The sequence below is a fragment of the Mirounga leonina genome, unplaced genomic scaffold (genome assembly GCF_011800145.1).
Source record: "Mirounga leonina isolate KUSES-001 unplaced genomic scaffold, KU_Mleo_1.0 Mir_165, whole genome shotgun sequence".
Classification (NCBI taxonomy): domain Eukaryota; kingdom Metazoa; phylum Chordata; class Mammalia; order Carnivora; family Phocidae; genus Mirounga; species Mirounga leonina.
Window position 1 is genome coordinate 59,569,496 of NW_023270415.1, and position 144,179 is coordinate 59,713,674.

At 36.7% G+C, this 144,179-nt stretch overlaps 1 long non-coding RNA gene across 1 annotated transcript; it reads left to right on the forward strand.

Annotated features, from left to right (window-relative positions):
- The first annotated feature begins 6,637 nt into the window (after positions 1–6,637).
- On the forward strand, positions 6,638–95,009 carry LOC118015143. The gene is made up of 3 exons (XR_004680542.1): positions 6,638–6,947; positions 70,177–70,244; positions 94,873–95,009. It is a non-coding gene; the product is annotated as an uncharacterized LOC118015143 (long non-coding RNA).
- The last annotated feature ends 49,170 nt before the right edge of the window (positions 95,010–144,179 follow it).

The following is a 144,179-nucleotide window of genomic DNA, read 5'->3' on the forward strand; positions in this document are numbered from 1 at the left end:
AGTCGGTTAAATTCATTTCTCTGACAATCTAGAACCAGAAGAAAACCTCCTGTGTTTAATGTACTGGGCAAAGAAACAAGGGATGGACACCTTGCGTGTCTTTCATGGCCATTTAACACGGGAAACCTCGCGGGCACATCGGGAGCTCTACTGCCCAAAGAGGAAGGGCTTACCTTGCCGGTCTGCTCATATCCTACGCAGAAATGCCTGGCGGTGAACATGATCTAGCTCTAACCTGAGGCTTAATTATGCGAGTGCTGTCTCTCTTATTCTATGCAAGATAACCCGGCAGGATATTGGAATGATGTTTGATTCTGTACTTAGAACTGAGATTTCAGTTGATAGCATTATCAGAAAATCTGCAAACCATGCTCCCTGACCTACCTGGAAATTTGAGTTCTTGCCAGGGTCGGTCTACAGCCAGGAGCAACTTTTCACTTCAAGGGCACCAGAGTTCCACTGTGTCCCGAGAGAATGGGGGACAGGAAAATAATAACATCTACATCAAGTCTCACGGGCTCACAGTCATACTGTTAGTTGTTTTGTAAGATTTTAATGTTCTTCAACTTTTCTCATATCCACTCTGTGAGATCTGGGTAGTGGGAATAAATGTGGAGACTCCTCTTCCCCAGGCAACTTTTCAAACACCACAGCACTCCCTATCCCGACACCACTTGTCACAAAATATCTAATGTCAATAGGAGGCATTGAGACTGTCACTTCTAGAAGACAGGGAGACTGTCTTGTTCAAGCTTTATCCCCTCAAGCTTAGCATGTGGTGTGGCCATGGTGGGCACTCATTCATTGCTTGTTGAACTTGACTCTTACTGCCACATGCTTTCTTTATCTCAGAAGCCATCTTCTTAGTGGATTTCACAGAGAAAACTGCCTGATTCAAAACAGTACTACAGTGAGGGTTCCAAGAGGTTTTTTTTTTTTGTTTTTAGTTTTAACGTAACTTAAGTCATAAGAATTTTAATTCTTGGCCTTCCATGTATCAAATTTAATAGCTAGACATAATTATTTTCATTCTATAGGTGAAGACAATGTGTATTGGCTTATGCAAGGTCTGGAAATGTTATGGCTAGGAGCATGGCCCATGTTTCATGAGGCCTCCTTCTATGATTTATAATACTTTTTAATATTTTAAAAGTTTTATTTTCTCATAGGGGGAGAATTAATTTGATGATATTCTGTGATTCACGACACTGGACAAGGCTCTCTACTCAGCAATGTGGAGAGAAATTTCCAGTAATTCTAGGCTATGAGTCAGATTCCATCAGGTCACTATTGCTTTCTCTCTCTACAGCTAATGGATAGACAGGATGATTAACTCAGTAATTACTGCAGGCTTGGTGCTATGTAAGAAGTGGAAAAAAAGAAAAAAAGAAAAAAAAGGAGGGCCCAGGTTTGTATGTTCAATACAGCTTACAATCTTGCTGGTGAGATAGATCAAAAGAACAGATAGGAGACAAGAAGATACCAAGAGTTAAACTAGGAGGCACCAATGATTTCACCAAAGATAAGGGAAGCCTCATGGAAGAAGTGAGATTTGAATTGGGCCTTGAAAGAATATAATTTGAAAACATGAAAGGGAACTCATGATGGGATATGGAGAATAAGTGTGAGACAATGAGAAAGAATATGGCATGAGTGAAGGATAAGAAAGATATGGATTTGACCAAGCAGATGTGAAGAGGTCAAGGGGTGACAGCAGATGGACTTGGCTATGTCTAGGCTGAACACCTTAGCATTCTTGTCATCCCTAGTGCCCGGAATAGTGCCTGGTACCCAGTCTACTCTCCATTCCAGTTTTTTGAGTTCAACTGGAAGAAATTAGAAAAGGTTTTTAAGAAATCAAACAGAGGAGCTCAGATACAATATGCTGACTTAATGAAGATTTCCTGATCACAAAAATGTGATGGTGTAAATGATCATGCTTTGGGAGGTGAAGGGTTGGAACAGAACTCATCAGCTTTGGATTCAGTTGAGCCTGTCTCTTTTTTATGACCATGGGGAAATTGCTTAACTATTCTTCATTTTCTTCGTAAGAAAAAAAAAAAAATGGAGATGTAATATCCATCTTGCAGGGTTTATGTGAGGATCACATGAAATAACATGTGCCAAGTTCCTAGCATGGAGTCTTATACTTTCTGGTTATTTTTACTAACTGGACAATGACATTAAAAGCTCATTGCAAAGGGGAAGAGACAATCAATAGGGAAGTGAAGGAACAGAACGAAGTAGTACAGAGGCACAGGAGAGAGTCAAGGAAAAAAATAAGATTCAGGAAAAAAATCATACTTGGTGCAGGAGGCAAATATGCCACCAGTATTTTGTATCCTGATGCAAATGAGAATGGTTTGGAAAACTAATCAGAAAGTATGATTACTGAGAATATCTGACTTTTGGGAGCTACCTTTCTACCTTTTTAAACATAAACATATCTTCCCAATTACTTTCTTAAATGGCCTTTCAGAGTGTTCTGATTCCATCAGCAAAGTCTTCACGGGGTTCTCTTCAAAATGAAGAAAAGACATTTTCTGGGACAGAAAAGAAACATAACTAAAGAAGCGATACTTAGTAAAGGGGCACTTTGAAAGGTCACGTCTCTGTTCCAACCTCGTGGATTAATTTACAAATTTAAGAAGATACCGAGTTTTCTAGTGAATTATGAGAACATTGGTTTATTTTGGTAAATGATATAGTGAGGTTTCCATTTTAAGAACCAGCACACCCTGCTGCACAGCTTTAGAAAAAGAAGTGTACATGAAACAAATGTTTATATATTAATTTCTGTTCGAAACCAAGACTTGCTTAGGCTGCCAGTGATAAGGAGAGAAATGCTAGTGTGTCCGATTGAAGGATTGCCAAAAAAGATGGAAACATCTTTGCCTGAAGCCATTTTAAGTAAGCTATGTCCCACCTTCACTTCCCCAAACAGGAAAAGAAGTAGATAAAGGTGAGTCATTATATTCATTATGTTCGTTCTGCTAACAAAATGATACATTTAATCAAAGAAGAAACTTACATTAAAAATTGATTTCTCCTGAAAAGTCATTTTGAATTTTGGATTTACTCAGGTATCATGAAAGATGAGATATTTGGTCCTGAGTCATATTAAGATGCAAAGGAAGCAGAACTGGCCTTTGTTGGAGAAAAAAAGTCAAAGATAAATGATCAATGAGGCCGAACAGCAATCTGAGCTGGGGATGTAGAGTACCTGTGATTCTTCCACAGCCATCCATGAATAATTCCTGAGCAGAATTGGTTTGTTTTGTTTTTCTCATAATAAATGCTCCTGACACGAAACCGCGTGTGGGCCTCCACCTCTGTGGTGACTCTGCTCTGAACAATGGATATGAGGATGAATCTGTCCCCCTCATAAAGAATTAGTGCCACCTTCCATGCGTCTCCACCCTGCCTTTAATCATATGAGGAAGAAAAGAGATCTGACCATGCCACTGCCTTATTTAAATTCCTTCAACAGACCTTCAGAACTTTGAAGACTGGGGTAGGCAAGGGACCGATCGGACCCCTGTCTATGACTTAGGACCAACTCTCACCTTTTCCCTAGCAAGGAGCCCCACACCCCTGGGCCCATAAACCACTTGAGGTTTTCTGATCTTTCTTCCTGGTTGGGCTTGGAACACCCTGCCCTTCTTTATTCATCCTAGAACACTCAGTAGGGGTGTCATGCTTTCAGAAAGTGTTCTTGGATCATCCCCTCTAACCTGCCCAGACTTAGTGCTTTCCACACATGCTCTTCTCTTACTTATCGTTTCCAGTTAGAACATTTTGTTTAACTCTTTTTCTTGCACTCGAGTGTGATCTTTGTGACAGCAGACACTTGTTCCTGTACCCCGAGCACCCAGCACAGTTCGTGGCGGCCAGCAGATACTGGCAAATACAGCAGGTGAATGAAACTCAATTTAATTGCCATCCAAATAATAGAATCCTGGTTTCAGGAGCACCTGAGGTCAGGTACAATTCCCAGGTATAGCACTACGTGACCTGCTATAGATCATTATGGCAGTTCAGTTGCTCCGTGTAGCTCCCTTGAAATATATACTATTCTTCTTCTTTTTTTTTTTTAATCTTTCACCCTCTACTTCACATTCTTCCCCTACACAGGAATCACCAAAAAGACGCTTGAACTCCAGATAAACCAGGAATTTTACATTCTTGGCAAATACTTCAAGGTTCTTTCTTCCCTGAAAGGAACCATTTTCTATGAATCTGATAGAAAACCGTGGCCTTTTTCTCCTCCTTGCTGGAGGCTATTGAGTGCAGTGTAGCTTTTCTAGAGAATTCTGAGTAACCGGTGGAAATAAAATATAATGGAAAATATCACTGGAATGATATCTACCAGAATTATACCAGGAACATAAATTTCTATTCATACAGTCCTCTCATTTCAACGTGCAAATTGAAAAAAAAAAAAAATGTTTAAAATGGAAATGTTGGTGTGTCCCTGCCCCTTTGGTTTGTGGGCAAATTCCTGAGACACAGCTAGGAACAAAGTATTCTCTACTACTTTTTGGCTGAGTGGTGTATGAATGAGGGAGGCATCTTCTTTGATGGTGATTTGATAAAACAACTTTACTGTACCTATAAGTGATTTTAGGAAAACATAACTCCTACATGACATTTGACACAGAGCCGTGTATCTTCAGAGTACATATATTCACTAAATAAGCTCACTATTGATTCCTAAAGAGGTTTGCCTTAACAATAAGATGTTGTACATATAAAATATGCACAAACATATATGACATTTATGTATGTGTGTGTTTGGTATCTAAAACTCTATGCGTTTCTGTGTGTGTATACATTTAGTTTCCATGTCTGTAACCCAAGGCTGCTTCCAAGATTATCCAAAACACATTACACCATGTTGTCAGGGAGAATTCAACATTCTAGAGTCGTATTTTTTCCTGTTGGTACTGTCTTACTATATGTTAGTGATTGGGGTCTATAGCTATCATTTGCCTTCTGGAATTATTTTGTCAGAAGTCCTAGGCTTTTTGTTTCATCATGCATTTTTTTATCTTAATAAAAAAAATGTTTAGGTGTGAGGTCAGAAGATACTAAAGAGTATTCAAAGAGACCACCTTTAATCAAAGTGAAAGGACAAAGTAATGGGATAAATTGCTCTTGCCTTATCCTTAATGTTATGGCCAAATTAGACTAAATGTCTCTGTTATTGGAGTTTTCTTAAGAAATATTTTTTGTCACAGAGTGTATGGTAGACAAGGGTCAGATCTCCCCATGATCATCTGCCTCTGCCGTTCCGAAGCTAAAATACAGTCTCGTGAATATGTGAACACAGAATGCCTCTGATAAAAGAAAAAACATCCCAAGTACAGGCACGCCATTGAGGAAGATGGATGGATGAAAGAGCCAAAAATCAAGCTAGAATATCCAGCCTCTGCCATGTGAGTCTAAGGGAAAAGGCTTGTTCCTGTTGAGTTAAGGAATAACTCACAAGGAAGCAGGAGAACCAGAGAGTCTCAGACAACTTGTTTCTTTCAAAAAGATAACTGATTATTGGCAGTTCTTCTGGAAAATAACCCCACATTGGAAGGGTAGGAAGAGACCCTGAATTCTTGATCAAAACTCTTCCAAACTTGAAAAATATGAAATTCTGTCAGAATTTCATTGATTTAAAAACATATTTGAATGACTTATTAAAAACCAGGTTCATACTTCTCATGAATTGAACTCAGGAAATTCTGTGTATTTTCAAGACAGCAGATTTTTTTTTTTTAAATACAGAAAAAGATCATTTTATTTTGTAATCTTCTGAAACCTAATACATAATTTTGGCTGGTATTTTCATATAGCCTCTTTCTTTTCCAGTGCTTAAAAATAAACAACTATCTAGTGATGATAATGTCCTTAAATGCAAAATAGCTTAAAGTTTTCAAATATTTCACAATATTGTTTTCAACTTATAAATGAATTGAAAATATTAGACTACCCCCAATTTTTTTTTGCCAACATGCCTTTGTCCTTGGGATATAGAAAATGAAATTAGTGATGATTTTCCTAACCCAGAATACATTTTCCTTTTGCCTTGCATGCATTCTAGCCAGATAAGTGGGCAGTTATTCTGAAGGTTGACAATCTGCTGCAAATCTTAGAGAGCAGGCAAGCCTCTAAAGAAAGAAGGAGGAGGAGGAGGAGAAGGAGAGAAGGAGGGGAGGAGGGGAGAAGGGGGAGAAGGGGGAGGAGGGGGAGTGGGAGGGAGAAGAAAAAGCCTGGTCAACACAAATTTGAGATTCCAGTTCAGAGTTATAGAAAGTGCATGGACTTTAGTAATAAGGAGGAAAAAAAAAAAAATCCTGGCTCTCCTATTTATTAGTGTTGTAATCTTAGGCAAATTGTTATTTTTGGCTAAGCCTCAGTTTCTCCATTTTTAAAATGGAGGGAAAAACATCTCCCAGAGATGGCCTGACAGTTAAATGAATTATTGTCTATTAAAAGCCTAGCTTTGTGCCTGATACATGTTGTGGACTCTCAACCAACTTTATATCCCTTGCCCTGCTTTCCCCTTCACACCATGCTTGTTGTCACACTATACTTACCCTCACCCCCTCTTATTTTTCTGAAACAACTAAAGGAATAAAAGGCTACCCTGACTTCTAAAAGTTATGAAATCTGTGGTGCAACAGACACATCCTGTTTCTGTGTGGCCTGTTATTCAGCATTATTGGTAGATCCACTGCTGTTTCCAAGAGCAGGAGCATTCTTGACTGTTACTCAACAGAAGTACTTTTAGGTAAAACATTTCATGAATCTCAGATACTCCTCTACAGAGTAATATGTTATCACTGAATTCTGTTGACCTAGTGGAGTCATCTCTAATTTTACTCCTGATAGCTTTTAATTAGGATGGTCTGAAAAAGCCTGAAAATACTCAATGCCACCAATTTAACTGAAAGGTAAGTAGCCAAACCTTCAACAAAGATTTGAATTAGTCCGAGATTTGTCCTTTCCTGTCACGAGATGTGACAGTCCTACAGCATGGGGTGAGAGTGGGGGGGGGGGAGGGAAAGAGACAACCAAGGAGGGGAGAGGAAAGAAGGGGAGAACAGCCATAAACAATCTCTCGGCTTTGTGAGCGCTATCAAGTTGCTGACCAAGTCATTTGCCCACATTTGTTGGCAGGTGTCTCAGATCTTCACCCAGTGAGTAAAGGTTGGGAGAGGAGTACTGTTCCAAACAAGCAAGCAAACAAACAGATCTTTATGTCAACATAGCCTCTGCTTTTGTGACTGGGCCTTTTAAGAACAAAATGTCACTTTTTGGAAAATCCTAACATAAATGTAACAGTATTTTCAACCCCCTGTGTCTCCCCTCCCTGCCCCTGCCTCCAGCAAACAGAGCTTCAGAAATGCAACACCTATCAAATATTTCCTCAGAAATGCCAGATTGTTGGGATTTTAAAGAGTTCTACTTTTTTTTTTTTCCTTTTTGACATTTAGACAGATTGAGTTTGAGAGAGGAAGTGACTCTGAGTCCAGACTGCCCCACACCACTGTCAGAGGAAATAACTGAAGTAAAATGAAGTGATAATATACTGTAGAATATTTAACAGAGTGAAAGGCAGAGGAAAATGGCAATCTGGGAATACACAACTGATCCCCAAAATAGACGCAGTCGCCTGTGCCAGAACAGATGCCAAGTACAGTAGGTCATAAAATGGTAAAATTACCTCTGCCCCGTGGGCTATGTGTTGACACGGGGGAACTGTTTCCCCAATAGTCAGAAGAGCTGGGGTCTTTATTCCCAGGTGCAGCTATCGGTTGTCAGGGACCCTGCCAACTTTCCTTTCTACTCCTTTCTGTCTATTCACCAGTGAGAGCTGGTAAGTAACCACCTTAATGACTGCTACATGTTGGGGGGAGGATTAATGGCCGAAAAAGTACAACTCTGGGCTCTTGGGTCACGTTGTGAATGAAATCGGAGGGTTCTGTGGAGAATATTAGCAAAGCTCTTTCCATTTCGTGGAAGACTCAAGGTGACCAGGGACATTTAGATTCCTCTCCTAAGGAAAGATATGATAAATAGAGTGGTGAAGGGAGAATACACCCCCTTCTGTGCGCTTAAGGAGCTATTTGCCACCTTCTGGGGCAGGGCAAAGAGTGCTTACGTGGTGTCTTAGGATGATGCAAAGGTTGAAAAATTGGCAAAACAAGACTTTGTCATTTGCTGAATGCCAGAGAGGCAGGAATGAGCCTCCAAGGTGGGGGTGAAGGGAGGTGAAGAAGGGCTGTTTGTCTTTATGCTGTGTGGGTAAAAAAAGAGCAGTCAGTTTTCCTCACCTCCTGGAAGATTTTCATTGAATCCTTGTACTAAGGCTTTCTAGTCCACATGCGAGTCTGTGCTGGCCAGCCGTTGAAGGCTGAGATAGTCATGAGCAGAAAGAATGAGGAGAAGTTTTTCTCTTGGATTTCTTCCTTCTTTTTTCTTTGTTCCCTCTTTTCCCCTTTCCTGCCTTTCTTTCTTCCATCGTTTCTTTCAATTTTTCAAATTTTCTTTCAAACTCAAAGACACACTGTAACATTGTCCACAAAGGAAAAAAACAAAAAACAAAAAAAACAAACAAAAAAAACAGGTGAAAGAGAAAGGCGTTTGGGTGGAGAAATGAGTAGGGGAAAATGGCCCAAAAAGAGCCAGAAGAAATCTCAGCGGGAAGTTTCCCTGGGACGGCTGTTTTAAGACAATATGCATTTAAGAAATCATATATTCACTATGGAAAGTTTCCCACTAAAAAATGATGATTCCTGAATCCTAAACATAGAAAAATGAAGTGATCTTAAATGCTGGCTGGAGGTTTTCCAGGTGTGTGAATCTATACGGTTTCACTGAAAAGGGAGTTGCTGTTCGTGAAAATTGTAACTCGCTACGATCTGAGGCAGGAACTAGAATAGGAAGAATGGTTTGCCCAGAATTTCTATTCAAACCTTGTGGTTTTCAGGATAGAAGTTTGTTCAGTCTTGGTATAAAAAAAAAAAAAAAAAAAAAGGAACTTCTCATTTCAATGAAGAAAAGTTTATAAACACTTCAGAACATTTCTTCATCAAATAGTTCTTTTAAAATGTTAATTTATAAGTCAGAGCTAGTTTTCCTTCAGATTCAGGGGGATTTAAAAATTGTTAAGGAGGGCATGATACTGGCAAATTAAATTGGACATTTCCCTCATATACAATGTTGAAAAAGTACTTCCACATTTCATGGGAACCAGTAGATAATTGGGATTATCTTTTCCTACTGAAGGATATGGAATAAGCAAAAGAGTCATTTGCAGTAGGAAAGCTGAAACAACTGTTTCCATTAGCAGAGAAATTAAATTCCTTAAAGAAAACTCGGGAAAGTGTAGAAACTAGAAAAAAGGCTTCTCTATCATGTAAATACAATGCTGTTCACACTTTGATGTGGATCCCCTTCTTGTGTTCCCTATGAATTCATTCTTTTGAATATCTGGTACAAATATTTGAATACAAATACAAATATATACAAATATTTGAATATTTGTATAGTTACAACAAAAAGATACTCAAAAGAATGAATTCATAGGGAACACAAGAAGGGTAACTATACTGTTTGCAAAATTTAATAATGATAATGACAATCATGATATCCATAAGTTATTAGCATCCACAGTGTACCAGCTGTATTATCTACTTCACATTTAACCCTGAGGAGGAAGAGGAAGAAATACGAATTCAAACTTGCCCTAGATGACATAGTAAGCGGCAGAGCTGAACTTGAACTCTGTTTTCTTGTTCTGTGCTTATTCCACCCCATTACACCTGGCTATTTCATCTGAAAATATTTAAGCTGCGATAAATGGCATTGTGTCCTCAAGCATTCCCCGTTCTTAGTAAGTGAAGATTTCCCCAAAATAGGTTCCAACATGAACTGGCACTGTGCTAGGACGATGATGGGCAGTGCACGTTTGTGGCAGTTTAAAATGAATCCAAGTTAACTTTTTTGGTTTTGTTTTGTTTGGCTCACAAAAAGGATTCTGCTTCATGCCAGAGTATGCTAAGTGGTGAAAATAGACATTATTTACTCTGGAAACTACACTTACTGCTAATTATTTATCTTACATACTGTTATGATTTTAATTTTGATGGAGTTGTAAGGTCCCCTCATCATATTCCCTTGTGCTGTGTTCTTGAATGCAAATTATATGAAAGTAGAACAATTTTCCTATACAAAGGGAAAGGATGGAAAAAGAGAGGCTGTCTGACAGCCTTAATTATTCAGTTTCTCTGTGATACGTAGGGCACTATTTGAACCTGGAGCAATTTGCTGGCTTGAGGAGTATCAAAAGCATATTCAGGGGATGAGAGGAAGGATAACAGTTCTTCTATTAGACTGGCAATTGACCATCTGCTTCAGAGGGTAGTGCTTAACCTGTAGGTAATCACAGTAAAATAGCTTGATGGTGTGTGTCAGACTTTCTATTTTTTCCTGGGCGGGGGTGGGGCGGGATGCGAGTGATTACAAGTGCAGACCTATAGTTGCCCACATCTATGAGAATCACAGGCACATTCAGTACATTTTGGAGCACTTATCCTAAGACCAACCAGGAAAAAGGTATTGCATTCAATATTCAGGGAAGTAAAATCAAACTTAAGCTCTGTCCCTAATATTTCCTTAGCAAGATCACTTCCAGCGTCAGATGAAATTTGTGGTTTGTCCCTCGTGCTCTTCCATTCCTCCTAGAAACACCATCTGAGGGCTCAGACTGTTACTGCCAAAGGATTTATTTTGAAATTTTAATTTATATATTATTTCCAGCTTTTTGGAAGTCATCCAGAACTTTTATTGGATATAGTCAAATTCTACGCATTTTTGTAAGAGAAGCATGCTTTTGTCAATTTGATTTCTATCTTGTGATATAGCCCAACATAAGGGAGCATAACATTGGATAATAAACTTCTAGGTAGCTGTAGCAGAGGGAGTAAGTTTGATATTTTAAGACAGTAAGTGATCATGGAGTAATTTCTTTGTGTTTGTGTGTTTCTTTGTTTTTAGTAATGGGAATTTTTTTGGCCTAACCTGAAAGTTTGTTTTTGTTTTGCTTTGTTTTTGTTTTTACTGGCAAATAAATAGCTGGAGAAAAAAGAAAGCATGCACTCCCAGCGACAGCAAAATTTCCACCCCAGCGTTACACAGGCCTGTGCAGTAACTTACAATATCGGGAATACTTAGTGCTTGGAATTCTAGTAGTTCCTCCTTGGGCTTGAGTATTTCAAAACTCAGAAGAGTAAGAAATTTTAGAGGTATTGACTTATTCTATCATTTCTCCCACTACTCCACCAAGCGTCATTACCAACACAAATGCTATAATGACCGTTTTACAAAGTGTTGATGAGTAGTCATTTACTACTCATTTAGCAAATATTTTGGGGCAACTTGCTCTGTGCCAGATACCGTTCTAGGTTCTTGGGGAAGTAACAGTGAATGAAAACAAAACAAAACAAAACAAAAACAATACAAAACAAAAAAAATAATTCCCCACTCCTGTGCAGATTTACATGATAGTGAGGCAAACAGGCACTAAATAGGTACTTAATACACATACAGTATAGTAAGTAGTGATAAATGCTAAGAAAAAAATCAGTGAGGAAAGGGGACAGAAAATACTAAGAAGGGTGGATGCTGGAATTTGAGGTACAGTGACATTAAAGACCCCCCAAAGGAAGAGCAGTTATCTAAGGGAAAATGAGTCTTAACCTATGCTGTCCAAATGCCATGGCTACTACCCACTACCAGCCAGTATGGTATTGTGTGAATACCATAATGAATAGCACAGACGTGGGGACTTTCCCATCACTGCAGAAAGCCTGAAGGGGGGAGAAAAAAATGAAGCAAGGAGGCCAGCAAGGGTGTAGCTGATTTATCGGTGTGGGAGGGAACTAAGAGATTTGGTCAGTGAGTTCACGAGGGGCCAGAGTGTGCAGAGCCTCTCGCTGGTCCTGTACTTTAAGATATTACTCTGAGCAAGATGGGCAAGCTTTGGAATGTATCAAGTGGAAGGGTGACAGGATCTGATTTGTGTTATGTCAGGGTCACTCTGGCTTCTGTTTTGATAATTAAGTAAAAGAGGCCAAGAACACAAGTTAGGAGACCATCACAATTATCCAGGAAGAGATGATGATGGTTTGGAGCAGAGGGTAGCTGTGAGAAGTGGTAGATTCTAGATCTATACTGGAGTAAGATAAAGGCATGGAAACCACCCAGGGAGTAGTTATTACATTACAATGTAGATTCTAGACCTCCCACTCCCAGACATCATGATTTGATTGAACTGTGATGGGCATATAAATATCTGTATATTTTTTTCTTCCATGTGAATTCTGATCCTGGTGTACCATCTTGTCCTCAACATATACCTTCCCTGTATCCCATCAACATTTAGAAATAAACTTTGAAAAATCTGAAATGAATGAGTTTGGGCTCATTTAAAATTAACATTACAACTAATGCACATGAGGTTCTGATGAAGCAAGCATTTATGGAACTAAAAACCCACCGAAAGCATCTTTCATACCATTGTGAAGGATGGGATATTTGACAAGATTATTTTTTTGGTACATGTGTGTACATTCCCCAGAATTTAGCTAAAAAGCACACAGCTGATGTTTAAGCCAAAGCAAGATGCCATTTCCACTTTTTTTTTTTCCAGCATGGCAGCTATTATTTGGCAAACCAGATTACGTACATACCTTTCTCCTCTGAAAGTTCTTATAATTTTTCCCTATGAGATAAGACCATCCCATGATCTATTCTCTCTTTTTCATCAAGAGTACTGCCTACAACTCTCCATGATATGAATTTCATATTCAATATCAGCAAGTATTCATAAAATGTTATGAATAGTGAACAAATACTCACTTTTTAAATATTGAGATTAAAGCATGGGGTGCCTGGGTGGCTCAGTCGGTTAAGCATCTGCCTTTGGCTCAGGTTATGATCCCGGGGTCCTGGGATCCAGCCCTGCATCCAGCCCGCATTGGGCTTCTTGCTCCGTGGGGAGCCTGCTTCTCCCTCTCCCTCTGCCTGCCCTCCCCCTGCTTGTGCTCTCTCTCTCTCTCTGTCAAATAAATAAATCTTTTTAAAAAGATAAAGCAAACGTATTTTGCTGTCCTGTTTCAGATACAAATAAGTTCAAGTGAGAATTTTCTTTTTCCTTTTTCTGTTTTTTTGTTTTCCCTTCATTGCCTTAGAAGGTAAAATGGGATTAGAATAAAGGAGGCAATTGGAGAAAACGCATTTAAGAGAAGGAATAAGATCAATCAAGCTGAAGTGAGTAGTTACAATCTGCCTACAATCTGGCATAACTGTATTCATGATACAACTCTGAGAAAAAAATGCTTTAAAGTATAATTTTCACATAAATCAAGTAGCAAATTAAAGGGAAAAATAAACCTAATATTGCCTTTAGGATTATGCACATATAGGTGAAGCCCTATATGTGCATAACAGTACAATCTACATTGTAATGTAATGTAACTGTGGGAACAAACTATAGGAAAGTGAGTAGGTATTATGGATAGATAGAGAGGATGAAAATTAAGGATGGGTGAAATTTCCTTCTCAATAAAATTTCTCTAAAAGTTTATGATTAGTGATTCATTCTTTTGTTTCAAACAACACTTTAAATATACCCCAGGGAGAATAAACTCATTTAGTCACAATGATTTCATGTGAATTAATTCATCAGATCACTTTTACTCCTGGCAGAAAATCCTGGGAAGGCTTTAAAGTATTTGATATCAGAAGTTTGAAAAGAAAGGGATGGGAACAAAGACAATACATTTCACTATTTTTCTAAGGTGCCAGTTCGGAGAATAGTAAGAATCTGCATAGAAGTAATTTCTGGAAACCCATGTTGCTTAGTGGCATTTTCTGAAACACAAATATGTTGAGTGTACTGTTCCACCAACTCCTATATCTTTCCTTGGACTTGATCCGTAGAGCAGTGGCTAAGAGCATGGTGATCATTCAGAGAGCCAATGGCATTGAGCGATGACAATGAGTAAATGCTTTCCATTCTACTCATCCCTCCATATTTGGCCAGTAATTTTATAACAAGAATAAGGATGGCAGAGAAACTTGAGCGAGGCAAAGAAATGTAGAGTGTGAGGGCAGGGAAGCCTGGAGAATCCATTCTTCTAATTTCTGGTCCATAGCTCCCCTACTATTACCCTTTGAATCAGTCATCGTTAATTTCCATCCTGTCTGCCTATCTGTAATATTCATTCCCTTTCCGATATTTGTTCCCATTAAGAAGTCTTTAAGAGCTGGCTCATGGAAAAATATTTGAGGGCTTTACTGTATTTCTGAGTGATGGAAAGCATTCCTTTCATATATATAAGTAATATGAGAACAAGTCTTGGGTGGGACTTTGTATAGGAAGCCATGCAAATAGCAAAAAAAAATGAGTATTTCCCCAGAGGTGAAATGATAGTCATATTGCAGTGGTAGCAAAAAAAAGATTTGACGTACCAAATAGGTGTTCTCACCAAATAGGTATGGATGTATATATGAGCTATCAAATACCCTATCTTGTGTCTTAGACTAAATTATTTGTCATGAAGATGGTTTGTCCTATCGATTTTGGTCTTTCAAAAGTAAAGATAATTTTAAGTGCCTGGAATAAAACAAAATATTATTGGAATGTTTAAAGCATCCTGTATATGACCCAAGAATAATATATGTCCTAAGTATTTCTCTATAAAGATATTCCACTAACATTTTGCTACACAATAGTGAAAATAGAATGAAACATTCCATTCCAAGTGGCTCAGATTCAATGTCACATTAGCTAAAATTTGGGGGCACTTAATCTTTGGGACACTTTATATGCATTATCTCATTTAATAATTGTCCCAACTTTATGAAGTATGATGAAGCCCATTTTTCTACTGAGGAAACTGAGGCACAAGCTCACACAACAGGTAAGAAACCAAAGTCAATATTGCAGTCCTGCTAATAGAATTAGTTTGCCTTGTAGCTTGGATTCCGGGACAGGGTTGATAAAAGGCAATCAAAAACTACTCTTACAAATCTACTCTGTTATCAGCCTGAGCTTCCAATGGCTCCAGCAGTTCTGGCATTAAAACAACTGGGCAAATGTGTGACCGTTTGAGTTCAGTCGCTCTCCTGGGCTCTGGATGACACCACCTGCTCCCCACAGATTCCCATCCTCTCCAGTCCCCTGATGCTGCTCTTGTCATAAATGTCCTCTCCTGGAAGCCTCATGGCGGACCACCCTCCTTGCTTCTTTGCTTCTGGAATTCTTAATTTGTTTTTAACAGAGCCTACTGTATCTTCACAATGTAGGCAGAGGACTCTTTTTCCTTTGGCCTGACCTGGTTTTCTCCTGAAAATATTGTCCCTGTGGCTCATGTAGTTGAGGCTCCTCTTTCTGCCAGTCCCCAGGGGCCAGATGTGTGGTTTTGTACTGTCCTGGGTCCCCCCCACCATGAGGACTCCCTTCCTCTAAGACTTGTGTCACCCATCTCTATCCCCCCTCCAGTCCTCCTCTCTGCTGTCAGGTAACACACTTCTAGTCACTCCCCTTTAAATCCACCATTCTGAAACCAATGTACATGAAGTTTCTTTTTAAAATAGACTTATTGACATTAAACAGAAGGATAAATTTAAAAAACGTATTTATAGAGATACAGAACTGTGACAAAAAACACAAAGTCTGAGGCACCCAGACGTAAAATAAAAAAATCTAAGCTCTTTAATAAGCGTTCCAGAGCCTAGATCCATCCTGCTTGCCTCTAAAACATCACCCTTCACCACTCAATTCCTCACTCTTCCCATCTTAGCTGTGCAGAACCACGTGTGGTTAAGGGAGCATTCTGGGCTCTTTCTTGCCCCACTTCAAACCATACTCATGATGTCTCTTTGCCATTCCAATCCCAGACCAATTTATTTTAGGCTAACTCCTAGCCTTCAGACTCAGGTCAATGGTTATTTTTTACAAGACCCTTGACCCCATCAGGTTAGTGCTAGTGGTGGGAAGAGAAATTTAACTCTGAAGCCAGCTCTGTCATGTCGTGGTTTTACAATCATCTATTACATGTCTGTCTCCCTCACTGCTCTGTGGGTTTCTTAAAGGGATGAACTATGGTGCAATTTTTCTTCCCCCTCCCAGCACATAGTGGGATGCAGAGCATTTGGTGAATGCTTGCGGAATGAATGGATACCACCAAAGTCTCTAGGGGCAAAGACTCACTTAAAATATCTTCCCTGTCATTATTGCCTTTAAGTTCTTCATTGTTAGCACAAGGTCCTAAATGTGATTTCAAAGTTGTAATTTTGCATTTCAGAAACAGAGTGATGTTGTGATTTATTTTTCCGGAGTCAAGGCTGCCTTTTACATTTAGGGCTGGGCTGGGTGAGCACACACTTGAAAGTTTTGTCTGAACACTCATGGTATTTATAAGTGCCCCATTCAAAAAAATCAAATGCTCTTGAAATCGCAAGATCTTTCATCTTAAATAACATTCATAGTAGGTGTCCCCTGAGTAAAATAAATGTAAAATCAGTATGTATCAGAGGGAACATTTAAACATTTTAATTGAACTGCTAACCTAATCAACTCCATCATCTGATATATGCCCTCTCCATTCTCATTTCCTGAAGCAAAGAACGAGAAGTGTACCTTGTTCCAAGATGTGCATTATGTGAGTGCCGCTTAATCAGCACATAAAGGTTTTTGTCTTCCAATATACTTTCCTTCATTCTCTTGACTCCACTTGGCCTTTATTTTCCCCATAATTTCCAGAATCTTTGTTAGGCTCCTACTGAGAACTCCAAACATAAAGGGGATATGTTTGGCCTTAAATAAGAAAAGTTCTGTGATCTCGGAGGCATGTGCCATATGGACTCTTACAGAGGCAGACACTGGAATGCTTTCTTAGAAGACTCCGGAATGTTTCCAGAGATGCAGGCATGCAAATTAAAACTCCGGCAAGGGCAGGGCTGATTTACTGTATGCATTTGCCAGAGGCTTTACCAGAATATTTTGCAGTATGAATTGTAAACTTTTTTTTAATAGCAAGAACAAGGAAGACATTATGAGCCTTGTTATATAGACAAGAAAGGGTTGGGGGAGGTAAATGGATATGCTTTTAACATATGTTAATATATGTCCAGTGTGCCTCCTTTCACTTATTTTATCGCAAAATTTGGTTAGCAAAAATGAGTGAAGGGAAAAAGGTTTTCAATAAAAGAAGAAGGTAATTCCGATGAGGAGGAGAACAATGATATTTTTTGGAGGCAGTAGCTTTGTAGAATGCTATAATTGGCACCAGGAGTGTAAAGAGGTTAGTCCTGCAGTCTGCTCACATTGCATCTTTGGAGATTCGAGTGTTTACTGTGTTTTCAATATGCTGTAAAATGGTAGCATGGCATCACTAGGGTGCCAGAAGGCAGCACTGGCATTTCTATGGGCAGATGGTTTGCAGAAAGAGACCAAGAGACCAGCAAAGAACCTATAGAAGTTCAAGCAGGTGCTGCAGCTTTAATGTAACTTAAATTTCCAGAGCCACAAGTCTCAGGGAAGTTAATGAATTGTGGTTTTATAAGAAAATATACATATAAATCATCACCTGGCAGTTCCGAGAATAAACACGAAAAGCGAGTTGATTACCAAGGACTCCTTCCCTGCTATCCTTCATCCTACCTCCTAATTTCCCCTAAATGTTACTCTAAATGTATACTCTATACCCAAAGCTATCATCTAAATAATTGTTTTCAAAGAGCTATTTGAAATTATAGAACAGATTTTGCTTATTGCACAAACCTGAAATGGCTGTACATAAAATAACTCCCCAGTAATATTTACTGACTAGCAACAATTTAGAGTGCACACATTTGCATATTGAAAGCTCTTATAAACAACTATCTTTTAAAATATCCAGTGAATTGGAGAACCTGTGGGTAGATCACAGTTTTAAAATCAGAAAGAGAGGGGCGCCTGGGTGGCTCAGTCAGTTAAGCGTCTGCCTTCGGCTCAGGTCATGATCCCAGGGTCCTGGGATTGAGCCCTGCATCAGGCTCCCTGTTCAGAGGGAAGCCTGCTTCTCCCTCTCCCACTCCCCCTGCTTGTGTCCCCTCTCCCGCTGTATCTCTCTCTGTCAAATAAATAAATAAAATCTTAAAAAAATAAAATAAAATCAGAGAGTCATTTACAGAGTCCTTGGAAACAATGCTTTTATTACCTGATATTCTGGACCCAATTTCTTTAATTAAACAATTAGTACAGTAGAAAAAAATGCCCAGCAAAATTTTAAATGTGTCATAAAAGTGGTTAGTAATATTCAAAATTTGCTGAAGTAGATCTTTCCAATATCCTGAAGGATAGCATAAAATTATTAATTTGGCTTTTATTTGAGAAAAATCAGAGCTTTTAAAGCTACAGTTCTCACTTTAATTTTCTGAGCAGAAAAATGTATGATTAATTAGTAAACAAAACTTTAGCATAGGTCAGAAACTATTTTTCAAAAAATATTTAGTAATTCCAAAGTAATAAGTGCACATTTTTCCCAAAACGCACATATAACAAAACAAAAATCTATGCTCATGCACTGACCATTGCCAACCAAGTTGGCACAGCATTTGTGAAAAATACCGCATGAGAGTTAGAAGTGTGGATATAACTTTAAGAACCAACGACCAATTCTTAATGCCGAGGTACTGATTACTAGTAGTTTTTTTTTTTAATACTAAGAATGTTCTTCCCATAAACTTTGTACTTGAATATTCTATTCTAGTACTGTGAGCAATAATGCATTTTTTTCCTAACACCTGTCAATTCTTCTATTTCCTAAATCTCCATTTATTCTCCTAATTCTCTGCTTTTGGCTGATGCGTACTTACAGCTGTTGATCATTAAGGTTACAGCTGGCCTGTAATGAAGTAGTCTTTGCAAAAAGAAAAATTATTTATGTTTCTTCTCATGTTCCAGTGGACATTAGCTAAAGCAAGTCCAGAAGCAGATAGCCAGCCCTGTCCATTCAGCGGGTTAGCAGCATTACACACTGGCCTGGAAATCACTCTTTCTGCAGCTCATTTGAGTTTACAAACATTGAATAGGGAATATCATATGTTGTCAACTAGATTCCCCGGGATTTACACATGTGGCAAAACTACTTGTCTATAGAACAAAACAAAACAAGTATTCACGTGTATTTGGAATAAGAACCTTTCAGAATTTAGCTACGTAGGTGGTGGTACATTCTGGTTGCCCTAATCTCCCTAGAGTAATATCAGGGTGATTTTATGCACAACTGTTTGACAATAGACCCTGGCACAGGTTATTACATTGCTGAAGTAACCCAAATTACACAAATTGAAACAGAGAGGCTTTTCTCTTAAATAAAATGATCACTAGGAATCCTCAATCAGGGTGAAAAAAAATTCCACCTCTACCAAAAATTGTTTCCTAAAATGATATCATTGTTTTGCTACATATAAGTCTACGAAAGTCAAAGAACTGACACCATAGTTTTAGTAATTAGTGCCTTTAATTCGAACTTGTCTGTTACAAAGTGGTAGTCTTCATTTCATCCCATCATCAGCCCAGTTACCCAATAAATGTTGAAAGCAGTAGGGAGAGCAAATTAAAATGAATCTACTTCTTAGTATTTGCCACAAATTAAATACTCTTAAAAGAAAAAAGCATTTCAAATCTAAGAAGAAGAAACAGTGCTGGTTGATGAATATTTCCACTGTGAGTTGTATTTATGTCATAAAATATTTTATTTGCCTCTGTGTAAATTGTCAGCAATCTCTCCCTTATATCTGAGTCATCCTTAAAGCTGCAATGGCATGGTTTAACTGTTACATGGCCTTGTGATGCTAACAGTTGAAAAGTAAGCTAAGCAAAATATAAAACAGAAGCAATGATAAACTTTAGAACAGCTAACTCATCTCTGAAAGAATGGGGGAGAAAGTAGAACAATCTATGGACAAAAAATAAAACAACTAAAAGTATTTTGAAAAACAGATTCTTCAGGAGAAAAAAAAAAAGAAGAAGTCTGCAAAATAGAGCTAGGAACCTGTGATAGCAAAATATCTTAGACTGTGACATCAATATTCTTAGCCGAGTTGGCCGCATAGGTCTTTGAACAGAAAACTCAAGACTGCCTGGATGCAACAAGCATTCACAATTGAGGAAGTAACTGGCTTAGGATATGGTGTTATTCAAAATGGGTCTTTTCTGTTTTGAAAGGCAAAATACTTTCTTAATACTTATTTCAGATACTAGGACATGTTTCTCTAGTGTAGGCATGTTAACCCTTGATGTGCTGGATACTGTATTTTAAAAGCAATAGAAAAATCTGGAACTCCATTTCATGTAAGAAAGCATATGGCTTGAAACTAAATATAGTTTAAACATATGAAGCATATTAAATTAATTATTATAATTTAAGTGATTTGAAAAATGTCTTCAGTTTTTATGACATATGCTTCTAATGATTCACATTACCTGTAGGTACTTCAAAAGCATGGGGATTCAGATTCTCTTCAGTAATTAGGGGGTCAAATGATATGCTGGCTATATTAGAGAAAAGAGCCTTGGGAACATGGGCCATGTACCAAAATAATAAGCTTCAACACAGATGGGAACCAAGCCTCAAAATGTTCTGCAATTGTACCATTTTGAATACTGCACTTTAATGCTATGAGGAAGTATAAGAGCTGTATTTAAAGAGTTTAATATAATATTTGTACCTGAAGTTAAACAAAACATCCATTTTGCCCAAGGATTGTCCCTCTTTAGAGCCCCCTCTTTTTTTACCTCCTAGATTGTTCTTTGTCAGATGCGTTTCCATGTACTACTACACCTGAGAGCCCTGATCTAAACCAGGCTGCCTTACTTATTTATTTATTTATTTATTTATTTATTTATTTACTCATCTATAATTCCACAAATATTTACTAAGCACCCAGAATATATGTTCTAAGCACTGCTTTAGGTACTAAGGAGATGTGGTAAAGAAGAGAAATAAGGTTGCTGTCCTCTTGTAATTTTTTATTCCCATTGGCAGACAGACAATTTTTAAAAAAGAAAGAAATTAAGTAACTCCAAATATGGAAAGAAAAATCAGAAAGGAAAACTGATAGAGAAAGATTGGTGGGACAGATATAAATCTCTTTCGTTGGGTCATTTGCAGAAGGCTTGCAGAAGCCAGACGATCTTTTGTTGAGACTTCAATAGTGAAAAGGCAGTGATGGTGTTTTTTCTCTTGGAGAAACAGACAGGTGATGGGCCTTGAGCTGGAAATGACCTGGGTAAGAAAGAGCAAGAAAGCCTGGCGGCTGAAGCATGTGGGCAGAAAGGAGAAGAAATGAAGTTGAGTGTTGAGTAGAAGTGAGACCATGTAGAGCTGTAGCAGTAGGGAGTCTGTGTTTTATTCAACCTAAAATAACAGCAAAGCCATAATTATGCTACTAGCAAGAGGGAACTCATCGAGCGCTTATTATGTGTTAGGCATTTCTTTAAGTACTACACATAACCTCATCTATCCCTTATCACTATCTCCATCTCATAAATGGGAAAATGAAGCACAGAGAAGTAAAGAAACTTCTCCAAAGTCACCCAGCTGGTAAGAAATGGAGTCATTTGCTGATAAACACCACACCTCCTATATCTAAAATAAATGGCAAACATGCATGTGATAATTCTTAATCTTTCAATTTATCCCATGCCCTTAAATATGCATTACATGCCCACTTTCTGCAAGCCATTATATTTAGTACAGCTAGAATGCCATCTTACTCTGTGTTTTATTTGTCTGGACTCATGTCTTACAGGGACATGCTATATAGGAGATCGCATGGTCAAGTAGGAAAAGCACCAGTCTCAGGAATTAGTGTTCCAGTTTAACAGGCTGAAAAGAGTAGTACTGAAGAGCACGGCTGTAGAGTTAGACTAGTTTTGTGCCCTCAGACAATGATTTGATCACTTTAAGCATCATCTTTAAGCTGTTGCTAAAATACAGGTAATAGTACCACCCTCATGCAGGTATTTATTCATTCACTTAACAAATATTTATTGAGTGTTTTGCATGTGCTAGGCACCATCCTTATCTATAAACAAATTTAAAAATCCCTACCTTTATGTAATTTCTATTCTATTAGGACTGGAAGAACTCAGACATGATTAATATATGTTAAAATGTATAGCAAAATATATGGTATGTTAGATAGTGTTATGCGATGTGGAGAAAAAAACCAGAGCATTAAGAATGACAGGGAGTATTAGGGTGGGGAAAATGACTGCATTTGGGGTAGGGAGCCCAATTTAGGCATCACCTTGTCAAAGTGACATCTGAGGAAAGATTCATTTTAAAAAAAGAGAAGATCAGAAGCAGAGACTGTGAGTTGAGAGAAGATGTGGGGTATTAGAGAAGGGCAGCAGAAAGGATCATGATATAGGATTTACCAAGGCAGACTAATCATTGTGGTTTTTACTCTGAGTGAAATGGACAGCCAACGGAGGGCAGGGAGCAAATGAATGACATAATGTGACCTGTGTTTTGACAAGACACTCTGGCTGCTATGAACAGAATGGACTGTTGTGGAGGGAATATAAGCAGTGAGGTCCCTTAGAAAGCTATCACAATACTCCTGGTGAGAGACTGGTGGCTTGGACCAGGCTGATAGCAGTGGAGATGGTAAGAAACAGTTATATCCTCGATATATTTTGAAAGTAGAAAAGACAGGATTTGCTGAGGGATCAGATGGATATGAGATGGGAAAGAAAGACAGGGCTCAAGGAAAACTGCAGTCTTAGGTTATTGTGAAGAATCCACATGATCCTACCTAGAGAGCATCCAGTGCAATGCTTTACAGAGTGCAGGCTACAAAACTGATAATTCTCATATGAATTTCAGCATGTACCTCTTAATTTCTTCATCCAGTAAATGGCCATGGTTCTACCTATACAATTGGTTTGTGGTCAGGAGCATGGATGTAAATATCAAAGCAGTTTATCTACTTAAATACTCATAGATGTTCAATAAGGATTCAAGGGAAGAAGTTTACACATGGCCTTTATGAACAACAGGCGACCACTAACTATATTTGGTACTTATAAATCCTTTATAGGAATGCCCAACATACTAAAGCGAGAGGAACCAGAAGCAGTAGGAAGGGGGGGCATATAAGTAGGTTCACACATGAGAAAGGGGAAGGCTCTGGGGGATGTTATGAAGGTAAGTCAAGGCAAAGTTCTCTAGAAGGCTAACACACAAAACTCTTGAGGCTTATTTTTGGGTTAGGATAAACTAACATGGAATTACAGATTTCTAGAAATAAAGTCATTAGTCTGAAGAAGAAAGATTAAATATAAAAAGAGCTTTTAGGTAGGGAAGAGTAAATTTTAAACTCTCCTATTTAGAAAATATCTATATAAATGCAACTAAATAAATCAGCAGGGAGACCTTCTGATTGATCTTTTTAATGGCTATGTGATGATGATAAGTGGATTGTTACTTTCTACCTTTTTTTGCCTTCAAATGGAGATCCTAAACTGCAGTCATATAAACTAGATAGAGGGAAAAGGCCACTTTTATAAAAACGGAACTATTTTGGGGGTGCCTTGGTGGCTCAGTCATTGGGCGTCTGCCTTCGGCTCAGGTCATGATCCCAGGGTCCTGGGATCCAGCCCCGCATCGGGCTCCCTGCTCTGCGGGAAGCCTGCTTCTCCCTCTCCCACTCCCCCTGCTTGTGTTCCGTCTCTCGCTGTGTCTCTCTTTGTCAAATAAATAAAATCTTAAAAAAAAAAAAAAAAAAAAACAACGGAACTATTTTGTTATATGTCTATGATTAAGAGTGCTAGTTTAGGGCTCTGTAACCCATACGTTCACGCGAGGTGTCTTTTTTATATTGAAAAAGTATATACAACTTCCATCTGCCTGTTAAGTTTCAGCATTTCACAGAACATATTAGACAAGTCACTAATTTTTGAAAATGCTAAAGAACTGCAGGAAGTGAAATCACTAAAGGAAGATATAATTTGCCATAATTAAAATGGTGGCTACCAGAGTGTATGAGAGATTATTCTAATATTTTAATTATTTAATAATTATTTTGAATTTTTCATTAAATTGCCAGCTTTATAATGAAGCTATTGACAGGCAAGTGCTGTTCTAAAACTTGTACCTCCATCTGCTAACACATGGCACTGAACAGTTCTGGAAACTGCCTGCCATTTTTAGAGTCAGGTGCTTCTGTGGTCATCTTTGGAAAGGTATTCCCCCTTGGAACTTGCATTTTAATTACTGATTATTTTTTTCTGCCTTATTTCTATGTAGTGATCGAGGTACTTGATTGAGCTTTATTTAAATAGGACATATGCATTGTTTCAAACTAGTTTTGCCTAAGAGGTGAATAGGAGTACAGCAACCATGCTACTTATTTGAATCTCAAATACGTTAGCAACTATTACCTTCTGTCTTTCATTTAGCTATTATACAATAACATAAAGAATATTACATGTGCCTGAATTAGAAAAGGTATTTTTTCAACTCTGATTTCCACATTATTTGCTTAAAACTAGCAATGTATAATTGCCGTTAATGTTTACTATTCCAACTTTAAAGTTTTTCTTTTTAATCAGAGAAAATCAAGTTGGTGAAACACAATTAGGATTTTCTCCAATTACATTACCATTAGGCAGTGCTGTCTTTTAGCTTTGGAACAGCCTCTGTCATGGAATATGGAATATATAGCATTTAAGGGTATGTTTCTAAAAGCAACAGATTAGAGATTCATAGAAATGCTATGTAACCGATGTATTAAAACATTCCTAGCGCCTCAATGTTTTTGGTATATGTTTAAAGTTTCAAAGAGCAATAATTCTGTGTAGAATGAAGGACTTTACGTAAGTTTGACATTTTGAGGGTGTATTTTTGAATTATTTGGATAATATTTTAAATGTAAGAGGATATGTCAATTCCCTTTAAGAATTATCAAAATAGTGTTAGTAATTTCTCCTTAAATATTTTTTTAAAATACAGAAAGTTACTATTGGCCTGAGATTAACCATGGAAAGTTTTAGACGGAAAGGAAAATTATTCAGAAGGTTGCAAGCAATTAGTTATAAATGAGAATCATTAGGTCAGCTGTGTCACATCCCAGGTCTAACAGAAGAGAAAGCTTGTATTTATTTTATTTTAATCTTAATTTTAATTTTCATGTGGATTGAAATAAATCTATCTTATTTCTTCCAGAACTACCTTAATTTTACTTTTTTAAAAAAATTAATTTGTCTTCTGTTTAAGAAACCATTTTACGATTTGGAAACTATTGTGACTGACATCAGAAATTCCAGACTATTTTCCTATAAAATTTCAGAGCTTTTTTTTTAATGAAAAGCTTAAAATAACTTCAAATCTTCAGTAACATGGAACTTTTTCCTCGTTATGAAAAAGAAAATCACATCTTATGTCACAGGCTTATAAATTCTTACTATTATTACAATATGGCCAACAAGTTGGTTATGAAATATGCATATGGGTAGTATAGCAGTCAGATTTCGGCATAGTGATACTGAAGTCTTGGTGATATGTTTACATAATCAGTCTAGAAATTAGTGTCGAAATCCTGAAGCTATCACTTAAAAATCTTCTGTGCATTCTAAACTATACGTATTACCTTTCAGGGAGAATGGCCGTGCAGGTATTGTTATTCATACATTTAATTAAACAACAAGAAAAAAAAAGCTATATACTCAGCACTTCTTCCACTAATAGAATTTTTGGCAATGGTATATTTGGCCCTTGCAAAAGTCTAATTTAAGCTGTTTTTTGATTAATAAGAAAACCAAAGTGCAAACTGGAAGAGAAGCTTTTAATTATATCAGTGGCTATAGAAGGATTAAAACTGGGTCAGGAAATGATCTAACACTATGAGTTCAGTTCTGCCTTTTACAGATAGAAGTCGCACCAAATAACCTTGTTCTTTCATGTTCGAAAACTGGAAAACAAGTTCACTTGCTGAAAGACAGAGAAGTTCATCTAAGATCAAAATCATAAACTGCGAGTTTTACTCTGGCTTCGTGTCTAACTTACTCCCAGGCATTGGCCAAGTTACTTAAATCTCAAATGGTTCGTCTATAAAATGGGGATTACAATAATCCCTTGCCCTGCGATGATGCACAGAAAATGAAGCCTTGCTCTTAATGCTGTTTGAAGTTCTTCACTAAGCGGTAAGGCATTATTCAGACATGTGTAGAGATTATCATCTGGAAGAAAATAGTATTTGAGAAAAGAAAAATCAAATAGGTCTGTGACCAAATATAACGACTCTGTTAGGGATTATGTGGAAGATTTTTAACACACACAACATGTATCTTCGTTCTGTCTACCTTGAGTGTTACTAAAAATAAAAGCTTAAGAAAGACATTATACAAAATAAAAAAAGTTAAAAGGAAAAGGTGAAACAGAGCTGCTATCTAGGATAGATCTACAGAAAAATCAAGGGGAGTGTTTTTGTGTTCTAGTAAGAACAACTGTAATAGATGAATTACTTGGGCAGAATTGAAGCAAAGAAAGGATCTGGGGTCTGTGGGCAGAATTGAAGCAAAGAAAGGATCTGGGGTCTGTGAGCACTTCTGGTCCAACTTTTAATTATGCAAACCTTTAGACACAATTTCTAAAAACGGGGAGACATTCAAGCCGAGAAATTTTTCCCAAACCCCGCTTGCAGCATAGCTCATCAAATCATTGATTGCTCTGAGAGGTAACAAGGATGCTCAGCAAATGCAGGTCTCCTAAGGGCCCAGGTCCAGGGAGATTCTACTCTTATCAAAACGGCAGCGGCAGCAGCAACAACAACCAGAATAACAATAAAATGAGCACTTTCAGCTTGACTTCCATTCTTAAAAAGACGGTTGTAATAAATTCTTGTCTGGTTCTCCAATCTCTTTTAGAAAGCATTTCAAAGCTTTCTAAAGGCAAAGGATTAAAAAAAAAAAAAATTTATAGCTTCCTATAAGAGGGATACAATTTTCTTCCAGTTTTCGAAGCTTTCAATACCCTGTCTTAATGCAAATCATTCTAAAGTGCTTTAAAAACAAACAGGAATGTTTCAGGCTAAAGAAGCACTCCACCCTGACAATTTAACAAGAGAGAATGTTCAGAGGTAATAAATACATATTTCTTCTTAATATCTTAAAGGTATCTATTTTTTTCCCTCCATTTGGCATGAGGAATGCCAAATGCAGAGTGCATGGGGATAATTTTCAGTTACAAATACAAAATTTTCCTTCAAGGAGAAGGGTGTGTTTTCTTAATCGCTGATAATAAAAGGCATCTGTGCCCTTGTTCATCTGGCAATTTGAAGGGTGCGAAACTGTCACGCACACATGGGTGCACGCGCGCGCTCTCACACATACACACACCCCTCTTCTCTCATATGTTAAAATCCCATTAGAATCATCATCCAGCACCCATGAAATTTAATGACCAGCAGACATTTTATTAAAAAGAAAAATAAACCTTTCCATGGACATTTTATACTATTAAACTTAAAAGATCCCAACCGATGGGGGGTAGGGGGAGGAGGGATTGCCCAGAGCACATGCATTAGTCAATAAGAAACAGACTGCTTTGATGTGTTTTGGCTATCACAAGCCAAGTTCCTATTAATTATAGGTTGCTTTACCTTCCGACACATAATTTACATTTATTAAATGTAAAATATATTTTATATCATGATTATACCAGAGCCAGGCTAGCTGGTGATTCTTCTTTTTTCTGTATTATATGATGACAATAACTGCTATTACAAAACTTAAAATATTTTGGACTGAGGATGACACCCAAAGTATTAACATCTCAGGAACACCTTAGAGAATAATCACCAGGAGGTAAAAATGAAGCATTTTAAGATCATTCAATTCAATCCTATGTAATTCCTTTTGTTCACCTGAATTTGATTGAGGTCAATAGAGTTTTTGTTTTCTGTTTTACATAAAACCATTCATCCCGATTTCACTTATTAACACAAATAGGAACTTTGCATAGTTTGATTTTACTAACCAAAAAGTACTCAAAATCTGGTGAATTAATCCTGTCTATATCCTGAAGCTCTATAATATATAAAATTTGAGAAGACACACCATGTGCAAAAAAATATAATTTTTCCTTCAAGATTCATGGTGGGTACATGCAAGATTTGTATCTGAAAACAATCTTAAATTTCTTCCTGAACTTTCACACACACACACAAAAAGTAGAGTACAGAGCATAGACATAGCAATGAAAATTCTTCCAAGAAAATATAATTTTAATATTAAAAATCGGGGCACCTGGGTGGCTCAGTCAGTTAAGCATCTGCCTTCGGCTCAGACCGTGATCTAGGGGCCCTGGGATCGAGCCCCACATTGGGCTCCCTGCTCAGTGGGGAGTCTGCTTCTCCCTCTCACTCTCCCTCTGTGCTCTTTCTCTCTCAAATAAATCTTTAAAAAAATATTAAAAATCAGATCTGCATACTAAATAAACCTTTGGTTTCAGTTTACTTTAATCAGAGGAGAGAGGATGAAAAATTATTTAATTCCCAACTGGACAGTGACTTTTAAATTGGAGAATGCCAGAAAAGATTTTGGATATGGTACATTTAAAAACACATAATTAAATTAATAATAAAATAAACAGCCCAACATTTTATTTATTTTTATCATTATTACTTTTGTGACCACTCAATTCAAGTAAAAGGAAAAACTAAGCCGTTCATCTGTGAGAATTATGCCTGCCATAAGCCCAGTAAAATTACTGCTGGAAAAGCACAATGCTTCTCCACTTCTCACCCCGATTTTTACAACATAAATGTTCTTGCAGATAACACAATCATGTTAAAGGACACAAATTTTTCTATTAAAAAAAACACAAGTCAATCAGAGAAAGACATGTATCATATGACCTCACTGATATGAGGAATCCTTCACCTCAGGAAACAAACTGAGGGTTGCTGGAGTGGTGGGGGGTGAGAGGGATGGGGCGGCTGGGTGATACACATCGGGGAGGGTATGTGCTACGGTGAGCGCTGTGAATTGTGTAAGACTGATGAATCACAGACCTGAACCCCTGAAACAAATAATACAATATATGTTAAAAAAAAAAAAAGATAGCAGGAGGGGGAAGAATGAAGGGGGGGAATCGGAGGGGGAGACGAACCATGAGAGACTATAGACTCTGAGAAACAAACTGAGGGTTCTGGAGGGGAGGGGGGTAGGAGGATGGGTTAGCCTGGTGATGGGTATTAAAGAGGGCATGTACTGCATGGAGCACTGGGTGTTATACGCAAACAATGAATCATGGAACACTACATCAAAAACTAATGATGTAATGTATGGGGATTAACAAAACATAATAAAAAAATTTAAAAATTTAAAAAAACACATTAATTTGATAGATGCCAGTGCTCATTTATCATGGATATAATTCAAGTATAGTAATTGCAATTAACTAGCATAATTAGGGGGTGTACTTTGATTTCAAGAAAGCCAACCATGTTGAAATGTGTGTGTGACTCAAACATTGGTGATAACTCAACTTCCAGAAGCCACCAGGTTATGCATTTCCCCGAAGCAATCACATCTGTAGAGTCAGCATCATTTGTGGCACTAACAGATAAAATACAGATAACAGGACAAACGTTGCCCACATGGCTTGACAGAGGAGCATGTAACTGCCTTGATCCCTGTGGAGTTGCCCAGACTAAAGATCCAGGACAGTAGACTATGACCTGCCCTGGCAACAAACTTCGCACCGCCTTTTCTTTTTTCTTTCTTCCTTTTTTTTTTTTTTTTTTTTGGTTCAGACTACTTTAAGGCACGTTCCCTGCTGGGGACCTAATCTACAACAAGTTTTTCGACCTCCTCCTTCTACAGCTTAATTATTTAGGATCAAATAGACAACTAGATACATTAACATTGACCCTAGAAGCCAAACCTGTTACTCTCTTCAAATATTCAATTGACCTTCCAAAGTAAATATTTCCCCCTGACCCCTCTACCACTCATTTTCTCTTAAATTGGTTGCTAATGCTTTGAAAACTCTCCTGATATTTTGCAATCAGCTTTAAAGTAAACAATCCCTGACTGTATAATTTTAACCTTATTGACTGGTGCACGGATAGAAACTGAAGCACAGAAGGGGTCCAACAGAGTTAGCATTATGTTAATCATCCCGACCTTTTTTGCTCAAAAGTAAGAGATCTTTGCAGCAGGCTTACAAATCTGCAGCTTCCATGGGAGCAGAGAGCTTGCTTTGTTTTATGCCAAGAGGATCTGCTTTAAAAGAATGAGGTGAGAGTGTGTGGAGGGTATCAGCACCATAAAGCAGAATAAAAACTAACCTAACCTAATAAAAATATAGGTCACAGCTATTTCCATGGCACAAGTACCACTGGCTACATCACTTACATCCAGATAATTTGGGGAAAAACTACCGGCAACAAGAAGTGCTTAAGTGGACAGCAAACACATCTTGTCTTAACAAGGTACTTCGGGTTCCATTTACAATCTGTTGAGCTTAACATCACTCAACTATATTGCGTGCCTTAAAAAAATAATGTAAATGAGCTAAAAGTTGAACAGTGCCTTTGCCTGTGTGTGTGTGTGTGTGTGTTTTAAGTTTAGGTGGTAGGGCATGGAAAAGGAAGAATGAATACTGAAAGCCAGCTGTATTACTTTAGTATATAGAAAAAGAAAACCAAAACATAATGGGGTTTACAACATTAGTGGCCCATTCTGAAAGGATGCCTTTTTGAAGTAAACACACACATACCCCATACGAATCCATTCCATTTCCAATAAACTGAAGTGAGATGGTGGTAATAGGGCAGAGTAATGCATCCACTCCAGTTGTAAACAGACATTTTCCTACACGGGGCACATAATCCCTGCTGACACCAGTCAGAGTGACAGAGTGACACACAGGCAGCAGGAGCGAATAGCCCCTTTTGTTTGTCCCCCCCTTACATTACCCTAGAGTCCATTTTATAACTCCGACTTAACAGTGGTGGAAGACGCACCCCGTGGGTTGATAAGGGAAAAATGAGATTAACCAAGTGAGCAAACAGCCTCACCACTATCTGTGATGTGGGAAGCTGAACAACACAATGAGAGAAGGATCTCGATTTTACCTTTTCATTCGTTCTCTTTCCTCCATTACCCGCTCTATTTAAGAACCTTTTCATGCTTGTAAAATTCCCTTTCCTGGTTCATGTAAAAAGAGTAATAAAATCATTACAGTCTTCCTTCGCCAAAAGGTACTTTAGAGACTAATCTTAATTTAGATCCAGACACTGCTAAGTCAAATACATCAGTGTTGGGAAAACGAATTAGAAGGGAGGTCATTTTTCTTACTAATTTTTTTAAAAGGTGTTGCAGATTGAAAATGCCTTAGGAATCATTCCTTAATGCTATGGCTACATTACAAAGTCATAATTCTCCCACTTTGATGCTTGGGATTTTAGGAATCTACATTAGGAATTAATTTTTTACTTACTGGTCCATACCAAGGCTGAGATTCACTTTACTGAAGTGGAACAAAAATCAAAATTTCAAAATAATTATTTTCTAAAGAGTCTCACCTCACAACAGGTAGATATGGCCCCCAAATAACAACTTACACTCTTAAAAAAATCCTGCAGAAAATATTTGCACATAGTTAACAATGTCTTCCTTACAGAAATAAGCAGACTAAAATGTGTCTGTCAACTTGTCTACTTTTTTTGGTGCTTTTTTGCATCTTTTCCCTTTAAATGAAGCAATATGTTTGTTTATGTTTTGATCCTAAGGGGAAAATTGATAAGATCTCAAACTGGAGAGTATACCTTTCATTGTAGATGAAAAAGGAAATGAAAGATTTTTTCCATCACTAAACACTTGTTATTGTCTGAACACAAAAATAATAGCATTTAATGAAATGACAATGCTTTTTTTTTCCTTTCACTTTGGTATCTATAAGAATCCACAGTGGCTAAAGGGCAGAAATGCTAGTCAAATTTGGGGACCTGAAAGAAAGTATTTCTTAAGGGCCGAGCATGTTACAAAGAAAGGGATGACATATTAAAACCAAGATATTGATTTGATCTGTTGACTCAATCTGTTGAGGTAGTTAGACCCAAGAATGGTTGTGAATATTTTCCTTCCCAAATAACCTAGTTTGAGCAATTCTTTATCTTCTTTCTAAAGAAATATAAGTACCCTCCGAGGAATCTCTGAGATTGCTTTCGTGCATTTGTAATCCAGCAGCTATGAGGACCCCATAGAGCCTTCTGATGAGCATTGTACAGATTCTTTGTACATGAACAACTTATTTTATAGTATAGTAGGACACCCGTTTTGGAGGCACTTGTCATCGCTCTGACTACATAATGTGAAAAGTTGCCAAGAGTTCTTTGCTGCTTTTCAGATTCACTTGTCATGAACAAAATATGTGATTAAGTTCCATTTTCTCCAAAAGGAACTCTATTTGATTCTCTACTTGGGAACAGAAAGGGAGAAGTAAAAGGGTGTCAGGTTTTAGCTATTCCTTGCCTTGTTAATCCCTAACATCTGGAATTATAGGAGCATAATGAATATGTAGATTACACTGGGTAGTGTCACATTTTTAAATGCACTATTTCAATTTTTTTTTGTAGTGTTCAACGATTCATTAGTTGCACATAACACTATTTCAATTTTTTAAAGGAGTGTTAGTGTTTCTCTATGGAATGCAGCAATGCAAACCCCTTTCACGGGCACATTATTACCCCTATGTTTTAGCAGATAATTTTTGGTTTTCATATTTTCAATGTAGTTGTAGTAGATTGCATTATCCAAAGATGGCTACAACAGTATTTCCCATACCGCATTCCCTTCTTCCAGTGTAACCTTAACACTCCTCCCATCAAGAGGTAGAATCAACCCTCTGTTCTTGCAACTGGGTAGGCTTTTGTGACTATTGTGACCAACAGATTATGACAGAAGTCACCCTGTGTGCCTTCTGAGGCTACATCATCACAGAAGCCTGTAATGTAATGTAAGATATCCAACTTTCTAAGGCCTCCATGCTGTAACGATGCCCAAACTAGCACATGCCAAGAGACTGCATGGAAGGCCCTAAAGTTACATGAAGAGAGAGATGTCAAGACAAGTCCCAGGTACTTCAGCACCTTCCCCTCTGCTGTTCTAGTTCCAGTCAATGTCTTAACTATAACCACATGAGAAACTTCAAGTAAAAACTACCCTATTCGAATCCCTGAGCCACAGAAACCATGCGAGATAAGAAAATAGTTGTTCCTGTAAGCTACTAATTTCTTGTATGATGAGGTAGACAGAATTAGATAAATGAAACAGTGGTAGATACTTTCAGAAAAAATAGATCTAACAGTTTCAGGACACTTTTAAGATTACACATAGGCACAAAATTTCCTTTTTTACTTTGTAAACTAGTCTTTATTTTAAAAAACTTTTACCATTGGGTAGACCATGCCATAAGTAAATCCACAGTCAATTAACAAATATTTATTGTACACTTGAAGCAATTTTCTATCTCCTCCTCCACATATGAGAAGAGGGACTCATTCAAGGTAAGTGCTCTATAAATAATTGCTAAGTTGAATTAGTCTTTGCACAAAAAAATTTCATTTTAACTAATATGGTAAAAAGACTTTTCTACAATATATTGCAATATTCATGATCACATGGAAGCAGAGTAAATCAAAATAGATTTGCTTTTATCGTGGTGCTTTCAGGTCATAGTGTGCAGGTTATGGGAGCTGGTTACTTCCATACTAAGTGCGCCAAGACTGCTGATACTAATGCTGTGGTTTCCTAGCATAACTCATCACTTGTCAACCTATGGCCCCGGTCACGTTTTGCTCATAGTCTGTTTTCTTCTATGTCCCAAAAAGAAAAAAATCAGATATCCAATTTCATTCAACAGGAAAAGAATTTAACTAGCTGCAGATATATCCCAAAGATATTCTGTGCATTGTTTAAGTTTTCTATATTGTTTGAAACTGTTGAAAAATTACCTAATAAATAGAGCTTTACCATTCTAAGAATCACAGTCTCACAAGTTTCAAGGTACTATTGAAATTCTTCTATAAAATCCTTCAGCAAATAGTTGTCAAGTTTCTGATTAAATATCTTAAATATGTGAAGATAGTTAAGTATTCTGGTCTTGAGTTTAATAACATTAGTACTACTAAAAGTTCCTCATTTGCACACACTAATTCTCCTTAGTTTGAAGGTCCATGTCCAATCCTACTGGACCTATGGAGACTTTGGCTCCACCAGAAGGCCCAGAAGGGCTTGGTAATAAAACCCTGAAGTGTTAGGAATGAACATCCTGTGAGACCATCTGACCAATAGGCAGGAGATGAGAAACAGCTGCCCCCTGCCTATCTTAGCCTCAAGATATCATGTATGGCTACCAATCAAACATGTTTTTTGTGGTGCTATGTCTCAAATAAACAAAGTATATGGGTCCAGGAGACAAGTGGTGAAAATAAGAAATAATTAGCTCCTGTCACTATCACTCTTAGAGACCTACTTGTGCAATTGGTGCATTCCATTCCTATAGTTAGGAGGCCAGTTCCCAGGGAAGATACTTCTACAAAGGGACACAGTAAAAGTTCTATTGATGAGGAAGTCAAGACTACCAATTACCATCTGGCCATTTTTTATACCTCATACCAATGAACCAGTGGACAAAGACAGGAGGTTCTGTTTCTTCGGATAATCAATTCTGATTATATTAAATCATAGGTTTGTTACTACACAGTGGGAACAGAAAAATTGTGCCTAGAACCCAGAATATTCACTAGAGGAACCCTTATTCCCATACCCAAACAGCTGCGAATGAATAATTGAAGGCCCCTGAAAAATGAAGGTTTGTGCCATTCCACCTGATAAGCAATCAGACCAGCCAAAATATTGGCTGAGGATGAGGAAATCCAGAAAGGGTGATAAAGGAGGATGATATAAATATTAGAGCCCCAGATGCAGCTATAGCAATGAGGGGCAGTGGCTTGGTTGGCTAGTATTCCTTAAGTCTTTTTTAGGAGATTGCCATTAGTCACTATGTTCCTCACTAGTCACTACGTTCCTGGTATGTTCTTGTTTGTCCCATCTTGGGAAGAAATGAAAGCATCTAGTTCTTATGTAAGATATGTTATATGTGTATATATAACAAAGAATGAAAATGCATCTGAATGGCTCAAGTAGTGGATTATATAAAGTAGTGGATTATTCTGGATCCACTTCATGGGCCTTTCCATTTTTACTTGACATCCTGTTTTCTGGGCCTTGGACATTTGATGAATGGAGAACCCCATCATTGTCTCTGTCATCTTATCTCCCAAGATTCCAACTCTGCCCATTCCCCCAAGATCTGGGCTTCACCAAGGGTTTCACTGTATCATCCACTGCAGTAGGGGCTCCAGCATTTCCAGAACTGAAGACCGAAGCAACCAAATCTATGGAGTCTCTGCCTTCCTCAGGGATGCCCAGAGGGCTTGGTAAATTCAAGTTGGAAATACAGACATTTAAAGACTTTGTAGGACAAATTTTAACCCAAGAGAGACAAGAGATGGGAAAAAGCCCACAGATAAATTTATCTTTCTCTCCCCTACCAAATGTTCTATGTATCTTGCTGAAGACATCCCACAAGACTAAGCAACTGACTGGTTTTTTTTAGGAGGCTTTGGATGGCTCTGTAAGCTTTCCCTATTGCCCTGACTCTCCTATCATTTTCTATCACTCTTTTTGCACAGAGATTTCATCACCCAGTAAAACTAGAGACTCATGCTAAGATAATCATGTGTCTCTGAATAAATTCTAGTCTGTCAATGTCCTTGGTATGAGGTACATAGATTTGTTATATCACCTCCCTCATTCTAGAGAATATATATATCTAGTAATAAAATCGTGCATCATAATTTTTTATACCTTGATTATCTAACAATGACCTCTTGTGCAGCTTTGGTAAAATAAAACCCCTTATTAACTTTTATAAATGCTGATCTATTCCTATTCTTTCTCAATATGCAAATTCACAACAGTTAAATGTCATGTTAAGTTTTATCTACCATTCTAATTTGTTGAGCCTCCTTAGAATTTTATCTTCCAAAAGTTCATGTTTCTCTCCCAAAACAATGTCAACTAAACATGCAAACAATATGTAAACACACAAGCTGATGCTCTTAACCAAATCATTAATAAAACTATTGGACTAGACAGAACTGAATACAGCCTCCTGTGGCATGCTATCGATTACTTATAGCTTGATTTTGACTATTGTTAAGCCACACGCATTGAATGCGGTGGTTCAGTCATTTATGAATCCACCTAGGTGAACCACTATCTATTTTGACTTTAAGGATTTAGGATTTTTACTTTATAATATGCTTCTATGTTACAGTCTACATCTTTTTTATTTTATTTTATTTATTTATTTTAGAGAGAGAGTGTGAGTACGATGGGGAGGGGCAGAGGGAGAAGAAAATCTCAAGCGGACTCTGTGCTGAGCATGGAACCCTATGTGGGGCTCCATCTCACAACCCTGAGATCACGACCTGACCCAAACCAAGAGTCGGATGCTTAACCGACTGCACCATCCAGGTGCCCCATGTCAAACTCTATACCTTTAAAAAAAGTTTTTGTTAACTTCTGTTCTCTATAGAGAAGGAGTTGAGAATTCAATTATGACCGATGATGTTCTCTTAAGCCCAATTAATCCCTTTGGAAAACTTGAAGAATGATAAAAATGATCCCAATCAATTTAATAGTACATATTCAATATCCAATGCACAAAGTGCACAAATCAAAAACTATGGCTCAGTGTTTTTTCTCAAATTGGCCATGTATACACAATGAAAACTCAGATCAAGAAATAGGACATTACCAGACTCTAGAAGCGACTCCCTTGCCTGTTTCGAGGCATTATCCCACCCCTACAAAGAGTAACCATTTTTCTGACTTCTAACATCAATGATGACTTTGAACTCTTTTTGAACTTCATACATATGAAACCATATGCATATCTTTTCATATCTAGCTTCTTTCTTCAATATTACGTTTGTGAGACTCACCCATATTGTTGTAATAGTTGCAGTTCATAATTCTCATTGCTGTATTTTTCATTGTGGAATAAATCACAATTTATTTACCCACTATTCTATTGATAACCATTTAAGTAGTTTACATTTAGTGTTATTACAAATAGTGCTGTCAGAACATTTTAGTTCTGTGAGCATATGAAAATATTTCTATTGCTTGTACATCTACTAAAGCAATTGCAGTATCAAAGGGTAGGCATATATTTAGCTTTAGTAAATATTGAACTAGCAAAGTTCAAGATATTATTTTCTTTGGCATATTTACATTTTAATAAGAGTTAAGAAATCTTAAGCCATAGGAGTAAATCTCTAATTGTGGAATTAAACTGCCAAAGAGGTATTTTGAGTGTCAAGGAAATCTACATGGGGATCATCTACAGCCAGCTCAGCTTTGCCTATAGCTGATTTTCATGCTGGAACAGGGGGAGATCATAAAAAACAGTTTTGCAAGTTTGTATTAATGAAATTTTTTTCCATTCTGAAACCAATTATACAATTCTTAAAAGGTCCTAACCAGATTTGTCACAAATCTCATAGAGTTGACATTTCTGGTTGTTTGTTTGAAATCTATGTATTTTTGTTTTGTTTTGTTTTCATTTAAGACTTAGCTTTTGTTTAAAATTATAGAAAATATGTAAGTTAATATAATACTGAAGAAACATTAGTGCTATGGAACCAGAGGTCTCTCTAAGTGACAAAACATTTAGGAAAAAGATTTGAATCATAGAAAAGTTACAAAATATTTTATAAGGGTTTTATATGGAAATCTTTTACTCTGGAAATGAGTAATACAAAGATATTTGCTAAACTTAGGCCCTCATTCAGAGAGCAGCTTTATTTAGTAGGAGGTTAAAAATCAAAACAGAAGTGGAAAGTGGATATATACATATGTATTTTTACAAGAAGAAAAGGGTTTCTCAGGATTAGACAGTTTGGTGTTAATTTGTTTATATCTCTCTTCTATGAAGACTGTGTTACCCTCTGGTTTATTCAAATTACTCTCAATCTGTTTTCTACAAGAAATTATGAACTCCTGAAGTGTAAGGAATGTCTTAGTCTTCGTTTTATCTAAGGACCTAGCCTGCCATAAATCAGGACCCTACTATATATTTGTTAAATTGAGTCTTTTAGAGTAGATTCTACATCTGACACTCTGATAATACAATCCTTCATATGTGGAATACATGCAATTAATCTCTGTTTATTAAGAGGAACAAGTCTGAGCTTTGGTGTTTGATCTGAATTTGAATCCATCAATTCAGGAGCATATAAGTTCTCGAGGCCTTGGGTTTCTTACATGGAACTGGGATAATAATAGTTATCTAAATGGTTGTGCAGAAGAAATGTGATCAAATCGATAAAACATTTGACGATACTAATGTAGAAAGCAGAAACTCACTAAATATTATTTCTCTTCACCTTACAACATTGGAATTTTAGTAGTTGACTTTATCCTAGTCCAAAAAATCCCTTTACAATCAGTGATCTTGGAGTTCAATGGAAACAGAATCTAGAAGAGTCCCATTTCATGCAATTTCAAAGTCTGCTTACTGAAGCTTCTGGCTCTCTAAAGAAAGAGGAAATGGAAGAGGAGGGGGGCAGATGGCATGATGAGTAAAGGACAGTAGGACTTCTCCAGTTGGCTTCCCACACTTAACTGCAGAATTAAATAAGGATCCTAAATTCTGCTCTTTCATTTCCTTATTGTAAATGGCAAATGGTTTGCTGTAAGATAAAGAACATGGGCTTTGAAGTTTGAAAAATTTAGCATCTACTACGTTGATTAAATATGGGTAATTGGGTTAATTCTTTAAGCCTCAGCTTCTGTTTGTAAAATGAAGATAAGACTCAGGGTGGTCAGCATTAAATAAGATGACAATCCATAAACTCTTAAAGTGTCTCTCAAATAAATAAAAAATCATTAGTTCTCCTCTTTATTTTTTCCTCTCTCCCTTTGTATTTACCAGCTAATGACTCAGAGCTCTCCCAGGGAAAAAACAATGGAAAGAAACTGAAAAGTATTGCACTTATTGAATGATTATTACTCACCCTCCCCACCCCGAAAAGACCTTTTAGTATTCATTGCATTTTACTGCTACTTATCAGGTCAAGAAAAAAATGGAAACACTATGTGTCTATGTGTTCTGCCACTTTGCATTTCTTAATTTCCCGGCAAAACTTGTCTATTGCTTAAGCAGCAATATTTAAGGTTATTGAGACCCTTAAGAAGTGACAATTAACTAATTTTTAAATCTGAATCTTAAAGAATATATTTTCATAGTTAATGTTACGTTTTCCTGTCCAACCACCTTCCTCCCTACAACATGCCTTGCCTTAAGGAAATGAATGAGCTTTTCACTGAAAAACCTTCCTAATGGTTTTTTAACCCTTTGATATTAAAAAAAGCATAAGATAAAACTTTTGCTAAATTTCCTATAAGTAAAATCTATTTAATGCTGCTAGCTGACTTGATATTTACCTGTATATTTTGCCCATGAAAGTCATAGATTCAAATATAGAGCCCATATATTTTTTTTTTCCTAGTCATAATGGCACTTCCTTTTTTTTTTTTTTTTGTGGGAGGAGGTAGAAATGTTTTTCTATCATGTGGATGGAATTGGAATGGCTATGTTCTTAAAGACCTCATCTCAGCTCCCTGGTCGTGGTGATGAGCTAGCCATGGCTCTTGATTGAAGATGGACCAGTTAGAGAACTTGGGATTTTGACCAAAGGATGCAGATCTTATTACTCCCTTTGGAGGAAAAAATTGGGGAATGTAAGTTTGGGAAGTTCTCTATTTTTCTTTTCTTTTTTTAAACAAATGTATCGAGGTATAATCAAAGTACACTAAACTGCACATATTTAAAGTATCTACCCTGATCTGTTTTGAAATATGTATTCACCTGGAAAATCATCACTATAATTATGATATTAAACATTTCCTGCCCTACTTTTCCAAAAGAATAGTCTGAAATTGGGAAAAGTTTTTGCCTGTGGACCTATTTGCCCCTAAGACCTAAATAGGCCCTGTCTGTATTTTGATCAGATGAACCAATAAACCGTTATGCCTAAGTTGGATCAAGTTAGGTTACCATCATTTGCTACTAGAATCATCAGTAAATGTCCTAATTACTAGCACATTGAGAAAGCATTTTTACAGTCATTTTATTAGCAAAAATCAAATTCATTTTCAAATTCCTATTTGTGCTAGGTAAAATATACAAAATTAACCACAAATGTTCATTAATGTTTGAGGATTTAGAAGCAATTCAGAAGTTATTTGCTAATTTTTCTTTCAGTATAAAAAAAATCTCAGAAAGTAACTTAGAAGATTTAATTAATATTTCATTTGTCTGTTCCTCATCAGTTCCAGTAAACTATTATATCATTTAAAGACCTACTATTCTGAAAGATGTTGAAAAATATGAATTGTCTAAATATCCTTGTTTTAAGGTGTGATATAACAAATCTTTTGTAGTCATTAGATCCCTGACAAGTACATGTCTTTGGCTAGACCACATGAAGGGAATGGGTATAAGAAATTATAGGAAGAATATTGCCTCATTTCCCAATCTTCATATTTCTAAAAGATAGTCATCTTGCTTTGGGTAAGAACTAAATTGGAAGAAATGAAATGAGACGGGAAACTGCTAGAAAGACCTCTTTCTAAAAATACGTCTCTACATATCTCACCTTAGTCTTTGATAGTCTAAACTTGCTAAAACATCTTAGAAATGGGATTTTGGATTGAAGAATTAGAGTAAATGTAATTTTTAAATAAAGTATATGCTAGGGCAAAAAAGTAGTGAATGAAAATTTGAAGGGTCATAGCAACATTGTTCTCTCTTTAAAAATAATCTTGGTTATTGTAAAATAGATTAATGCAGTTTATGCCTAATAGTTACAACATTTGAACTCTTATTTTCTTGGCATGGTTGTTGATGTAACTTGGGAGAATTTATTTTTACTGGTTGAAGTAATAATACTTTAAATCAAGAGAAAAAGGATTTGGAAACAGAAACAATAATTTAAATTTTCATATAAAATTTAACCTGTAAAAACAGCTTTCAATTTCACAAAACACCTAGAACTTAGTTAATTTTTCTTGTTTATTAGTAAATCCTTGAGCCCTACTCAATCTCCAGGAACAGTTGGTAAAGTTCTGCCTTAGATCACCTTCCCTGGAATACTCAAACTCATATTTGCCAAGAAACTAAACAAAAAATAAATGAGAAAATAAGACAGTATATTACATTTCTCATTACTATAGTTTCCTAGGTTTCCCCAAATGAAGGCTTGGTACCCACAGTTGTTTTGATAGTTCTTTAAATATTTCTCCTCTTTTATATTGATTGGAGCTCACTTCATACAAAGATTAGTAAGTATCATTTGCAAAATGCTTGGCAAACTTACAAAAATTTCTAATGATATGATTTCCCCAGGGTAAATGTAGAAACCTTTAGCAATCTGGTTTGTGTTAGCATTTTGGTCAGAGATCACAACAGGAATCACTCTCTGCATTTCACCCAGCAGACACTCAGAATTGATTAGGAACAACATCTAGCAAAGAAGTAGCTGATACATATAAACCAACTACATTGATGATGTATATCACAAATGTCTGGGGTCTTTCAGATTCCTCTAACTTTATCTCCATCCTGAGTAAGCTATGTGTCTCCTGCACTGGATGGATCATGTTTTGTTCATCTTTGCATGTATGGTACTATGTACAGAGCAAGGTACTCTTGGTTTGTTGGATGGATGAGCGACATGTTTAGTTGGGCTCTCAAGGGCCAGGGTAGAGAATATGCTAATTTGTACTGAGTAGGGGTGGAGGTGTAGAAATAGAGGTGAGTGTTTGTGGCTATGCTTGTCTTTATATGAGTTCACATCAGTTAGAACTGAAGTATTTTGGGGGGGGTGGGTATTAATTCATTATCTGGAGTCTTCTCCAGGCCAAATTCTTTAAGGGAAGATGGAGAGACATGAAGAAACAGTTATGGAGATGCAACATTGAACATGAAATGGGTGTTGGTCAAGACCCTTGGGGAGCAAAGGGATTCTTCAAAAGATCTCTGTTAGTGTGGGACTGAATTATAATTAGACATTATGAATAAAACAAAATAATAAAGAAAGAAATTAAAAAATGAGGCACATACAGAACTGATCAAGAAGGGATTATTAAGAGACTATTACCCAAATACCCATTTGTAAATGAGCATATTCTCACCCAACACTGGTTTTAGTTATGACTGAATGGAAGCTCTAATTGAATAGTCCTTTGTGGTATCCAAAGTCCAAGACAGCAAGTAGTTCTTTTGTATGGGTTCATAAGTTTTCCCAGAATGAATTGTAAAACACTCATGCTTTCCATGAACAGAGGCAAGGTGGCCTACCCAGTTTCTGGCAAATTTATTAAGCAATACAGACTCCCCACTTAATCCTTTGGTTTAAACAATACGCAGTCAACACAAATGAGTGAAGAAACAGAGACACAGGTCAGTCGCCTGAAGAAAGATGTAAAAATAAAGTAAAATAGAATATATTTGGGACACACTGAATGGGTCAGGGCTAAAAACCAGTACAAGCTAGGACAAATAAAAACCCATCAATCTGGAAACCTTCCTGGGTTTACAGGAAGTCCCTTCTGATCTCAGACGGTATTTATCTTCTAGATAGAAAAAAGAGGAGCTATAAATCTCTCCATATCAAAGGCCTGTTTAGTAGGAATAAATTGAAAGTGTTTGGCCAATTAGAATGAACTAAATCTCCCTTAGGCAAACCTACTATCGATATATATTTAGCTCCCTGACATATTTAAAGGTAACTTGGGAAAGGCTGGCTAGTCAAAATAAAAAAATGATAATTCTAAAATTTGAGTTACCTTTTAACTCGATCCACCACAGTAATAAAAAGCTGTATCTGCTCTATTGCATTTTGCTGAAACCAGAAATTAAATCGGAGACATAAGTAAGCTGGACACATTACACAGGGATGATGTGGTAATGTTGGGAGAGAAGGAAGAACAATGAGCCAAGATCTAGGTTCCTATATCAGCACTGCAGTGCTCTGGGTGGGCAAGCCCTTACACTCTAAACTGCATGGGCTACTTGCTTGTAAATAAAAGAGTAACAACAGATTTCTAAGGTTTCTCTGTCATCCCCAAATATCTGTGACTCTAAAGGGAGAAAGGAAGATCTGCGTATAGATTATTTCAAAAGTGTCTACAGTAATTGTTTCACTTACACACAAAAGGGAAGACCCAGAAGTGAGTTGTCAAGATATCCCTAAAAAAGACCGTCCAATATTAAAAGGCACTGAAAAGTCAGGTAGTCAAGTAGACTTTTGTGGAAACACTTACTAAGTAGTATTGGCTAGTATTTAGTGAATCCTTATTATTCAAAGTCTTATTTAGTCCTCGGCACAATCCTTTGATATAAATATCATTTTATACTTACTTCCTAGATAAGCAAACTGAGATACAGTTATGGAGTTAGAAAGTTCTAAGAGGAAAAAACCAGGATTTAACCTAAGGCTGTTCAGACTCCAAAGTCCATATGTTTAATCACCATACAACCATAACCAGTCTCTCCCGATTAATAACTGGGGAGGCAACATAGTAAGTTTTCTATAAATCTTCCATTTGTGCTTCAAGCTACAGAACATACACTATTTGCATGTAGGCACTTTCTCAGTATCTCTGCTATGGAGTTGAACATTATTCCTCTTCCTTCGGTTTGTATGACAATATTTTTCTTAATTTACTGAGACTGTTTGAGAAAAATGAATCGCTGATAAACCATGCTAGGCTGTTGAAAGTGCTTGAGAAACTCATTGAATTTTAATATTCTCAACATCCAAATACTATGGTATAAGCTGAACTAAAAATTAGATGGCTTCCATTCAAGCCATTCCTTCACCCATTGTTTTTAGGACCTTGAGCAGATCATGTCATTACTCTGAACGTTAATTTCCCAACAATAAAACAGAGCTTTTCTCAGTAATATCACGATACAGGGGGGTAAAATGGGAGGAAGGAGGGCTTTGGAGCTAGAGGCAGCTGGGTGGGAATTTCATCAGGGTCATGTTACCTTTCACCTGAGTCTCTGAGTTTTGGGCGTTTTGTCTGAAAAATGAGGATGATAGCAGTAACCCCATAAAACTAAAGTGCAGATTAGATTAGGGAACTTTCTTCACATATAGTACTTTAATACAAAATAATGGAAAAAACAAAAACAAAAAACCACAAGTGTTTCTGAACATTGTGGTAACATTCTGTCCTGGATATGACATATTTCCTACACACGGTCTCTTGGGCATCTGTGTTTTCTTGTTTGTTCATTCGTCCGTTTCTACTAATGGAGATGGATTTGTGCAGAGATGTTCACTTTCTTTCCTTTGGCCTTTCTTTCTCTTCCTCTTTTTCTTGTGGCCCCCCAAAATGCATTATTTTAAAAATACTACTGGCAAAGTGTCTTTCCCATTCCACATGAGGATTAACACATCCTTGACCTTATTAAAATAAGCATGGAGCTCCAACAACTAATTCATCATTAGACAGAGAAATGAAGAGAATTACACATCTATTTAATTGGTAAATTTTTAAAAAATGTTTTACAAGTTTACATTTTGTTAAAATCCCTAAATATATGTGTATCTTATATAACTTGTGGAACCAGAACAAACTACCCTGCTTAGACATGTTAAATGTAATGAACAAATATATACATTACTATTATATGTACCTCATTCTCTTTTCCCTAGACGCTATCTATGAAAAGCCCAGAGATGAATGGTAATTTAAACTATAAAGTTGTGTTTAACATACTGCAAGTGATAGACTAGGGTATATATTGCCCCTCTATCTTCCTCTGAATTACTCTATTCCTTGCTCTATGTAAATATTTACACAGTGTTCTCTTTATCTCATCAGATGAGAGAAGACTGAAAATTTAATACCCTTGCATGGACATGATAATATGAAAAATACAAGTAGATGTCTCAGGACTGTCACTCAACTATCACAAGGCAAACATGTCATTTACTGTCCAAAATGAGGACACCTTTGAAACGGAAAGGGGCACTATTAATAATTATACCAGGAAATAGTGATGAGCCAGGTCTCTCTCAGATGGATTAAGATGTATGGTTAATGTGTCACCGCACCCAAGTTGTGTTGGTTCAACCTCCGAAGTACTTTCTAGCTATCTAAAATATATCCTGCATTTCGTTCTCTTTCCTGGTCTCTACTATTCCATCATCAAGTCACTTTTTTCTTGCCTGGATTGCTATAATAGCCTTTAGTAGTCTTTGTTTATACCTTGCCCTCCCCTCCACCCCATTTCCCCAGCCAATTTTCCACACAGTGACCAAAGATATCATTTTTAGATAGTAGTTCTCTACTGGGAGAAATTTTGCCTGTCTTGGGACATTCAGCAATGTCTGGAGACAATTTTGATTTACACAACTTGGCGGCTGCTACTGGCATTAAGTGGGTAGAGGCCAGGGATGCCGTAAAGATCCTACAGGTCCATATGCTACCCCCCAAAACAAAGAATTATCTAGCCAGAAATGCAAATAGTGTCATAATTGAGAAGCTCTATTGTAAAGTATAAATCAGACCATATCACGCCCTAGGTTAAAGCTCTCCAACATATGTAAAATAAAACCCAATCACCTTACCACAGAGGACCCCTTCTTATCCTCTAAATCCTATATCAAATTAGCAAATTCCCAATGCCTAGAGCAGAACAGATCCTGGTAAAGAAGAAGCAAGCAATAGATATTTATCACTGGAAAAACAACTACAGTAAATCACCTTGATAGAGAGAGAGAGAAAAAAAAGACATTGGAAATCAGAGGTAAGTTCAACTAGGAATTTGGATTTCCAATTATAATTTTAATGTTTAATAATAACAATATTAAAATTAGTGACAGCATCTATCACTTACCAAGTATTTATCATAGCCTGGGCACTATGCTAAACCATTTATATTAAATTTCAGTTAGTCCTTAAAACTTCCCACCTCACCATCTATATTCCAGCCTCATTCAATGTTGCCATTCCTTGCTATGCCATGCTCACTGTAATCTCTAGACCTTTGCACATGCTATACTGTCCACCTAGACCTGCTGTCTTCCTCTTCATCCTCCCATTGCCATGCAAGGCTCATATGTGACTACTTATGACAAATTGGATTTAGGGTCTGTGTTCCCACAGCACTCTCCTTTATTTCCTTCATAGACAAAAACTCTTTGATTGCAATCTATCAGGTGGCTCCGTTGCGCAATGGATAGTGCATTGGACTTCTGATTGCAATCTATCCTGATTGCCTGCCTCATATTTGTGGAATTGATGAATGTGGTAGATATGATTGACTTACTGATGAACAAATTGAACTGCACAGAGCTTAAGTCTCCCAGGATCATAGAGTGTGCATGTAACTGGGATTTAATTTCAAGCCAACTGGAACACAGAATCTGTATTTTAATCACTCTTCTATATTAGATATGTGGTTTTGGACAAGTAACTTGACCTCTTGGGATCTTGTTTTGCTCATCTGTAAAATTCTTGCTATGAATGGGAGAGGAAACTTGTATAGACCAACAAAATCTGTAGCTCATTTCAGCTCTAACACTCATGAGTTTAGGTGCTTGCATAAAAGATGTTTTACAGGTAGAAAGTATTTGACAAGTAGACAAATATGTTTATTGTTGAATTCTACAGAAGACATTCAAAGTAGAGACCATGGGCCTATGAAACACTTTTCTGCATTCACCAATGCCTCCACTCCTTAGCCAATTTTAAAAATGACCCATTCCTTCACTTTTTAGGAATTTTCACTTTTAATAGCAAAAACAGGTAGGTCTGCTCTTTTTCTACAAGAAAATTGCAGTTCCTTGATAGGTTAAGCACCCTGGCTTTCAACCTCCTTGTTTATCCACTCAGGAAACTGGTTTACTGCCTCACAAAACAGCACACCCATGCGATTAGCACTTAATTATGGTGGAGTCAGTAGCTGGGCTATAGGCTCAGGTTGATTTAACTCACTCAAAATAAGTCTGGATTTCGTTTGTTTCATTTGGATTGCAATGTGACAAAATTTTGCACACCATTCACTGCAGATTTCACTTATTCTGAAAGAATATAAACCTTTCATCCATTTCTCTTTTACTGTCAATGTAAAAACAAAAGTTACTTGGAATCTAAAATCAAATCCTTCCACATTAAGCTTTTTTTTTTAATTGGTGACATACACTTAGACGTATATTTAAATGTAAGTATTGCCCTATTTTGTCAACTGGAAAATCACTGTTAAAATTTATGAAAATAGCTAACTGACTATGATTTAAATTATGACAGACTTTTTGGGTTCATCTATTTTAGTTTTCACCAACTGCTTCCAAGATAAAACGATCCTTTAAGATGAAATATGAAAGGAGTTCCCTTTGTCAGGTGCAGTAGCCAGTCTGGTATTCATCTTCTTGTGTAGTTCCCTTCTAAATCATACCAGGTTGATCTGTGTGACCATGGAATACAGCAAGCAATGATGTATGCCACTTCTAAGACTAGGTCAGAAATGGCAGTATGGCTTTCCATTTTGCCCTTTCTATCAGTGGCTCTGGGGGATCCCAGCTGCCATGTGTTGAAGAGAGACTTCCAACCAACAGCCCCAAGGAACTGAGATCTCCCCCCCACAGCCACATGAGTGATCCTGGAAGCAGGTCCTTTAGCTGTAGTCAAGTCTTTGGATAACTGCAGCCCAGGCCAACACCCTGTCTGTACTCTCCTGAGAACCACCCAGCTAAGCCGCTTCTGAATTCCTGATCCACAGAAACTATGAGCTAATAAATGTTTGTTGTTTTTAGCCACTACATTTTTGGGTAATTTGTTAGGTGGCAGCAGATAACTAGCACTGCAGGGAATGAAGACATTTCATTTCTCATTTATGCATTCTTCATACTTTATTAAAGCCAAAAGACAGAGAGAGAGAGAGAGAGAACCTGCAACGGGTGGACTACATGTAATAATAATAAGTAAACATTATTATTTTAAAGGTAATTTTAAAATATAAAACATAGCTTTTGAATTTTGTTTGTTTATGGAATTGTGTGGGGTTTAATGGAACATTTTATTATTAAAATTTAAGAAGCGTATAGAAAAAGACGGAAAGATTCAGGAAAAAAAAAAGAAGAAAAGGAAAAAAACAACTGGAGAATCTAGTCCCAACTGAAAAGGCATACATTATAACAATGGAATCAGAGAAGTAGTTCTGAAGACTTTTGTGTTTTGGATTGAAAAAGGTATTTTTTTTTTCTCAAATGAAAGCTTTTTGGGAACCCTGAGATAGAGAGTCATAGTCAATATGTCCCTTTAGTAGCCTCAGAAAAAACAGAGGAGAAACTGGGAAAAAATGATGGAAAAGGAGTTGAATGGGCCTTCCAACTGAAAGTCCATCATATAATTTTTAATAGAAACCGTGATAGAAAATATCCTTACCCTCTTGCTAATCTCAGGGAGAAGCTTTCAGTGTTTTACTCCTCAGTATGAGATTTGGTGTTCATTTTTTCTTAGATACTTCTTTTTTTCATTAAAGATTTTTATTTATTTATTTGACAGAGAGAGATATAGTGAGAGAGGGAACACCAGCAGGGGGAGAGGGAGAGGGAGAAGCAGGCTTCCCACTGAGCCCCAATGCCGGGCTCTATGCCAGGACCCTGGGGTCATGACCTGAGCCAAAGGCAGATGCTTAACAACTGAGCCACCCAGGTGCCCCGATACTTTTTTTTTATTTTAAAGATTTTATTTTTAAATAATCTCTACACCCAACGTGGGGTTCGAACTTACAATCCCCAGATCAAGAATTGCATGCTCCACCAACCGAGCCAGCCAGGTGCCCCAATAGATACACTTTATCACATTAAAGGCATTCCTTTTTTTTTTTTTTTTGCTAAGAATATTTTTTCATAAATTGGTGTGGAAATCTGGTATAGTTCTTAGATACTGGCAAACAGGACCCCAGCTCTTGTTGCACGTTTTATGCGGCTTCATTCTGGTCTTCTCCAGCTGTGTCCTAACCTATGGGTGAATGAATATATTGGCCATATTTCAACTTACACAATAATATTTCATCCCTCCATAGTCCCTCTTCATTTTCATTTGGCATCAATATCTGAGCCTTGTAAATGTATAAAATGACAATGTGAGTATTATAAAATTATACGTTGGCACAAAGTAATATTTCTTTTTAAAAAGTGTTAGTCTGAAAGAACAGAACTATATATGCCAAGAATAAAATAAAAATTAAAATAAATAGGGGCACCTGGGTGGCTTAGTCAGTTGAGCTTCTGCCTTCGGCTCAGGTCATGATCTCATGTGTTCTGGGATCAAGCTGCAGCCCCTCCCCCCCCACCGTTGGGCTCTCTGCTCAGCAGGGAGTTTGCTTCTCCCTCTCCCTCTGCCCCTCCCCACCATTTGTGCTCTCTCTCATGCTCTCTCTCTCAAATAAATAAATAAATAAAATCTTAAAATAAATAAAACAAAAGATGAATACAAAATAAAAATTAAATTAAAATGTAATGTCTTCATTTTCCTTTGTGAAGACCAACAGACAATTTTGTTTATCCACGTAGTGTTTCTTAAAAACCTGAATTCATTCTTAACACCTCAAAGTGAGGAAATTTCACATAAAATGTGCATCTCAGGATCATACTAAGATATTTGATAACACAGGGCAAATAGTCCCAAAAGAAAATAATTGGCTAGAGCCAGAGCTGGTCTATGGAAAATTACTCCAGATCTTACACCTGCTATATGAAAACAAACAAATAAACAAAACCTTGACATAGGTTTTTCAAAATTTAACATATATCCTAAGAGGTATTTGACATTAAGCAATATCAAGTAGTGGAACTGAAACAAATCTTCTAAACCATTAATAATAGAAAATAGTAATGCTAGAGAAAAGACTCAAATATATTTCTGTTCACTACAGAAAACATAAAATCATTGTCAAATAAAGAGGCAATCAAAATAAAGAAGCAGCCAAAAAGGTAGGAAAAATTATTATAGATGTACATCAAGCGGTTAATTAATGAAAATATTTTGTTGTTTTTCTGGATTTTATCATGCTTTCTGGCTTTATCGTGTTTATCTGGATATTTGTCAGAATTTTGTCATTTGTAATTTATTGTGATTCCTTTGCTCATTCTAAGTAAGTGCTCACTTTTTAACCATTTTATTTTCATAATATTGTATTCTTTTTCTTAACAAGTCCCACAAAACTTGGATTCATCCCTACCAGTTATTGAGAGAGAGAACATCAAAAAGGATGGTCACAAGCTAGATAATTCAAAAGAATACAACTAGTACTTAAGGAATGCATTGGAAAAATTAATGAGGCCACAGAACATGTTAGCAAAATTAATCTTCATTATAATCATTCTACAAAAGTTACATATTTAGTGAAAATTGCTCTCATGCATTTTTGTTGGGTAAAAAAGTGACAATTTTTTTTTGTCAAAATAAGCCACAAAATGCAATATTTACCCTGAAATGTGGTATCCATTTTCAATGGATTCCCCTTAGTGGCCATTTTTCAGATGTCCATTCTTTTTAAAAAACTAGAGATGAAAATTTGAATGTCAGTTATGGGATATGACCATCATAAGTAGCTAAATGGGTAGTAGCAGAATAGAATTACTTCAAGAGAATTTAGAAACCACTTTTCCTACCTTCCCCCATATCAAATCAATGATGAGAAGGGAAAACTCAATGAGAATGAGAATGGAGGGAACAAGAGAGAAAGAGAAAATAAAGAGGAAAGACTGAGGTGGGGGAAGAATAAGGGAGAGAAGTAGAGGTGATGGAAGAAAACAAACACCCCGTGGTGATTATACATACACTCTTTCTAATTTAATTTTCACCAAGCATTTTCCAGACTGAGCAATCTGAATGCTAGTGAAGCACGTTGTTCAGAAAGCAGAACTGAAATTCAAAGACGGGCAAATATGCCTATAAGACTTCTATTGTTGTAGACCACCATAGTGCATTTTGCTCCTCTCAGTGCCCAGCGGAGTCAATTGTATTCGAAAGATGACCTCTGGTAAGGCTGCATTTCTAAAGCTTTTCTTCTGAAGGAATTTTGAGTGAATAAGACATCACTTATGAACCAGGACATGGAAATTTGCAAACCCGTAATCATTGCAAAGCAATGCCATGAACCAAATTTTTGAGAAAAGTAAACACAACTGTTGATTACAGTGCAGATTCTGGGCACAATGGAAGAACAAACTTAACCCCGTGGAATAGCCTTCTGCATTTTGACCTTCATCTAACTAGCCCTCACTGTATTCAGAATCCTTGGCATCTGGAGCAACCAATTTTTTATTTATATAAGAAATGAAGGTCATGAAAATGTTTTCTCTTCTAAAGCACAGTGATTAAGAGCACACTGTGCAGGGGTCAGGCAGGTAGGATCCATTTCTGCCTTCCCACTCCCTAGCTGTTTAACTTGGATAAGTTCTTAACCTCAACAAGTCAGAGTCTTCTTATCTTGAAAATGTGGATAATAATATCTACTTTATAGGGGTGTTTTGATGAATAAGTGAGAGCCAGGGTCAAGTACTACCTCAATACCTGACATACAATAGCCACTAGTGACTATTACAGAACTTCAATTAATATAATGATAATGAGAAACAAAACAGACTCACAGAGTACACAACTAGGTTCAAAGCAAACATGGGTCTGGGGCGCCTGGGTGGCTCAGTTGGTTAAGCGACTGCCTTTGGCTCAGGTCATGATCCTGGAGTCCCGGGATCGAGTCCCACATCGGGCTCCCTGCTCGGCGGGGAGTCTGCTTCTCCCTCTGACCCTCCTCCCTCTCATGCTCTCTGTCTCTCATTCTCTCTCTCTAAAATAAATAAATAAAATCTTTAAAAAGAAAAACAACAAAAACAAAAACAAAACATGGGTCTGATTTTACTCCAAAAATAACTTTGAAATGAAGATCATTGCCAATGAAGACATAAAACATGGCACAAAAATTTCAGATAATTTCTCCAATTGCATTTACTATGGATTCCAAGAACCCTTCAAATCAGGAAAGAATGACGGAAGCAAAGACTTCCTTGAAAAGCTGTAGCTACTAAAATAGAGATGGGGAAGATGCTTTGTAATGTTTGTAATCCAGCATCTCACTGGGAATGTTTGTAATCCAGCATCTCACTGGGAATCCAGACAAAGGCCTCTGTTTTTCAAAAAAAAAAAAAAAAGAAGAAGAAGATACAAACTCCATCCCAGCTGCCCCAAAGCCCAACCATTCAAATTAGCTAGAGCAAATATCAGTTTGTTTTTTGATCACTGCCCAGCTTGGTGTCTTACTCATCACTACATCCATAATATAGGACTATTCTTCTAAGAAAATGGCTCTGTTGTGGGTTTGGCAGTGAGTGCTCCAGTTCAGTTCAGCTAAGCTTATTTCTTTTGTTCAAAGGGGAAAAGCTGTTTACAAATGATCTGCGCATAATTAGTTACCTACTTCTAAAACTGTTTTATTTTTATTTCCTCTCTTCCTTGTGAGAGCTTTCCCATCGGGGAAAGCTGATTACTCCTAAGTCATTATAAGCTAATACGCAGTCTAGGTAGGCTGGGTTTTGAATCTCTCTGTTAATGCTGGTTAAATACTTAAAACTAATTAGACCATTTTAATAGGAGTCATTTATTATATAATGCTTCTTAAGAAAGAACCTTATAGTTCATGCTGATATATGCTACCAATTACATATTTATAAATCTTAGTTTAATGTTCAAGGTCTGTTAGGCAGGTATATAAGAAAAAGGTGATTCCCAAATGAAAGAAGATTACATGAATGCATATAAAATTATCACTAATAAAATCAAAGAAACTCTTTTAAGGCTCAAGAAAAGTCTTAAAACACTGACTACTGAAATGCTTTTCACATATCTCTGTTGTTTCTACGTATAAACACATGAATTCTTGCATTAGTGATTGGTCAAATACAAGGTAATTCAGAAAGCAAATCTCGCTGTGCAAAGTTTTTACACTGCTCTTAAATTTTAAGCCAAAGAATCCACCGCCCCTCCAAATCTCAGATGGGCTAACCATGGCTTACGATTCAAGAGTTTCTAAGTACTCATCTACTTCTAAAAGACAGCTGATTCTAAAATGAACTTTGAGTTTTCTTTTATGTTCCTTTGAGATAAATAAGACATGAACATCTACTTAAAAAGGAATTTGTGTTATGGGTATGTATGCAGTCTTCTTTTTTTCCTGTAGGAGCAAATCCATGCTTGCTTAATTTTTTGTCTTCAGTCTCAGCACCATAGTGTTTAGGTTCATTATATGAAATGCAGATAAAGATCTTGAGTTTCTCCTGGGAGCTTCAGTACATTCTAGAGATCCAAATGAGAACTAAAATGGATTAAGATTTCTTATTGATCCTAGTAAACACTCACATACATACATTAAAAAAAAAAAAAAGACTAAAAAAATGTAACCAGCTTTCAGTAAACACGTTAGAAATAGGACTTTTACCTTACCAGACTCAGGTTCATCCTCCTGAATTTGCATATAGTTCTGTGCAGAGGTGTCTTAAAACCTTATTAATGCATCTAATTAAAGTAATGATAGAGAACTTCCACAGCATCTAATGAAAGAAAACAAAGATTAAATTTAAGTTAATCAGCTTTGAAATATAAACAAGTACATTCAATCATTAAATGATTCCATTTATTTTTAACAGGTTCTTAGAAGTGAGTCTAATAAACATCCCACCATTTTTTTCTTGGTTTGCCTGCATGTTTATTAGCATCATTAATCTATTAGTAAAAATCCAAAGGAACATTTCATGCCTGGTATAAACCCCATTCTAAGTTTTTGATGAATGGAGGCAAGTAGGTAGCCAAGAATTTTCGCACAATAAATTCTAAAATAGTTCACTGATGTTTCAAAGTAGGGACTTCTAAAATATTCTAAAACAGACACTAACAATAAAGGTTGTCATAAGTCTGCTATCCCAAGATGTTAGTTCTCTGCTTTGGGAAGACAGTGTAACTAGTATTCCTGGTAAATAAGTCAGTGATGGGTTTCAGAATCTGTTTCCAGCAACCAGATAGTCCAGAGCAGAGGGAAATGTTTTTACATTTTGCAGTTTGGAGATGAAAGAACCAATTTCAAGGCTGATGAAGGAAGACATCCCTCAGCAGGTGTGGAACAGCCATGATGTAATAACATTCCTCCAAACAGTTTTACTAGAAGCAAAAATCAGAAACCCATAATCACTTTGACACCCGGAAAAGTCTATTTGACTCTCTGTACTTTTCCTCAAATAATCAATGGTCTGTTCGTTGCTTTGTTTTGTTTGATTTTGGTTAGAATAGGTTTGCCCTTCTAACTGAACAGAAGTTAGCATTATCCTATGTGATGTTAGATCTACCATGCGTTACCTCAAAATCCTCACCATTTCTCTTGCCATTATGTGTGATGGATGAAGGATGCATTCCCTGCCCAGACCCAAGGTTTTTCATTATTTTTGGCACATTAGCTCTCACTTCACTCATTTCTCTCCCACTCAAAAAAACATATTGGCAGGCAAATGATGAAAATAAGCTCATTATTGAGGTAATCAAGAATCCCTTCTAATCTATAAGGAAAGTAAGCTATTCCTAAATTCAGGGATGTTGCTTATTAACATTTATTCATTTATTCAACAATTATTTTTTATTGTGGAAGAACATTTAACATGAAATCTACCCTCTTAACAAAATTTTAAGTGTACAATACAGTATTGTTAGCTATAGGCACAGTGCTGTACAACAACAGATTGTTAGCAGTAATTCAGCTGGCATAACCGAAACTTTGTACCCCCTAAAGAGCAGTTTCCTATTTCCCCTCCTCTGGTCTCTGGCAACCACCACTCTACTCTCCATTTCTATAAGTTTCACTCTCATATATATATATATCATCTATCTATCTACCTATCTATCTATCTATCATCTATCTATTATCTATCATCTATCTATCTATCTATCTATCTATCTATCTATCTATCTATCTATCTATCTATCTATGTCCTGAAAGCATCAGTAGTATTTATCCTTCTGTGATTGGTTTATTTCACTTAGAATAATGTCCTCTAGATTCATCCATGTTGTCACACATGGCCAGATTTTCTTTTTTAAGGCTGGATAATATTCCATTGCATGTATATGCCACATTTTCCTTATGTATTGATTCACTGTTAGACATATAGATTGTTTCCAAATCTATGCTACTATAAATAATGCTACAATGAATATTGGAATACAGATATCTTTTCGAGATCCTGATTTCAGTTATTTTGGAAAAATATCCAGAAGAGCTCCTATGATGTAGCAGGCACAGTTCTAGGAAATGGGGATACTTAGTTATCAGGGAACAAATTACATGTGAAACTCATGTAATAGTGAGCTCACTGTCCCAGTTTGTTACAATACTGTGGCTGTTCACATATGTATTCTTCATACAACAGAGTAATGTTTTTTTATGAAAACAAATTTAACCATATCACTCCCTTGCTTCAAATACTGCAATGGTATCCTTTACCCTCAAGATAAAATTCTAAAACTTTATAGTGGCCAAGTCCTACAACCTGACCTCTGCTACTTCCCCGGGCCCCTCCTGCATCGTGCCCATCCCCCATTATCTCAGCACCATACTTCTGCCACCTTGGCATCCCTTCAGTTCCTGGAATGCATTCATCGTTCCCAAGTCTGTTCTTTGAGCAGAAATCTCTTTTCCTTATTTTTAGTAAACCTGTCCAAATATTTTGTCCTTCAGATCTCGGCTTAAATACAAGTCCTGCAGGGAAATCTTTCCTGAGTCTCAGACTAGGCTGGATGCCTCCATTACTCATTCTTATAGCAGCCTGCACTTTTATATAGCAGCATTTATCTCAATTTTAGCCAAAACATACTTGTTTAATTATTTGTTTAAAGCCCATCTCCCCTAAAGGACCGTAATGGGGGGCCATAAGCACAGAAATGATGCCTCCCTTATTCCCTCCTATCTTCTCATTGGGCAGCACAATGCCTGGTATATTATAGGACCTCAATAAGTATTTGATGAATTATTGCGTGAAGGAATTATGCAGCATCCCAAAGGTCAATGATTTTCAAGCCCCTTTTAGTCATAGGTTCTCTTGTGCTAACTTATTGGGGAAATAAGACTTAATTCATCCATCAACATATAGAGCTTTTAAGGCACTATGAAAAACATAGTTTTCAAACCATTGCCATTAAAAATCATTCCACACAGTGGAATACTATTCATCAATAAAAAGAAACAAATAATGACAGATGTTGCATCATGGATGAATCTCAAAAACATTACTAAATGAAAGAAACTGGATGGAAGAGATTACATAGTTTATGATTCCATTTATACGACATGTCCAGAAAAAGCAAGTTTCTGGATACAGAAAGTAGATTAGTGGCTGCCTGGGGGTGGGAATGGGGATTAACTGTAAATGGTCATGAGGGATCTTCTTGAGGGGATGAATATGTTCTAAAACTGATTTATGGTGATGGTTGTACCATTCAGTAAACTTACTAAAAACTATCCTTGAAATGGGTGGTTTGTATAATATGAAAAATATATCTTAATAAAGTTTGTTTTAAAAAAATCATTATTATAAACCATAGCTGACTTTCAACTGACATTTTTGACACACCTGCAAATATCCTTTGTTTCATTCCAATTTGGCTTTTAAGAACACAGGAAGCTTGTATTGTTTCCTAACAGTGTCATGGGGGTTCATCTTGTCTAGGGATGGTTAACCTGCAGCAATCACATTTCTCTAAAAGCAGTATAAATGCATCTCATAGGTGATCAGATACTGATTGGTTGGCTGATCCCCTGTCATAACATATTTGCTTTCTCTGAGGTAGATCCTCTAAAATCTCTTGCTGGTAGGAAAAGGTTGTGGAAAAGATGAGGCTTGGAATAGGAAAACTCTGCCTCTGTGGATAAAGTGGGAAAAAAACTTTGAAGAAACAAATGGAAAACATCACACTTTTAGGCAATTACAGACTCTTGGCTGAAATTCAGCTTCAGGCTTATCTTGTGGGGAGGAATTTTTAAACACTTCAAAGTCCTACCCAGCATTATAGCTGTCACCTTAATCTACCCCAAAAACATCCATTTCAGAAAGTTAGAGCTTCAGAGTATACTGCTGAAGAATTCTGTAATTAGAGTGAAATATAACTGTGAATGCCTACAGGGATTTTTTTTTCTTTTGATATCATAGTAAAGTCAAGTCAAAAAGTGACTAAAGAACAAGGATCTCTTAAAACCACATCGAAAAGCATAATGGTTCATTCCTGAGTAAGGGTGAAGTAACCCCAAGAACAAAAATAAGATCATTTATTATATCAAGTTATACCTACCATTTATGTCAAACATGAACATTAAAACAACTTCCAGAAAGAGGGAGGAATATTAGTAGGATGGACTATAATCCAGGAATTCAAGAATTGGAGGCTTTTGCAAAAATAAAAATATCTAAGATTTCATTCCAGTTTTAGAATTATTTTCTGTAGGGGATGCCTATCTGATATTTTCTATTGAGAAGTGCCATTTGGTGTTTTATTTAAGGAAACTGGTTCATCATCAGACTTGAAAATTTCGCATGGTATTGAACCTCTCTGGACTTAATTTCTTATTTGTAGGATATGAGGATAAACAATATGGCCTTTAAGATCTTTTCCAGTTAAAAAAAAAAAATACAGTGATCCCTATCAAATGAATGCTCACAACCATGTAGAGGATAACCTGCCGATCACACTTGACATTGATAGTTGGAGGCCATGCATGAGGCAGCCAGCAATAATGTAGGTAGTGAATAATCAAAGTATAAAGTGTTTTGGCTAGTATGGATTCTACCAAACCCCACAAGTGTAATGATATTTATGGTATTATACAGGTACCTTTTTGTTGTTATTGTTAAACTTTTATCATGTTTTTTTAATTTGTGATTTGCCAGGTATGTTTGTGTTTATTTATATGAGTGTGTGGTATAATATATGAGGATACGTGTACAGGAATAATATTAAAATATTTAATAAGTTTATTATGGAAGACAGACATATGGAAGAAATGTCGTTAAGGTGCACTGGTGTGTGTATGTGTTTAACGAACACCTGGTTTTTGCCAGTCTGATGTCCATCCCTGCCTTGTTCTAGTATTAGCTCCTCCCCACATTTTGCCATTGACACAACTCTCCATTTTCAGGCCACGTGAACTGATGGGCTTGACCTCACCCTAGATTCCAGAGGTGAACAAATGATTCAAACATCCAGACAGAGCAGCTCATCTCTCTGGCTGTACTGACTTGTTAAGAAATGGGCATATCATGAGCCAGACCAATATGACCAGATTTCAAGGGCTTTGTTGGTGCTAAAAGAAAGCAGAGCTTTGTGATTCTACCAGGATTGGTGAGGTGGTAATTGGGAGGGGGTATCTGCAGCTGCTGGTGGCTGCCATGGCTCATTAAGTAAAAATCGAGAAAGGAAATGTCAACAAAGCAAAAAGCAGAGCCAGGAGGAGAGAGACAGAGACAGAGATAGGTAAATAGATAAAGAGAGAGAGAAAGAGAGATGTCTGAAGACAATACTTGAGCCTCTTGACCTAAGCATTCCTGAAGTCTCCACCAGATGCTTTGGTTCTGTGAGCCAGGCATTCTTCTTCCTTATGCAGACAGCTTATTCTGGACTGGGAGACCCAGGATCAAAATTAACATGTTCACCAGAGGTCATCTCCGTCTAGTTCTTTCCTTCCTTTTGTGGGCACCTTTGAGATTTAACTCAGGCGTTATGCTGCCTGAGAACTCTTTCTGGAACCTGTTAGCTGAATGCCCTCTCCACTGTGTGGCACTAACCACATCACATTGTTATTATTTGTTAACATCTGTATTTTCTCTGCTTTGTTTTGATCACTGTGAGGTCAGGAACCTCACTTCTCTGCCCTGTATCCTCGGAACCTATCAGAAGCAGTCAGCTACTGGGGTGCCTGGGTGGCTCAGTTGGTTAAGCATCTGCCTTTGGCTCAGGTCATGATCCTGGGGCCTGGGATTGAGCCTCACTTCGGGCTCCCTGCTCAGTGGGGAGTCTTCTTCTCCCTCTCCCTCTGCCCTTCCTCCTGCTTATGCTCTCTTGCTCTCTCAATAAAAAAAAAAAAAAAAGAAGAAGAAGCCAGTCAGCTACTATTTGTTAATTGACTAAACATAAGGCAATGAATTTACAGCCTTCCAAATTTTAAAGATGGACATGATATTCCCTTGTAGTCTTCACATCTCTGGGCCAATATATTTTAAATTTACTTTTGCTTTTTATTTTAGCCTATTCTCCTTTACATTTCTCCCTCAGTGGCCTGCCTTTATCAATCTCTCAGTGTACTTATTTAGTCATTCATCAGTATTTTAAATGTCTCCTTTGAACTAACAACGGCACTAGACATGAAAAATACAATGTTGAACAAAAGCCCTGTTCTCAAGAACCTTACAGTCGGGACTGTGAGAATAAGAACAATTACAATAAAGTGTGACTTGCTTTAGGACTGCATCAAGGAAGGATCTACAGCAGGAGGGGCAGCTAACCTAGTTTTAAGAGGTCACCGGAGGCCTGCTGAATGAAAGGACTTTAAGCTAAATGTTGAGGTACGCGTAGATGTTAACCTGCTCGAGGAAGGATCACAGGATGTCCCAGGCAGACTGACCAGTTTTCCCAATCACAGTGATGACAGTATTGAGAGGCACTTACCTGAGCTCCGTGGGGTTTCTCTTCCAATGGCAGAAGAGCAAGTTTTAGAGATATGATTTCAGTTATTACCTAGGTGACCTATTCCTTCTCCCACCCTCTTGCCTTATAAAATTTCTCCACTTGTAATTAGGACTCTTTACTTCACTTTATCACAATACCTACCCAACCCCACAAAATTAACCAAGGTGAGTTTAATTTGGGTTCTGAAAAAGGTCTTCGATAAGGCAAAACCTCCTGAAAATGGTAATAACAGTATTGAGAATCAGTATGTTCAGTCACTGTGGTAAATGCTTTATTAGGCATTATTTTCCCCATTTTATGGATGAATACATTGAGGCTCAAGACTGACCTAAATGTCACCCAGCTAATAAGAAATTTGGACTCTAACTGCAGATTCTGAACCACTGTACCACCCCAACCCTCTCCCATATCAAACAGTTTCTCCCTTAACATCTGGCTCTGAGATAATACAAGTATTTATGGGGAGGACCACCTGGGTAGAGGGAAAAGGGAAGTGAGGATTTTAATCATGGGCCAAAGGACAGTAGCCTTGGGCGATTGCTGTCCTAGGGCAGTGGTTCATCAGAAGTGAGCGGTAAGGGAAGTGATTGCACTGAAAATAAGGAACACATGTTGTCAGAAAGGAAGAAAAGATGGGGGAACAGGCTACTGTCAAATCAAACTGATTCCATCTATTTTGACACCACATCCAAGAGCAAGACCTATTGGTTTAAATTACAAGTGCACAAGATTTCCAATGTCCATCATCTAATCCAGAAATTTCTGTCCCCATAGTAGGCTGTTAGCATGTCATCATTTCACAGGATGTGTAGGACTTCTCTAGTGGAGAATCAGATTATTGTTACAGTCTTTGTGAAGATAGAACAACACAGTGATAGAAAGCACAATTTAGATAACTATCTTCCTAATTATAGACTTCTGTATCATTAATGGCCTGAAACTGTGACCAAGCTGATGCCATTAGAAGTAGACAATAGTAAATCCATTCTTCATTTTCACAATTTCATTATAAGTTTACTAGAGTAAAAGAATCAAATGATATAGTAAAGTTACAGAAAACAAAAACAAAAACAAAACAAACAAAAAGGAATAAAAAATAAGGAAAAGGTGCTAACAAGGCTCCAGGAACATCGGCTTTCTCTACACATTACATGCTATTAGTAAGAATACAAAATATAAACAAATTTTGGACATTTCAAGAGCACAAAACTATCTGTTTTGTTGTGTAGAACAGAGAGTATAGTGCTGGGTGGTGCTAACTTCAAGAAATAAGAATGGGGACCACAGGTGGCAAGATACGTCACTACTGCAGGGATTCTGGTGGCAGAATGTTCTCTGACTGGGGGTGGGGGGGCAATTTATTTTGGATGTTCTCTTTCAATCCTGAATCCAGCCAACTCTAATTTCGAGTAAAAGATGTTTCAGATATTGGTTAGGGTAGAGCTAGGTACTCTTCCAATGAAACCAGTATTACTGAAGCTCATTTATTGCTTCCATAAAGTCCAAACTCCTGTTCCTAATCATCAAGTGGCCCCCCTTTCAGCCCTTCTGCACTTCTGTTTCCACCATCTTCCACAAGACCCTGCCAAGATCATCATGATCCTCTGCACTAGGCCAGGGCAGAGGTGTGAGGGTGGGGAAGGCTCACCCACTGGAAGAGACACACAGGCATCTCTCTACTGTCATGCAAATGGCCCCACTAGTGGAGCTCAGAAATGTAAATTCTGCTCAGCAACTGGGATGGTAGGGAAGTGGCTCACACAATTTGTTGAACAAAGTTGTTGATATTTCCTCCTGGTTTCCCCCCATCATCTCACTCACTGTTCATTTTCTTCCTACAACTCTCCATTAACAGTGAAATGTCTCCTAATTTCCCAAGCTTAGTACAGGTCTACAAAAACAAAATTTACGATTTATATCAATAGGTGATCGATAGATAAGTGTATAGCCATTCAAAAAAATTTACTATATAGAAATCATCTAGCTAATTCAGACACATCAGATTTTTCTACCTCTTTGATATTACTTTAATTCTCCTTTTTCAATTTGATAGTAAGGTAAACTTACCTTTAAGTATTCCTGGTAACAATTTATCTTTTCTAGACACCTGAAAAGAAAACTTCCTTTTTAGTATTCACTTGCTAGCTCTTATTTTTAAAAGATAGGGACATGCCTCTATAGCACCTAACTGGTCCCTTTAATAGTCAACGTAGTGTTAAAATGACTCAAGAAATTGTTTCCTAAAGGAAACTAGAGTGCAGGGTCAAATGCTATACTTGCTTATATTGGCTCTCTGGTTCCTGTTGCAATGGTACTTCTACCCCATTGGAAGGCAGACCAGAGTTAACACTTCACTTTCAGACAGGATAAAAGACAATGACAGGGCTCAAATACTGTCTCTGTGACCAATATGACAGTCTTTCTTCGTTGACCCTCATTGTCCATGCTGTATGAATAAGGTTTTTCTAAAAAGAAAACACCCAGTTTCTTAATATGCCTTCCCTAGTGAACCAGCCCTCCACTCCAAAGTCATAGGAAACCAATTTGCCTGAAGAACCAGACCTGGTTTTCAGTGTCTTTCCCAAAGCCAAACATTTCCAGGTTCATAAAGATTCTTTTACCTTAGTGGGTCTCTGCTAGAAGTTATTTCACATAAACATTTTTTAAAGATTTTATTTGTTTACTTTAGAGAGTGAGAGAGAGAAAGAGTGGGGGCGGGGGTAAAGGGAGAGAATCCCAAGCAGACTCTGTGCTTAGCATGGACCCTGACGCAGGGCTGGATCTCACAACCCTGAGGTCATTACCTGAGTCAAAATCAAGCATCAGAGGCTTAACTGACCGTGCCACCCCGGCACACCCTCATATAAACATTCTAAAGAATTTTAATAAACATTCTGTATGCCTCTTAAGAGAGACACTTAAGACAGGTTTCCTCCATTCCTTTATTAGGATAATTAGCAGGACAGTGGACTGGCCCATCTCCTCTCTGAGTTCTTCTATAGGACATACGTTGACTTTATCAGCTCTTCTAGTTGTGTGTTTTTGTTTTTGTTTTTGTTTTTTAATAGATCAAATAGTCCTGGTCCCCAAAATTTGTGATGGAATGATGTTCAGGACAGAGAAAGACAGGAGGAGTTCTCATATGTAACCTTTTGGAAGAAAAGACTACTTTATATTTAATGTACCAATCTCACTAAGATCAGGTATATTGTAAAATTCATCAAAATGTGGGTTTTTTTGAGACATATATAGATATTTTTAATCTATTTTAAGCTTTGTATTTATTTTTTGTATTTATGTTTATTATTTCATTGAGGTATAATTAACAAATAAAATTGTATATATTTAAAGCATACAATATGATTTGATAAACATATAAATTGTGAAATGATTACCATAATCAAGTGAACACATCCATCCCTTCACAGTTACTTTTTTTCGGGGGGGTGGTGAGAACACTTAAGATCCACTCTCAGCAAATTTTAAGTATACACAACTTACTAACTATAGGCACTACATTGTACATTAGATCGTTAGAATTTATGCATCTTATAACCGAAAGTGTGCACCCTTACACCAACCTCTCTGCATTTCCCCCAGCCTCCCTAGCCCCTGGCAACTACCATTCTCCTCTCTGTTTCTATGAGTTCAGCTTTTTTTTTTTTTTTTTCCAGATTTCACATATAAGTGGTACCATACAGTATTTGTGTTCTCTGTCTGCTTCTCTCACTGTCTGGCTTATTTCACTTAGCATAATGCCCTTCAGTTTTATCTATCTTGTCGCAAGTGGCAGGATTTCTTTCTTTTTTAATGGATGAATACTATTTCACTGTGTCTATACACCACAGGTTTTTTTATCCATGCATCCAATTATGGACACTTAGGTTGCTTCCACATCTTGGTTACTCTGAATAATGCTGCAATGAGCAGAGAAGTACAAGATATCTTTTCAAGATATTGATTTCTTGATCAATAATTAAATAATTAAAAGCTTTCATTTAGTGAAACTTGTTTTGGACTAACAAAGGCAGGACTAACCTGATTCAGTAACATCCAAATTAGAGAATATTTAAATAAAATCCAGTGGTGTTTTTTTTTAAGATTTTATTTATTTATTCATTCATTAGAGACAGAGAGAGAGAGGCAGAGGGAGAAGCAGGCTCCCAATGAGCAGGGAGCCCTATGCGGGACTCGATCCCAGGACCCTGAGATCATGACCTGAGCCGAAGGCAGACGCTTAATCATCTGAGCCACCCAGGCGCCCTAAAATCCAGTTTTCTTACAGTCAAATCATCATAAACAAAGAATAAACAAGATGTCTTTCTCATTTGCTTGAAAGAAGAGGTAGTCAGCTTTGGCATTTACCAGGATACAAAAAAATGTAAATCCTTTTTACATTTGTTCTCCCTGAAAATTAGATATTAATTCTATGACTCTCTTCCCCTTACCCAGATATACTGTCATTTATGTAGAGTTCTCCTGCTTTAAGGATAGTGGGAGATAAGTTCTAGGTCTACCCTAACAGAATTATCTCAATTTCAGATTTAGTCCTACTGAATTATTAAATTGTCTTGAGAATAAAGTTAGACTTGAATTTTATTTGTTAAGCATCTATTTCTAAGATTTTAAGTGTTAGCCTTTCCAGTGCAATTTTTAATCATTTCATATGGTTCCTCGTTCCTCAATAAAGAGAGTGGTGTGAGAGTCGTTTGTAGTAAGATCAGATATTTCCTTCATTCCATCTGTTACAGGAAGTGTGGAAGGAAACGTTAGAAGAAAGATAACTGAGGGAAAGGATAAGGAGGCATGTGACAAGGATGCTACTCCAAATTGCAAATAAACAAGAATGGGCAATTAGCAGAGCAAAAGTAAGCTACCTGATCATAAGTGAAACCCAGGAGCTCCTAAAGCAGATAGAAAAGTGTCCTTCTGCACCAGGAGAAAGTGCCCTTTGCATTGGGGAAGAACCACAAGGCTTACTGGGCCACTTTTGAAATCTAAGCCTGTCCTGTTCCTTCCTGGATTCTGGGATCAATTCCTTTTCTTTGAGATTCTATTTGATGCATAACGTGATAGGACAATTCGGTGGTTTGGCTAGAACCTGGCTGAAACATGTATCAAATGTTTAGTGACTTCTACTTGCCACGGTTCAGCAGTTTTCATTTTTAAATAGGTATTAATCTTGTTGAAATATTTACTTTATTGTGGTGAGTTGCAATATTTCCCTATTCTGCCAATGAGATTCTGTGGTAAGATTAGCTCTGCCTTTTTAATGAAAATGTTTCTAGAAGTTTACTTTATGGGTGCTGTCTTATCAGTCACTCAGTTATTCATTCACGTGGAATACAGATAAATAGAAATACCATCAAATGAGAAAACTTCAAAAAATCATAGCTTATTACAGATACATAGCCCAAAGTTTGGGTGTATTAAAAAATAGCTTTTAAATTTAAAAGTTCCTAGCCTCTAACTATTTTATTTTATTTTATTTTATTTTTTAATTTATTTGACAGAGAGAGACAGCCAGAGAGGGAACACAAGCAGGGGGAGTGGGAGAGGGAGAAGCAGGCCTCCCGCAGAGCAGGGAGCCCGATGCGGGGCTTGATCCCAGGACCCTGGGACCATGACCCGAGCCGAAGGCAGATGCCCAATGACTGAGCCACCCAGGCGCCCCTTTTTTATTTTATTTTTTAAAATTATTCCCAGAGACTAAATCTAGTGGAAGCTGTTTTCCCCTTTTCATTCACATATTTCTTTCTTAATCTCCAAAATTTCCCATAATAATGATCATTTTCTGTATCAGTGATTCCTGAACTTGGGGATTTTACCTACAAGAAAATACTTTTTAAATAAATAAGAACTGGAAACCAACAATAGGATTGGCAAACCTTTTTGCGAAATTCACATAGTACAAAAATAACTATAACAATTGTCATCATTTTCTCATAGAACAAAAGATACTTTTGTACCAAAATAAATCAGTATTATTTTTATGAAAAGCTTGCTACATCATCCTTACTTTTCACATTCTGTCATTCTTTCAAAGATCAGTACAAACACATGTGTTGATCTATGAGAATCTCTCTTTTCTACTATATGATCACAAAATATTATTACTTTGTTAATTTCATACTGTTTCTTATTTAACATACTTTGCAATATACTTGAAATGTGCCTATGTGTTTAAGGACATTCCTTTCAGTGACATCAGTCTCTTATACTCTAATGTATGTATAAATAGAGAGGCAGCTCTAATTGAGTGAATAAATTACACAAATACAGTGGAGTATCTACAAATCCTCTCTATAGAAAAGGAGAATATTTTTCCTCTATTTCTTCAAAAGAGAAATTATTATGATTATATAGTGCTGTACACAGTTACTAATTTGCTCATGAATAAGTGAACTTACACATGAATAAGTGGATAAGTAGACCTTGCTTAAGATCTACTTAATAAGCGGCAGTCCTCTGAATTAGCTTTTCTCAGTTGGGAGAGCCAGACACCCTCACTGAAGTGGCAAGATGGCAAGGGTGGAGGGGGCATTCCTTAGAAATACTTTGGAGGTACATTTGAAGGATATAATCTTACCATCATCCCCATAGGTTAAGCCATAGAAGGATCCTTCCTCATGAGTATAGAATATAGGTTTTAGTTTTAGGAACCATAGGAGCAGTAAAATCTGAACTTTTAAGAAAGCGACCCACCATTAAATTAACAAAGCTTTCTATCCTGTACCTTCATTTTCTTCTCAATACCAACTGGCATATTTTTTCCTTTGTTTTGTGTCTTTTCTTAACTTCTGCTTCTTCATTGTTTCTGCTTCCTAAAATTCCATCTTATAATATAGCATAATAATAAGGATCATGGTTTATAAAGTGATATAAATCTGAATTTGAATGCAAGTTTTGCCAATGGTGAACTGTTCAGATTGGTAATATACTTCATCTCATTGATTTCAGTTTCATGAACTATAAGATAAAATGAAAGTAGTAACTAATTTAAATTTAATGAATGAGATAATACTAGTAAAATAGCTGCTTTACTGGAAATGGTTAGTATTGTTGACTATTATTTTATTACTATGCCTAAGGACTATCATGGCCTTGACTGACTCAGCATTATTTGGAAGCTTTGGCTCCCATGCTAACACCATTATTATTTCTGTATTACCCCATTTAAGTTCCCAAGAAAGTAATCTATTGACTATGATAATAAATCTATCTTCCATAGCAGGACAATTTCTAGGTGTATGGTTAGCCTATAGATTGGCTGTCTTGGGTCAGTTATCCAGTCTTGTCCTAATGGCTGTGGGAGGCAGGTAGAAGTACAGATGCACAAGCTAATGCAAAATACAGTCTCATAAATTTCCCCCTTTAGTACTATCCTCAGACAGGGTTGTCTCACTTAGAAAGAGCTGTGAGTAGAACAGATTTTAAATGACATGTTGAGTTTATTCCCCAAGAAAGACTCCAGAAGATATTCTATTTTGAAGTACATGAATTGTACGTGATCTTATCCTATAATCAACTATTTGTATAATATTGGGGTTTGAAAGATCCTGGTATCTCACTGGTATTTTTATGGTATATAAATATGGCCTGCTAAAGCTAAGAAATGTAAATGAAGCAAAGTGAACCAAATATACATGTAGTTAAAGTTAAACCTGTAGACATGTTTAGCCCAGGTTCATTCTGACATATGGGCAGAAAACTTGGTTAGTTTGTTCTCACTTTATCCAAACCCATGATAATGTCCTGCTTTGGAAGACAGAGATATAGAAACAGTATAATTACTGATGGAAAACTAGTACAGATAAAATAAGAATAACCTAAGCTTTAATTCAAACCTCAAACCATAAGCCCAACCCAAGACTTTTTTTAGTTTCATATAGGTTCAGATAACTTTGGACTTTAGAAAATACCATTTTCTCAAAGGGACACTTCTTACTTTGTACGCTTTAAGAATAAACAGAGTAAATATAGAATATAGGGACAACTCCTGTTCAGAACGTTGGTTCCTGGCTGGGTTTTTGCAATTGCTTGCCAGCTGATGAGGTAGAACAAAGAGAGAATGCAAGGGTTTAGGTAATCCAATTTAACACTCATATTGACTCCCTGGAAGAGCCTAAAACACTATCAAATTACATGAAATTTAATCTTAAAAAAATAAAACTATAGTTATATAATATCTAATCTACAAGGGCAGGTATAGATTAAAATTCTCCATTTGTATACATCTCTACCTGTTTTCTTTATGCTTTCTGACAAATTTCAGTGGATTTATATGACAATAGGATTTTCTTTCTAACCCTCTTCTGTCATTTTTTTTCTATTTTCTTCCTCTATCTCCCTCTCTTCTATTCCTTCCCTCTTCTCCTTTTCCTCTTCTTCCCCTGTATTAAGTAATGGCTGAATACATAGTATTCTGATAGGAGAGTCAGAGGAGCATTATCACACTCCTTTGATCCAGCAAGTACATCACCAGGTACTTGGTTTTCCCCTAAATGGAGGGTCTGCAGAAGACAACAATTGAGACTGTATCTCTCTAATTGACTGAAATTTTCTTATACTTTTCCTTTTCTCTTCATTAGAAGTATCTACAAATTTGTATTACCTAAGCATACTTCCTGATGAGACTGGTTGAAGATCTATTATTTGTCTGCCTAGACCCCTCCTTCCCTTAAGAAACTGTTTCTTTCCCAAAGCTCTATGTGGTTCTGATGAGAATTGTTATCTAGGCCAGGGGTTGATAGGTCCAGACATAGGCCCAAACAGAGATAGGCAGGGTTATTTCAAGTTTTTTTAATGCACTTAAAGGAAAAAAGGCAGCCCCTTTCCCAGTGGTCATGTTCCTGGTAATATGGAGAGAGCCAGTCTGAGAATAAAATCAACTCTCCACAGAAAGGGGGAGATGAAAGTCAATGAAGAGGGCACCTGGGTGGCTCAGTTGGTTAAGTGACTGACTTCGGCTCAGGTCATGATCTTGGAGTCCTGGGATCGAGTCCCGCATAGGGCTCCCTGCTCAGCAGGGAGTCTGCTTCTCCCTCTGACCCTCCCCCCTCTCACGCTCTCTCTCTATATCTCATTCTCTCTCTCAAATTAATAAATTAAAAAAAAAAAGAAAGTCAATGAAGAGTCCTGGTGTTATTTGTGCTCTTGCTTCTAATTGTGCCTGAGGCAGAGAGTAAAAGCCCAACCATACTACACTTGACTGTTGAGAATATGAGACATTCATGGGAGAGTGAGCAATAATCAAGTCGTGACTGAGCAAAGACTATGCCCATCTTTAAATTTCTTTTTTTCAGCTTGATTAGTTCAATAGGGTTGATCTTATTATAATGAAGTTGCCCTGAATAAAATAAAAATTGAAGCGAAGATAGTTCAAGAGGGTGCTAGGTATAAGAGAAAAGCTGTGTCTTGTTGACATGAAGGGGATTTAATTGTCTCGAGGGGGTTGCCTGTCACAGATTCTCAAAGAAAAGACAGATGATTTTAAACACTGAAATGACCTAATCGTCAGACAGACTTTGGTTCAAATTCCAGTTCTGCCTTTTAGGAATTCACTGACTTTGAGCAAGTTACTTGACCTCTGTATTTCTATTTTTTTTTTTTAATTTTAAAATGAGACAAAAATACTACCCCACTTGTGGAGTTATTTGATGGCTAAAAATGCCACTTGTGTACAGCTCTCAGAAGAGCATGGTACATAGTAAATGCTCAGTAAATGGTGGTCACTGTTGTTGATTCCTTTTCTGAGGGAGCTGTAAAAGAGCAAGCTTCTCCATTCGGTTTGATTCCTAGCTGAAGCAGTAAACAGGTAGAGTGTAAGCCCACATGTTCTCCCTCTGGCTAAAGGGAGGAGTAACTGCCAATGAAACCAATTGTCAGGGGTGATGCACAACTGAAGTCAACCAATGCAGATGGTGATGGATTGGTGTTGGGAAGACCATGGACTAAAGAGGAAGGGAGATGTTTGAAATTGATTAATCATCCTTTTATATGTCATCTCCTCTGGTGATAAGAATTGGGAAAAGTATATAGAGCCAAGTCTTATAAACTAATGTCCTTCACTTTATGTGTATCATAATTTATATAGGAACACCAGCTCCTTCATATCAAGGGTCTACTTATTCATTCAACAGATTTTCATTGATCCCCCATTATAGGTCAGGAATCGTGCTGGGCACCATGATGAAAAGAAGAATGATGATCCTCTGTCCTCACATGGCTTCCAGTTAAGTCTGTTTCCTTGGTCCTTCATTATGACTGATACTCATTTCCAGGGAGTTCCCTCCATGATCCCTGTAACTGTTTTATAATTAATCTTTCCCCAAAGAATACAATGCGTTTTCTTAAGAAGTAATTGGGTCTGGCTGTATTTGTATCATCAAAGAGTGAATACAACTGAGAAATCATTATTTCCAATGTAAGCTATTTTGCTCTGTGTTTTTCTTCACCAGCCTTGGTAACAACCTGGAAAATGGTCTGGTGCTTTTCTGATGCTGATTTTGATGTCTACTTTTGCTGTCAACTCTTCCAAACGCCATGTGACACTGCCACTTATTTTCAGTGGTTTCTGGCATGAAGCTCAGGAATAATTAAATGAAAGCATATCAACCCCCAAAATGCTATTTTTGTACTCCCCCACCATAAACTTTTGGCTATCTACCAGCACTATTCTTTTTTTCTTTTTCTTCTTCTTTTTATCAAAAAGAGACATGTTCATCATATTTCTAAAATAACATATTAGAGGAAAGCAGTCCACACAGAGACTGCTAGTTTTCAGAGTACATTTGAAATGCTCAAAATGTTATTTTGAATTGGTATCAGGGGTCTCCAAGTTACTTACAATATAATTAGAATTTATACATGAAAAATTGCTGTGGGAAAGAGAGCAACTATCCTGTGATTTCTATTTTGAAGATAAAAAAATTGACACACCCCAGTTATAGTCATATGACAAATCAGTAAGTAGTGTTGTCAAGGAGAGAATCTCGTCAAAACTTCTAGTCAAATGTGCCATCTACTTCATCATAATGAAATTGAAATATATGAATATAATAATGTTGTCAATTCAATGAATCACTTGCTTCATTATCTTCAAGTTCTACCTCCTGTGACCTATGTAGGCTATTAAGCCAAGATTAAATAATGAGTTACCTACTGAACTTTAGAACAATTTATGCTTTGCCCCTAACTAACCCAAGTCCAACAAGAGCAAGTACAGAAAAAAGGTGACTTTACACATGTGTACACATGTCCACACATGCAAATGCACATGTACTCATGAAACGAAGAGATAAAGAAGCATATGGCTAAAAAAAAAAAAAAAAAAAAAAAAAAGGCCTTTCAAATGAACCTACACTGGTTATCATAGTGAAAGAAATCTCCTTTCTCCTTAGAGCATATTCAAATTTTAGAAGAAAAATGGCTTGAGAGAGAGAGAGAAAAAAGAACTAACATTGAAGAGCCAATTATATTCCAGTCCTTGAGCTAGGCTTGTTATGTGGATCATCATATTTTAACCTCTCACATACTTTGTGGCAGCTCTCATATTCAATATGTGCATAAGAGTTTACAAAGCTCAAGAAGGCTGGGTAGTTGCTAAAATTCATACAGATAGTAAATAATAATCCAGAATGCACATCTCAGTTCTAACTGACTCCAAAGCCTATGTTTCCCTTTTATACCATATTGTGTAATGACCAATTATTAGGATAAAATTGTAGGGTTCTGCTTTTGTTGTTGCTGAATAGTTTGGGGCTATCAGCTTACATTATATCTCTAGTAGTTTATCTATAACATGGCGTCCAATAGAAAATTCTTCGAGAATTTTCTGGGGCTTTTTTCTTTTCATCTTTGGTCTTCCCACTGTGGGTTCTTTTTTCCATTGATTTTATGTTTAAAGTCTACTTTGGAAGCTTTACCTACACTTTTTATAATTTAGTTTATCTTTTTGTGTATTCTCCACTAAGTATTCAAAATATAAATTTATAATTCCTAAAGAATATAGAAATATAAAACAAATTTAATGTTTTAATAAACTTACCAGTATTATTTATTCTGATACTTCTGCTTATTTTGCTTTTTTTTTCCTCCAATCAATCAAACATGAGTTTCTTTTACCCATATCCTAGGATGTTTGAATGTATAAACTAGAGATGTCAGTGTTAAATTAAAAAAAGGCACTCTGGAAGACAGTAGGGAGGTTCCTCAAAAAGTTAAAAATAGGGGCACCTGAGTGGCTCAGTCATTAAGCGTCTGCCTTTGGCTCAGGTCATGATCCCAGGGTCCTGGGATCGAGCCCTGCATCAGGCTCCTTGCTCAGCAGGAAGCCTGCTTCTCTTTCCCCCATCCCCCTGCTTGTGTTCCCTCTCTTGCTGTGTCTTTCTCTGTCAAATAAATAAATAAGATCTTAAAAAAAAAGTTAAAAATAGAGATACCCTATCATCCAGCAATTACACTACTAGGTATTTACCCAAGGATACAAACATAGTGATTTGAAGGGGCATATGCACCCCAATGCTTATAGCAGCAATGTCCACAACTGCCAATATATGGAAAGAGCCCAGTTGTCCACTGACAGATGAATGGATAAAGAAGATGTTCTCTCTCTCTCTCTCTCTCTATATATATGTGAATATTAGCCATCAAAAAGAAAGAAATCTTGCCATTTGCAATGATATAGATGGAACTAGAGGGTATTATGCTAAGCAAAATAAGTCAGAGAGAGCCAATACCATATGATTTCACTCATATGTGGAATTTAAGAAACAAAACAGATGAACACAGGGGAAGGGAAGGAAAAATAAAATAAGATGAAAATTGAGAGGTCGGCAAACCATAGGAGATGCTGAACTCTAAGAAACAAACTGAGGGTTGCTGGAGGGGAGGTGGGAGGAGGATGGGGTACCTGGGTGATGGGCATTAAGGAGGGCACTTGATGTAATGGGCACTAGGTGTTACATGAAACTGATGGATCACTAAATTCTACCTCAGGAACTAATAAACAAAAAATTAAAAAAAGGAAAAAAAGTAACGATTCAGGTAGAATGGGCTAATCAGCTCAAGTTTTACTTAGGGGGAGTTAAAAAAATATTATGGGCGTCATTCAATTCCATTTTGCTCACTTTCTCAAATGCTGTATAAGCATATAGTTATGTCATTTTGAAATCATTTCATGATTTTTATACATTTCATTTAAGCAGTTGGGTTTACAAAGAGCATACTATAGTGCCATCTTGGCATGGCTGGGCCAGGGCCAAATGGGGTGCTGGAAAGGGAATAGGCTATGCACCATGCTGCCTCCTGGCCATTTCAATTAGGGACAAACTGAAATACCCAACAGTTTAGGAAAGACGCTGCATGAGTGAGGCTGTGTGTATATCAAGACTTCCCTTGAAACCCTTGCATTCTTTTCTACCATGTATAGTGTACATTATGCTCTTCCATAATTATAAATGTATGTTTCCCATCACCACAAAGACTTCTCATTGCTTGAAGGAAATGCAGCTTCAAAGAGCTTAAATTGTGAAGGGCAGGCCCCCTTCTGAGAGCTACCATTGCTTGGGGGTGACTCCTCCTCTAACTCATCCACAGTAATATCCTGGCCAGCTTTGCTGGCTGCATCTTACCATGTCTCGACTGGCCTGAGGCTTTGGTGGTCTTGGCTTTTGAAGAGAGCATCTTTGAATTTTTGATAATGTAAATCTCAGTATTGTCTCTTAAAGAATATTGTTGTAGCATGCTCCCTTACTATCTAAAAGGCAGAAAGGGTTCCAGGCTTTTGTGATTCTAAACTTCACACACAAAGGATTTTTGAAGAGCACTGGCACTTTGATTAGAGGGTAAACTTCACATCCCGACGGAGTTTCAGTTTTAAGTTGCTGAGAGTCAAAAGTAAAGTGACATGCAACAGAAGAAAGGATATAGAAATATAAGTTTAAAATGTGACGATCTGAAAAAACACGTAACGTACTTTATGACAGTAGCAGTTTGAGAGAAAAATATGGTCTATTTTTAACCATCTTTTAAAAAACTCTAACAATTACACTTTTTGAAAGCCTCTTCAAGACTGCAGCTCCCAAGAATGAAATCATGTCAGCCAATAATTATAATAGCTTATAGAACCTTGTGCCAGGCACTGTGTTAAGCTCTTTTCAAAGTTAATCTTATGTAATACTTCCGATTAACCTATAGCATTACTAATATTATCCCATTTTATATATAAGGGATCTGAGGTACATAAAGGATCAAGAAACTTGTCCAGAATCACACACCTAGAATACTATGAAAATAAGTTTGGAAACCAGTTCACGAGACTTCATACCTTGTGCCTGGAACGTTTATGTTATGCTTTCATGAATGTTTCGTTTGGGGATAACTTTTAAGTGGCTTTGAGAAGTATAAAACACAAAAACTTGAATTTACCTCTACTGATTCTCGGTGGTGCCCAACCTAAAAAATATCCCCACCAGTGTGCTCTCACAGTGACATATCAGAGTTGACTTATAATCCTGCAGAAAATGAATCTCTCTTAAATGAGGATAACAATAAAGTAGGTATCATTTGATAAGCGCTTACCATACCCTAGGTAGTACACTAAGTGCGTTACAGGAATGTTCTCGTTTTAATCCACTCGCAACTCCATCAGTCAGAGGTTATTATTTCCATTTTGAGCTTGTGGTGATTTGGGCTTAAGGAAATTGTGTAACTTGGTTAGAGGTACATGGTGAGGGGTGGAGCAAGAAGTTGAACTGACACTTGCCTATTTGATTCCAAATTCTATGCTCTTGAATGTGGCATTAAATCGCCTTTACATAAAGAAAACACCATGAAAGATACATTTACTGAGCATACATAGAGTATAGGATATTCTACCGGTAAGTTTAAACTCCTGTATAATTTCTTGACTATGCCTATTCCTTTTATGTTTTCATGATACCTGTTTTTCAGATGAAGGGTATTCCTCAATCACCTTATTTCCCCCCCACATAAACCGTGAAGAAGATAAGAAGTAAGTTCCCAAACCCAGAGAGAGACTTCCATGCTGGTCCAACTGGTGCTGCTTCTCCCTTAGTCATTACCTAACACTAGGCAAACAGACAAGACCTCTGCAGCCCACACCCATGAGCAACTAATCTAACCATGATACTATTGTAAAGAAAAGAAAAGAAAAGAAAATTTCACAACCTCCTCTGATAATTCATGGAAATATTCATACACCAAACTTCACTGTCAGAAAGGTCATACTGAAACTTTAATGTAAATAATATACACGTCTCTTTTTTAAACTTCTAATAACCACAGCAACTTTCCTTCAGTAGTGAGTGCTAGTTGTAATAATAATGGTTTTTTATTATCCCTTTACTGTTCAAAATACCATTTTTCACAGCACTGCTGAAAGGCAGTATTCTCTCTCCTGCTTCAGTAATGTGCTTGGTACTGAACTGGTTTTAGCGCTGTTTTTATGATCTTATACTATGGCATTGGTTAGGGATGAGAAAGTTTTATTTGCCTCACCACTGAATCTGCAATGGCCAGATAAGTAGAATCATATTTTATGGCATCAAATGTTTTTTAGACACTCATTCCGATATGCTATTACTGATGTCTCTGCTCCCCCAAATACAAATGCAAGAAGAAATGCGAAGTTACAAAGTATTTTTCCAACTCCATGTAGCTCAGGGAAGACAGAAGCCATATTGTGATTTACAGCAAAGGTATCCCTCAAAGTTTCAAAGGTGCTTATCATTTACCAAGAACTAAAATGCACCAATGACTATGGTAGCCTAGCTTCTAAAAAGGCAAAGGGTTACATGGTAGAGATGGAGATATAAAGAATCAATCAGGAAGGCCAAAGAAATCTGGGAAATCAATCACAACTCCAATGACAGGTGCCTCCAGATCAAATGAAGGGCTAAAGAATCCAAGCTCCCACACGTGGGTGTGTTGTTTGAACCAGCTGTCAGTGTCAAATAGAGTATCGAGTCATTTTATCTCCGTGATTCACAAGCAGGTCTGGGCCATACCAGTGAGACTTTGATTGCTCGATGTGGAAAAGGAGATAATGAACCTCAAAGCAGCCTGAGATCTAGTTTTGGCTTTACTCTAATCCTGGCTTAGATTCTGGTCTTGCCCATCCTGAAATGATGAGGTCAGCATTGCCCAGCACTGCCAAGCTCACCCTGGATATGAAGTTAACTACCAACTGCAGGATTAAATAGACCCTCTCACCTCACTCACCCCGGACCTGGACCATTTTTTTTTTTTTTTTTACCTGAGGCATGCTGGAATTCAGAAATACCATTCCAACACTGTCAAACAGCCTTCAGTCACTCCTGCTACCAGGTCGCCTTGACCTTGGAACAGAGGCTTCTGCTTTGTTTCTGAGTCTCAGTCTCCTCCTTTTCATCCAATTCAGGTGATCAGATCTGTGTATTTCTTTGTGCCTGAGTCACCTTTAATAACCTCTCCAGTTCCCTTCTTGCCCTGCCAAAGCGTAAGAATCCAGGACACTAGTCCTAGAATGGAGAAAGGAGGATATCCTAGGGTTGAGAACTGAAGACCTATTCCATACTTGTAAGGTTCTGGCATGGAGAAATTGTAATGATGACGAGCTAAGGGTATGCTTTGCCAAGGTTGCTTGAAAATAAGACTCTCTCCTAGTTGTCATTCAATGTGCTTTCTAGTGCTATCAGAAGAAGGGCAGAGAAGAGTCATGTGCTATTTCTCCAGATTAAAAAAAATATATATATATATATCTCCAGACATACCTGCTTCCCTCAGGCTTAACCAAAAGCCGAAAATATACTGGCTAGATCATGATTCTTTTTGTTTTTTTAATTAACATTTTTTATCACAATTGTGTAGGCACATAACTTAAAGAGTCCACAAATTCCATATAGCTTATAAAAACAGCAACTCCTGCCTAAGCCTCCTCACTCCCTAGAGGCAACTATTTTCAGCACCTTTAGCTATTTCTTTTGCCATTAACTTCATATTTCTAAATCACATGTACATACTACTGCTGCTTAAGCTTGTTGTTGTAGGTAGTATCTATTCACTTCCTAGTACTGAAATTGAGGATTTAGATCTCTTATACCACTGTTTCCTCCATCTTACTCCATATTCCAGCATTTGAAAATCTCCTTTTGTGAAATGGGTTCTTCACTTGGCTTCTGGGACACCATTCTCTCTTGGTTCTTTTCCTGCCTCCGGAGCAGTTCCCTCTCAGTCTTCTTGTTGATTCCTCCTTGCCTTCCCAACCTGTTAACAGTCACAATTCAGTCCTAAGACATCTCCTCTATCTACACTCACTTCCCAGATAATCTCATCAAGTCCCATGGCACTAATTACCAACAAAATGCATAGATTATGATTCTTTTTAGTCCACCAGAGAGAAGTTACTGCCTCATTTCTTAGGCATTGAATATATTTTTTTAAAGATTTTATTTATTTATTTGAGAGAGAGAGAATGAGAGACAGAGAGCATGAGAGGGAGGAGGGTCAGAGGGAGAAGCAGACTCCCTGCCGAGCAGGGAGCCCGATGCGGGACTCGATCCCGGGACTCCAGGATCATGACCTGAGCCGAAGGCAGTCGCTTAACCAACTGAGCCACCCAGGCGCCTGGCATTGAATATTTAAAGTAGCAATACAATAATTATATTAGAGTCTATGGAAAAGGCAATGATATTTTCTTAATGCTGCTTTTGATTCAAAAGAAGTTGCCGTTCTTACCTGCTGACATAGGAATAAATCTGTAGAGACAAAGTCAAGAAAACTTATGTGCAATTTCCATTAATAGAATCTCTGTCGCAGGGAAGGGAGAACCAAAGCCAAGAAGAGCCATCAATAAATTTTTCAGTGTTGCTGAATCAGGCTTTGGTAGTCTGAAGGGTGTACTCAGCTCAATTTCTGATTGAGCATTGTGGCATTATGGTTCAATTGAATAAAGCTTAAGGATTTCCTTTTATACTAATTTTACTTTCTACTTTTTTCCCTGATCTTGTGTTCTCTGCTTAGCTATTTCCTTTAATGCCCAAATATTTTTCCTTCTAACACAAAACTCTATCTTTGATGGGAACTTGATTCATCAGTTTATGGTTTTGTGGTGGCTGCTTCTTCTGAACAGAAGAAATGAGGTAAATGTACATAATACTACTACTCTATCAAAATCACAAAACCATTATTGATGCCATTAGAATATATTCCCTCAACTTTAGTAAACTTCAGTAAGTGATAGGCCAACTGTCTAGACTTTTGGGGACAGAAAACATCATTACAATTTGGTTCATGATCACAGGCTTTGTAATAACAGTGACAAAACAAAAAGAAATGGCAGCCAAAAGAACATTTTTAAAAATTAAGGTTGCTTACTTAACCTGAAGAAAGAGAGAAAATGGTAACAAAGCTTAAAATGATCAAACTGAAAACAACCAGTTTTTTTTTTCCCTCTGAAAAGACAAAACTTAAAGGAATGTTTAGATTTTAGTAAGAATGTTGGTTGACATGTGGAAGAATTTCTTGATTTCAGAAAAATTGAATTCTAACTTATGATCATGGGCTATTGATCTTCAAAGATGTTGAAACAACTTTCTACATTATAGAATGAATAGGATTGTATAAAGGCAAAAATTACATCACGTTTTCTCTTCACATTTCTCTAATTCTGTAGTAAAAGTCATAGCCACAATGTATTGAGCCCTTTCCAGGTGCCAAGCACTTCATATTTGTTCTTTCATTCAATTCTCAACACAACCCTGAGGTTTGTATCACTAGACTCACTTTTTGGACATGGAAATAGGTTCAGAGAGATTGAATAACTTGCCCAAGATATCAAATGACAGAGCTGACACTTGACAGGTCAGCTTGGTCCCAACATTAAAGTTTTAATCACTAAGCATATCCTGTAACCATGACGGTGACTACCATATTGAAAAATTTCAGAGCCTAATTTTGGAAGGTAATTGTGAAAAACCGTTTTACAATCAAGTCTTTTTCTACCTGATATTCATGCTCAGCTTCAATTTGTAATTCCAGTTGCTTTTTACAATGTGTAATGATTATGTTTTTACATTTCCACTTCAACTACTACATCTAGGACATGGTCATTGCATTGACCATTCCAAACCCATCAATATTACATATTTGAAATGTAATTCAGCTAAATACTGAAAGGATAGATGTGTAATGGCCAGTTCAACAATTAAAACATAGAAACTATAGAAATAAAGCTCAAAGCCTTTGGTTAAGAATGATCAGTCCATTCCTGATAGCTACGCCCCAGGCTTTTCTATTTCTCTTACTTCCCTATAGAACATGCCTAAGCCACGACAACTCAGATTATAAATATTTTTCAGGCAAATGCCTGTCAGCTTCATAAGCAGGGCTGGTCTGAGAAAAATCATAATGTAGGTCAACTTCAACTCTGATCCCCACCCAGGCGTTTTCTCAGCCTCATTTTCCATGGTTCATTTCAGGATTCTATTTCCTTACTTCCAACCTCAGTGTCTTAATGCTTGAGACACTTGATACAGCCTCACCTTTCAGGCAATACCTCACACATGAGGGTTAAGGAATGCACTCTGGCCCCTACTTCATCCCCACCTCATCCCAACATTACCTTCTTTCCGGGCTATCTTTTTCTTATTGGCTTCACTGTCAGGCAAAGGGGTTTCCTCATGAGAAATCTCATCACCAGCAGGTTCAGACTAACATTGTACCTACAGCCTGCTATCCCAGCCGAAAGGAGATACTCTCTTCCAAAAAGCCCATCATCAAATTAAGCCAATGTCCATAGCATACCCATCTCCAATACAATTCCTGTAGTCCAGGTTATGGGAGAACCCTGGTTGGTCATACCCAGGTCATGTGCCATTTCCCTAGCAGGGAGTGGGTAGAGTATGGCATTAAACTCACCTAAAGTATACAATATAAGGAAAATAGATTTCCATTACTGAAATAAGAGATTAGTGTTACCATAAGGAAAAAAATGTATCAGTTCTATTTTGCATACTCTTAGTATCTTTCTTGCCTTTTTGGGGTTATGTCTTATTTTCCTTTTACTTTGTAGAGTCAAAGATTGAATACAATATTTTAGTCAAGCATAGGTCAATTGTCATAAAAATGAAAGAACAATCTACTGTTTTGATTTACTTATAACCTTCCTTTCTCTTGGATAATGGGCTTTCTTTTAGAAAGGTCATACCAGATTGTGTCTTCTGTTGATAAATCATTCTATTTTATTCATGAAAATTCAGATTTCTTATTTCAAGTATACAACTACATATTTTAAAACATTTGGAAGGCCAAACTGGTAATTTCTGTTTAAAACCCATAAATATTAGGTTGTACCAACAACTAATGTTGCTGATATTTTACTGTTTTCGATCTACACATAGGGCAATTTTATGTGGTTCAACCTGATATACATTCACCATCAGGCTGGATATAAAGGTATATTTTTTTCTGTTCCATGTGTTGTGATATTGTATTCATCATATTCATGAAAGTATTTTTGGTGAAAAGAATAAGTTAATCAGATTAAAATGATTGCTGGTTTGACGATGAGTCACTTGTTAATCATTTCAGTGATTAGTGCAGATTAAGTGATGAGTAATAGAACTTACTGAATAAGTATTATTGTTATTTGATCATTGCAAATAATCAAAATAGGACTTTGCACCAAGGGCTTCTTTCTCTCTCTTTCGCTCCCCAACAGCAAGATGAAAGCAATCATTTAATAATTTAATCTACTGCTCAGCACTTCATCATCATAATAAAAATTAAATAACTATGTCCTATGTTGAGCAAAGTGGTTTTCCAAAATTTTAGACAGAGCTGTTTTCTGTAACTCCAGTAACATATCTATTTTATTCCCAAGCAAGGTAGACTTTCTTAGTGCAATTGCACTAAGAAACAAATATTGCAGAAACAAATATTCTCATTCCCTGATGCTCTCAGCTACGGGCTTGTGCTATCTGTGAATGTTATAATTGACAAGCAGTGGCCATATGCATCTACATTACATGATATTGTGATGAAAAATGAGACAAAACAATGATAGGTTTTAAACAATGCATTGTTTCATTAGATTTCCTTCAGTGACATTAGTGAATTCAAACCCTCTACCATCATTCCCATCAACACCATTTGAAATTATCTGAATGTTCTGTGAATATCTCAGGAGAGAGGTTTTACATATTTTTGACATGGTATGTACATTAAAGGCTAGAGGCATTTTACTACATGAAAGTATGTATAAATCCTCAATTATGGAATGATAGATCACTTAATAAACCATAATATTTTCTGAGCTGATGTAGATTTCTGTTTGATGTAGGGAAGAGAAATACTTATTTTAATGATGTTTTAGGCAATAATGCTAGTAAAGGAACTGTTTAAAGTTCAGAAAAAAATAGCATTTGTATTTTGGCCATATCATGTGTCATATAGCAATCACAATACTTCTACAGACAAAAGTTTACTTTTTCAAACTGTTCCATGGTGAAAATATAGATTTAAAAAAAACCAAGCTGCTCTATTATATTAATAGGTAGTTTCATTTTTATGTAAAACCCGAGGTGCTTATATCTTGATAAAATGCAAATGATTCACACCTTCCTCTTCGGGAACTTTCACCATTCCCTGCTGCAGTCCTTATTAACACGGTGCTTACCCAGAACATGTAGGTCAATGAGTGTTGCCATGAAAGACAAGAAAAAGAAAAGCTTTTCACTTTTCAGTGCTTGTCAAAGGAGTGCACACAAAGGAGATACATTCTGGATTTTTTTAGAGAAAGGGCTGTGTAGGGCAACTCAAGCTTTGGCATATGATCATGTTGTTCCTGCCAAATGAGACAATTAACTTAAGTAGAATACATCAACATTGCAAAAGAAAAGTACTTCTATTAGACATGATGATATTTATTTTTATTTTGTAAGCACTTATGTCACACTTAACTAGGTGCCAGGCATTGCTCTAAACACCTAACAAATAATAATCATCCAATACTCATGACCACTCTATAAAGGTCGCCATTTTATAGATGGAAGAACTAAGACACTGCAAGGGTAAGTAACTTGACCCAAGTGACATGTTAGCAATGACATCTGCTTTGGAAAATATCATGGAAGTATTTCCTTAGCCAGATTTAATGGAACCTGGTTTTAATTCCTACTTTCTGCTGCCTTGGTCCCAATGTTGAATCTCAGTTCTAACAGCTAGATTTTGGTTTTGTGTCCTTATGTATGAATCCTGAGTGCCCTGGTTGCTTTTAGACTGAAATTCTTTCTCACCAGGGCCATTGCCACCATCCATGCAATTTGATTTCTACTCCTGATCTAGACACTGCTAAGGCCCAGGTACCTGGCAGATGACAAGTTTGGTTACTCCAGTCCATCACTTGAAGTTTTAAGTACTACCTATTCCTGTGGACTTCTGATTAGTAACTTCCTATTAGACTCCAACGTCGACTGCTCACCTGAACTCCTATTCATTTATTTATTTAGTTAGTTTTATGTATTAAAAACTGCAGTTACTCAGAATAATGTATGTCATAATATAATCATAACAGATTTCCAACATTTTGCCGTATTTGATTAAGATTATTTTAAAACAAACAAAATGTTATAGATAAAATTAGAACCCTCTGTAGACTTCTCCGTAATTAGATTCTCTTCCCTCCCTACTGAGAATTCACCACTAACTTGAAGTAGATGTGTAATATTCCCATGCATGTATTTTTTTCTTAAATATGGGTGTATCCACAAAAAAAAATCATAAAATTGTTTTAGGTATATTTTAACTTTAAATAATGGCACCACACTGCACATATCATTTGACAACTTTCTTATTTTTTAGATTTAATTCTGTTGATGATGCAATTTCTATTTCATTCTTGTTAATGGATGTGTAGTACTCATTATCCAATTTTACCAATATTTATTGGTAGGTATTTAAGATATTCCCAAAGTGTTTATAGTAAAAGCCATGTTTGAATAAAAAAAAATCCCTCATACCTACTTGCATACCTGTCAGATTTTTGATGTATTTTAAAGATAATTGACTAATTATCTTTAAACTTTCTGTCATTGTGCCCCCCAAAGAATTTTTAATTCCTTTGAAATACTTACACATTTAAAAAAAACTAAACCCCAGACTCTCTCTGGATTTCACATATTTTTCCATTAATGTCCTCCTTTTTGTGCCAGGATATCATCCAGGCTTCCAGACTGCATTAGTTTTCATGTCTCCCCAGTTTCCTTTGGTCTGTGACAGTTTTTCAGTCTTTACTAAATTGTTCATGACCTTGATAATATTGAGGACTACTGGCCACATATTCTGTAAAATTCCAATTAAAAAAATTTTTTTTCTCATGATTTTTTCGGGTTTATGGAGTTTTAGAAAGATAAAATGCACAAGGGTGAGATGCCCTCCTCATCATATCAAATCATAATATCTTTATGACCATACTGCTACTGTTAATGTTCACCAATTGGTTGAGATAGTGTTTGCCAGGTTTCTCCACTGTAAAGTTGTTATTTTTCCCTTTCTATTCTTTGAATCAAGTACTATGTTTAGCCCACTCTCAATGGGGATTTAGGAGATTTAGCTCCATCTACTAAATGGGGGAATATTTACATATATTAAATGGAACTCTTCTTACAGATTTTTAAATTGGCCTCTAAAACTTTTCATCTCCAGTTTAAATACTTGCAAAAGTTACAGTTTCCAAAATGTCATAATACTGACATCCTCAAATAAAATGACTACACCATACTTATATAATCTCAATACCATGGCCGTTTGAAACCCACTGTTATGCATTTTTAGATGTCATATTAAAGAGCTCTTTTTTAACAAATATTTTACATTGTACTTTTTCCCCTGAACTCATATTTCTATCCCAGTTTCATTGGAGAAAATTTTAAGCAATTTAACCCTTAACGTATTTCATTGATATACTTTTCAATTTAAATGTGCTTTTTATTTTTAAAGTGTTTCTTATGGCTTTAAGTTTCTAATATGGAAAAAAAATGCTATAGGGGATTGAGTTTTCACTGCAACTGTTTTTAGTAGACAATGCAGCAACATAAACATATATTACAGATTTAAAGGTAATTACTAAAAAAAATGATAAAATTTGATACAGAATGTAGAGATGTTACTCAGGTACAAAACCACACTGTTTCTTCATCCAAAGCCTTTGTGTTTTTGCAGCTGTGGTGTTTGATAGAGTAAGATAAAAATGATTTTAATATTTCTGTAACTTGTATGTCAAATGCAGTATTGGCCTTGAAAAATTCCAGAAAATAAGATGTTTATGAAGAACACAGCATATTTGTAATGACTATATAAATACTAAAACTTATTTTGCCTCTATAGCAAAAAAATGTATTTGAGAATTTATGAACATGTTCTAGAAAGTAGTAAAAATGTAGGGTTAAAAGTCATTTTCACAAAATTATTACAAAATTTTAAATTTTTATAATTCTATGAATTATGTTACTTGAAACTCCCTTTGCCTGAAATGTAAACTCTAAGAGGTAAAAACAAATTATTTTTTACATGACTATATTTACCAGTTGCAAAAAAAAGTGGCACCTTCACAAGCCATTTGTGGAAGTACTTAGTTTTTGATAGCAAAGTACAGTAATTAAATTCAAAGTCATTACTGTATTTAGCAAAACAAATACTGTGTAAAGAAATGGCTTTGTAATTGATGATAATTTCTAGGAATTAAATATTAATTGCATGCTTTACAAGAAAAGTGCTTTATAATGTGTACACTAAGATATCTTTTTTTGGCAAGGAAAATAATTTAAAGTAATTTGGTAGCTACCACTGAGGAATGTTTTGTGTATAATGTTAGATTCTACTCACTGAAAAGCCAGTAGGTTCAGAATAGTGTGTGGCAGGGAATACTGGGAAAACACAAATGGTCCCTGGGCCAAATGATCTAAAAGAATGCCTTCGTTTTGATGAATAATAAATTTTCAAATAAACAGACAAAAACCTTTTAACTTCATGTATATAGCAATGAAATAAAAACTGAATTTAACTTCATCTTCAGAATTTAATTGCTTTCTTCATGATTTAGTTTCTTTTTACTAAATTAATAAATAGCAAAATATCTAATAAGTCTAATAAATTAGAGATTCTTATTTCTTGGTTTGAAAAACTTAAACATATAAGAATAAATGCTTATTCAAGCAATCATTCATTCATTCATTCAACATATATTTATGGTGGGTTTTTTTTAACATTTTATTTTTAAGTAATCTCTACACCCAATGTGGAGCTCAAACTCACAACCTCAAGATCAAGAGTCACATGCCCTACTGACTGAGCCAGCCAGGTGCCCCCTACTTATGATTTTTTCTCATAGATCTTACAGCTTTGGAGGTTGTCATTAAATAAATTAACTCCTAACTAATTATATAAATAGAATTGTAATTATGATCATTGTTATGAAAAATATTTTGCCTTAAGAGTGTGTTTGATTGATAATGAACACAAAGGATCATGTCAAGCCAAACCTTAGATCATCTCCCAAATCCTGAAAAAATATTGATCCTGGCACTGGCTTGGAAATAACCCAACTGTTTTCAAGTTGAATACCCAAGACACATGTTCATTTTTATGTATGTTATCCCCTAAAGTATGTGTTGTTCTATTTAATAATGCAATTAATATGGCAAAAATGAATCTAAATGTAGAACTATTTTTGTACAATCAGGGCGTTTCTCTATTTCTTTTTTTATTGCTGGATTTGTTGCCTCAGAAAAGATCTTAAGTGAATCAATTAAGATTAATTCATCATTATATCATAATTAAGACAAATATTAAGGAGAGTTGTGCATGTAGCTGTTTCTGACTTTCTGAGTTAAACAAATATCTCTGGGATTTTTAGAAACGTATTGTTACATACAACTCTTGGTTTAGTGGAAATTAAGCCTTAAACCTAAATTAAAAATAACAGAGATATTGTTGTATTTTTAATTTAACCACATTTTCAATAAGATTTTCTAAATGTTGGACCTGCATCTATTGGTAAGTACTTTAAAAGGTTGAAATATGCCAAAAATGTGTCTTTCTTGGGGTTAAGAGATGGAATCAATTTCAGGGATTTTAGCCTCAAAAGAATCTTAGTTTTTGCTGCAGTCATAATTTCTTAAACAAGTTCTATTCTGGAATAGCATAGAATACTCAATTTAGTGCTTCTATTCAGGCTGAAATTCAATTATCATGCACACTATAAGAAAATAACAATTCCACCTGTTTAACCATGATATTCTAAAAGATGTAAAATATGTTGGGTTGTATTAGGTTAAAGACATTCCTTTCCTCACTTGTGGCTATTAGACATGAGCTAATTTGAGGAAGGATGGATTGAAAATAAATGAAGATATCAAAAAATGTCTCTAATACTCTTTAATTCTCTGAATGTGACTTAATTTTCTGACAATTTTATACTGCTGTTGGCTGATTTAAATAAGACCAGATTTTTTTGCTAAGCTTCTCATAAGAAAAGGTCCTTATGGTCTCTGAGGCTGTTACTAATGACAGCATTGTCAGGATAAGGTTTTTCCTAGAACTCCTTTGAAAGTCCTCTCATAGAGGAAACATGAAGGAAGCCAGGTAGTTCTAGGTAGTGTCATCTTGGAAATACCCTTATGAAGTTATGTGGTGGATACACAGGCATATTGTTGCAGGATCTTTTGTCCCCCAGGGAGAAAAAGACATTCCTGAGGGTTTGCTGAAATTGCTCACACATTCTACTTTAAAATTTTATTTTATTTATTTACTTATTTACCAATTTTTTAGGGCATTGAAAATAATTTGAAAATAACATGAAAACATTTAGGAAAGCATGTTCTTGGGGATAAGATGGAATTTATGAAAGATATCCGAAGTTTAGTTTATTATCTCAGTGCCAAACTGTGGTTAATTATCAATTGTATGAAGAGGATTCGAAAAGATCCTCTGATTATTGTATTAGCCTCATTTATTTTGATGAGCTCTTATGCTACTTAAGTACGGATTCCATAATGGCCAAATTGTACGTACCCTATATCCATCATGACTGGGGTCTCTTGAGTGGTCCGTGACAACTAATGGAGAAAAATAGAAGCGCTCTACTTCAAACAACCCAGGTATCAACTGAGGTCACCCCAGTAACTTAGCTTTAGATAACATTCACTTAAAAATCCTATCTGAGGGTGCCTGGGTGGCTCAGTCGTTAAGCGTCTGCCTTCGGCTCAGGTCATGATCCCAGGGTCCTGGGATCGAGTCCCACATCAGGCTCCCTGCTCCGCAGGAAGCCTGCTTCTCGCTCTCCCACTCCCCCTGCTTGTGTTCCTGCTCTCGCTATCTCTCTCTCTGTCAAATAAATAAATAAAATCTTAAAAAAAAAAAATCCTATCTGATATGCAATAGGAAAATAAAATACTTTCAAAGAAATCCGGGGGATTAATGTGACCCAGAGATCCTATTTCCTGTACCTGTTGAAATCTCAAAGTCAGGCTTATCTCCACACTTGTTACTGAGCTGTTCAGTCAATATTGTATTCACGTAGAGATTTGTGGTAGGGACATGATGTGTCCCAATTTTACAGAAAGTTAAGATATTCCCTTATATATCCCTGTTAAATGGGTTTTTCCAGTAATTCTGGGAATTTCTCACTGGTCTCTTTATTTTATTTTATTTTATTTTTTCAAGTTTTTATTAAAATTCCAGTTAGTTAACATACAGTATAATACTAGTTTCAGGTGTACAATTTTATTTTACTTTTTTGCAGGGCCCAGTCACTGCCATATTCTTTGGCCTTTTCTCTCTCCCACGTTTTTTTCTTCTCACAATGCTTTACCTTCACCATCATATTTCTGTTCCCCTTTATGTAGAGCAGTTTACTTATCTCTGCTCTTTTGGAATCTATAACCATGCAGTCTCATGAGTCCCACTCACTTCACCTAAAAAGAAAATTTCCCTAAAAAAGGAGTTCCTTACCTAAGGGGGAAATAATTTTCCTATACCTATTATATATTTCTATGATTAATTAGAAAAGAAGCTTAGCCCTTAATCCTATGTATATTATACTATCTAAATGAAATACAGATCAAACAGGTTTTCCAACAGTACCTATGAATTCAGTACAAAAAGTTTTTAAAGTATGCTGATGAAGATAAGATCAGATAGAGCCTTTTGACCCCTTCTCAACACCAGAATATAGATTTATTGAACCTCTGCTTGCCACATCTAATTATTTCAGTTCTATTCCTAAGTATCAATCATAAAGTGAACTTGAACTCCTCAACTAATCTTAATCTTATCATTTACCTTCGTAGACTCCTCAAACTGATCCATTAAATCCAGGTAGCACATTCAAATGTGGGCCCTCAAAAGAAGGAAAGGCAATTTCTCATGCTTTCTAGGCTCCCATCAACAGCCTACACTTATGTCTAAATAAACAGAGATACTGTTTTTGGAGTTCTTCTTAGACACAAGTTTTTGGCGTAAAATAGTTAGGGAAAGCTTGTCCTTAATTCCTTCCCGCTTATATGCCAGATTCCTTGAGCCAAAACTCGTAAAAGGACCCTGAGGTTTTCGTCAAGACATAGCATGTGAGTTGGGGGTGGTGAGCGATTTTATTTGTTTCTCAGCTCAGAATCTCTGTGAGAAAGTCAGGTTTGACAGGTATTTATATTAGCCAATTATCTCACTTTTGCCCACTTTTTCCATTTTTAATTTATGTACTTGCCCCAAGTGTAAAACATATGTTATTCTTGGCTGCCAAGGTTCTTCTCCTATTCTTGTGCACTAATTTCTGTGCTTGCTCCACCTTTAGAGTCAAATGTTGAACTAACATCAACTACAAGGGAAACAAAGCAACCCCTGAACTTTGGCTGTCAGCATAAGTTGAAGAGAGCAGTAATGGGAGCAAGATGTGGTGTGGGGATGCTGTTTTTGAGCCGAAATCCTCACCAGGGACGACTGCTCCCTTCTCTCTGGAGAATAACCCACATTCCCCCAAAGATTCTTTATATCTTTTGCTTGAGAAGGAAAAACCTTAATAATCCAGTGAAAAAAATCTGTCTTGTGACTTAGGAGTTTTCCAAAGGTGGTCGTGCCTTTTTCCCTCTGGTCCGATCACTACTCATGTTGACCTCACAGAACAAAATACAATATTCAGAGTGTAATGAAGTCAAGATCCCAGAGTCTTTAGAGGTAAAAGTAAAATTATCCTTTGAAATCTTGGCACCCAGAAAAAAAAGCATGCTGCGACCTTGCCACATAATGTGTACTGTTTATTTTAGCAGTCATCCAAGTTATGCCTACCTTTGGAAGAGAGAAAGCTATGTTCCCTTAAATCTCATATGAAACATTAAAAAGCAAACACGTCTTCTCTAATAAGAGAATAAGATTGTCTCAAACAGCACAGAAGAAAGAATAAATGGAGGAAGCATGTTTTAATGATTTGAAAATTTAATTCTATTTTTTTTAAGCACCTGACTTTGACCTGCCCCAAAGATGGCTTAGTTCAAGCACACTTTTGTTGAGTTTGCTTTATTTTCACATAAAATGCATCTCTAGTTAGATCAAAACACTTTATATGGCCTTTATAAATGAACTCATAAAGAACCTTCCACGGGAGGAATATATTGTCAGTGAGGGAGAAACTTAGAGAAGGGTTTGTTTACCATTCACATTGTAAGCCTAGGCTAAAACCCATGTTATGATGTCATAGAACTCCTTATTTCATTTCATGCTATACCATTTTACTTACATTTACTACCATTGTATTGTCAGAAACTTATCTTAGGCTCTGATTTTTCCCTTTTTATGAAGTGATTTCCTATCTTGACTTTGTTATCATTTTAGAGGATTAAATAATTCAATTTTAATTGGTAGACATGACCTTCTCTAAGAAAAAAAGGATCATTGGGAAAAGTGGACAACAAGAACTAGCAAACCAGGGAGAGTATTATTAAATATTCATTTCACATTATAAAAATAATTGTTTCTTGACAGAAATTATAAGAGAGAGGTAATTCATCGTATTTCAGAAAGCCAGTGTTTGAAAAGAGACATGACATGAATTCACCACCAGCTTTTACAATGGAGACTCTGTAGAGCCAACATTTTTCCCCGACAATTCAGAGCTGGAATTTTTGAAAACCACTATACAGATACTCTGGTCACTGGTCCTCTAAATATCTAAAAAGTAGGTAATCAAATTGAGGTTGGAAAAGATAGTCCTTGGGGAATCTCAAAAGCACAATATGATGTCCAAATCACTTTCAGATCCAAGCTAATAGATGTTCGATTCAGTTACTCTTGAGAATTTACTATATAAAAGACTTTTGCTATTGGAAACAAAAAATGAATATATTACATTTTCTATACTAAAGATGGTAAAAAATCAACAGACACATGAAAAAGTGCTCAACATCATTCAGCATCAGGGAAATACAAATCAAAACCTCAATGAGATACCACCTCACACCAATCAGAATGAATAAAATTAACAAGTCAGGAAATGACAGATGTTGGCGAGGATGCGGAGAAAGGGGGACCCTCCTATACTGTTGGTGGGAATGCAAGCTGGTGCAGCCACTCTGGAAAACAGTATAGAGGTTCCTCAAAAAGTTGAACTAGAGCTACCCTACGACCCAGCAATTGCACTACTGGGTATTTGCCCCAAAGATACAAATGTAGTGATCCAAAGGGGCATGTGCACCCCAATGTTTATAGCAGTAATGTTCACAACAGCCAAACTACGGAAAGAGTCTAGATGTCCATCAACAGATGAATGGATAAAGAAGATGTGGTATATATATATACAATGGAATATTATGTAACCATCAAAAAATGAAATTTTGCCATTTGCAATGACATGGATGGAACTAGAGGGTATTATGCTGAGCGAAATAAGTCAATCAATCAGAGAAAGACAATTATCATATGATCTCACTGATATGAGGAGTTTGAGAAACAAGACAGAGGATCATAGGGAAGGGAGGGAAAAATGAAACAAGACGAAACCAGAGAGGGAGACAAACCATAAGAGACTCTTAATCTCAGGAAACAAACTGAGGGTTGCTAGAGTGGAGGAGGGTGGGAGGGATAGGGTGGCTGGGTGATAGACATTGGGGAGGGTATGTGCTATGGTGAGTGCTGTGAATTGTGTAAGACTGATGAATCACAGACCTGTACGCCTGAAACAAATAATACATTATATGTTAATAAAAAAAAAAACTTAAAAAAAAACGCAAAAAATCGTATAGGTCAATTAAGACATATAAATAATTACCTATAAGAAGTATTTTTAAGTCCCTAGCATTTGCCAGGAATATGCTACAAGCTTTTGAGGAAAAAGAGATCACTTCAAGTGAGCGTGGGAAGGGCAAATTTTAAAGAGTGACTGACAGTTGAATTGAGCTTTAAAAGTTGTCAAGACTTCAGCAGATGTATTTTGTGTGGGTAAGGGGTTGGGGATTTCATGGAATCACCAGAATTACAGGATTTCAGAGTTGGGAAACCATTAAAAACAATGTTGTAGAATGGAAAACACTGCAGTTTGAAGTTTGGTGTATTCGTAGGCAAATGACGGCATAAAATGACTTATGTTGAGTTTGCCAAAGGGAGTCTTCTATTCTATGATGGTTGCTCTATTATCCTTAAAAATTCCTTATAGGTGTCATTATTCTCTATGAGTTGAGTTTATTCAAATATCAACTCATGGTAGTACACAACCACCCTACGTTCTTATGATTTGAAGCATATTGGGTAGTGGTCTTTGACCCATTCAGATTGTTAACCCCTTGGCCTTCTGCTGTAGAACAATGGCAGAATGGGTGAGGTGCCATTATTTTTGCCTTGTGGCATATCCATGATATTTTTCTTCTAACTTTTATGATTGAAGCTTCTGTCCATGATGACAAGTTTTTGCTTGGTCTGCTCACCATGCAGGAAGAAACTAATCCTCTGTGGTTCAGTAATTTTCTTCATTTTGCCACTACTCTGCCAACATGTGCATTGAGGTCCCCCATGACCATCAGGTTGTCAGATGGCAGAACAGCTGTGATGAATTTATCCAGATCTCTGTAGAATTTCTCCCTCACTGGAATGTACAATAGGCAGGATGTTTGCATTGACAAAAGGAATAAATGGCCATTTGAAAAGTGCACACACTGACCAGGCAAGCTGGGGACAAGTAACCACTTAAACACCCAATGCCTGAAAACCCTTTCCTTCAAAGTCTCAGTTCTCCTCATGACGTGTCTGTAATCTCTAGGGAGAAATATTCAAAATAGCTTGTTCCTAATATGATTCCTTAACAGGAGTTCCTCCTCATGTTTTTGCAATTAATAAAAAAGACCAACAGAGAGCCATATTTTCGTGATCAGCCTCCCAGCGTCTTAAAGGACTCCACCCTAACTTCACAGCCATCTTGGAGTGCTTTACTATCAGCTCAAAGGGGGAAAATTAACCCACTTACACTTTACAAATACACTTATAATTGCAAATTGCAAGTTACTGGGAGCTTGCAGCCATTTAGCAATAAACCAAAGTGAATACTTCTGCAGAACACACTGGGTTGAGAAGTGAGGCAGGTTTTTGCTCTCTGGGGAGAATCCTCCAAATCCTTGGTCCATGTTATGTCCATAAGATAGGCACAGAATCTCAGGAGGATTGGTATTTTGTTCATTAAGGTGTTTATTTTATTTTCTGTCTCTTGGACAGAGAAACAGGACAAAAAACATATGCTAGGGAAATGGAAGACATTTTATAGCTTACAATATTAGGATTAAAAATTATAATATTTATTGTAAAAGAGACTCCAATTACCATTTGACTGGGCAGAATCTTTACAAGATGTATGCAAACTAGAAAAAGAATTTCATCTTTAACTCATTATACTTCCATAAGAAGCCACATGGCTGGACTTTAAAGCACAGTTCCACCCTTTAGTATAATTGCCTTTTCTTTTTTTTTTTGGTTTTTGTTTTTTGTTTTTGAATTAGAACAGCAACTTCTTTCTATATAAGTAGACTTTATAGTACATATAAGTAGATTTCAAAGTTCATCTTTTAAATGAAAATGTCATCCTGACTGACGCCAGTAGGAAAACTTAGGGACTAAAATTAATTTTCAAAATAAACTAAGTGAGGTTGTGATTTCAAACCTTCCTCTAGAGTGAACTTTCTTAATTTTCTCATTGAGAATATCCCAGATGCTCTTTTATGGTATTGTGTCTAAAAGGCAATGATTTAGGAAATAAAAAATGAAGTCCTGACTCGCCAATAGCTACTAATCTCTCAAGGTTTTACTATATAGTCCCTTCCTGTGAAACAAATTCAGTAGCGGGTGGTAGGAGGTGGGGGTGGGAGTGGGGAAGGGAGGGAACAGAACGTCAACTAAAGTTATAAATACATTACAACTTTTTGTTTAAAGTCAAGGAGTTGGTCCTTCCCCACTTTATGAGCAGAGAAAGAGCTTTTCAGACTCAGTGCTCTTTATAGAGCCAGGGGCTTTAAGGAAGCCACCTGTGCACAAGACATTCTCATACATCTTCTGTGGGTGCCTTCTGCTTACCCGCCGCCCCCCATTCCTTATTTGTAGCACATTCATCATCTGTAGGCTGCTGCGTTCATGGAGTTCTCCTTTTTGCATAAGGTACTGACCAGATTATGAAATCTGTAGTCCGGTGGTAGGCAAATGTTTTCTGTAAAGGACTAGATAGTAAATATTTTGGCCCTGTGGGACATACAGTATCTACCACAACTACTCAACTCTGCCATTGCAACATGAAAGCAGCCATAGACACCATTAAATGAAGGAGTATGGCCGTGTTCTATATAAAACTTTATTTACAAAAACAGACAGTGGGGCCAGATCTGGAGGCATAGTTTGCCAAGCCTGGTTTAAGTCCAAGAAAACATGTTCCTTTGGTACCCTGCTGCCCCTCTGCCCTCAAGTACATACATATACACATACCCAGGGTGCACATATGTGTCGTCAACCTCACATAGCTGTGAGCTGTCCAAGTCAACAGAGGAAATTATTCCACTATCTAAAATGAATGTCTATACCAAGTTTTACAAGCAGCTAAGCTGCAGTATTTAGAGTCAGGCAGTTTCTGAACTATGAGGTTCTTTCTGTGTACCAAGAAAGGAAGAAGTAAAATACACTATTGGTGTTGGTAGTGATGGAAAGAAAAGGGATTTTTTTCCCCTGTGCCCAAGAGAATTGGCGCCATTATTTGTTTCTCTCTTAAAACGTCAATATGATTTAGAAATGCATGTTTAATCAAGAAATTAAGTTATCTTAAAAAGGAATTGCTAATGGATATTCTGTCAGAATCCCCACTCCCATTATTAAATGGGATAGAAGTGCTCCCTTCAGCATTTTTCATACCCTCATTAGTCTTATCACTAAATCTTACCAAAAATTCTTTATTTTTTTATCTGATTGCTAAATCTTAAATGAGGTAATCAAGGTGAATCTTCTACTTCGGCATCTTACTTAATGTTCCCTTATGTTATTTCTTCTGTGTAGAAGAGCTTCCAAGGATAACAGTTTTCAGTTCTTTGTTCCATGGCTTCAAACATAAAAGATATGATGTGTTTAAGGGTCATCAACAAATCAGAGGCATATTCTGACTCTGTGGGGCCAAAAGGCTGGAACAGAAACCACTCTCACGTCATTACAAAGGATCAGGCAGGGGGAGTTGCTTCACTCTTAACTCCTATTTGCAACTCTTGCTGCATTCTTTGGAACTCCACAGGGATTTCTCCACTATAGGTATTTCATTTGACCACCTACCTAATTCACTTATGCTTTTGCTATTTTTCTAGACTCTAATTGGAAAATAATCTTAGAGCTGAAAAAGAACTTCATGGCTCATCTGACCCAGTGGCTGTTAAACCTGGTGGAGAATTGATACCATTCAAGATCTTTGTTAAAAATGAAAGTTTTCGGGCGCCTGGGTGGCTCAGTTGGTTAAGCGACTGCCTTCGGCTCAGGTCATGATCCTGGAGTTCCTGGATCGAGTCCCGCATCGGGCTCCCTGCTTGGCAGGGAGTCTGCTTCTCCCTCTGACCCTCCCCCCTCTCATGTGCTCTCTCTCATTCTCTCTCTCTCAAATAAATAAATAAAATCTTTAAAAAAAAAAAAAATGAAAGTTTTCTGGCCCTGAAGAAACTCTAAGAAATTCTGGGCAAGCCAAAGAAATCTGTATTTCAAACCTGGTCCCTATGTGAATCTGAGGCCTCCTCTAGTCATGGGCCATTATTTGTAAATCACTGATTTAGTTTGCCTCCTCATTTTAGAGATGAGAAGGTGTATTTTGAGAGGTTAAGTGAATCATCAAAGTTCATGCAGCCAGTATACGGCAGACCTGGGCTCTGGATCAGTACATGTTGACAGAACTATAGCTACTTCTTACTGCTGGACCCATGACAGACTTCCCTTATCAGGAATAGTGATCTTTTACCTGCACTTAACCACCTGCTCAGCATAGCACTCTAGGCAGCCAGTACTGATGGAGTGAATTGTCCTGTAAGATGAAACTTATTTGTTATTTCAAGATAGAATACCAGAGTTGTAGGTACCCATTTCTGAAACAGATGTTCCGGTATTTTACACTCTTACCAGGTAAAAAGAAAAAAAATTAAAATTCTATTCTGGTATTTTTAAATTGTCTTCATTATGAATTATGACCCTTTGAGAATGAACCTCAACATTTATGAACCATTTTAACTGGGTGGGAGGACAATAGGGCTACTCTAAAATTAACAGAATAAATTTGTTTACAGTGGCTCTTAGGGGTGAAAGGAGGAAATTCTGGGGCACAGAATATTTTTGGAGTGATCACTTCTGTGAACATTAAAGCTACTACAGATATACATTAAAAATTTCTCATGGTCGGGGCACCTGGGTGGCTCAGTCATTGTCTGCCTTCGGCTCAGGTCATGATCCCAGGGTCCTGGAATTGAGCCTTGCATTGGGTTCCCTGCTCAGTGGGAAGCCTGCTTCTCCCTCTCCCACTCCTCCTTCTTGTTTTCCCTCTCTTGCTATGTCTCTCTCTGTCAAATAAATAAATAAAATCTTTAAAAAATGTTAAAAAAATAAAATAAAATAAAAATTTCTCATGGTCCTTTGGGGCAGCACCAGACTAATTCAAATTTTTTAGGCTGGGTTGTAGAGTATCCTGGTTAGTAATGTAGACTGCTGTCCTAAAGCAAGCATGTTTTTTAGAGACATATAACAACTGGTTAGTCTTAACAGGAGATACTAACAAAGTTTCTGCAACCTGTGTGAAATCATATGCCAGAATAATATAGTCCCAAGAGTCTGGAATAGTCCCAAATAAGTAGAGGTAAATTTTAAGTTTATGAAATGCATCTTGTAAAATAAAACAGCTTTTAAAAAGGACCAAACATTCAAATAGAAACTGCCCCATGGTACACCCAAGCCTCACAGCTGTTATTAGTGGCAGTTGGTCTCAAAGCCACAGTTCTGCCATCAGTGGGCAAGTATCCTTAAAACATCTGCTGTTTCCTTCATTTAAGGCAACTTGACTCTCTACATTAAAAAATAGATGTAAATACGTTTACCCTGAAATCCTCACAAACAAAACACCCAAATGCCTTTTCACCATGAATCTACCCTTTACTGTCTAGTCCTTAAGGACAGGCACTGCCCTGTTCACCATTTTCTTCAGCAACAGTCCTGTGCCCGGTATATACTGGGAGCTCAAACATTTGTTGAACAAGTAGATATTTGTTGATTGAATAAGTGGATTCCCTCCATTGATTTTTTTCCCAAATAATATAACTATTGCTCTTTCTGTCAACAGCTTCTGCTTTTCCTTCCCAATTTTACCCTCTGGATTCCTAACACCTTTTATTCAGATAGTGACTTATCCATATACCCTAGTGACCAATGCATGCAAAGGGGCTAGAGTTCTGGCAGATGTTCCTTTGGGCCCTCATCATAATGCACATTTAGCCTCTAGACAGAAACAATCCCTTCAGGTTGCTCTTTGCCTCTTGCACATTTATTAGTCTAATAGTAGGGAGGCGAGTTCATGAGGGTGACTAACTAGTGTGCTTAGGGGGCTGTGGTCATTTTTAAATATTGAGTTTGATTTGCCATTCACTGTCAATTCCTCTCTGGCCCCAGCAGTATCCTTGAAGAGTCTTTCTGTCCTTCTTAACAACTTCTTCCTCTGTCTTACAGAGACTGATTTGTATCTGAAGGTCACTGATTTTGACCTGCTGCTGGCAGGGCCTGGTATGGCTGAATTCATTTTATCATTTGTTAGGGAACCACAATATTTTTGACTATATATTTAGCAGGTTTATTAGATTAGGGTTTAGGATAATACACTAGAGCAAATAAATGAGTAACTCAGGGGAAATGCACACGTACACTCTAGGTCAAGAACTGTAGGAAAATGCAGATGCCAGGAGTCTGAAAGATGAAGGCACTTGTTCAAAAATACTGAATGAATGCTCCTGATATATAAGATGCAGGACAAACATAAAACTCATTATATAAGTAGAATTTTCTGAAAGGCAAGGCTCATCTTACAAACACAACCATCTAAGCATATCTTTATACTATCATTCTTCTCTTTCTTTTCCTTCCCCCCCTTCTGAAAATAAATTATTTGTATTCATGTCTTTGAACACAGATACTCATTACAGTGTATACTTATCTGTGGTTTCTTCAATGATGAATGTACCATGGAACTCATTGTTTAGTGTGTCTATAATTTGATGTTAAACCTATCATATAGTGTCACATGTGAAAACTGTCTAGCCTCTGTGACATTCACAGCAGGTCCAGAATTTGTACTTTGTCAATAGCTTGTCTAAACGTTTAGATTAATTGAGGATTATGACTTTATAATATGGTTCAACCCATCTGAATAACCTGGAATATGTTAGCTAATCACTACCAAAACATTAACATTGTTGGCAATAATGTGGGGAGATGTATGGGTCTTGGATGCAGGGCTGAAGACAGAATGCTGGGATGGGGTAGGAGATATAGGGTCTTTGGTCCTAGTCACTGACTTTTCCCAGAATGAAGTTCTTTGGTCCTAGTCACTAACTTATCCCAGTGACACTACCTGTTTCTACATTGTTGTCACCTGAGACATCACCATTTAACTCCTATCACTTCATAAATCCTGAAAAAAGAGAATGTTTGAAGTGTTAAAGGTTACTTTTCTTGGTCTAAGGCTTCGTGGACCAAAAAATAAAATAAAAAAATATATATACATTCATCTATTCAGTCATTTATCAAACATTTATGAAGGGCTTGCTGTGTTCCAAGAACCATTCTAGGCATGTGGGACACATCAGGATATAAAACAGACAAAAATACTTACCCTGTTGGATGTGTACACTTAAAAATATTGGTGTGGCCACTGATGTTGAATTTTTATTTCAGTCAACCTTGTTATTTCATGATTCTGTGTTTATGCAATGAGCAGTAGGTGTTAATGAAGCACAAATTCTTAAAAATTATTACTAAAAATATCTCAATTACTCATCATAATGCATAAAACCACATTCATGTTGGGCAACCCCATCTCAAGTTATGGATCTCATTTAATCTTTCAGGGCCCTTAGTACAATGTACATAATTCTGGAAGGAATTGCTTCTTCAGATCCCAATCAGAGAATCCTCGTAAGTGCTGGGGAAGAAAGCAAGCAAAGAACAAGCTACAAACCTGGCAGGAGAGAGGAGGAAGGGCATCCAGGAGAGGAAAGAAGGCAGTAATAGGGAGGAGCAGGAAGGGCTCCAGATGCCAGCTTGCATTCTACTCAATTTTTTCTAGAGCCAGATTGGATTTACAATATTCATGTTCAACCAGCATCTCAATGCAGATTTCTGATAAAAAGTATGTCTTGGAGATATTTTTAGAAAGTCCTCCCTTATTCCTTCTGATGTTTATTTATACAAGTAATTTCTCATCTATGTTGTGCACACATAGAAAGGTCAGTAAAGATCCCTGAGAGTATGTGAGTCTTTGAAAAGGGTGACAATAGTCCTGTTTATAAATTTTGAATTTAGATTATATACAAAACAAGCCAAAGATGCATGCAAATATTGCATGTAATCACACATAAACATCAGTATCCTAAATTTTCTTCATGCCTGACTTGGTCACTGCATATATCCTACTAGGCTAACAATCTCACTTGAAGAACTCCTTGAGTCTGCAGCTTTGCTAGTTTAAAATTTCATTACTGGGAAGTTTATCTAAAAGAATCTTTTTAAAAAGAGAGTCTGATGTGATCAACAGAAATGTGTTTTTCTTTCTTTTTTTCTCTCCATTTCTGGAACTGGCAGCTAGTTTGTGGTGTTTTGATAAGGTTTAAAGGTTAGAAATGAGCTTACAGGTGTAGTCAAATAGGCCCAAAGGCATTTAGAAAAAAAAAAAAAACTAAATTAAAAACAAAGAGCAAATCACCCTAATTTCTTTTGTCTTTTAAATGGAACTTTGGCATTGAAAATTACCGTTTCAGGTGGAGATGGGAGTGAATGGATATCATTAACGATTTATCTTTGGAGACTGAATTTAGAATGTGATTAAGAATCAGGATGTGTCTATCTTCCCTACATCATCTAAGGCTGTATGTTGCCCTTAGCAATGGACATGCTGTTAACCTGTTACTGATTTGTGACTGTTTTGACTTGAATCTAAACTCATTTCTTTTGTTCACCTCTATTCCATTATTTTTGGAAATTGAAAAGAAACAACTAAGTTAGTTTCGGTTTTAAAATTCAGTGATAGCCCAGTAGTACAATGTAGTAATTTCCTTTTTCCTTGGATGGATGTTTAGCTTGTATAAGGATTTTTCTCTATATTCTTTTCTATCCCTCCCACCTCCTCACATAGATCTACAACACATGTCTGTATGTTTTATAAGAAAGAAAAAAATAGTTATTTCAAATCACTATGGATTTGTGAATCATGGTTTATTTCAGTGTCTTGGCTTTTTCCTGTAAATGAGTAGTTATATAAAATGGGTATAAAGGACAATTGCCTCCCAGTGTCAAAGTATCTGAGAAAATCAATTCTGGAAGAAAAATTTGCTTGGTGACCAATAAATTGAAGGGAATTGGGTGGGCATATGGAATTTGTAATTCAGGGAGAGGAAAAAGCCAATTAATTATCTCTGTTGAGAGTCTTTATGAATCACAGTGTTCTCCAGATTCAGAATCTCTCCTACAAAGTAGTGGTTCAGATGCCTTTGGTTGCATGTACAAGAAACACTAACTGAAGGGGGGAAAATCAGAGGAGGAGACAAACTATGAGAGACTGTGGACTCCAGGAAAAAATCTGAGGGTTTCAGATTGGAGGGGGTGGGGATGGGGTAGCCTGGTGATGGGTATTAAGGAGGGCAAGTGTTGCAGTGAGCACTGGGTGTTATACGGAAATAATGAATCATGGAACACGACATCAAAAACTAATGATGTACTGTATGGTGACTAACATAATAAAAAAAATTAAAAAATTAAAAAAAAAGAAACACTAACTCAAAATACTAAACCTTCAACAATAATAACATAATACTACAAATTACTGGAAGGTTTTATTTTTTTTTAATATTTTTAAAAAAATTTTATTTATTTATTCATGAGAGTCAGAGAGAGAGAGAGAGAGAGGCAGAGGGAGAAGCAGGCTCCCAAGGAGCAGGGAGCCCGATGCAGGACTCGATCCCAGGACCCTGAGATCATGACCTGAGCCGAAGGCAGACGCTTAACCATCTGAGCCACCCAGGCGCCCTACTGGAAGGTTTTAAACAGAGAAGCTCAAGGTGAAATACAATCAGTGACTTCTAATAATCAGAAAAGCTCAGGTTCTTTTCATTCCATTATGCCTAGCTTGTCCCCCTCCGAGTTGTTAGTGCCATATGTGAATCATCTTTATGATGCAAGGCAGAACGGGATGGGGCAGACCTGACTCCAGATCTTTCTAGCTGTTTGAATCTAAAGCAAATTCCTTAATCACGTGTAGTCTCAGTTTTTATCATCTGTAAATTGTCGAGACCTTCACTGAGGGGTTATTAAAATAATTAGAAAGAATAGGTATACAGTGCCTGAGTTATAGTAAATATTCATGAAATCGATGTTATTTTTGTTATCTGTTGAAGAAATAAATTGGTTATAGAAACTAGATGGTAAGCTAACTTGGTCCTATGGGGCAACACATTTACAAACCATCTCTCACAGTGGGTCACTTTTGTGGACTGTCAATCTTGTCCAGTTTACGTTTATTTTTCTGCTTTAGTTTTGGACCCTCTATCAGCCAGAATCCAGTCAGGAAAACAAATCCACTGCAAAGACTTGGAAGAGAGTTAGAGAACCAGAGAGATGGTCATTAACTACTCTACCTGAAGCACCATTTGGAGCTTGCAGGAAAATCCAAGAAGCCAAACACATCTGGCTACTGACGTGGGACCAGCCTGCAGTGAATCATAAAGACATGCATGGAAAGTGCAGCCTCTGGGAAGCGGTTCCTGCTCTGTAACTACTACTCCTTCTGGGGTCTGAAACCAATTACCTGATGCTGTTAGCTGAGGCCACTATTTGTCAGCAGAATCATGTCAGGACGATGATGAGCTGGACAGAGAGTGGAATGGGGCAGGGACAGGTGGGGTCCTGCCGGGCTCCCCTGCGTCTGCCCATCACCAGGGCTAAGGGCATAATCTTCCGAGAACAACGCCTCGGCTTTACTTCTCACCTTCCAAATCTCACACAAGCTCCTCTTTTAACCCAAAGGTGGGCTATCCCAAAACCATATAAAGAAGGGGATTCTGGTATAGACCTACAAGCAATTATTAATATGCAATCAATTGCAGGAGCAAGGGTGGGACAGATGTTTCTGTTCTCTTCACTTTATTGTACTCGTTTACACTTTCTCACTTGCCCCCAGCACAGTGTGAAAAAGTGTCTAAATCACTGTGGAAGGAATCTGCTTTTTGAGAATGTAACTCATTTTTACCTTAGTTTTTAAAAAATAATTTAAATATAAACTAAATTTATATGTACATTTTTAAACGTAACTAAGTTCAAACAAAACTTTTTTCACTACTCCCACATTTGGCAGCTCAGCCCCACTGGTGGTGTACAGAGATCCTAACACCGTGCATCAGCAGGTCTGGGCTCTAGTCCTATTTGTGCCACACGCTTGCCGGCTGGGCTGGTGGACCTGGGTTTTCTCCACATCAGTGGTTGGTGACCTTTTCCAGGGAAGGGATACTATCTAAAGAGTTACCAGTTTTCTACATGAGGATGGTAATACTCTTTACAACCACTAAGTGAGAGATTTCGTAACCACTAAAACCTAATATGGGTCCAGGATTTATTACATAAATTTATTTTTCATAAAGCATACCCATGCATTTAGGGGTAAAAAAAAAGAGTACAGAAAAATATGCAACATTTCAAAAGTGTCTCCCTCCATTTGGGGGTTTCAAAGCACATAAGATATGCAAAATTTAAAAATTTCAACTACAGTCTAAATATGGTATGAATTTAAAGCTTTCCATTTTATGATACACAGCCCACCTATGGGGGACCCCTGACTAGAAGTTCTCGTTGTTCCTTCCACCTGCAGGAGGAGTTGGGAATGTTTTGCCTGTTGGGGAGACTACATTTCTCCGACAAATCTCTGTTCCTCTGGTAGCTGCCACATATAGCTACCACCATCCCAGGCATTCTGTGGCTCATCTTTGTCCACATCCTTGGGTGCAGAATATTTCCCCTCTAATTCTGCTTTCTTCTTCCTACCAGGAACACAAGGGGAAAATAATTTCTGATTCTCTATGTGCCCAAATCAAGAAAGGTCAGTTTTTCAGCATACCTGAGAAGTAAAATGCAGTGCTGGAGATATAGTCAGACAAAACAGATAAGGGACCTGGGACTTGGAAACACACAACTTCTGTTTCAGGTCATTTAGAAAGATTTGGGGGTTATAAGAGTTGATGGTGGACAGATGTGTCGCCATAGTTCTGAGCTTTAAAAAGAATCTTAAAACATCTGATGAAAGTTCAGGAAATCCACACCGATCATTGTACAAATGGATTTGAGGGCGAATGTTTTTTCTTTTAGTAAGTGCTTTGGAATAAATGTGCTGCACACAATACACACACTTCATTGGGCATTAAAATGCAACACTAGAACTTTCTTTACAATGTAACTCTGCAACTGCCCATTCAGGACTACACTAGTTTAACTAAGACAATGAGTGATGCATTTTTCCTGATGCATCTTGAGGAGTATATAGTGTTCAACCAAAAGATTGTTTTATTTATTTATTTATTGCTTTTTGTATGGTTTTCCTCTCCATAGTTATTCATATAAAAAGACAGAAAGGTTTCTATATTTTTGCCTTATACCAACATCTAGGAAGGGAGACTTTGCACATGAGCAATTACTTCAGCAATGAATTTATAAAACTTCAGTCACACAGAACCCAGATGAAAAGCATCAGGTTCCCAGCCCAAATTTGCCACTTTTTAGCCACATGAGATTGGATTTTTATCTCTGAGCTTTCATTTCCTCATTGTTAAATACCCTATTCTATCTACTTTCCAAACCCAATGTGAAGCTCTTATAAGGTGATGAATATGCCAGTGCTCTAAGAGCTGAGAAAAGCTACACAAATACAAGGTACTATACATTATGATTTTATTGGCTGTCTCTTACTGAGCAGTCCAGGGAACCACAATGTTCCAAGAGATTAAGATCTCAACTTGCATCTCAATGAAAAACAGCACTTCCAGGACTGCAAGGCCCTCCTTCTCACATCTCTCCTAGGGGGGGAATGCCTTCTCCTTAATCATCAACATCACCACTTCCTCCACTGAGAGCTATATCTGATGATGAATCACCCTAGAAGTGATTGAGCCTCACCCCTTGCTAGGTTGAGGAAGTTGAAACTGGCCATAGCATTTGTCTTCAGATGGGACAAAAACAAAAATTAAGGTCCAAAGAAAACTGCACTTGGCTAATACATATTTGGACACTTTATTTTCACTCTTTCCCTATCCAAAGTTGTTCACCCTGTGTTTCTCATTCACCCTCTTTCCTTCCATGAAGTAATGAATAACTATCATTCCTTCAACTGTTCATTCATTCCACAAATGTTTGGAACCATGTGGTAAGTCTGAGTTAAGTCTTGATGTACATGGTGCACATGATTTCTGCCCTCAAAAACATAGTGTCTAGAGTTAGATACAGGCAAGCAGAAGTGTGTGACAAGAAGTGGCATATATATATATATATATACATATGCATACTTGGACTCAGGAAAGAGAATATTTGGGGAAAAAAAAAAAGAATACCCTACAATTGATCTCTGTTCACTCCTACTAGGCTGAGAGAACCTAATCCACTTTTAGCAGATTGATACAGACTTCTTAGAGGTAATCACATTTAAACTGGGTCCTGATAGAATGAATAGGATTTAGCTTGATGACTCTAAACTTATTTTCCTTGTATTATTGCATCTATGATCTCATCTCTCTTTTTGATTGTGCTTCCTTCTCTTCTCTCCTCTTTAGCTCTATAGCCTACTACTTTTATTTGCCCAATCCACCATCTTTACTTGGCCATGAACAGCTGGAACTCTAAACCACCATGATAATCATAATTTTGAGAGTTACTTCTTTCAGTATCCTTCAGCTGTAAGTTTGAAATGAAATGGTTTGGTTGCATTTGAATTTTTAGAGGAGAGATTCGGTAATGCCGATGATAGAACTACCAAAGTAAGCTCTATAATAAGTGACTATAATACCATTATGTTGTTTCTTCCTATTCTCAATAAAAGAGTTGTGAATAACCATTCTTAGGAGGCTCCATACCAGCACATTCCAACTGTACCCTACTATTGACTCTGAAGAGATCCTTTTGGGTGTTCCAAAAATGTTAGTTTGAACTTAAGAATATTTTAACCATCTTAAGACATGTAATAACAATGACGCACATATTTTAACATGCTGATGATATCTACCGTCACACTGATTTGTGCAGCCAGAAAAACTTATCTCTGTGCAAACCTTAGAAGAATGTTTATTGTGCTATCCTATGAAACCATTGTAACTACTTATATATGTGACTTAGGATTTGCTCAATTCTGTAGAAATAAGACCAAGTGTATCAATATATTAAATTATTATAAAGCTTACCTGGCTATCTGTAACACTCATTTTTGGAAATTTTATTTGTTAGAACATCTTTTTTTTTTTTTAAAGATTTTATTTATTTATTTGAGAGAGAGAATGAGATAGAGAGAGCATGAGAGGGAGGAGGGTCAGAGGGAGAAGCAGACTCCCCGCTGAGCAGGGAGCCCAATGCGGGACTCGATCCTGAGACTCCAGGATCATGACCCGAGCCGAAGGCAGTCGCTTAACCAACTGAGCCACCCAGGCACCCTGTTAGAACATCTTTATTTTAAATGACTGTGATGCATAACTGTTATAAATTTAAACTTACAAATAGGAAAAAATGTTTTCACACATTGGGGTTCTATCAGGGATTTTTGCTTTGGAAAATACGTCTCAGCTTTGCCAACTATGTTTCACACTGTTGATCTAAGCTCTTGTCCTGCTTCATTTCTTATACACAGTAATAATATCTTAGCAGGGTTTGAAGCTTCATCTTATAAATACAATTCAAATAAGAATAAGCTGCTGTTGTTAAATCACATGGAGTGATTTTTACCTCTATTAATGCTTCTCACAGAAGCAGCAATATTATTGCTTTTAAGAGTGACATTGATCTCTGATGTTTAGTCCTTTTCTTTTATTTAAAAAATTATTTATAGATAATGTATATGAGTTGTGTGTGTGTGTGTGTGTGTGTGTGATATATACCTTGCTGGCCATGTAATTGGAAAAATGTAAAAATAGCATAATGCTATCTGGAATATGAAAACCTCCCCACATTTAGGCTCATCTGTTCCAATCTGGATGTATATTTTTCACACTTTCTAGAAAAATAATACAAACAAGCAATTTAGAAGGTCAACATTATCTCTGGCAATAAAGTTTAAAGAGGGCTTAGGAAAAAAAAAAGGTGTTAATGTGTTTTGATATAAAATCACAGGAGATTGAAATCCTCCCTTTATGGAGTGAAGAATGGAAGGGTAAGAGATAAAAGAGGAATTGGCTATTTGGTGTCATGAAGAGTTTTAAGAGTTTGTTATGTCACAGGAAAAGACTTCTGCACAATTATTCAAGGCAGCTGGCTGTTCCACCTGAAAAATTTGCATTTTCCCTTCTTCCTAACTTGTCATCTCAATGATCTTTTATTTTCGTGTTTTAGTACTGCTTAGTACCCAGGCCTGTTGCTACAACCTGATTTTACTCTTTCAGGCATTACTTCAACTTGCTCTCATCCAAACCAAACCTATTCTATGGCTATGTCTCTCAGGACTGATACTAATTTTGCTCTATGATAATGGATAAATACTTTCTCTCCTCATAAACAAAAATTTTGCATTTTAATCCAAAGTTTAGAGTTCATGTGTTAGTCTTGACTTCCACTGTCTTTGACTTCAAAGCCAAAGTCATTGACAGCCAACATAACAACTCGTCAGGGTAGGGATGCTCTGACAGGGTAGGTAGCCATGTGGACGGTTCTTGCGTAGATTAGTGCCATTTTTTGCAATACATTTTAAAAGCACTACTTGTTTCTTAATTATCATATACATGCTAGTCTAGAACATTCTGTTGTATCCCATTACCATTAACTGGGATCACTCCAGTTTTGTGTAATAAGCAGAAACAAAATTTTGGTAGTGATGAATGTCAATATTTACTGTCAAAAATAACTATTTTCAGAGAGGAAATAGGGGTCAAACTTTAATTCGGATGATACTCTCTTGAGCCATATTTGAAAATCCCATAGCTAACATCATGTTCAATGGGGAAAAACAGAGTTTTTCCTCTAAGATCAGGAAAAAGACACAGATGTCTACCCTCACCACTTTTATTCAACATAGTACTGGAAGTCCTACCCACAGAAATCAGACATCAAAAATAAATAAATAAATAAAAGACAGCCACATTGGTAAAGAAGTAAAACTTTCACTATTTGCAGATGGCACGATACTATATAGAGAAAACCCTAAAGACCACCAAAAAACTACTAGAAATGACAAATGAATTCAGTAAAGTCACAAAATCAATATATAGAAATTAATCGCCTTTCTATACACTAAAAATGAAGTAGCAGAAAGAGAAATTAAGAAAACAATCCCATTTTTAATTGCATCAAAAATAATAAAGTACCTTGGAATAAACTTAGCCAAGGAGGTGAAAGACCTGTACTTTCTGAAAACTATAAAACACTGGTGAAAGCAGTTGGCATAAACAAATGGAAAGATATTCCATGCTTATGGATTGGAAGAACAAATATTGTTAAAATGTCCATATTACCCAAAGCAATTTATGCATTTAATGCAATCCCTATCAAAATACCAACAGCATTTTTCACAGAAATAGAACAAATAATCTTAAAATTAGGAAGGAACTACAAAAGACCCCAAATAGCCAAAGCAATCTTGAAAAGTAAGAACAAAACTGGAGGTATCACAATCCCAGATTTCAAGATGTACTACAAAGCTGTAGTGATCCAAAACAGTATGGTACTGGAACAAAAACAGACACAAAGATCAATAGAACAGAACAGAGAGCCCAGAAATAAACCCATGATTATATGGTCAATTAATCTTCGACAAAGCAGGAGAGACTATCCAATAGGAAAAAGTCTCTTCAACAAATGGTATTAAGATAACTGGACAGCTACATGCAAAAGAATGAAATTGGACCACTTTCTTATACCATACACAAAAATAAGCTCAAAATGGATTAAGGACCTAAATATGAAAACTGAACCCATAAAAATCCTCGAAGAGAGCAAACTCAGTAATTTCTCTGACATTGGCCAGGGGAATGTTTTTCTAGATGTGTCTCCTGAGACAAGGGAAACAAAAACAAAAATAAATTATTGGGACTACATTAAAATAAAAAGCTTCTGCACAGTGAAGGAAACAACCAACATGACTAAAAGGAAATTACAGAACTGGAAAAGATATTTGGAAATGACATATCTGGTAAAGGGTTAGTATCCAAAATATATAAAGAACTTATACAACTCAACAACAAAAAAATAAATAATCCAATTAAAAAATAGGCAGAAAAAAAATGCGCAGAAGACATGAACAGACATTTCTCCAAAGAAGACATACAGATGGCCAACAGACACATGAAAAGATGCTCTGCATCACTAATCATCAGGGAAATGCAAATCGAAACAACAATGAGATATCGCCTCACAACTGTCAAAATGGCTAAAATCAAAAACACAAGAAATTACAAGTGTTGGTGAGGATGTAGAAAAATGCACCATTGGTGGCAATGTAAACTGGTGTAGCCAGTGTGGAAATCAGTATGGAGGTTCTTCAAAAAATTAAAAATATAATGACCATATGATCAAGTAATTCCACTACTTTTTATTTACCCAAGAATAAGAAAACACTAATGGTTTATTACAGCATTATTCATAATAGGCAAATTATGAAAACAGCCCAGATGTCTATCAATAGATGAATAGATAAAGAAGATGTGGTACACACACACACAATGGAATATTACTCAGCTATAAAAAAAGAATGAAATCTTGCCATTTGCAACAACATGGATGGATATAGAGAGTATAATTTAACTGAAATAAATCAGACAAAGACAAATAGCATGTGATTTCACTCATATGTGGAATTTAAGAAACAAAACAGAGAAAAAGAGATAAAACCAAAAAACAAACTTCTACTATAGAGAATAAACTGATGGTTGCCAAAGGGGAGGTGGGTGGGAGGATGGGTGAAATAGGTGAAGGGGATTAAGAGTATATTTCTCATGATGAGCACTGAATAATATATAGAATCGTTGAATCACTATATTGTACACCTGAAACTAACGTAATACTGCATGTTAACTATATTGGCATTAAAATTAAAAAAATATATTCTCTTGATACTCATTTATGACAAAGTTGCCATTGGAGTATTTTGTGAATAGCCTGATTGTTGAAATATTATAATTATATGTATCCATACATTTTTCATTCTGTCCTTAACCATCATAATTTAAGAAGTTATTTCTAAAAGTGCTAGTAAGCATGGCTGGGAAGTGGAGGTTCATAAAATGTACTTTGCCCCTCAATAAACCATGGAGCTGTTTTTTTGGTTTGTTATCATTCTGTCTCATCAGAAGAAAAAATGTTTTGCTCAGTTCAGCTGTAGGCAGTAAACATGCAGATACTTATATCTACAATCTGATTATTAACTCTGCTCCCGATCATAATGCCATTGACTTTGGAGGAGTCCTTCCTCTTCTGTTATGATATTTTTCTGGCCCTTTGAGGTAGGAACCTTTCTTCTTGGTCAAATTAGGGATTAATTAAAGACCCAAAACATCTTTCTTCTGAAATTAGTGGAATTTATCTGAGAGAAGTCCCACAGTAAACAAGATACTAACCAAACATAATATCCGAATAAGAACATTTAATTATGTTTAAGTGCTATTTCTTGAACTTAATTGATAAGGGATCTATTTTTCTGTTGCATACCTAATATCATTCCAAAACTACTTCCTAAAGAACACATGCACTTTAGGAAATACACTTTGGCATAGCGTACAGATAGCACACCTAGGCAATGATCACTCAAGGAGTAATCCAAAGCTTAAAGATGAGGGCAGAAAAAACTAGGAGTTTTTCTTCTGTAGGATAATTGAATTATCCATTCATAAAACAGTAAAAGATGGTGTGATAAAATTGTATTTATTTTGTATGTATTTTGTAATAAATACAAAAAAATGGTGTAAATAAAATTGTATTTAAGTAAAACCTAAACATTCTTGGCATTTAAACAACCACAAAAATATTATCCTGTGGGGTAGCCATATTGAAATAGCCTACATTATAACATTTAATGCAAACTTATTCTAATGATACTTCAATGGTTTGAAATTTTTTAATTGCCTTCCTTTAAGAATGTTGTATTCCCAAAGAGTAGCAAAGAAAGGAGAGATGCTATATTATTGTCTTCTATTGATTTATATTTTTTTTTCCTGGCAGCATGAAGATATTTAAATAATTGAAAAATTCAGGATTTACTTTAATTCACTTGGCACTGAAGACATTTCCCAGTTTGTTGGAATGTGAACGAAGACAATAATACCAGTGGGCATTCTATAATACTGTCAAATGCCTATGAATGGAAAAGAAAGCTAACCCTATGAGCTAATTCCATAAAATGGATGAGTGGATACTCTGCAATTCTGAATGGAGAAGATTTTGGTTATGAGGATGCATACATAAGTAAAACATGAAAAAGTAGTTAAGAATCAAAATAAAGTCTGTTTTCCTCCAATATGTTGTGTTTTACTCTACTTTTGTAAATAAATGAAAATATCTCCCATGTTCCTAGCACATAGTAAATAATCAATATTAACTATTACCTTTATCATCATTATCATCAGATATTTGTTGTACTTTTTGTAATAACAGATAGAACCTGAATGACCATGAAAGAAAAGTTGAATTTGTAACATTTTGAACCGAATCTTAAACTGATGGAACCCTGATGCTCTCCTGCTGGTGCCACATAACGTTCACTATATTTATTGAGCACTGGGTTTGTGCTTTAGGGAAGCGGCTGCCATTGGTCTCTGCTGTGTTATCTAGAGCTTTCCAACATGTCACCAGGCACTGACCTATCGATGTACAAAACTTGTTCTCTATGTGTGAAAAAGCTGCTCAGAATATCTGGGAATGTTCCACACCAATCACACATGACATGAAGCCTCTCTTCATAGCTTCATTCCATCATTTCACATGTGATTCCTTCATGTCAAACAAGCTTAGTTTACTTTTAATAAAGTAAGCTAGCAATCAAGATTGATGCAAAACCTTCTAACAATGTAATTACTGTTATGAAAGTCAATCAAGGGATCAGGGACTGAGTGACAAGGTGTTCTGACAGAAGGATATTTCAGTATTTAACAATGCCTCTCTGCTTCATTCAAGAAGTTATCTCCCTGCTGAAAGTGTTGCGAAAATGTCAAGTGAAAAAGTGCAAAGGAAAGATGACTCGTCCCAACATAAGTTTAGAAACAGGATCAGACACCTGTTGGGGAGTGACTGAAATGTGTTCTCTACCACTCTGTCTTATATTAATGTCCTCTCCGAAACCATTTTATAAATATGAATGAAATTGTCCATAGATTCTTCTAGAATATCTGAACCTAACTTTTTTAAAACAAGTCCCATGAAAGGAAATGGGAAAACAGCATTCCAATATCAATATATGAGCCCTAAGAGGACAATTTAAATATGAGAAATATTGTGTGGGAAAGTTAAATATCCTTATATATTTATTAAAAACTGCTTGAATTCAGAAATGAATACTAAAAGAAACAAGGTAGAAAAGAATTGTTAGACTTTATATTTTAAAAAAATAATACAAAAAACCCAAGTCCGGATTATTTTACTATGTCCAAGATTTTATCATTTACGCTATTCTTTGTAACATAAAAAGTTTAAAACAAATTTTTTCTGAGTTTGTAATAAATTATTCTGCAGTATATTTAATATTTATTATAGACTACACTGAAAAAAAAATGAATCTCACCAAAATCTCAAGTCAGGACAAAAATGAGCTGCTTAAAGAAATTACTTCTGGAGAAGTGTAAGAGGCAAATGACCAAAAATTGCAAGATTTTCTAACACCCTAAATAAAGCTATAGGTTAGATAAAAATCTAGATACGTTGGACTGAAATAAGTGGCCTTTTTAAAAAACATAATAACTTTAGCGCCTGCCTCACTAAGTCTGACCTTATCTATTAATCCCCCTAATTACTTTTCGTTTTTTCTTCTCTGAGAGCAAAAGCTAGAGATGGTTTTCTCTTCAGTTTGGGCTTGAGCTAACCCAGGAAGCTGAGGGATGCAGGAGGATTCTATGCTGTTTACTAGCTTTTTCTAATGAAGTCTTCGAAAATACCCTTTGTATTCAGATTCCTGGTTAAATATGTACTCAGGGCCAAAGCACCTGCTGCCCGATTCTCTAATTCACATTATAGCATTCGAATCAATTCTGTAGCCTTCCTGCTTGCCCTTAAAGTCCTGCTCCAGGTTATTTGCTCTGACTCTGTTTTCACAGCATGCTTAATAGGACAGGCACAGAAGCTTTCAACGGCCTTATTTAATCCTTTGCTGGTGCAATTCCCAAACAAAAAGTATTGTACACAACTTGAGACCAAATTAAATTTGCCCTTCAGTTTGTAAAGGCCCTAATGATTCTGAGATGGAAAGTTGGAGCGAAATTGAGTGCCTCTACTTTTATGTCATATATTATAAGCTACTGGAGTTATAGTTTCTCCATATTCTGGTCTTTGTAGAACTGGTAGGAGAAAATTCAGTTTCTGATGCAGGATCTATTTTGTCCATTCCTGACCTCTCCAAGAACTTCCAGAGAAGAGAGATGAGTAGGAAACGCTGGTGCTCTGATCATTTGTGTGTGGACCTGAGGTCATTTTCTGAGTACGAGCTGTTGTTCACTCCTCAGAGATGTAGCCAGCAAGGTATAGAAAGGCTCTTTCTTTTTGCCAGAAAGATAGATTTCTTGCGCCATCTTCCCTAACCAAAAAAAAAAAAAAAAAAAAAAAAAAGACAGAGCTAGCTGATTCTATTTATCGAAAACTTGAAAAGCATGAACAGCTATATATCCTTGACCTAGATTTACCAACTAACTTCTTGCCAATTTATACTATCTACCTAGATATTTACACATACACTTTTTTTCTGAATTATTTGTAAATGTTATGAACATCACGAGCTTCACTCAAGAACATTTCAGCATGCACTACCTAAGAATAAGGACATTCTTCATATAGTCACATACTCTTAGATCCAAAAAATTTTAAATAGACACAATATTATTTAATATACATATTCCATACTCAAATTTCCCCAATGTCCCAAATTTTTCTAATTGAGGATCCACTCAGGATTATGGGTTGCATTTGATTGCCATATCTTTTGTCTCCAACTTCCATAACACTGAACATTTTCAAGAATCTTGGCAAGTTGGTAAGTAAAACAACTTACAGTCTGTCCAACTGCTTCCTCAGGATTAAATAATTTTCCATGGAGGGTGCTTGGGTGGCTCAGTTGGTTAAGCAACTGCCTTCGGCTCAGGTCATGATCCTGGAGTCCCAGGATCGAGTCCCATATCAGGCTCCCCACTTGGCGGGGAGTCTGCTTCTCCCTCTGACCCTCTCCCCCTCTCATGTTCTCTCTCTTTCTCATTCTCTCTTACTCTCTTCTCTCTCTCTCCTCTCTCTCTTGCTCTCTCAGCAAAGATTAAATAAATAAAATCTTTAAAAAAATAATTTCCCATGGATACTATGTAAATAATGTTGTATATTTCCCATTACATCATCTTAGGAAGCACATATTGCCAATTGTCCCATTATTGATGATGCTAAATTTGGTCACTTGGTTGAAGCCATATCAACCAGATCTTTCCATTGTAAAAGAACTTTTCTCTCTTTGTGTGTAATTAGTAAGTAATCTGTGGGGTGATACTATGAAATCATGTGAATATTCTTTCCTAGCAACAATGTGCTCAATGGTTTCACCATCCATTGATAATCTCTGCCTCAGTTAATTATTAAAATGGTTATTTTTGAATTTTGCCATTCTTCCTACATTTATAAGCTAGTATATTTCTGTAAAAAAAATGCCATTCTTTTTCCCTTCTTTTCCTAGCGTAACACTACGGATGCAGGAATCAGTTTTTATTCAATAGATTATAACACTGAATATATATAAAATATATGTGACTACACACAAAGATGATTTTTATATATTAAAATTATCAATTCTGAAATCCACACCTGAGTTCCTTTTTAATTATTTTAAAATTAGTGGTCAGAATCAATACGGAAGTCCTAAAATATTTACTCCATACTAGTAGAGTTGTAAGATTTTCAAAACAGACATGAAGAGAAATGAGGTCTTTGTTTCTTGGAACTCAGTATACTAATCAGATGGCCAGTTGGTTATGGGAATTTTCACTTATGGAGAAAACAGAACTAAGCATAGAATTTGGCAATTTGGACCATGACAATTCCCTGCATTTTCAAGAAAACAAAAGTCTTCCATATTGAGAAGTCGAGTTCTCTGGGAAGATAAAAATAAGAAACTGATTAACTGAATTGAAGACAGAAAAAAAATTCAAAGAACCAGCCAACACACTAATAAAAGAAACCCAGAAGCAATCAAAATACATAATTTGACTTGTACAATCTTATAAGAATGCTGATGGTGAACGGTGCATTTTTAATAAGAAAACCAGATGTGACATATATATTATCCCTGGCCTTCTTGGCCTGTTGCAAGTGCATAGTTCCCAACCCAACTGCTCTATCAAGATGGCAGTCTTCCTCTGTATCATTTTAGGTAAGTCCTGAAGGAGGAAAAAGCAAAAGGGGGTAGCTTTTCTCAATTAACGAACTTACACATTTTTCACAGAACAATTCACCTGCTTTTAGAGTCCAAATCATTTCCAAAATAATCTTTCTCTCTTAAAAATACTACAAAAGTTCTAAAGTAATGCCCTTAGTTATGATTTTTTGCTTTGACTTTCATGTACCGGAAATGATTCTATCATTTTCTCACTGTGAAATAGTATTTGAACCATAAGTGTAAAAACTTGTTTAAAAAAAATGCCAAAAAAGAAAGAAAAAAGGAAGGAACGGAGGGAGAAAGGGAAAGAAAACCATCCTTCTGTCTCAAGGTACCTACAAAGTCAAATCAAAATGACAAAGTCAAACAACCTTACTGGGTAGGTTCAAGTCATTGCAGTGAAAGGCAATGCAGGCGTGATTTCTTTCACACCAGGGAAATGGTATAAACCATTTTTAAAATTCGCAGAAAGGGAAGGATACAAAGTAAGCAAGAAAGCTTAACTATGTACAAGGCAGGCACAGATGGAAGAGTTCTAGAGCAGTAAATGAGTAAATTCTGGAGAACAAACTAAGATAAAAGGTCATGAAAAAGAAAAGGTTATGTGAATGTGAATCACTCGGAATTGAACAAAGAACAATTTGAGGCAAGAATAACCAAAAATATAATTTATTGGGTCCATACCTTGCACCAGCACTTCACACAGTTATCTTATTTAATCCTCATAGCAGTTCTGCAAAATAGTTGTTATCAGTCCCATTTTACGAGTTAGGAAACTGAGGTTTGTAGAGATTCTCATATTTGCTTAATTTTCTAGATGAGGAATGTGTGTCTCACAGAAGATAGTTCTCTCGCTGAGTAACATTCCCGTGGAGAATGATGGGAGCTTGGGTTCTGATTCCAGCACATCCCTTCATCTAAGCCCAGCTGCATTCAACCAAGTTGACAATATGGAAACATGGCTGATGAGTGGGGTTCAACCTAGAGATAAGGCTAAGGAGAAGAATGGAATTTCACAGTGGATCCACAGCCAAACCACATAGAGAGCTGGACAAGAATAGCATGGCTACTAGCGTATTCAGCTGGCTTCCCGAGAAAAAGAAGTCTACTATATCCAGAAATGAGGCCCCAAAGCACAATCTTTAAAAATTGCTTAATACAGGCATACCACCTTATCAATAGGGAAAATGATGTAATGTAATGCAGTTCAAATTTAATTAGTAAAAATCATGCATCATCAGGTTCCTTTTTGAAAGATGCTTTGACATTGCACATTCTGATTCCTACTTCCTTTCCTGGGCTGTAACTGCTGTGTCCTTGTTTAAACAAATAGCAATGAATGCCATGCATTCAGGGAAATGTTTGCAGTGAATTAGGGTTTAGGATTGTTCTTTGCATTGGTCCCATTCCAGGAAGCAACTGACTCGTTTCATAATGGAACCGTCCTAAAAGGATAAATCAGGGTGACCCACTTGGAGGCTTTCTAAAACAATGGCTACATCTGCATTTCTAAAAAGAAAAACAACCCCGAACCTACCAAATCAGAACCATGCCCAGAAACAAAAATATCTGCCTCAGAAAAAAGGGTGAGTCCTGGGAGGCATTTTAGTAGCCTGTCACATCAAGCTGATGATAATTGGTTTTAACTGGCACTCCCACCAAAGCCATATCATTCATTACCTTGTCAGAATAAATCTACCTGCTGTGTCACAGGTTCGATTAAGAAGCCCTTACCCTTTTGTAACAGCATCATAATCTGAATTTGTGTACACTCCTTCATACAGAATGGTTGTTTTCAGATTACATATTGCTGGGACGGGCCGTTCTTATTGTAAACAGTAGTCTTAAGGAACTTAGGCTGGCATCAGGATTTATCCTCCCTCCCCCATAGCAATGTCTTCAAATTAATCCCAGAGGGTTTGGTATCCTCGCCCACAAGAGAGAGAAGTTATTTAGGATTGCTAGCATAGTGACTATTGTTTTAATCATGCCCTGTCACCATTCCCCCAGATTTTTACAGTTTAATTATTTTTTTTTCCCCTTTGGATTTTTAAGACTTCAAAATGTGTTATATCAAGTCTTCAGGATGCTTTGCTCCACATGGCAATGAAAGTGTTTACTGAGTTTGGGTTGTTGTGCCCATAAAATGCAGTAGAAATCTGAACTCTGCCTCAATTCCAGAGCATGGCCACCAACTGGCCTCTGCAGGAGTCCATGTGGTTGGAAACAAACACTAAAGTTATTTGGACTTGGAAGCTCCTGGAAAGGGTTTTAACTACTCCAGAGGGTGGGCGGTTTGTTTGGCAGATAAGGCCACTGGATAAGAGGCTCTCTGATGAAATTCCGTCTGCACCAAGATGTGGGAAGAGGGCTAGTACTTAGTGAGGGTGTCCTCTCTGCCAGGCATGGCCCATAATAATTGTTAAAGACAGCCACCACCTCCTGCCACGTGTGTGTGCCATGTACTTCACAGTCGGCCGACACGGTTCTCCAACTGATGTAGGGACAGTTATTCCCATTTTTTCTTTCTTTCTTTTTTTTTTTTTTTCCAGTGAGGGAACAGAGGCTGAGAGGGTTAGGTAAGTTATAGAAGATGACAGACTTAATCAACTGGGAAAGGGTTTCAAATTTAGGTCTATCTGAATGCAAGTGTCCTTTGTAATACACTATGCTGCCACCCAAATGAGTCATTTTTCATAACCCTTCCACACTCAGAAGAAAGTTGAGGGGGAAAAGATGAGGCTAGTACAGGGCAAAGCTTTGGAAACATAAGTGGCTGGGAGCAGCAGGACTTGGAGGTGTTCCAGAAGGCCTCTGTGTCACAAGAGCCTGCTGAGACATTCGGCTGTAGATAGTCAAGGATCCCCGTCATGTTTGAAGCAGCCCTGGGCAGATGCAGAATGGAGAGTGGATCAGAGCATGAATGACAGGGGACTCTGCGACCAGCGGGTCAAGCAGAAGGAGATCCCCAATAAGAAAATTCTGGGAGAGTTGGCAGGAGGGTAGAGTTGATAAATGTTTGACATGAAGTCAGACGGTAGGGCAGCACTTTGAACCACAAACCCTGCCTGCACCTGTGAATGCATGGTCAAACGTTCACATGAAAAACAAAACACAACAAAACAAAAAACCCGCTAGAGAAAATATGATCTTTTAGTTTGAGATTTCCATAAGGATGCTGGTTCTTACATTCTAGATGGAACATCTTGTTCTTTAACAAATAACACAGGTCTGAAGGTTACTTTTCAAGTGAGTGGAAAGAGTTTAGGAATACAAGCTAACTCTCTCTAGCCAGTCAACAAGGATAGGATATTTATCTAAGAAAGAATGATTGATCTACGGTTCTACCTTGAAGCAAATGAGAATGATTTAAACAACCAAAGCTTTCATTCAAACAGAGTCATGCTTTGTTTAGGACCTATCATTTTTTAGACATTCTGTCAACTTTTATTTCTCTTATTTTACTAAGTCCCATGATTGAGTACCAACATAGAGAATTTTTCTGTATTGATTCGTTGGTTTTATTATGAAAGCTCCTTATGAAAATGCTTTTGCATCTCTTATAACAAACATTGTGTTTATTAACTTTGAAAGATACTCTTTTGGTTAAAACTGTGACACACACTGATCACTTTAAGTTATGAATAGCCGAAAGTAGTGCATAAATTTCAGACAAGTACACATAAAGTTATTTTCTAAGTAAACATTCATTTTTTGATTCAAAATACTTATTGAGCAATTGTTACATGGGTAACTCAGCACAAAGAAGTGGGAATACAGCAGTGACAGACCAAAGACTTAGCTTCATGGAGACTGCCTGCTAGATGGGAGACAGATGGTAAAGATTTTTTTAAAAGCACTCTAAGTAATAGTCTGAATAAAAACAGAAAAGGGAATAGAGTATGATGCTAGTCATTGCTTTACTTGGAGTGGTTGAGAATGGCTTATTTATTATCATTTTTAAATTGTAATTTTTAATTAATTAATTAATTAAAATAGGCTCCATGCTCAGCATGGTGCCCAATGTGGGGCTTGAACTCATGAGCCTGAGATCAAGACCTGAGCTGAGATCAAGAGTCAGATGCTTAACTGACCGAGCCAACCCGGTGCCCCGAGAATGGTTTCCTTAAATAAAGCACCTAAATGGACTGAGGATGCCAGCCTTAAAGAGTGAGAAAGAGGAATTCCAGGGGATGAAGAATAAGTGCAAAGGTCTTGGGGTAAGTATAATTTTGTAGGGAATGAAATGAGGGAGGAGAAGAGTGGTAGAAAATAAGGACAGAATTACTCTGTGATATGGAAATCACAGAGTAAAGCCTTTCGATTTTGTTCTAGATGTGGTGGGCAGCTTTAGGAGGGTTTTGAGCTGGGAAGTGACAGGGTCCAAATTGTGTTTCAGAAGGAACAGTCTGGTTGCTCTGTGGTCAATAGATTTTAGGGACACAGGAGTTGGTATACTCATTAGGAGACAATTGCAGTTTGTGTGGAAGAGAGGTAGGAGGTGATGACAGAAGTGATAAAAATTTATCAGACTGGTGACACATTCAGAGAACGGAACTGAGATAAAAGCCTTTTCCTACAATAATTGTTGTTGATTCCTTCATGTCAAAGGAGAAGAAAATGGAGAGGGGAGAAAGAGAACACATTATCTAGAAGTTTCAGTTATTTATTTTAGATAGTATTTTCTTCTTATAGGATAAGATCTTATAATAAGGACACTCAAATCAGTTTTTGACTCTCTGTAAGGCTGACACTCCACTGATTATGTCTCAGGCTAATGTGATACACTTATTTTTCAGTATAAGATTTATTTATTTATTTGAGAGAGAGAGTGCACTCCCATATGTGAGTGGAAGGAGGGGCAGAGGGATGAGAGAGAGAGAATCCTCAAGCAGACTCCGCGCTGAGCATGGAGCCCAACACCGGGCTTGATCTCAGGACCCTGAAATCATCACCTCAGCCAAAATCAAGAGTTAGACACTTAACCAACTGGGCCACCCAGGTGCTCCTTATTTTTCAATATAAAAAAAAGCTGCTTGAATAAGAGTTAATAATGATAATACCAAATTACATTTATTGAGCACTTCACCATGTGCTGAACACCATGTTAATAGCTTTCTAGAATTTATTCACTCTTCACAATAATCCAAAGGCATAGTTATCTCCATATTAGAGATGAGTAAACTGAGGCCCAAAGAGGTTAAATATTTGCCCAAAGCCACAGAGCTAGAGAATGACACACCTACGAATCAAAGCCAGGTCTGCTTGACACTGAACCCAGTCTAACAGCTAAGCTGCTCTGTGTATAAATGTATTAAAACACACACAATAATGACAACAACTGAAAATCCTCAAGTGTTCAGCTATTCCAAAGGACATTTTCAACTGACATACACCATATTCTTTTGACCATTTGACAGCATATAAACACAGTCATCTTTGTCTATATGAATTTTTAAAAAAGACTTATTTTTATTTTAGAGAGGGGAGAGGGCCAAAGGAGGGAGAGGGAGAGAGAGAGGGAATATTAAGCAGACTCCCCGCACAGCTCAGAGCCCAACGCAGGGCTCCATGTGGGGGCTCCACACTGGGGCTCCACGCGGGCACCGACTGAGCCACCCAGGCGCCCCTAACTATACGGATTTTTACTCAGCAGGTATTAATTAGGGAAGTTGATTTTTCATAGAAAAGAAGGTAACTCATCAGATGTGAGGAATGCTGAACTTTTTTTCACTTGGTTATATTCAGCACTCCATGGATTTGATTTTTCTTCACTAACTAACTAATGATCAGGTTAATGGTAGATGAAACTTTGAAATGCATAAGCTTCTTAAATACACACAGGAAAAGAGATAATATCTTTTGAACTTTATGTTACAGTTGGCAACAGGAAACACAAACGACATACTTTACAAAAGCAAAGCAAAATAAATATAGAAATAAGTGAAAGGAAACTTATATGTAATTCTCAAAGAAAGGTGTTGAATCATGAGAAGCTAAAGCTTCATTTGAAACCTTAGAACTGAGTTTTCTATTTGTGTCTCTCAAATGATCTTCCAGGGAAATACACTGTATGAAGAGTCTAATTTGTTGTGCAGGCACAAGATCATTCCAGCATTCAATTATAATATTTTTAAAAACTGTAATTAGAGAGGTCAATTTTTTCCAAGGGAAGTGGGTGAGAGAGATTAGAACACTAGTGCTCCCTGTTCCCTCCCTGCCGGGTATAAACTTGGTGGGGCTGCTTTTCCTACCACCCTGTAGCCATAGCTCTCTCTGAGCTTCAGTACCTCTGCTTCCTCTCCTGGTTCCTCCATGCTAAAGAGTGGTAAAGACGTCACTGTTGCTGGTATGTCCTTATCCTTGCTGGTTTCCTTAAAGCTGCCTACACCCCTGGAAATCATACCTTCATTCAACTCCCTTTAATTCAGCCATTTGAGTGGGCTCTCCCTTCCCTGACTCATATGCTGGTCTGCTGAGGCATATGCCAGGCTTGTCTCTTACAAACCCAAACCACTGTTCCCCAAGTCTAGCCACGCTCCTCTTCTTCCTGTCCTTTGAACGCATCAGCACTTCCATCACTTCGTGTGCCCATGTGTGTTCTTTCCTCATCTCAGATGTCTCTTTACTCCTGTTTCTATCAAACCCCTATTCATCCTGTAAGAGTGATTCAAATACCATTTTCTCCATAAGACCTTTCCAAACCCCACAAAGCCAAACAATCTGACTGAACAAAACTACACTCTTTTGGCTCACAGAAATTGCTCTATGGATCCTAACAGAGAATGCTGGAGGGTCTCACCATGGCAGTTAAATGCAACACCTGGGGCATGTCACACACCACTTGTGTTCACAACCCATAGACCAGAATTAGTTGTGTAACCTTGCCTTACGCCAAGAGGCTGGCAAGTAAAGTCTTCCCAGGCAGCAGGAAGAAGAGGTGACCGAGATATGGGAGAGTGCTGGAAGCCTTTACTACTTATCTAGACTTTGAAAAAAAAAAATTTTTTTTAACCAACTATTTTTTTTTACTTAAATGAATGTATTTAAACAGGAAATTGCCTCTGTTCATGAAAAGCTTCTATTAGTTCAGTTATATTTATATATTAAAATAAAAGAACTGTATTACATAGTTCTTTTATTATCTTATTATATCTATTATCTATTATATCTATTATCTTATTGTATTTTATCTATTATCTATTATATATATTATTATATCTATTATGTCTATATTATTATATGTATAGTATCCTCTATCGTGTGTATACATATATGTAGTTATAACCATAGTGAAACAAAAGAATAATAATTACAAGGGCGCCTGGGTGGCTCAGTTGGTTAAGCGACTGCCTTCGGCTCAGGTCATGATCCTGGAGTCCCGGGATCGAGTCCCGCATCGGGGTCCCTGTTCGGCAGGGAGTCTGCTTCTCCCTCTGACCCCCCTCCCTCTCATGCTCTCTGTCTCAAATAAATAAATAAAATCTTAAAAAAAAAAAGAATAATAATTACAAGACTAATATCCTGTATATCACTTAAATAACATCCCCTGTGCCATCCTTTGAAAAGCACCATTCTTGTATCAAAAAACTAATATTCACTGAGCACCTGGCACCTGGCGGCAAGTGTTCTAAGTATTTCCTATGTATCCATTCACTTGATTTTCCTAACAACCTGCAAGTGGTAAATGCTCTTTCTTATCCTCACTGTACAGACGGAGAATGTGAAGTCCAGTAATTTTCCCAAGGTCACATTGGTAGCAAGTGGCAGAAGCAGAACGTGAACCCTGACAGCCTGATCCCAGGGGGTTCATTTCCACTTAATCTCCATAACCTGTGTGAGCCACAGTAGTGGTTAACTCCCCTTGCGTCCTCATCACTGGCCGCACTGGATGGGACAAATTATGAGCTGGATTCCTTTTGGCTTGCTTGCTGAATGAATCAGGAATAGTCCCCTTCCTTCTAGTTTCTGACAAAATACACTACTGCTTTGATTTTTACGGTTAGTAACAGGAAGGAACTTAACAAAAAATAAAAACAGGACTAAATAAAACAAAGGGAAAGTTACAAAGTTTCAAAGTTCAGAAGTTCTCACCAAAAGTGTTTTCACTAGCAGTGAACCGTAAAGTCTTATTTCTTTGATTTCTTCCTAATTCTACCATTATAGCTTATATTTGAGAATCCTGGAAGGCCCCTCTGTATACTTGAACACGAAGCCAAAGCTATGTTCTGTTTTCCCTTCAAGTCTTTGTTTCTTTGTCCCCCGCCCCCACCTTCACTTAGAAATTTTAGAGAAAGGCAAAGGACTTGTGTAAGTAATAATAATAATGGCTAACATTTATTAAGTGCTCACTGTGTACCACCGAATTAATCACTTAAGTTTCTACTTAGATCAAATAAGATTCATTCACATTTCAAATAAAAGCCATCCTTTTTTTCCCCCACACAAAAAAAGGTATTACGAAGCATTTCATTAAGACAAAAAAAAGAATCCAGAGAAATGAGCTGGAAAGTAGCCAGGAATAGTGGTCAGCACTTGGACTAGAAGCCCTAAGAAAGAGTATTATCGGATGTCTGTTGTGGAGGTGGGAGGTACACATGACTTAGCCTCAAGTAACAGAATAAAGTGAGAAGTAAGGTAGGACCAGGACATAAAGGAGTGTTAAGCAGAAAGGTGGAGGGATAATGGGAAGGAAATCCCAAGGTCTAAAATGTGTATGTTAAGGCATTCTTTCAATTGAGTAATATTTAAAAGAGTCTCATGGTAGCCACTAGCCATTGCCACTAGCAATACAAAATAAATCTTTCTTTTATCTTAAATAGTAGGATTTGATTCTTCATATGTTTTATGACTTCTGATAAGAAAGATTATGTTTTCATGTAAGCATGTCATAAAGAATTGAAAATGTGCACGTTTTAACAAGATGCTCAAAAATCTGAAAACTGGAGTTTTAGTAGGTGTTTTGCAAGTAATATACTGGAACCCTCTATCAGAGAGTTGGAGACAGCACATGAAAATAACAAGGTTCATGGGTATGTAGCTCGTGAAGCTTGTCTTCAGAGAAACTAGCCAGTGATTGATAACTGGGCATATTCTTTAGCAGACTCAATATGAGTTTCAATAAATTTAAGAATTAAGAGTCTCAAGTTACAAAATTATGTTTGGTAAAATTAAGTCCTTTGAGAACTAAGCCAAGTTTTGACTCACACAGTACTAAAATGAATTTTTCCTTAGCAGCCAGGGGGCAGGGTGTACTGGGGGTATGTGAGATAGTTGTCCATGAAAGTATTTGATAAAGCTAATCTTTAAGGCCTAAGTGAAGCCTCTTAGATCATACATATTTAAAGTCATGTTTGAAATCATGGAAAGAATCAGCAATAGCTGATATTGTATTTCTCAGTTTAAAAAAATGGCTAAAATGCAAGGATTATTTAATTAAAATAAAAACAAAAGACTAAAACTCAGAGAATTTCCAAATCGAAAATATTGTCACAATTAGCTACACAACAAAACCCCAAAAGTATTTTGAAGGGACAAAGTTTAGTCATGGTAAGACAGCCCAATTAAATTTCTGGGAAGAGTGGGAGGCCCTCTACTCTGTGCACTTTTTACTCCACATTTAGAAAATGTTAGAAGTGTGGTCATTTGCTAGTGGTAAGTGATATGCAGGAATCAGGCATTACAAAGCAGGTGTTTATGATGGATGGCACTAAAATCTTGTTCTTTCGTAATTTATTCATGGCCCCAGTATGGAAATCACTGGTCCAGCAAAGCAAGTCCATTCTCCAAAATTTGAGGACTTACTCAAGTCATAATTCTATCATGGTGTCCATTAGAAGAAAGCCAACATGTGGAACTTGTTCTAACAGTGTTGGAGCAGATTGCAAACATGAATCAATGCGGCAACCCTGGCATTAACAAAAGGAGGAAGAAGATTCCCTGACAGGGTGAGAGCATACTGTGTAACCAAAGCCAGGAGTCAGACTGCCTGGTCCAAGCTAGGATCTTGGAGGAGAAATAACACAGCGAGAGATGCTGTCAAAGAGAAGAAAGGGTGACAATATCCTCTTTCTCTCCTCCTTCAGCTCTCTTGACGTGATCTGACAAAATCGATCCTAAAGCCAATTGGCAAGGGAACCTGGGAAATACAATTTTTAGAGGTCAGATCCTACACTAGAGAACAATTCAGAGGAAGGGCAAATGGGCAATGATGGACATATCTTCCTCTCCATGTGTTTTTGTTGCTGCATATATTCTCATTATCCTCAAAAGGTGTTTTTTTAAACTAGAGGTTTTGGGTTATTTTTATTGAGATATAATTGACATATAACATTATATTAGTTTCGGGTGTACAACATGGTTATTCAGTATTTGTAAATACTGTGAGATGATCACCACAGTAAGTCTAGCTAGCATCCTTCACTACACAGAGTTACAATTTTTTTTCTTGTGATGGGCACTTTTAAGATATATTCACTTAGTGATTTTCAAGTATACAACACAGTATTATTAGCTGTCGTCACCATGCTATATGTTACATCCCCGTGACTTATTTACTTGATAACTGGAAGTTTGTACCTTTTGACCCCCTTTGCCCAGTTTGGTGACAGAAGCTTCATATGGAGACAACCTCAATGTTATTCTGCAAAGTGAGAATTCTAATGGAAAATGGTGCCAGAACTCAAATGGGAACCATTAGACATCTTCAAAAACTTTAACACTAAATGTGGAGGAAATCAAGTATCCTAATGAAAAAGACTTGCTGAGGATTAGGACCGAATGGAAAAGATCACCAGGACTTATGTTCCCAAGAATTCTCTTTAGGCTTTTCTCTTCTACTCTTTTCTGGGAGTTGGAATAGATATGTGAAAATGAGACTCTTCTAATATGTTGAAAAAAAGCCCCACCATTTTTAAAAAAGAATGAGCACTTAACAATATGTCAAGCATGTAAAGTGAGTTTGTAAACATTAGTTCATTTAATATTTACAATAAATTTGGCTGAAAAAGCCCTCATTGACCACTTTACAGATGGTAAAACTGAGTCTTAGAGCTTTAAGGATCTTGCCTAAGGTCACACATGTGATAAATGCTAAAGCCAGAATACAATACAAATCCAAGTCTCAAAGACCTACAAAGTCTATACACTCAACAGTTAGCTGTAGTGCTAATACATGTGTGAAAAATTGGTAAATTGTTATTGGATAGAAATGATTTTTTCCAAGTATATGTGACCTGTGTGAGCAGAGGTAGCATGCTTACTTTTTATCCTCTACAATAGCCTCAGGTTCCTTATCTTTTCGTGAAGACACTATCTTTTTTAGTTGTAGATGTAGAACTTTGTTAGAAGATCCTCAAATTTTATATTTAAGATTATATAGAAAAATCATTCTTCCCTTAGCAACTAGAACGATGTTGAAAAGAGCCATCAAGCTTCTCACTTGGATTCATATTACACATTCAAGAGCCTAGATGTGTAAATCAACAGCAGTATTTGAGTATATGCAATCAGATTGAGCCCTTAGCTTTCATAGGAAAAAAATTGCTTTCTTATTTAATACTTAATAAAGGCTAGTTTAGTATAATCTCTATGGATATGGTAAAAGTGATTACTTCACTAAAAAAAATTTGGCTAAAAACTAGAAAAAAATGAAGTATTATTTTCTTCATACATTATATTTGTTAAAACAACGTTCTTTAATACTTCAGGAAAATTAATCTAAATATTTTAAGTTCTAAAGGTAAAACTGATATTTCCCAATAGTAGTCTTTCTTAGAGTAGTTCCTTTCTTTTTGGTCATTGTCTTCAGTTGAGTATATTGCAACATATTTTAATGCCCCAAATGATATCCATACTAAGAATGATGTATAAAGGTGACTTCCCATCTCTGTTAAAATTTCCTTTAGCAATCAAGTATTTGACATATCTGAAAAACTGATTCTTCTCTGGCTGTTCAGTTTTTATTACCATCTTTCCTTTATTCTTTAACAAGGTTTCAATTATACTTGTAACATTCCCTACTGTGACATATAATAGAAAAGCAATTGGCCTTTCATTTTGTCTTTCCTGTCTTTCTTACCATAGTTTAATAGTCAAATAATAATTTTAGCTATCATTAAATTGTGTTTTGAATTTATAAGCTGATATTTTGCTTACTCCTTCCCTAGAGTTGTTCATCTACAGTAGACATCTAAATACTTTTAAAACAAGCCTAATAATTCCTTAAAGAAATCAAATTGGAACCAAAGCAGACAAATCACTAGGAAAACTATGTAGGTGTGGTTCATGTCTAACCTACAGTCATTATATTAAATCATGATGTCTTGGGCAGCTGGTTGAATTTATATATTAAACATAAATTTTCTAAGTGACACTTCTTCTAATGCACTGTGATTTTACTTCTCTGAAATTCAAGTCCTATTTCATTAGAATGTCTCAAATAACTATACTATAAACTCACACAAATTTTTATCAAATTTAAGGTTTATGGAACATGTCACCTAGAAGATGTAAAAGCTGTATTGTTCTCATTTCTTTTTGTGTGTGTGTGCCTGCTATTTAAAATCCAAAGACCTATGCTTGGTAGAAATGGAGGGTAAAGGACTGGATGTGAACATATTAGAAATCTAAATATGAACAAAATTACCTTGTATTCCACTCAAATGACTGCATCGTGTTTTTATTAAACTATTGAGAGAGATGAATGTATTTCAGGATGTGACTAATCTTTCTGTGAATACAGAATATAGAATAATTTATATATTTTCTCTTTAAACTAATATTAATTCAGAGGCTATACTACATATATTATTTTCCACATAATACTTTTACAAGTGATTGAAATTCAATAGGAAAATGCAATTTTTTATTGAGGTATAATTGACATAACTATAGTTTCAGGTATACAACATAATGGTACAATATTTGTATGCACTGCAAAATGATCACCACAATAATTCTAGTACCATTTATCGCCAAAGTTACAAAAATATTCTTTTTTTTTGTGATGAGAACTTTTACAATTTACCCTCTTGGGAACTTTCAAGTAAACACTATAGTATTATTGACTATAGTCAGTATGCTGTACATTACATCCCCATTACTTTTTAATTCTATAATTGGATGTTTGTACTTCTTGACTCCCTTCACCTTTTTTGCCTACCGTCCAACCTCCATCCCCTCTAGTAACCACCATTTTGTTCTCTGTATCTATGAGTTTTGTTTTTTTGTTTTTTAGATTCCACATATAGGTGAAATCATATCATATTTGTCTTTCTCTGCCCAACTTATTTCACTTAGCTAATTCTCTCAAGGTCCACTCTTGTGCTTGTAAATGACAAGATTTAATTCTTTTTTATGGCTGAGTAGTTTGCATTGTATATATATTTGCCACATCTTCTTTATCCATTCATCCATCAATAGACACTCAGGTTGGTTCCATATCTTGGCTACTGTAAATAATACTGCAACAACATGGAGGTGCACCTATCTTTCAGAATTAGTGTTTTTGTTTTCTTTGGGTAAATATCTAGCAGTGGAATTACTGGATCATATGGTAGTTCTATTTCTCATTTTTTGATGAAACTCCGTATTGTTTTCCATGGTGGCTTCATGAATTTACATTGCCACTTACAGTGCGCAATGGTCCCCTTTTCTCCACATCTTCACCAACACTTGTTATTTCTTGTTATTTTGACAATAGCCATTCTTAACAGGTGTGAGGTGGTATCTATTGTGATTTTGATCTTGCATTTTCCTGATAACTGGTGATGTTGAGCATCTTTTCATGTGCCTGTTGGCCATCTGTATGTCTTCTTTGCAAAAATGTCTATTCAGGTACTCTACCCATCTTTTAGTTGGACTTTTGTTTTTGTTTGCTATTTAGCTTATGAGTTCTGTACATACAGCAAATATTAACCCTATACAGGATATATGATTTGCAAATATTTTCTCCCATTCAGTAGACTGTCATTTTGTTGATATTTTCCTTTGCTGTGCAGAAGCTTTTCAGTTTGATGTAGTTCCATTTATTTTTGCTTTTGTTGCCTTTGCTTTTGGAGTCAAGTCCAAAAAATCATTGCTGAGACCAATATCAAGGAGCTTACCACCCATATTTTCCTCTAGGAGTTTTATGCTTTCATTTTACATTCAAGTCTTTAATACATTTTGAAATGATTTTTGCATGTAACAAGATAGTAGTTTAGTGTCATTCTCTTGCATGTAGCAGTCCAGATTTCCCAGTATTACTTATGGATGAGGTTGTTCTTTTCCTGTTGTATATTCTCACCTTATTTGTCATAAATTAATGGTGGATTTATTTCTGAGCTCTCTATTCTGTTATATTGATCTATGTGTTTTTATGCCAATACCATAGTGTTTTGATTACTATTGCTTTGTAATATATTTGAAATCAGGAAGCATGGTGCCTCTAGATTTGTTTTTATTTCTCAAGATTGCTTTGCCTATTCAGGGTCTTGTGGTTCCATACACATTTTAGGATCATTTGTTCTATTTCTGGGAAAAATGCTGTTGGAAATTTGATAGAGATTGCACTATATCTGTAGATTGTTTTGGGTAGTAGGGACATTTTAACAATATTAATTTTTCTAATCAATGATCATGCCATTATCTTTCCATTTATTTGTATATTCTTTAATTGCTTTCATCACTATCTTATAGTTTTCAGTGTACAGGTCTTTTACCTCCTTGGTTAAATTTATTCCTAAGCATTTTATTATTTTTGATGAAATTATAAATGTGACTGTTTTCTTAATTTCTCTTTCTGATAGTTTGTTGTTAGTGTATAGAAATGCAAGTTTTGTTTTGTTTTGTTTTTGTATATTGATTTTGTACTTGGAACTTTACTAAATGCATTTATTAGTTCTAATAGTTTTTTGGGGGGAAGTCTAGGGTTTTGTACATATAAAATCATGTCATCTGCAAATAGTGCCAGTTTTATTTCTTCCTTTCTAATTTGGATGATGCTTTTTGTTTCTTTTTCTTACTTAATTTAAACTCTGGCTAGGACTTCCAATACTATGTTGAATAAAAGTGTTGAAAGTGAGCATTCTGTCTTATTTCTGATTTTAAACGAAAAGCTTTCAGCTTTTCACCATTGAGGATATTAGCTGTGAGCTTGTCCTAAATGCCCTTCATTACGTTCAGGTATGCTCCTTCTATAACCACTTGGTTGAGAGTTTTTATCATAAATGGATGTTGAATTTTGTCAAATGCTTTTCTGTACCTATTGAGATAATTATATAATTTTTATCCTTCATTTCATTCATGTGTATCACACTGATTGATTTGTAAATGTTCAACATCCTTACATCCCTGGAAGAAATCCCACTTGGTCATGATGTATGATCTATTTAATGTATTTCTGAATCTGGTTTACTAATATTTTGTTGAGGATTTTGGCATCTATGTTCATCAGGGGTATTAGCTATAATTTCCTCTTTTTGTGGTGTCCTTGTCTGGTTGTGGTAACAGCATAATGCAGGACTCATAAAATAAGTTTGGAAGCATTCCCTCCTCTTCAGTTTTTTGGAAGTGTTTAAGAAGGCTATTCAATCTTCTTTAAAATTTCAGTAGAATTCACCAATGAAGGCATCTGGTCCTGGGCTTTTGTTGCAAGGTTTTGTATTACAGATTCAATCTCCTTACTAGTAATTGGTCTATTCAAATTTACTATATTTCCATGATTCAGTCTTGGAAGATTGTATGTTTCTAGGAATGTATTCCTTCCTTCTACGTTGTCCAAATTGTTGGCATACATTGTTCATAGTAGTCTCTTATGATCTTCTGTATTTCTGTTGTGTCGGTTGTAACTCCTCTTTCATTTTTTATTTTATTTATTTTTATTTATTTGAGACCTCTTGGTGAGTCTGGCTAAAGGTTTGGCATTTTTTTTTTATCCTTTCAAAGAACCAACTTTTAATTTTATTTTTTCTATTTTATTTTTAGTAACTATTTCATTTATTCTGCTCAGATCTTTGTTATTTCTTTCCATCTACTAACTTAGTGCTTCCTTTGTTCTTCTTTCTCTAGTTTCTTCGGGTGTAAAATTAGATTGTTTACTTGAGATTTTTCTTGTTTTTTGATGTACACCTGTGTCATTACAAACTTCTCTCTTAAAACTAATTTTGCTGCATTCCATAGATTTTGGTTTTTTATATTTCCATTTTCATCTGTCTCAAGGTATTTTTAAATTTCTCCTTTGATTTGTTGACCCATTAGTCATTCAGTAGCATGTTCTTTAATCTCCACATATTTGTGACTTTTGCCACATATTTTTTGAGTTTTCTTCTGGTAACTGATTTCTAGTTTCATTTCATTGTGCTCAGAAAAAATGACTGATATGATTTCAATCTTCTTAAATTTGTTGGGACTTGCTTTGTGGCCTAACATATCTATTCTGGAGAATGTTCTGCATGCAGTTGAGAAGGATGTGTATTCTGTTCTTATCGGATACAATTATATAAATATATATATAATTTATATAAGCCCATCTGTTTTAATGTGTCATTTAAGGCTGATGCTTCTTCATTAAATTTCTGTTTGGATGATCTAGCCACTGATTCAAGTTGGGTATTAAAATATTTTATTATTATTATATTGCTGTGAATTTCTCCCTTTAGTTCTGTTAATATTTGCTCTGTATATTTGGATGCTCCTATATTGGGCACATAAATATTTACAATGTTATATTCTCTTATGGGATTGACCCCTTTATCATTATGTAATGTCTCTATTTTTTATTACATTCTTTGTTTCAAATTCTATTTTGTCTGATAAAAGTATTGCCACTCTCATCTTTTTCTATCCCCTCATTTTCAATCAGTGCATGTTCTTAAATCTGTAGTGAGTCTCTTGCAGGCAACAAATGGATGGGACTTGTTTTTTTAATTGATTCAACCACTGTATGTCTTTTGATTGGAGAATTTAATCTATTTACATTTAAGTAATTATTTTTTAAAAGATTTTATTTATTTATTTTAGTGAGAGATAGAGAAAGAGCGCACATGAGCAGGGGGAGGGATGGGGGAGAGGAGAAAATCTCAAGCAGACTTCATGCTGAGCACGGAGCTGGGTGCAGGGCTCAATCTCAGGACACCGAGATCATGACTTGAGCTAAAATCAAGAGTCAGACAAAACCAACTGAGTCACTCAGGTGCCCCCATTTAAGTAATTATTGATAGGTACATATTTATTGCAAATTAATTAATTTTTTACTGGGTATTTTGTAGTTCTTCTCTGTTTCTTCTTCTCTTGCTCTCTTCCCTTGTGGTATGATGACTTTCTTTAGTGTCATGTTTAGATTCCTTTCTCATTTTCTTTTTGTGTATCTACTGTAGGTTTTTGCTTTGTGGTTACTATGAGGCTCACATACAGTATCATATATATATATAGCAGCCTATTTTAAATTGATAGCAACTTAAATTTGAACACATTTTAAAACTCTACATTTTCCCCACCCCTCAGGTTCTATGTTTTTGTTGTCACATTTTACATATTTTTATTTTGTGTATTCCTTAATGAATTATTGTAGTTAAAGTTATTTTTACTCTTTTGTCTTTTACCCTACATACTAGCTTTATAGGTGACTAATCGACTACCTTTACCATATATTTTCCTTTACCAGTGTGAATTTATACTTTCATATTTTCTTGTTACTAATTAGTGCACTTTCTTTTCAGCTTTAAGAAGATACTTTGTCATTTCTTGAAAGGCTAGTTAAGTGGTGATAAACACTTCAGCTTTTGCTTGTCTAGAAAACTCTTTATCTCCTCTTCAATTGGGAATGATAACCTTATTGTGTAGAGTATTCTTCGTTCAAAGTTTTCTCCTTTTGGCACTTTGAACATATCATGCCATTCTCTTCTGGCATGCAAAGTTTCTGCTAATATTCTTATGAAGCTTCCTTTTTATATAACAAGTTGTTTTCCTCTGGCTACTTTTAAGATTCTCTCTTTATCTTTAACTTTTGACATCTTAGTTATAATAGATCTGGTGTAGATCACTTGGGGTTCATCTTTTTTTTAAGAAGCCTCCATGCCTAGTGTGGAGCCCAATGTGGGGCTTGAACTCATGACCCTGAGATTGACCTGAGCTGAGATCAAGAGTCAGATGCTTCACTGACTGAGCCACCCAGGCACCCCAGGGTTCATCTTATTTGGAACTTTCTAGCCTTCCTAGATCTTGAAGTCTGTTTCCTTCCATAGACTAGGAAAGTTTTCAACAATTACTTCTTCAAATATGTTTTCTGCCTCTTGTACTCTTCTGGGACCACCCTGATGTGAATGTTAATCCACTTGATGTTGTTTTCCCTTAAGCTATCTTCACTCTTTTCCATTCCCTTTTCTTTTTGCTGCTCTGATTGAGTTCCATTGCCTTATCTTCTTGCATACTGATCCTTTCTTCTGCTTCATCTAGTCTGCTGTTGAACACCTCTAGTATAGTTGCAGTTCAATTATTTTATTATTCAGTTCTGTGATTTCTGTTTGGTATTTTCTCATATGTTTTATCTCTTTGTTGAAGTTCTCACTGTGTTCATTCATTCTTGTCTCAAGTTCTGTGAGTTCAATTATTTTGAACTCTTTATCAGGTAAATTACCCATCTCTTCATTATGGCTCTTTTTTTTTTCCCCCTTGTGGTTTTATCTTGCTATTTTATTTTCAGCATATTCCTGTTTCCTCATTTTATTTGACTCTCTGTTTCTGTGTATCAGATAAAAGAGCTACCTCTTCCAGCCTTGAAGGAGTGGCCTATGTAGGAATGAACTCTGTTGTTGAATCTTGCTCTAGCTCTTGGTTGTCTCTTGAATCTTTGTGATTGTTCAAGCAGCCTAGTTTATTCTTGATAGGTCCCAGTTGTTGAGGGTGTGTCAGATCTCTTCCACAGGTAGGGATCTCAGTCAGCTCTTAGTTTCAGGCTGACTATGAGCCAGACCCTTAGGCTGCAGCTTTTAAAGTACACAAATATAAATAGCCCTGTGGGACCACAGTCATAAACCATGCTGGCCTCCAGACCAGGCAATCTGTCCCCTGTGTGACAGTTGCAAAAATCAGGGCTCCAGACAAAAGTATAAGCTCCTTTCAGGGAGGTACTGGTGAGCTGAAGTAAGTCTTAGGGAGAACACAAAGATGGTACCCCCAGCCTATGTTCACTGAAAGCCTTTAGATGTGTGGCAAACCTGAACCTGCCCCTCATTCTGAAGCTCCAGGACAAGTAAATAGGCCTTTTTTAAGGAAGACTGGGAGTGTGTTTCAGTCTTTTATCTCTATGACGATAACTACCTCCCTGGTTGTTACAGTCCTGTGGGACTTAGAAATGCAAGCCCTCCCACCCTCCACTGGCCCCAGAGCCAGGTGAGCAAGGGGAGTCCCTTGTATGGTCTGCACATGCCTGGCAGCTTTAGCAAGTCAGCTGGTGTGTGCAGGAAGCACGCAAGTTTGTTAACTTTAACAGGCAATGGGAGACTGGAGGAAATGTGTGTGTCTGCAAGCACAAGCAAGGTAGAGGAAGAGTGCAAAAATGGTGCCCACCAGTGCCTCCATTTGGGAGAGGGTCTTTGTAGGTCCCTGTCGCTCCAGTAGACTCTTTAAGATTAGCAAATAGATCTCCTTCACAATTAGCCTAGGCATTTTTCAAACTGCTGCTTTCGCACTGGGACTTGGGGCAGTAAGTCTGTGTGAGAGCCCTTTCAAAGTACTATCTCAGTTCCCTACAGCCCCTTTGAGTCCACTGGATATAAGCCCTGTTGTTTTTCTATTCTTTTTTTCTCTCTTTTTTTAAATTGAAGTACAATTAACATACAATATCCTATTAGTTTCAGGTGTATGTCATAGTGATTTAATATTTTTAGACATTACGAGATGATCCCCGTGATAAGTCTAATTACTATCTGTCACCATACAAAGTTATTATAATACCACTGACCACATTCCCTATGCTATAGATTATATCCCCATGACTTATTTATTTTACAACTGGAAGTTTGTACCTCTTAAAGCTAGATGCTTTAGGGGCTCACCTCTCCAGTGTAGGTTCCAAGAGCTTGAGTGCCTGCTGTAAGGCATAAACCTCTCATTTGTCAGGGAGATGCTCCTACTTTGGGAGACCCCTCCCACTTGTAGGTCCCTGTGCTGCACAGGTGGGGTTTTTGGCAAGAGCACACCTCTCCCTCTCCTACCTGTCTTGATGTGGCCCTTTTGTCCTTTGTTGTGGAGGAGCTGTTCAGATAGTTTTCAGGTCTTTTTCAGAGGGAACTGTTCCATATGTAGCTGTCTATTTAGTGTGTCCATGAGAGGAGGTGAGTTCAGGATCTTCCTTTACTACTAGCTTGTACTGCTCCTGGAGAATGCAATATTGAAGTCAGGAAGCAGCACAGTGTAGAGGAGTGGGATGGGAACTGTGGGAAGCATGGCAATATGTGTAACAGAATGTCCATCATCATCCTTATTTTTGCTTTTTACTTATTATTAATACGCTTTTGTTATCCCAACTTCCTTCTAAGGATAACGCTTTTAAGTGGAGGGCCCTTTTTAAGCTGAACACCTTAATAGGTTTGGTTGTGCAATCCTGAAGCTAGGAGTCAGAAGAGATACATTTGTCTGTATAGTACAGGAAAAAAGAGGTAAAGAGAAGAGAATGACCTACATAGTGTAATGACCTACAAATGTGACCACTTGTTTTGACTCCAAATCTGCTGTAAATTCTACTTAACTTATGAAAGCTTCATAGGCATGAATCTAGGCAGAGACGACTGAGGGGACTGAGTTTTATGTCTGGACTGGATGTAGGATATAGAGGCTGAGGAAGCCATGAAAACATAATCCCCTAGAAATGAGAAGAATCATGGGCCACGTCATAGAATACCAAGGTTTTAAAAATCATGTTATCTAGAGACCTTAAAGGAAGGGATTGCTAATACCTTGTGAGTTTCCAACAGGTGTGGAACTTTGTCTACCTTGTCAGCATAGCATTCTTTGTGCTGCCTGCATAGAAAGTAATCAGTATGTATTTGTTACATGAATATTCCTCCTTCAATTCAAACTGTATACTTAAGAGTAAATTTCAAAAGTAACCAGTAACCATTTCTCCCTTTCTCTTTACTAATTTTCTATGCCTGTCAATCTGTGGTATTTCTTTCCTCATCTTAAGCATGTAATGACATCTTGCCAAATTACCCAGATGAAAAATAAAGAATTCAGTCAACCATAGATTTACTATGCTATAAATTAAAATAAGAAGAATGCAGTGGTTTGAAAAGTATAAAGTATTTATTGTTATTAATCAATCATCAACATAGATCTGTATACAATAAAACCCATTTTTAATAATTTGCCTCTCACTGATTTTCCAGTCCTTTGTCTCCTCTCCTGACGTCAATACTAAAAGGATCAGTCAGGCTGTTCAAATCAGTGGAGATTTAAAGCAATGTAGAAAAATCCATAAAAAGGAAACTAAAAACTCCATACTCGCCCACCTGTGTTTCAGCTGCAAAGCTTCCAAGAAGAAAATCACAGAGGAAAAAGAGACAAAGAGATAGAAATGGAAAAAGAAGAAAGGTAGTCTATGGAATTGTCCCTTGAATCAGAAATGGAATACCCCCCAACTCTTTATCAAAGTTCTGCTCCAAAATTATATTATTTCCTGGTGCAGTTTTCTTAAATGAATCAGACTGCATAATCCTAAATGAAATCACACTGGGAAAAATTAAAGATTTTAAAAGTTTATCATCTCACTAGAAAACCACTGATGATCAAGATTAAGCCATTGGTAACTTCTACCAATATAAAGATTGTTTTACATATTACCTTTGTCAAATCAGTGGACTTTCTAGTCTGTTAGACCATACACCTCTTCAAAATGAATTATAATGAAATAATACCATGGGAAAGAATATTAACATTTCAGCAATGCAATTTCTTAACCCATATGGGAAACCACTTGAGCTTAAAATATAATGAATAAGGAAAAAAAGATGTAAAACTCTGCGCATTTCATTTAATTCATAACCCAAATTTCCTGATGTGCTTCCTTAGAATGTTTCCAAATCTCAGGGTTTTCTTAAGATATATTTTAGAACTATGTGGACGTTCATTAGTTTACATGCAAATCACAGGTCATAGAGCCATGAAGTTATTTCTTAAATCTTCTGTGTGGAAGAAACAGAGCATGCAAGAATACTCTAATTTGTCCTAAAAATTAAAGCCTCAGTTCTCCCAATATGCTGATTATCTACTTTGTCCTTCAAGTTCTTTAAGGACATTGATTTCACAAGCTCTTGACCACCTATTCAATGTTTATTCTGCCTTGCTGTTTAGAATTCTTTTCTAACATACTTTAAATGATCATACCTTAAATTGGACTATTACCCTGTACCCATTCCTTAGGTGGCTGGCAACCCAGAAGAATCTATCCCTGGATTTATAAATTGTCTGCTCATATCCATATCTGTTTTTCCACAAAGTGAATGTTAACTTAAAAAATATTGGGTTTTAGCGATAATGAGATAATTTTAGACTTTCTTTTTAGACTTATAGAAAGTTGCCAAAATAGTATGGAAAATTCCCATATACCCTTCACCCAGCTGTTCCTTTTGCAGTAACTTACATAACCACAGAATATTAATAAAAACTAAGAAATTAACCTTGGTACAAATATAGTAACTAAAGTACAGAATTTATTTGGATTTCATGACTTTTTCCACTAATGTTCTTTTTCTGTTCTATAATCTAATTTAAGATTCCACATTATATTTAGTTTTGTAACTTATATGCCTCCATTCCTTGACGGACTTTTAGTCCTGCTTTCATAACCTTGATATATTTGCTGAGTATTGGTCAGTTATTTTGCATAATGTCCTTCAATTTAGATGGGGCTGGGGTTGGTTTTATCTTGATTATATTATACTCACTCTCAGGACATCACATCAGGGGGTCTATATCTATAACTGGTGAGGTTAACCTCGATCACTTGGTTAATGATTTCAGCCACAAGTCTCTATTATAAAATTACTATTTTACCCTTTGTAAATACTCAGTGCTTTGGGATAGATAATTTGAGACTGCAGATACTTTGTTTCTGCTTAAATTTTAGCATTTATCAGTGGACCTTGCCTATAGAAATTATTATTGTAGCTTTTTAAAATTGAAGTATAGTTGACACACAATGTCACATTAGTTTCAGGTGTACAACATGGTGATTCAACAAGTTGATACGTTATGCTATGTAAGCTCACCACAAGTGTAACTGCCATCTGTCACCATCAACACCATTATAATACCGTCGACTATATTCCTAGGCTGTACCTTTTACCCCGTGACTTATTCATCTCATAACTGGAAGTCTGTGTCTCCCACTCCCTTTCACCCACTTTCCCATTGCCCCTCACCCTCCCGTGTGGCAACCACCAGTTTATTATCTGTATTTATGGGTCTGTTTCTGCTGTCTGTTTATTCGTTTTGTTTTTTAGATTCTGCATATAAATGAAATCTTATGGTAGTTATCTCTCTCTGTCTGACTTATTTCACAGCATAATACCCTCTAGCTCTATTGTGGCATTTTCAATGGTGATTTTCTATTTCCCTCATCTTTCCATGTCCATCAAATTCTTCTGTAAGAGAGTATAATCTCTTCTTGTTTGTTTCAGTATGGATCTTTGTTTTATTCTTTGCTATAAACCAATATCATTATTTATATTTTTGCTAAACTTGTTCTTTGTCTGTTGGAAGTGCTTTTAGATTGGCCTCTGCCCTTTTGACATACTTCCATCCTTTATACCTTCCTCCCTTGTTCTCCCTCCTTTCTCTCCTGTCCTCTCCCCTCCCCTCCCTCTCTCCCTTCTTCTTTGGTTTTGCACTTCCATATTTAATGGCACCACAAGATACTCTAGACTTATTTTCCCCAGCCCAAATCTGGAATCAACCCATTCTCCAAAGAACCCTGACTTCTTTTACTTGAGAATGTCATTTACAAACCAAGATTTGGATACTAGATAAGGCTCACTACTAGTGGGTGTCACTACTTCTCATCTCCCTCAGTGATTAGAGCTAAATCCAAATGATTAAAATAAATCCATGACTCCATATTGGTACAATTCTGGTTCAGAAACACAGATCATTCTAGTCTTCATCCTTCCCTTATGAAACTTCTTTCTCCAAAAGTCAGTGATCTGGTTTTTATTATCAAAAATATATTTACTAATTCTTAAGTCCTAGGATATATATAATTTTAGAATTGCTAGCCCATACCCCTGTGAGCAACAAATTTACCAACTATAATATAGGATTTGTGTATAATAGTACTTTTGGTTTTCAGCCTTGTATTTTCTAATCAAAATGCTCTTTTCCAAAGCAACTTTGGTCAGGTCCATTCTTCCCCATCCCCTCAATATGGCTGTACTTTTTTTTTTTAATACAATTAGGTTCATTTGTCAGACCTCTGTTAATCATTCTGCCTCTACCTAAGAATTAACCTTGTTGGTTATTTTTTTATTTGCATAAAGTAAAATACCATCTTTGTAGTATAGAATTATATAGTGTTATGGGCTGAATTGTGTCCCCCACCCCCATCCATATATTGCAGACCTAATACACAGTACCTCAGAATGTGACTGCTTTTGGAGATGAGACCTTTAAAGAGGTGATTAAGTTAAAATGAGGTCATTAGGGTGGGGCCTAATGCAATCTCCCTAGTATCCTTATAAGAAGAGGGAATTAGGACACACAAAAGGCAGTAGGGGTGTGTGTGCAGGGGAAAGACCATGTGAAGACACAGGGGAAATGTGGCATTCTGCAAACCAAAGAAAGAGGCCTCAGAAGAAAACAAACCTTCTAACACCTTGATCTTGGACTTCTAGCCCTCCAGACTGTGAGAAATAAAGTTCTCATGTTTAAGCCACCCAGCCTGTGGTATTTTGTTACCCCTAGCCGACTAACATGTATGCATTTTGACAAAATAGTGTCATCTAGTCATTACTACAGTTCCACACAGAACAACAGTTCTGTGACCTCAAATTTCCTTTATGCTGACCCTTTATAGTTAAATTCTCTATGCATCTCAAAATCCCTGGCAACCATTTTTCATTTCCATAATTTTTCTTGTTCTAAAGTGTCATATAAGTAGAATCACATATTATGTAGCCTTTCACTTACCAAAATGCACTAAAATTCATCCACATTCCTGCCAAAATAGTTTGTTCCTTTTTATTGCTGAGTTTAGCTCCATTTTACAAATGTATTGCTATTGTTAAATCCATTCACTAGTGAAGTACATTTTGATTGAGTCCAAAGACTAGAAATAAAGTGGCTACACACATTCACATACAATATATATTTTTTTGTGAACATAAGTTTTCATTTCCCTTGAGTAGATATCTAGAAGTGGAATTGATGCATCATGTAGCCTATGGATATTTAACATTTGAAGAAACTGTCAAACTGGAGTGCCTGTGTGGTTCAGTCAGTTAAGCATCCAACTCTTGGTTTCAGTTCAGGTTATGATCTCAGGGTCCTGAGACTGAGCCCTGTGTCAGCCACCATGCTCAGTGGTGGGGGTCTGCTTGGGATTCTCTCCCTTCACCCCTCCTCCCACTCTCTCTCTCGAATAAATAAATCTTAAAAACAAAACAAAACAAAACAAAACTGTCAAACTGTTTTCCAAATTGCATATACCATTTTGTACTTCCACCAATAATGTGTGGAAATGCCACTTGCTTAATGTACCTATCAGCACTTAATGTCAATTTTTCTTGTCTTTTTCTTTTTGCCATTCTATTAGAATTATTTGTGGTATTCTTTAATATCCTTTTAACACCTGTGGTGAGATCCCCTCTTTTGGTCCTGATATTGTTAATTTGTGTCTTGTCCCTTTTTTCTTGGTCAGTCTGGCTAGAGGTTTTAAATTTTATTGATCTTTTCAAAGAATCAGCTTTTGGTCTCACAGATTTTTTTTCCTATTATTGTCCTGTCTTAATTTCATTTATTTCTACTCTTACCTCTATTACTTACTTCTGCTTGTTTTGGGTTTAGTTTGCTCTTCCTTTTCAAGAGTCTACAGGTAGATGCTTACATTAATGATTTGAAATCTTTGTTCCTCTCTAATATAAGAAATTTATGTATATTTCCTTCTAAGCACTGTTTTAGCTACACCTACAAATTTTGATATGTTGTGCTTCCATTTTCCTTTAGTACAATATGTTTTTCAATTTCCTTTAAGACTGCCTCTTTGATCCATGAGTTATTTAAAAGTGTGCCATTTAATTTTCAAATATTTGAGGATTTACCAACTATTTTTCTGTTCTTGATTTCTAGTTAAATTCCATTATGGCCCAAAAACATACTTCTCATGTTTTTATCTTCTTTTAACTTTTTGATGTTTTTATAGCTTAGAAAATGCCCTCTCTTGATAAATGATTCATTTATAATTGAAAAGAATCTGAATTATGCTGTCTTGGGTGGAGTGTTCTATAAATGTTACAAAAGTTTATAGTTTTCTCCAGGCCTTCCAGATTCTTATTGATTACTTGTTCTACTGATTACTAAGAAAAGAGAGTTGAAATTTCCAACTATTTTTGTAGAGTTCTCTATTTTTCCTTTCAATTCAAAGAGTTTTTGCCTCATTATTTTGATGTTCTGTTGTTCGTTGCATATACATTGAGGATGCTATGTATTACTGGAGAATTGACTCATTCTCATTATGTAACATCCTCTTTGTGATAATATTCCGTCTTCTAAAGACTATATTTATCTCATATTAATACAGCTACTCCAACTTTCTTTTGTTTATATGGTATACCTTTCTGCATCCTTTATTCTGTATCTTTTATTTGAAGTAGGTTTCTTGTAGATAAAATTTAGTTGGGTATTGCTTTTTCATCCAGTCCTGACAATCTTTTGTCTTTTTTTTTTTTTAAAGATTTTATTTGAGAGAGAGAGAATGAGAGACAGAGAGCAGGAGAGGGGGAGGGTCAGAGGGAGAAGCAGACTCCCCACTGAGCAGGGAGCCCGATGTGGGACTCGATCCCAGGACCCCGAGATCGTGACCTGAGCCAAAGGCAGACGCTTAACCCACTGAGCCAATCAGGCATCCTCTTAAGAAGATATCTACCCTTCATTTTGGAAAGATATTTTTTTCAGAATATAGAACCCCAACTTGTTAATTTTTTCTTTCACCACTTTAAATCATTCAATTGTCTTCTGACCATGAGTCTGCCCTAATTCTTACTCTTCTACATGTTATGTTTGTTTCTTCTCTGTCTGCCTTCAAGATTGCTCTTTGCTTTTTGTTAACAATTTACATATGATATGCCAAGGGATTTTTTTTTCCTTCTTTTTGGATGTGTGATTTGTTGTCTGTCATTAACTTTGGGAAATTCTCTTTTATTCTTCATGTATTTCTTCTGCTTTATTCTCTTTCTCTCCTACTTCTGGGATTCCAATTACACATATGTTAGAACATTTGATATGACTACTTTTAGATGTTCTATTTTTGTTTTGTTTTGTTTTTTTCTTCCTCTAACTCTGTTTTCTTTGTATGTTTCAGTTTGGGTTATTTCTTTTTTTTTTTTTTTTTTTAAGATTTTATTTATTTATTTGAGAGAGAGAGAATGAGAGAGAGCACATGAGAGGGGGGAGGGTCAGAGGGAGAAGCAGACTCCCTGCAGAGCAGGGAGCCCGATGGGGGACTCGATCCCGGGACTCCAGGATCATGACCTGAGCCGAAGGCAGTCACTTAACCAACTGAGCCACCCAGGTGCCCCAGTTTGGGTTATTTCTTTTGACTAATCTTCAAGTTTACTTTCTTCTTTCATTTTGCAGAGTCTAAAGGTGAGTCCATTCAAGGTATTCTTCATTCATTTACTTCTTTTAAACTTTGTTTTCACTTTTCAACATTTCCATTTCATTTATTTTTATAGTTTCCATCTCTATGGTGAAAGTATTCACCCTGTTGTCTGCCTTTTACATTAGAAACTTTGACCTTTTGGGGCGCCTGGGTGGCTCAGTCGTTAAGCGTCTGCCTTCGGCTCAGGTCATGATCCCAGGGTCCTGGGATTGAGCCCCGTATCAGGCTCCCTGCTCGGCCAGGAGCCTGTTTCTCCCTCTCCCACTTCCCCTGCTTGTGTTCCCTCTCTAGCTGTCTCTCTCTCTGTCAAATAAATAAAATAAAATCTTAAAAAAAAAAAAAAAAAGAAATTTTGACCTTTTATGTATAGTTATTTAAAATTCCCAGAGAGATATTTCTAATGAATGTGTCATATCTAAATCTGATTCTGATCCATGCTTTGATTCTTGGGAGTATGTATTTTCTTCTCTTTTTTATGACTTATAATTTTTTTTTTGAGAAGTCAGTCATTGTGTGAAGGACATTAGAGAATAAAATTGATTGATTTTATTCCTGAAAATGAGAGGACACCTTTCCTTGTTCAAGGTCTGTAGTATATGGGTTTGTGTTAATCTAGCTTTGAGGACTATTATTGCTAGAATTACACTCATTGCACTTCAGACTTCAGGTTTCTGTAGTGATATTCAGTGTTTATAGTGGGAATTGGTTTGCCACGCAATATCTACACTGCCCTCTGCTTTAGGCCTTCCTTTTGCAGTGTGCCTCAGAGAGGATTTCTTTGCATGATTTTGTTCCTCCTTTTCCTCTCCCAGCAGTACTTGACAGTTACTTGATATTCAAAATTTGTTAGCTTGGTGTTGTAGGATGGTGATGGGGAGGTAAGGAAACCTTCTCATTTTCTGATTAAAATCAGCCTTACTCAGGCAGCCTTGTTCCAAGTTTCAGGTTATGGTCTTCTTGTTGTGCCAGGTCCCCAACTCCACATAGTTCTGAGCCCAGTATTTATTCCTGTCCCTCTTCCGGGGTGAGGTTGCTTTTTCTGTTCCCTTTTCCTGACTGTAATGAGTTTTTACCAGTGTCCTAAGGATGAGGTTGCTTGTTGCTCTTCTAATTAAAGAATAGGCATCTTATTTCATAAGTGAGGCAGGAAAGAAGAGTCTTAACGGGGTTTCTTGCCTTTCCTGCATGACTGTTGTTCTTATCTCTGACTTTTACACCACAATGAAAACTTTCTTAGGTCTCTTTCGATATTTTCTGTGAGCTCTTATGGGTTTATGGGGAAAGAGCCTGTAAAAAGGCATGGCCTCCACCAATTTCTGAAGTATCCAGAGGTTTCACACTCTAGTAAGTCCACAGTCAGCCTCTGTCAAATATCTGATTGTATCGACCCTAGGTATATATATGCAAGGTCTTGTCTGTCCTTAGATTTTGGTCTAGTTGTTTGCTTGCCACCTCAGCTCTCTGATGGGATCAAAAAGAGTTGTGAATTTGAGGTTAATCTGGCTCTTACTCATTATAAAGTTGGGAATGACACTGTTCCAGCTTATTACATCCTGGAGTAGAACTGCTCCTTTTAGTAAATAATCACACATTAATATACTTTTAATTGATTTTTCTTTAATTAGAAAAATCACTTACATTTACTTTGAAATCAAAGAGTACATACTGACATTTTTTAAAAATGAAAGAAAAACAGTTACAGATGCTAAAGCTCAGTAATTCTGCACATCTGGGTGAAAAAATCAATT